General features: G+C 56.0%; 4 protein-coding genes across 10 annotated transcripts; 2 read left to right on the forward strand and 2 right to left on the reverse strand.

The window, feature by feature from the left end:
* Positions 1 to 29,820: 29,820 nt before the first annotated feature.
* AMT (aminomethyltransferase) lies at positions 29,821 to 38,342 on the forward strand. Of its 2 annotated transcripts, XM_084634072.1 has the most exons (9): positions 29,824 to 29,983; positions 32,737 to 32,904; positions 34,296 to 34,376; positions 35,203 to 35,334; positions 35,641 to 35,719; positions 36,403 to 36,548; positions 36,718 to 36,898; positions 37,255 to 37,410; positions 37,715 to 38,342. In XM_084634072.1, the coding sequence occupies exons 1-9, from the start codon at positions 29,888 to 29,890 to the stop codon at positions 37,891 to 37,893; spliced, it is 1,218 nt and encodes a 405-aa protein (XP_084490198.1). In that variant the 5' UTR covers positions 29,824 to 29,887; the 3' UTR covers positions 37,894 to 38,342. The 2 variants fall into 2 exon arrangements, with proteins under 2 accessions (XP_084490199.1, XP_084490198.1); XM_084634073.1 differs by lacking the exon at positions 37,255 to 37,410 and having other exon boundaries at positions 29,821 to 29,983.
* Positions 38,343 to 39,076: 734 nt separating this feature from the next.
* TCTA (T cell leukemia translocation altered) lies at positions 39,077 to 42,747 on the reverse strand. The gene is made up of 2 exons (XM_084634074.1): positions 42,435 to 42,747; positions 39,077 to 40,496 (listed from the first exon to the last, which is right to left on the reverse strand). The coding sequence occupies exons 1-2, from the start codon at positions 42,646 to 42,648 to the stop codon at positions 40,471 to 40,473; spliced, it is 240 nt and encodes a 79-aa protein (XP_084490200.1). The 5' UTR covers positions 42,649 to 42,747; the 3' UTR covers positions 39,077 to 40,470.
* A 6,684-nt stretch (positions 42,748 to 49,431) lies between these two features.
* On the forward strand, positions 49,432 to 94,798 carry UBA7 (ubiquitin like modifier activating enzyme 7). Of its 5 annotated transcripts, none has more exons than XM_084634785.1 (25): positions 49,432 to 49,527; positions 51,138 to 51,246; positions 51,483 to 51,651; positions 52,782 to 52,916; positions 54,314 to 54,420; positions 54,704 to 54,794; positions 55,564 to 55,702; positions 56,256 to 56,353; positions 69,185 to 69,319; positions 69,549 to 69,707; positions 72,551 to 72,658; positions 73,329 to 73,409; positions 73,520 to 73,675; positions 74,797 to 74,962; positions 75,418 to 75,614; positions 76,476 to 76,540; positions 76,988 to 77,162; positions 80,487 to 80,561; positions 85,185 to 85,374; positions 86,186 to 86,295; positions 87,023 to 87,115; positions 87,618 to 87,812; positions 92,872 to 92,973; positions 93,558 to 93,658; positions 94,460 to 94,798. In XM_084634785.1, exons 2-25 carry the CDS (start codon positions 51,167 to 51,169, stop codon positions 94,593 to 94,595), a joined length of 3,063 nt encoding a protein of 1,020 aa, XP_084490911.1. In that variant the 5' UTR covers positions 49,432 to 49,527; positions 51,138 to 51,166; the 3' UTR covers positions 94,596 to 94,798. The 5 variants fall into 5 exon arrangements, with proteins under 5 accessions (XP_084490911.1, XP_084490912.1, XP_084490913.1 ...); XM_084634786.1 differs by having other exon boundaries at positions 73,520 to 73,669; XM_084634787.1 differs by lacking the exon at positions 80,487 to 80,561.
* A 546-nt stretch (positions 94,799 to 95,344) lies between these two features.
* INKA1 (inka box actin regulator 1) lies at positions 95,345 to 102,121 on the reverse strand. 2 transcript variants are annotated; one of them, XM_084635387.1, is made up of 3 exons: positions 101,606 to 102,121; positions 98,359 to 98,549; positions 95,345 to 96,305 (listed from the first exon to the last, which is right to left on the reverse strand). In XM_084635387.1, the coding sequence occupies exon 3, from the start codon at positions 96,264 to 96,266 to the stop codon at positions 95,424 to 95,426; it is 843 nt and encodes a 280-aa protein (XP_084491513.1). In that variant the 5' UTR covers positions 96,267 to 96,305; positions 98,359 to 98,549; positions 101,606 to 102,121; the 3' UTR covers positions 95,345 to 95,423. The 2 variants fall into 2 exon arrangements, with proteins under 2 accessions (XP_084491513.1, XP_084491512.1); XM_084635386.1 differs by lacking the exon at positions 98,359 to 98,549 and having other exon boundaries at positions 101,606 to 102,119.
* Between the last annotated feature and the right edge of the window lie 37,264 nt (positions 102,122 to 139,385).

Raw genomic sequence — 139,385 nt, forward strand, 5'->3', positions numbered from 1 at the left:
GATGGATTGCACCCTCAGCCATAGGTGCTGACTCCATGGGGCACCCACCAGCAGCCAAGTTCCCCTCCCTGCCCCACCTCACCTCCATCTCCTCCCCTGAGCGCGCAGTGTCCCCGCTTCTCTTCCCATCACTTTCTAACACAAAACAGCTATTTCGCAGCGCAAAAAGGTCCGGGAGGGAGGGGGAGGAGCGGGAACACGGTGCACTCAGGAGAGGAGGCGGGGCTGGGGCAGGGATTTGGGGAAGGGGTTGGAATAAGGGCAGGGAGGGGGCAGAGTTGGGGCGGGGACTTTGGGGAAGGGGTTGGAATGGGGGTGGGGCGGGGCACCAGGGGGCGGAGCCGGGAGCAGAGCAGGGTCGAGCACCCACCAGCGCCAGCAGAAGTCGGCACCTGGGCCCTCAGCAAGATCACAGATGACACTAAGCTGGGGAGAGAGGTAAATAGATTGGAGGGTAGGGCTAGGGTCCAGTGTGACTTAGATAAATTGGAGGATTGGGCCAAAAGAAATCTGATGAGGTTCAACAAGGTCAAGTGCACAGTCCTGCACTTAGGACAGAAGAATCCCATGCAGGCTGGGGACCGACTGGCTAAGCAGCAGTTCTGCAGAAAAGGACCTGGGGATTACAGTGGACAAGAAGCTGGATATGAGTCAACAGTGTTCCTTTGTTGCCAAGAAGGCTAATGGCATATTGGGCTGTATTAGTAGGAGCATTGCCGGCAGATCAAGGGAAGTGATTATTTCCCTCTATTCGGCACTGGTGAGGCCACATCTGGAGTATTGTGTCCAGTTTTGGGCTCTCCACTACAGAAAGGATGTGGACAAATTGGAGAGAGTCCAGCGGAGGGCAATGAAAATGATGAGGGGGCTGGGGCACATGACTTACGACGAGAGGCTGAGGGAACTGGGATTGTTTAGTCTGCAGAAGAGAAGAGTGAGGGGGGGACTTGATAGCAGCCTTCAACTACCTGAAGGGGGTTTCCAAAGGGGATGGAGCTAGGCTGTTCTCAGTGGTGGCAGATGACAGAACAAGAAGCAATGGTCTCAAGTTGCAGAGGGGGAGGTCTCGGTTGGATATTAGGAAACACTATTTCACTAGGAGGGTGGTGAAGTACTGGAATGGGTTACCTAGGGAGGTGGTGGAATCTCCATCCTTAGATTTTTAAGGCCCAGCTCGACAAAGCCCTGGCTTGGATGATTTAGTTGGTGTTGGTCCTGCTTTGAGCAGGGGGTTGGACTACATTACCTCCCGAGTTCTCTTTCAACCCTAATCTTCTATGATACTATGATAAGCTGCCTTGCACCACCCTCACTGTGTAGTGTAGACCAGGCCTGGGAAAAGAGGCAGTAGGTGCAGACTGACAGACAGGCAGTGGGCTGCCAAGGAGGGTTTTGAAGGAGAAGAAGGACCTTATTGGATGTTTATGGGGACCTGCTCCCACACAGGATGGGCAGGCTGGAAGAACGGCCAGGGGGCTGGGTTGACAATGTAAGAAGTGAGCCATGGGTCTGAGTTCATGGCCAGTTGGAGGGGCGTACGGCCAGCATGGCAGTGACTGCAATGAGAGGTCAGCAGGGCAGGCACGCAGGGCCCTGCGAGTGGAGACAAACAGTTGACGTTTGCTACAGAGCCTGAGCCCAGAGCTCTGTGCAAGGCTCCAGCAGCCCCAGTCACAGCAGCTGAGTACTCAGCATTGTTCAGGGTGCCAAGCGGTGACAAATGTGGGAATATTATTACAATGCCCTGTGTGCCTCAATTTCCACAGCTGTCACTGTGCATTGAGTGTGAATGAGCAGGAGCCCTGAGGTGTTTGTCACGTAGCTGTCTGGGGTAATGTGGTTGGGTTGTTAGGAAGGTCTGGAACCAACTCATATCAATGGAAGACCCTACGGAGGCAAGGGAAACCTCAGTGACTGAACAATTGACCCCAAGCCCAGCTTGGCTGGGTGGAGAGCCTGTGATCTTGGGAGGCAGACAAGGGTGGGGAGGTGACGGAAGGTGGGGAGAAGAACTGGGCTCACAGAGACACAGAGCAGCTGTCTCTGAAACTAAGGGCTGGTCTACATTGAAAAGTGCCATCACCGTAGCTACATCTCTCAGGCGCAGGAAAGATCTACACCTGTGAGAGACACATCTGTGATGACCTAGCCCCCGCATAGACAGCGCCAGCTGCGAACAGAGGAGAAGCCAACAGAGGAAGTTTGCCTGGGAACTGTCTAAGAGGACCTATGGTGAGTACTGCATTAGGAGGGCTGTGTTGTGAGCTGGTGGGGTGAATATCTGAGTGTCTGTCTGCTGTGACCATTTGTTTGACTGGAGCTAGTTGCAGGGACTGTTTGACCATGTGGTTGGTGGTTTGAAAAGTGTGAATTGGGAATGCTTTGTTCGAGGTGGGCCTTGAGTGGTTGATTGGAGGGAAGGCTTTGAGCCGGGGCAACTGCTTTGAGCCAGCAGCCTTATAAAAAAGCAGCCAGTTACAAACTGAGTGAGCTGCGAACAGAGGAGAAGCCAACAGAGGGAGTTTGCCTGGGAGTTCACCTAGTGGGGAGTTCCCACAGAGTTTTTGCCTTTCAGGCTTCTGTGAGCAGTAAATACAACATCTGAAGAGGCTCTTAGAAGGAAGACAATATGGATTGTGAGCGATCAGCTGTTCTGACCTGCACAGGATGTACCATGTTTGTCTTTCTCCCAGAGAATAGAAGTGACTTCGTCTGTACAAGGTGCAAGCTGGTCTCAATATTGGAGGAGAAGGTTAAAGGACTAGAGACCCAAGTAGCAACCCTGCATTGCATCAGAGAAAAGGAAGACTTTCTGGATAGAAGTCAGCGTTTGGCACTGCAGGCACAGCATGCTGAAGAATCAGAGAGGGCAGTGCAGAACAGGGAAGAAAATTGGCAGCATGTGACCACCAGAAGAAGAAAGAGGAGAACCCATGTACCCCCAATGCAGAGAGAGGTAAGAAACTGTTTTCAGGCTTGCTGCACAGGTACTACGGCGGAGAATGGTTTGGAAGAGTTGTCTGAGGGAAGGGATCAGACGGAGACCCCATCGACCGGAAGGCAAGGGATGCATTGTCCTAGGGATGGAGGTTCCACGACCACCACTCCCAAGAGGAGGAGACTGGTGGTTGGGGACTCCCTCCTAAGGGGGACGGAATCATCCATCAGCCGACTAGACCGGGAAACTCGAGAAGTGTGCTGCTTACCTGGAGCTAGAATTCAGGATGTGACAGAGTGTCTGCCGAGACTGATCAAACCTTTGGACCGCTAGTCCTTCCTACTTCTCCATGTGGGCACCAATGATACTGCCAAGAATGACCTTGAGTGGGTCACTGCAGACTACGTGGCTCTGGGAAGAAGGATAAAGGAGTTTGAGGCGCAAGTCTTGTTCTCGTCCATCCTCCCTGTTGAAGGAAAAGGCCCAGGTAGGGACCATCGAATTGTGGAGGTAAATGCTTGGTTGCACAGGTGGTGTCGGAGAGAGGGCTTTGGATTCTTCGACCATGGGATGTTGTTCCAGGAAGAAGGATTGCTGGGAAGAGATGGCATCCACCTAATGAAGAGAGAGAAGAGCATCTTCGCACGCAGGCTTGCTAACCTGGTGAGGAGGGCTTTAAACTAGGTTAGCCGGGGGATAGAGACCTAAGTCCTGAGGTAAGTGGGGAAGTCAGATACCGGGAGGAAACACAAGGAGGAGGGTGCAACAGGGGGGGCCTCCTGATTCATACTGAGAAAGTAGGGTAATCAGCTAGTTATTAGGTGCCTGTACATGAATGCAAGAAGCCTGGGAAACAAGCAGGAAGAATTGGAAGTCCTGGCACAGTCAAGGAACTATGATGTGATTGGAATAACAGAGACTTGGTGGGGTAACAAACATGAGTGGAGCACTGTCATGGATGGGTATAAGCTGTTCAGGACAGACAGATCGGGGAGAAAAGGTGGAGGAGTTGTAATGTATGTAAGAGAGCAGTATGGTTGCTCAGAGTTCCAATATGAAACTGGAAAAAAGCCTGTTGACAGTCTTTGGGTTAAGTTTAGAGGCGAGAGCAACAAGGGTGATGTGATGGTGGGCATCTGCTATAGACCACCAGACCAGGAGAATGAGGGAGACGAGGCTTTCTTCGGACAACTAACAGAAGTTTCCAGATCACAGGCCCTAGTTCTCATGGGGGACTTCAATCACCCTGACATCTGCTGGGAGAGCATTACAGCAGTGCACAGATAATCCAGGAAGATTTTGGAGAGTGTTGGGGACAACTTCCTATAGCAAGTGCTGGAGGAACCAACTAGGGACCATGCTCCTCTTGACCTGCTGCTCACACACAGGGAAGAATTGGTAGGGGAAGTAGAAGTGGGTGGCAACTTGGGCAGCAGTGACCATGAGATGGTCGAGTTCAGGATCCTGACAAAAGGAAGAAAGGAGAGCAGCAAAATATGGACCCTGGACTTCAGAAAAGCAGACTTTGACTCCCTCAGGGAACTGATGGGCACGATCCCCTGGGAAGCTAATATGAGGGGGAAAGGAGTCAAGGAGAGCTGCCTGTATTTTAAAGAAGACTTGTTGAGGGCGCAGGAACAAATCATCCCAAAGTGCATGCCATATTTGCTATTCTTTCTGCAACCAGCTTGGCTTAACAGAAAAATCTACGGTGAGCTTAAACACAAAGAGGAAGCTTACAAGAAGTGGAAACTAGGGCACATGACTAGGGAGCAGTATAAAAATATTGCTCGAGCATGCCGGGGTGTAATCAGGAAGGCCAAAGCACAACTGGAATTGCAGCTAGCAAGGGATGTGAAGGGTAACAAGAAGGGTTTCTACAGGTATGTTAGCAACAAGAAGAAGGTCAGGGAAAGTGTGGGACCCTTATTGAATGAGAGAGACAACCTAGTGACAGACGATGTGGAAAAAGATGAAGTACTCAATGCTTTTTTGCCTCGGTCTTCACAGACAAGGTCAGCTCCCAGACTGCTGCACTGGACAGCACAGTATGGGGAGGAGGTGAGCAGCCCTCAATGGTGAAATAACAGTTTAAGAACTATTTAGAAAAGCTGGACATGCACAAGTCCCTGGGTCTGGATCTAATGCATATGAGGGTGTGAGGGAGTTGGCTGATGTGATTGAAGAGCCACTGGCCATTATCTCTGAAAACTTGTGGGGATCGGGGGAGGTCCTGGACAATTGGAAAAAGAAAAATATAGTGCCCATCTTTAAAAAAAGGGAAGAAGGAGGATCTGGAGAACTACAGCCTCACCTCAGTCCCTGGAAAAATCATGGAAAAATCATCCTCAAGGAATCCATTTTGAAGCACTTGGAGGAAAGGAAGGTGATCAGGAACAGTCAACATGGATCCATCAAGGGCAAGTCATGCCTGACCAACCTGATTGCTTTTTATGATGAAATAACTGGCTCTGTGGATATGGGGAAAGTGGTGTATGTGATATACCTTGACTTTAGAAAAGCTTTTCATATGGTCTCCCACAGTATTCTTGCCAGCAAGTTAAAGAAGTATGGATTGGATGAATGTATTATAAGGTGGTGTGACGGGGTCAGGCCAGATGGCTACAAGAGAGTGGTCGAAGGTAGATACATTAGTTCCAGGTTAAGCAGGTCCCTTTTCATCTTTCTACCCCTCCTGGGAATAGAAAACAAATCTGGCGATATTTCGGAGAAGACTTGGGGTGACAGTCTATTGTGGATGCATCACTAACTTCAGGGTTCCCCTCTTTTTCCAATCCTCCTACTGGGAGTAAGTCGCCAAACCCTGGGAAGTCCCTCTCTATGAGCACCGGGTATGGGAGTTTAGGGACTACACCTGCTGCTACCTCAGTAATGTTCCTCTGGATTTCAATTTTTACTGGGATGGTGGGGTAGTAACTAACTGTCCCATGGACGCATGTTATCCCCGTACGTTTAGCCTGCAGCAGCTGACTATGCTTCACGAGCTTCCCTGAGATAAGCATGATAGCACTCCCCGAATCAACCAGTGCCGTGGTCTCTACCCCATTTAGTTTCACTGGTCTGGTGTACATATGTGGGGATAGTGAGACCCCCACAAGGTGGATTAGGGAGCATGGATCTGCCCAGTTCCCCAGGTTATACTGCATAGGCTCCTCACCACTGTGCAGCTATGTGTCCCCACTCCCCTCAGGCGTAATGTCTGTATGGGGCCCTAGGCATTCCCCGGTCTCTTGGTTTGGGCAGTCTAACATCACGATCCTCTTCTCCCTCAGTGCTCCGACTCTTTGTGGCTTCTGTTGGGCCTTCAGCCCCTCTCTTTTTCCACCTGGGTTCTCCTGGTGGCCCAGTCACCCAAGCTCTAGGGCTTGGTGCTGCTAGTTTAACCAGGGGTGCTTCTTCCTTAACTGGTCGGGTCAGCTCCCTTGCTGTCCTTCACCTCTCTACCAGTGTGACAACCTCGTCGTAGGTGGAGGGTTTGTTCTGGCTTACCCAGGCACGAAGGTCTGGCGGTAGTTCTCTCATGTACAGGTCAATGACCAGAACCTCTAGTATCTCTTCCGGACTCCAGGACTCATTTTGCAACCACTTGAGTGCGAGATGGATGAGGTCATACAATTGGGACTGCAGGGTTTTGTTTTCCTGGTACCTCCACTCGTGATTCCACTGAGCCCGCACTGCTGTCGTTACCCCAGATCTGGCCAGGATCTCTGCTTTCAGCTGGGGGTAGTCTGACACAGCCTCTTCAGACAGATCATAGTAGGCTTTCTGGGCCTCCCCACACCAGAATGGGGCGAGGATGCCAGAACACTGATCTCGAGGCCAGGCCTCCCGTAGGGCTGTCCTCTCAAAGGCCAGGAGGTATGCTTCTCTGTCATCCTCTCCCATCATTTTCTGCAGGCAGTTCCTGGCCCGTATGATCTGCATCCCATCATGGCCACGGTTCATCTCCGTAAGGGCCTTCATTTGATTTACCAGTTCCTGCAACATAGTACGGTCTTGAGCGGCCTGGATCATCAAGTGATTGGTCTCCTGCTGCAGCCACACTGCCTCCTGTTGGGTGGCTGCCTGGACATGGCAGTGCCCACGGACATGGCAGTGTATCCGTGCCCGCAGTACCTCCTCCACTGTGGTGAAAAAAAATAAACCCGCTCCCTTTTTTTTTTTTAAATAACACCCTCCTTCTTCCGCCGTGCTGTGCACATGAACTCCCACCTCTTACACCAGTTGTGACAAAGTTCCTCCTCTGCCTTGGTGGGTCCTGCGCGTATTGGCGGATTTTGCTTGCCTTAGAGATTCACAGTAGCCCTTAGTTTGGCCAATTTTGTGGCTCAAATCTGCTGTTCACTCAGATAACCTCATCACTGGCCAGCATGGGACAAAAAAGAGTAAGAAAAATCCCCGCATTTTCTGCTGATCCACCATGTGGGTCCGGGAACAGCTCAGAGACCTTCCCCTCTGGTAGAACCTCCTGTGTTGGGTCCAGAGTTGGGAGGTTTGGGGGGAACCCGGGCCCACCCTCTACCCCGGGTTCCAGCCCAGGGCCCTGTGGACTGCAGCTGTCTAGAGTGCCTTCTGGAACAGCTGTGTGACAGCTACAACTCCCTGGGCTACTTCCCCATGGCCTCCTCCCAACACCTTCTTTATTCTCACCACAGGACCTTCCTCCTGATGTCTGTTAACACTTGTACTCCTCAGTCCTCGAGCTCAACGGGTAGTGATCAATGGCTCAATGTCTAGTTGGTAGCCGGTATCAAATGGAGTGCCCCAGGGGTCTGTCCTCGGGCTGGTTTTGTTCAACATCTTCATTAATGATCTGGATGATGGGATGGATTGCACCCTCATCAAGTTTGCAGATGACACTAAACGGGGGGGGGGAAGAGGTAGATATGCTAGAGGGTAGGGATAGGGTCCAGAAGGACCTAGACAAATTGGAGGATTGGGCCAAAAGAAATCTGATTAGGTTCAACAAGGTCAAGTGCACAGTCCTGCACTAAGGATGGAAGAATCCCCTGCACTGCTACAGGCTGGGGACCAACTGGCTAAGCGGCACTTCTGCAGAAAAGGACCTGGAGATTACAGTGGACAAGAAACTGGATATGAGTCAGCAGTGTGCCCTTGTTGCCAAGAAGGCTAACGGCATACTGGGCTGCATTAGTAGGAGCATTGCCAGCAGATTGAGGGAAGTGATTATTCCCCTCTATTTGGCACTGGTGAAGCCAAATCTGGAGTATTATGTCCAGTTTTGGAACCCCCACTACAGAAAGGATGTGGACAAATTGAACAGAGCCCAGCGGAGGGCAATGAAATTTATTAGGGGGCTGGGGCACATGATTTATGCAGAGGGGCTGAGGGAACTGGGCTAATTTAGTCTGCAGAAGAGAAGAGTGAGGGGGGAATTTGACAGCAGCCTTCAACTACCTGAAGGGGGGTTCCAAAGAGGATGGAGCTAGGCTGTTCTCTGTGGTGGCAGATGACAGAACAAGGGGAAATGGTCTCAAGTTGCAGTGGGGGAGGTTTAGGTTGGATATTAGGAAACACTATTTCACTAGGAGGGTGGTGAAGCACTGGAATGGGTTACCTAGGGAGGTGGTGGAAAGTTTTTGAGGCCCAGCTTGACAAAGCCCTGGCTTGGATGATTTAGTTGGTGTTGGGCCTGCTTTAAGCAGGATGTTATGCTTATAAAAACGCACAGAATCTTTTTCAGGGGACCAGGCAATACGCTACATTTATTTAAAATGTCAACAGATATTAAAATCAGCAAGTATATGCATATATTCAAAAAAACACACACACATTCTGCAGATGGTGTTTATAGTCACTGTGATGAAGCAGGGTGTTTTCTTGTTTTCAATGGTTTGCATGCAGAGGGCGTGGGACTCAGTTTCCCTGTGTGTTACTGGTTTAACGAGGTTGTAGGAGAGGGTGATTGTTGTTACAGAGGGCCAGCGAATGGCCTGGAGAATGAGCCAGAGACAGGAGACCTGGTGACCGGCCTGGAGAATGGATACCCCAGGGACCGGGTGGCCCACCTCGGGAGTCACAGCCGGTTCTGACCAGTGGGAGGACAATGGGCTGTGGAGAGAGGACCCCAGTGACCTGACTAGCCGGTTCCAGGCAGTGGGGAAACAAAGGACGGATGAGAGGAGAGGAGGCCAGACAGCCTGTTTACCTGGGACAGAAGACAAAGGAGAGAAGCGAGACTTGGGGGCTGGTGATATCAGATGCCCAGCTGGAAGGAGGGGGTTTCTGGGCTGGGAGGAGGGAACAGCCAGAACCCACCTGGAGGCTTGAGAGACCTAGATGTACTGTGCTGAGGGAGGCCAGGCCTGAGGCCCTGAGAGTTTCCTATGCTGTGTTCAGACCTCAATAAACCTTCCTGTTTTACGCTGGCTGAGAGTCACTCCGATCTAGAGAACAGGGTTGCATTATTCCCTCTGGGAGTGGAGGCCCCAGGGGTCTCAAGCAAGTGGACTTCCTGAGGGGGCCCATGGTGACAGACAGGCATGCTGATGGCTCAGAGAGGTGCGGTTCCAGGAGGTGGAGGGGCCTACGGCTTAACCCCTGAGAGAGAGTGGAACCCCGAGAAGAGCTGTTGCACTGAAGGGGGTTCCTCCCAGGGACTGTACAGAGCTGAGAGAGAACATGAGTGCTGTGTGTCCGTGACAGTTACCAGTCCTTATTGTTGCTCGAGTCAGCCTAGTGGCCAGCTACACTGAACACGAGTAGCGGGAGCTAGGCCTCCATCAGACGTGTCTGATGTTCCATTGTTGCAGAATGACCCAAAGCCTCCTGGCCTCCCACCTTTATAGTAGTCGTCTTTCACGTCAGTCTATGGATTTTGCTGTTTCAGCTGGGATCCATTAATTACAAATCTGCCCTTCTCACAGTCATCTTTCATCAGTGATGTTTGGATCCTCAGTCACAAACTGTGTGCTAGGTGTTTACACAGCTGCTTCTTATCTTATACTTTGTTCTTAGTTTGGGGTGGATGCCTTGCACTTCAGTGTCATTAATTTGCACCTCTTCAGCCATCAGGACAGGATGACACTGGAGTCTTATTTTCACGCTTCCGTCTTCTTGAGATTAGGCCCATCTGCTCAGCTGGTGTGTCTTCTTATCTACTCACATCCTTGCATACCTCACTCATACAAAGAACAACTATACATCCATCTACTAAACAATTACACCTTATAAGTCAGCAAGCCATGTAGGGGCTTGAACTCTATGGACAGAAATCTAAGCCTTCTCCATGTCATGTGCTGGGCAGCTTGTGTTTGAAACAAAGGAAGCACAAGCCGCATGGCAAAAAACTATAAAAGGCAGCTGCATCTTCTCCATTTTGTCTTCAGTCCTGCTTCTTTCCTCTGAAGGAACTTTGCTACAAACGGAAGCTCTGAACGACCCATCCAAGCTGTGCATGTGTTCCAGAGGGACTTTCGAGCCAGCAACTCTCCAATACTGATAAGAACCAGATATATGGACTTTGAAGTATATATTTGACTGTTTCACCATTTAACAATTCTCTTCTTGTTCTTTCTTTTTTCTTTATAATAATCTTTAGTTTTAGACACCAATGGAATGGCTGGCAGCGTGGTATTTTGGGTAAATTCCAAACTAGTATTGACCTGGTAACATGATTGGCCCTTTGGGGTCAGAACATTTTGTATATGAGAGCAGCCCTTTTAAACAACTTCTCACTGTACTGGACCTAGGTGCTGACTGGGGGCCAGAGAACTGGAATGCAATAAAGGGGGCTGTGTGATTTCTTCTTTTTTTTTTTTTTTTGCTCTCAATAACGAGTGTGGGGGACCAGAATCACAGTTTGTGACTGGTTGCAGAGTTTAACTTCAGTGTTAACCATCAGTTTTGGGAGTATCTGCTCCCCAGTTTGCAGTCTGCCCTGCCCTTGACATTTTCAGTGAGGGCTGCCCTGGCACTCTGGGTCACATAAGGATTGGTGCCTTACACCCTGAGCCCTTGGAAGGAAAAGGGTGGGAGTGCGTAAATTGACTGGTTGATGCCTTGAGCCCTCTGTAGAGTATAGGCCGGGTGCTGTAGATTGTGTGGGTAACACTGCCTTCCCCACATTCACCCCCATGAGCCTGGGGCTCGGTGAGCCCTTGTGCACCCTCCCCCGACCCCAGCTCTCCTGAAACCTGGCCTTGTCCCCTCTATGGACACTGGCCCTTCAGCCCCAGCTCCCCTCTTCTAAGAGCTGAGGGAAGGCTGGGTTGGGCCCAGGCAGCCCCCAAGCTGGGCCATAGGGAAGTGATGATGCCCAGGCCTGGCAGAAAGGATGGCATGTGCCAGCCGGGCTCCACCCTGGAGAAACCACTAGCACAGCTCAACTTTGGGGGTTGTTTATTACAGCAGCTGGGTGCAGATCTAGCAAATGCACGATGCATGCCCCTGTGGGGATGGGCAGAACAAAGGTCAGATCCCCAAGGGCACAGTGACTGTTGGAGGGAACAGCATGGCTGGCTGTAGCCCAAGACCTACGTCCTACTCAGCCCAGCCCAGTCACGTGCAGCCAAGCAAACACATAGTCAGGAAGGATTGACCCAGGGGAGGGCACTAGGCTGGCATTCAGGAGAGCAGTGCTCATGTCCCAGCTCTGCTAAGAACTCCTTACGTGACCCAGGGCAAGTCTCTCTGGACCTCGGTTCCCAGCTGGATGCTGGGGCCAGCCGTGCCCAGGGTGGGCGTGAGGTTACATGCAGAGGAGGCTGGAAGGTGCTCAGCTACTCCAGCCCCCTTGGAAAGAACATGGGGAGAGGCCAGGCTGTTCACCTCCTGCCACTGCTCAGGCCTGGCTCGCTGACGAGGGAGAGATGGGCACTGCCCTGAATACCAGGGAAAGTGGCAGTCATGCCATTACCCCATGTCTGGTGCCAGCACTGTCCACTGCACCTCCGGGGAGAGTTAATGGCACAAAGTGGGGCTCGGTTGCTGCAGGGGTTCCTAAGACACACCCCATCCCCTGCTTTTTTGAGCAGCCCGGTGAGCCCTCGAACTAGCCCACACCCCAGCGTTACGAAGGGACTGGGTGCTCGGGAGCAGAGCATGGGGCTTCTTGGAGTTTTGCCCAGAACAGCAGCAGTACAGAAAAGAGAGACAACCCCCAGTACCTGGTGGTGGAGGAAGGTGCTCCAGGCCAGGATCCAGTGGCCCGGGGGATGGCACGCCAGGCTGGGATCCAGGAGACGAAGAGCTCAAATCTCTTCTGTGTGGCTGCTATTTGCTCCATGAGTGGAAGTGAGCATCTCGGAGCGCCCTAGGGTCATCAGAGGGGCTGGGTGACAAGCTGCCCATCTTCACGGAGTGTGCATGTTTATGGATCAGGAACCAATTGGGGGTGGGAGACATCTGGGGATCCCACACTCAGTCCTGGATCAGGAGCAATGTGGGTGTCTGGACTGGGTTCTGGGGAAGCATGCTTTGATTGCCATTGGTGCTGAGGCTTCCAAGAGCTGGCAGACAGCTCTCCCCATCCCAGGCTCTGAGCCCTGCAACCTTGTTAAAATCCACAGTCAGGAAGGCTCCACCCAACAGTCCTTCCTCCCCCCTCACCATGCTCCTGCAACCCCATTTCCATGGAGGGAAAGTGGCAGGGCCCCAGCCCTGTACCCCTTACACCCTCCCAGAACAGGAAGAACAGACAAACACTGCCAAAGTACCCCTGTGGCTTTTGGATAGCACCTCCCACAGCACAGCCAGATGGATGCCACCTGTGCCCACAGGCAATAGCAATCAAACAGGGAATGTCACAGTCCCTCCCCTGTCCCACAACTCCCATGCCTGCAGCACATCAGCCCCACGCTGAGCCCCAGGCAGCCCCAAGCTTGGAGGGCTCTCGTGCAGCATTCAGGGCAGTAACTCTGTTCCCAGAGCCCAGCACATCCCTTGAGCTTCACCCAATGCAGGCCTATTGACACCCCAGATCCCACTGGCAGCCGGATTTGTTTGAAATTCCCGGGGGGACGCTCTGCCAAACACCCACAGAGCAGTTTGATCAGGAGGCTGGGACATGCTGCTGGGCCCAGAACAGGGAGCTTATGCAGTGCTGGGAGAAGAGGAAGTCCGCAGGCCCCAGGGAGATGCAGATGGAGGCGTCTGGCCAGCACCAGGGAGCAGAGAAGCCCAGGAGATGCTGTGGGGGAGGCTTAGGGAGCACAGAACAGGGAGGGAGAGAAAACAACCCTCATGACCAGGGGTGGCCAACCTGAGCTTGAGAAGGAGGCAGAATTTACCAATGTACATTGCCAAAGAGCCACAGTAATACGTCAGCAGCCCCCATCAGCTCCCAGCGCTTCCCACCCACCAGCAGCCCTGCCAATCAGTGTCTCCCCTTCCCTCCCCGCACCTCCCGATCAGCTGTTTTGTGGCTGCAGGAGGCTGGGGGGGGGAGGGGGGAGGAGCGAGGTCAAGGCAGGCTCAGGGGAGGGGGCGGGAAGGGGTGGAGTGGGGGCTGGGCCTGTGGCAGAGTCAGGGGTTGAGGAGTGAGCAGCCCCCAACACATTGGAAAGTTGGCGCCTGTAGCTCCAGCCCTGGAGTCGGCACCTAGACAAGGAGCCGCACATTAACCTCTGAAGAGCCGCATGTGGCTTCAAAGCCACAGGTTGGCCACCCCTGAATTAGAGGAAACAGCACAGGGACTGTTGAACAATTTCACAGCTATACATTCTTTTACTAAGCAACAAAAAGGAATAGCACAGGGGCTGTAAAACAATTTTCTCAGAAGCAGAACATCACAATTTTGAAACAAATCCACCTCATTTTACTATAACTTAATAAATCCAAAACAGCTTAATAGATCAAGGCAATTTTGCCAGGGATTGGTAGTGGGTATGCTTTGTTACTGGGTATGCTTTGGCTAACATTGTCCCCCTTTTGACCCTTCAATAACAACACTGAATGGGTCACATTTTTAACCTTATCTAATTGTTTTAAAGCAATATATTGGGAAACAATTTGTGCTTGCGGTTTCAACTTAAAATACATTCTTCTCATCCAACAGCACAACCAACACATTATGATGAACAATATTCCGATTAACAAAGAAGACAATTATAGGGTGAAACATGATGTTAAGGACTGATGTCCATGGAGGTGACCATCCTTTAAAAATATACCAATGGTACACTATCATTTGTTCAGCTTGTGAGGATATTTTAAAATTTCTGACCCCTGATGTAAAATGGCCAGACTGTGGGTCTCTATCTGCTCTCGTGTGACCGCAGTCAAATGGCTAATTTGTTTGTTCTCTAGCAGCCACTTGTACAAAACCGTCCAATTGACTCCCAAGGAAAAAGTGAAATGTACAGCATTACTTGCGTCCATTGGGCTAAAACTTTTATCCTTATGGATTGGAAAGTAATACATTAAGTAGAGGTTTGTAACATAGTCACATTACACATACATGGCCGCACAGGAGGTTTGACAGTATACCTTTCTTGCCACACAATTTTCTCTAATCCAGTGACACAGACACAACTTTTCCCATCATAATACATGTTGGTGGTGCTGTTATCTAATTCATCCCTGCTTTGTTTTGTAGCGAACAGGGTTCCTCTAATATTTGTAGTGTGGGGTACATCCACTGCTGGGCAGTCCATTCCTCACATCCTCAGTGGTCTATAATTTCCTCTTTCTCGTTTAAATATGACCCAGCCAGTCATGGAACCCAAATATGTCTGCCTTGAGGTGTTGGAAGTGCTAGGAAGGCCCACACAGTGCTTTGGTATCTGTGTAGCTGGGCTCGTATTACCTATATTGTAACACACCCCATTAGGGAGGTTGCCTGTACATATGATTCCATAGGTTTGAACAATCATGGGACATAAGGGAGAAAAAGATTATCCTTATGTTCAGTTAAAAGGGGAGTTAGGACTGCCATATCTTTGGCTTGTATTCAATCCATTTCTTTCTGTTAAAAATGGCCAACAGTTGCTGCTCTGAGCACCGCAAAACCTTAGCTGTTTTATTGGCTATGTCCCGCATGGTAACATATTGTACCCAAAATGTATGATTCACATGGTTCCAGGTATGCCATTGTAAATACAGTGTGTCCACTCCCGTTTGTACCAATTCAGAAATTTGGTGTTCCTGTCCTTGCACAATTGTACGGTGCAGAGCTTCCACCACACTGGCCTTAGCCTTTAATGCTTCCAGATCCACAGAATTTAATATCCCTGTCCCTACTCTGATGCCTCCCAATATGGTGCTGGCTAGATCCCACCGTTTACGAGGATGGGAGTATCTTTGTTGCAGGGATTCATACCAGGTATTGAATAGGGAGTGCTGTATTGTGCACATTCAGGCCATGTGATGGTTAGATTATTTTTAGTCCAATTAAGTGTAATGTGTAAGGCTGTTATAATTGGCGCCACATATCCCTTAATGCAGGGGTCTCAAACTCACTTTACCTTAGGGCCAGTGCCAGTCCTCAAATCCTCCCAGCGGGCCAATAATGTCACTGAAGATGGTGTTCAGAAAAGAAAATGTTTATATTGTATTTTTTATTTCAAATTTCTTAGAAATAATAAAACTGTCATACAACTTTGCCTGCCAGAGAGTTTTTAGTGTTTGCCAGTGTCAAGGTTCCTTCCCCACTCTGAACGCTAGGGTACAGATGTGGGGACCTGCATGAAAACCTCCTAAGCTTATCTTTACCAGCTTAGGTCAAAAACTTCCCCAAGGTACAAAATATTCCACCCTTTGTCCTTGGATTGGCCGCTACCACCACCAAACAAATACTGGTTACTGGGGAAGAGCTGTTTGGAAACGTCTTTCCCCCCAAAATACTTCCCAAAACCTTGCACCCCACTTCCTGGACAAGGTTTGGTAAAAAGCCTCACCAATTTGCCTAGGTGACTACAGACCCAGACCCTTGGATCTTAAGAACAATGAACAATCCTCACAACACTTGCACCCCCCCCCCCTTTCCTGGGAAATGTTGGATAAAAAGCCTCACCAATTTGCATAGGTGCCCACAGACCCAAACCCTTGGATCTGAGAACAATGAAAAAGCATTCAGTTTTCTTACAAGAAGACTTTTAATAGAAATAGGAGTAAATAGAAGTAAAGAAATCCCCTCTGTAAAATCAGGATGGTAGATACCTTACAGGGTAATTAGATTCAAAACATAGACAATCCCTCTAGGCAAAACCTTAAGTTACAAAAAAGATACACAGATAGAAATAGTTATTCTATTCAGCACAATTCTTTTCTCAGCCATTTAAAGAAATCATAATCTAACACATACCTAGCTAGATTACTTACTAAAAGTTCTAAGACTCCATTCCTGGTCTATCCCCGGCAAAAACAGCATATAGACAGACAGAGACCCTTTGTTTCTCTCCCTCCTCCCAGCTTTTGAAAGTATCTTGTCTCCTCATTGGTCATTTTGGTCAGGTGCCAGCGAGGTTACCTTTAGCTTCTTAACCCTTTACAGGTGAGAGGCGTTTTCCTCTGGCCAGGAGGGATTTTAAAGGGGTTTACCCTTCCCTTTATATTTATGACAGCTTACTTTTACCAGCTTAGGTTAAAACTTCCCCAAGGTACAAATTAATTTTACCCTTTGCCCTTGGATTCCACTGCCACCATCAAACTTTATCTGGGTTTCCTGGGAAACATAGTTTGGACACGTCTTTCCCCCCAAAATCCTCCCAACCCTTGCATCCCACTTCCTGGGGAAGGTTTGGTAAAAATCCTCACCAATTTGCATAGGTGACCACAGACCCAAACCCTTGGATCTGAGAACAATGAAAAAGCATTCAGTTTTCTTACAAGAAGACCTTTAATAGAAGTAAAGGAATCACCTCTGTAAAATCAGGATGGTAGATACCTTACAGGGTAATTAGATTCAAAACGTAGAGAATCCCTCTAGGCAAAACCTTAAGTTACAAAAAAGGTACACAGACAGGAATAGTCATTCTATTCAGCACAGCTCTTTTCTCAGCCATTTAAAGAAATCATAACCTAACACATACCTAGCTAGATTACTTACTAAAAGTTCTAAGACTCCATTCCTGTTCTGTCCCCGACAAAAGCAGCATACCGACAGACACAGACCCTTTGTTTTTCTCCCTCCTCCCAGCTTTTGAAAGTATTTTGTCTCCTCATTGGTCATTTTGGTCAGGTGCCAGCGAGGTTACCTTTAGCTTCTTAACCCTTTATAGGTGAGAGGATTTTTTCTCTGGCTAGGAGGGATTTTAAAGGGGTTTACCCTTCCCTTTATATTTATGACAGCCAGACACCTGACAACGCTTCAGTTCTGTCAGTTTGTTGATGTTTGGCCTCAGTGACTGAGCAGTTGAAACCTTCAGGATTGCAGCAAGGTGTGCATCAGATAGTTGCGTTCGGGATTCAGGCTTGTTTATATTCATTGTGGAAAAATGTGATGCTGCCTCCATGGCTGACTCTGCCGGCGACTAGTGATTCCCCAGCCGATGGGATCTGTAGGGGGTGGCACCTGCAACAGACATTGCCTGCAGCGTGGCTGCATGCATCTCTCCTTCGCGGGCTGCAATGGGGAGGTTCTTGGGCCACAGATGGCCTGCAGGCTGCCTTAACGGGTGGTTGTCTTTTAAGCAGATGTGGGTAAGGAATTTCTTTAATTGGAGGGCCATTTAAGAGTAACACTATTGCATTGCCTACAAAAATTGTCCTGTTCATCCATACTGTTATTGTACGAATTTCCAATGGCCCTGGAGTAAAGGGTGGAAAAGTGTGGTAACCAGGTTTACTGGGTTTACAAGAGGGGTTAGAATCTACCATTGTACCAGTAGGGTGGTTACCGTGGATGGTCACACACATATGATAGCCGGTGGTAAGGTTTACCCAAGCTTGTAAAGGAACTGTAGAGAAGGGCCCATACAGAGTATTGTTAAGCACTGGTACCTTTTGGACTTTATTCCAGTTGGAAAAATTGAACCATTGTATTCCCCAAAGTGTGTCTGATATCCTTAGACCACACATTCCCATAAGCAGTCCCAAAAGTATTAACGTTGTGTACTTTCGTCTTTGTTCTCCCACTTGACAGATTTCTAGAGGTGTTCCCCTGTATAAAAAATGCTTGCTCAGTGAGATATCAAACAATTTGGTGTTAATGGGTGCTCTTCAGGGTAAAGATTTGCACAGTGTCCACAGTCCTTGAGTGGTGAGTATAACGTATTCCAGCTGAAATAATTAAGCACAAACAGTTTAGAAAAACAGTTTTATCTGTGAAACATGGACCCATTACATTTCCTGTCCTTTTCAATGTGATACACCAGTGGGCTGAGTCGGTCAACTATGGATAAGGGCCTATCCATTTAGAATCTAGAGCATGATATCTTTTCCCTAATTTTACATACATTCCTTGGTCACCAGTTTCCCATAGCATCGATTCGGTGGCTTTTTGCTGATGCATTTTCACAATTTGTTCAATGGCTTGGTTTACTCCATACTGTAGCGTTGTCTTGTCTTCTTGTAATTGTTTGAGCCACAGAAAATAAGCATGTTGTGTTGCTGTAGGGTGTTCTTCAGAATTCTTAGTTATGGATTCAAGATCAATTATCAATTGCAATGGCTGCCCGAAAAGAATTTGGTATGGCTGGATCTTTGTTTTCAGTCTATCACTGCTGCAGATTGCAAATAAAATTAAGGGTAGCTTTTCAGGCCAGTTCTTGCCAGTATGGTCTACCACTTTTCGCAGCACTTCCTTAATGGTGTGATTCATCCTCTCTACTTCACCTGAGGATTGGGGTCGGTATAAGATGTAAAACTTTTGCTTGATTCCCAGAGCATGGGGACAATTTCCTGGTGCAAGTGCTGGAGGAACCAACTAGGGGCGGAGCTTTTCTCGACTTGCTCACAAACAGGGAAGAATTAGTAGGGGAAGCAAAAGTGCATGGGAACCTGGGAGGCAGTGATCATGAGATGGTCAAGTTCAAGATCTTGACAAAAGGAAGAAAGGAGAGCAGCAGAATACGGCCCCGGACTTCAGAAAAGCAGACTTTGACTCCCTCAGGGAACTGATGGGCAGGATTTTCTGGGAGAATAACATGAGGGGGAAAGGAGTCCAGGAGAGCTGGCTGTATTTTAAGGTATCCTTATTGAGGTTGCAGGAACAAATCATCCCGATGTGTAGAAAGAATAGTAAATATGGCAGGCGACCACCTTGGCTTAACAGTGAAATTCTTGCTGATCTTAAACACAAAAAGGAAGCTTACAAGAAGTGGAAGCTTGGACAAATGACCAGGGAGGCGTATAAAAATACTGCTCAGGCATGCAGGAGTGAAATCAGGAAAGCCAAATCACAATTGGAGTGGCAGCTAGCTAGGGATGTTAAGAGTAACAAGAAAGGTTTCTACAGGTATGTTAGCAACAAGAAGAAGGTCAGGGAAACTGTGCCCCTTACTAAATGGGGAAGGAAACCTATTGACAGAGGATGTGGAAAAAGCTAATGTACTCAATGCTTTTTTTTCTCCTCTGTCTTCACTAATAAGGTCAGTTCCCAGACTGCTGCACTGGGCAGCACAGTATGGGGAGGAGGTGACCAGCCCTCTGTGAAGAAAGAAGTGGTTCAGGACTATTTAGAAAAGCTGGACGAGCACAAGTCCATGGGGCCAGATGCACTGCATCCGAGGGTGCTAAAGGAGTTGGCTGATGTGATTGCAGAGCCATTGGCCATTATCTTTGAAAACTCATGGTGATCGGGGGAGGTCCCAGATAACTAGAAAAAGGCTAATATAGTGCCCATCTTTAAAAAAGGGAAGAAGAAGGATCCAGGGAACTACAGGCCAGTCAGCCTCACCTCAGTCCCTGGAAAAATCATGGAGCAGGTCCTCAAGGAATCAATTCTGAAGCATTTAGAGGAGAGGAAAGTGATCAGAAACAGCCAGTATGGATTCACCAAGGGCAAATCATGCCTGACTAACCTAATTGTCTTCTATGACAAGATAACTGGCTCTGTGGATGAGGGGAAAGCAGTCGATGTGTTATTCCTAGACTTTAGCAAAGCTTTTGATACTCTCCCTCAGTATTCTTGCCAGCAAGTTAAAGAAGTATGGGCTGGATGAATGGACTATAAGGTGGATAGAAAGCTGGCTAGATCATCGGGCTCAACTGGTAGTGATCAATGGCTCCATGTCTAGTTGGCAGCCAGTATCAAGTGGAGTGCCCCAAGGGTCGGTTCTGGGGCCGATTTTGTTCAATATCTTCATTAATGATCTGGAGGATGGCGTGGATTGCGCCCTCAGCAAGTTTGCAGATGACACTAAACTGGGAGGAGAGGTAGATACGCTGGAGGGTAGGGATAGGATACAGAGAGACCTAGACAAATTAGAGGATTGGGCCAAAAGAAATCTGATGAGGTTCAACAAGGACAAGTGCAGAGTCCTGCACTTAGGACGGAAGAATCCCATGCACTGCTACAGACTAGGGACCAAGTGGCTAGGCAGCAGCTCTGCAGAAAAGGACCTACTGGTTACAGTGGACGAGAAGCTGGATATGAGTCAACAGCGTGCCCTTGTTGCCAAGAAGGGTAATGACATTTTGGGCTGTATAAGTAGGAGCCAAGCAGATGAAATGGCCTTGACTCATCGGGAAAGCATAAAGCTGGGACTGCTGCTGCTTTTTGTTTTCAGGTGCTCAGGGCGGAATCCTGTTCCGGTCCTCATGCCCATTGAGTCTTTTTTTTTTTTTAACAACTTCCATAAAGGAAGGGTGATTTCAGCATCCTTATAGATATGTGGCTGCAGGAAACTAAATCCGCCCAACAAAACTCGTAAATAGTGCACATCCGTAGGGGCTGGCTGAATAATTTGCACCAGTTGGGCGTCTGCCTTCTTTGGGTAGAGGTATTGTTTCTGAGGAGATACTAGCTCGCCAACAATTTTAATGCAGGTGCTAATTTTACCGCAGTCTGTTTTCTTATGAGTCCATACAGTGGGGAATTTTAAACGCCACTCCTCAGCCTGCTCGGCTGAGAGTGTGGTGATGGGCCTCCTGCCCCCTTTTGATATAATAATAACCTAATGCCTATCCTTGCAACAAAGCCCGTTGCCAACTGTGTCCACATATCTATTCAGGGGACACCATCATAGGGCCTAATCACATCAGCCACACTATCAGAGCCTCGTTCACCTGCACATCTACCAATGTGATATTTGCCATCATGTGCCAGCAATGCCTCTCTGCCATGTACATTGGCCAAACTGGACAGTCTCTACGTAAAAGAATAAATGGACACAAATCAGACGTCAAGAATTATAACGTTCAAAAACCAGTCGGAGAACACTTCAATCTCTTCGGTCACTCGATTACAGACCTAAAAATGGCAATTCTTCAACAACAAGAACAGACTCCAATGAGAGACTGCTGAATTGGAATTAATTTGTAAACTGGACACAATTAACTTAGGCTTGTATAAAGACTGGAAGTGGTTGTGTTATTACACAAAGTAAAACTATTTCCCCATGTTTATCCCCCCTGCTCCTCACACGTTCTTGTCAATTGCTAGAGATGGCCCACCTTGATTATCACTATAAAAGGTGGGTTTTTTTCTTTTCCCCTCCCTCCCCAGCTGGTAATAGCTCACCTTACCTGATCACTCTCATTACAGTGTGTATGGTAACACCCATTGTTTCATGTTCTCTGTGTATATAAAATCTCCCCACTGTATTTTCTACTGCATGCATCTGATGAAGTGAGCTGTAGCTCCTGAAAGCTTATGCTCAAATAAATTTGTTAGTCTCTAAGGTGCCACAAGTACTCCTTTTCTTTTTTTGACATATTAGCCGCTTGTGCCATTAAGTGTTAGCGGCCCACCATTTCTCCTAGTGTTGTAAACGTAGCCAGGATATTTGTAGGATTGTCCTGCCCCACCCTGTCAATGACTCCCTGGATTTCAGTTAGTAGATGCTGTATCTCAGGGAGTGTTAACCCTTCCCTAGCTATTAATTGAAAAACACGCAGCTTCCATTTAGAGAAATTTTCACGATTAAGGGGTCCAAGTCATTTTGCTATGGCTTGGAGATCAGAGGTGGATATGGGCTCTGTAGTGGTAGTGGTACTATTTCCATTGTCTTCTCTCGTGGTTGTCGCAATTTGGGTTATGACTGCAACTGGATTCTGATCAAGAGGTCCCCAACTCTTGGGATCATTCCAAATATTCGCTTCACTGGGATCCTAGGGTGCATTCCCCCAAGCAGGGATATTATCCCATTCTCCTGCTGTTACCGCTGCTATTTGACATGTTGCGAACCCGAGCTTTTGCCTGAGGTGTTTAATGAGGGATTCGCAATGGCTGTAACTGGCATGGGCTCTGCCTTGCTCTAGAGTTAATTTTTAATCATTCCTTGTAACACCTGATTTTCTTTCTCTATTTTATCCTTTTCCCCAGCTTGTTCCTCTAATATTCTCTCCTTTTGTTTCCCTTCTCTGAGTGCTTCCCGAAGGGGATCTAACTGGCTTTGTATTCCTGTTGCCAATACCTTTCACTTCTCAGCTTCTTTTTCTGCTTGGGAAAGTTTCTTGTGCAGAGAGACACTCTCCTGCCGGCAAGCTGCCAGGCAAGCGAATGACTCATTGCACGCTTCCGATAGTAAACAAATTGCTGCCGAATCTCTTTTTGTTGGGGTGGAAAGTTTGTACAGGAGTATATATTGTGCCAGCCTATCTTCTCAATCCAAAATGGCCTGCACATCTGCCAATAGGTGTTCAGCCCGCTGGTTGTGCCCAAACCTTGATAAAATTTGTTTAAAAGGGGTGACTTCTTGAACAAAAGGTAACTCTCCTGACTTTTCTTAGGGGCATCTTTAGATTGTTGTTTCTTAAACATTTTTCCCAGAGATATAAAATCATGCAATGCTACTCAGATTCTTTTAACCCACAAATACTATTTGCCCAAACTCCTATATCCTTCAGAGTTGGGTCTTACACAGAAAATACCACCTAAAACTCCTCAAGAGTTTGTTCCGATGCCAAAACAGACAGTCTTAAGCAGCAGTCTCCTCCGACTGCTCAGCTCTCTATGACCAAGGGTGCGCAGACAAATTTTAAAATAAGCAATCCATTTTGCATAAACAATCAATCTTTCAACTTTACAATAAGTGTGGTGTACGGCCACGTTCCCCTGTCCGCAATTCTCCACCAAAAATGTTATGCTTATAAAAACTCACAGAATCTTTTTCAGGGGACAAAGCAATAAGCCATGTTTATTTAAAATGTCAACAGATATTAAAATCAGCAAATATATGTATATATTCAAACTAGCACACACACATAGGTTCTGGAGCTGGTGTTTATAGTTACCCCGTCCTTATTGTTGCTCGAGTCAGCCTAGTGGCCAGCTACACTGAACACGAGTAGGGGGAGCTAGGCCTCCATCAGTCTGATGCTCCATTGTTGCAGAATGACCCAAAGCCTCCTGGCCTCCCACCTTTATAGTAGTCGTCTTTCATGTCAGTCTACGAATTTTGCTTTGTCAGCTGGGATCCATTAATTACAAATCTGCCCTTCTCACAGTCATCTTTCATCACTGACGTCTGAATCCTCAATCACAAACTGGGTGCTAGGTGTTTACACAGCTGCTCCTTATCTTATACTTTGTTCTTAGTTTGGGGCAGATGCCTTGCACTTCAGGGTCATTAATTTGCACCTCTTCAGCCATCAGGACAGGATGACACTAGTGTCTTAGGCTTTGTCTACGCTGAAAAAACACACCCCTGAGCGATGCAAGTTTCAGTGCTGTAAAGTGGCAGTGTAGACAGTGTACCAGCACTGGAAGCCCCGCTCCCAGCACTGGTAGCTACTCCCCTCGTGGGGGTGGGTTTTTTACAGTACTGGGAGAGCTCTACAAAGCCACGTTAAACGCTTTAACTTTGGTAGTGAAGACATACCCTTAGGCTTTGGCTACACTTGCACATTATACTGAAATAACGCCTCGCAGACTGCTCTACCTTACTCCCCGTCCACACTGGCAAGGAACGTAGAGCGCTCTGACTCCCTGGCTGGAGCGCTCCTGGTACCCCACCTCCCTGAGAGGATTAACAGCTGTTGTGCATTGGCTGAGACACCCCAGTGTAAACGGGGAGTAATGTTATTATGCACTGATTGAACTCCGGAAACTCCCCATAATCCTTTAAACTGAGGCGTCCTCTCTTATTTTGTTGTAAACTCCGGAGGCGGAAGTGCCGTTTCAAAGCTCCGTTTCGGGGGCTGCTTATCAAAAAAACAAACACAGCTACTGTTTGCTTTGAATGAGTGAAAGGCAGGCGGGGGGCTCCGTTGGGAGTGCCGACAGCTAATGTTTGCTTGAAGAGAGAGGCGGCGCGGGGGGGCTGAGGTCCATTTCCGCGAGCGGCTGCTTATCTCGTCTATGAGAAAAAAAGAAACAGCTGCCGTTTGCTTTCAGTGCGTGAGAGAGAGGCGGGGGAGGGAGGGGATCTGTACTTACAAGACAGCTCGCTGACACACTCTCAGCCCCCCAAAACCCCACGCTCTCCCCCCCACACACTCCCTGTCACACTCCACCCCACCCCCCATTTGAAAAGCAGGTTGCAGCCACTTGAATGCTGAGATAGCTGCCCACAATGCACCGCTCCCAATGCAGCTGCAAATGTGGCCAGGACAGTGCGCTGGCAGCTATCAGTGTGGACAGACTGCAGCGCTTTCCCTACTCAGCTGTACGAAGGCAGGTTTAACACACAGCACTGTACATCTGTAAGTGTAGCCAAGGCCTTATTTCTCACTTCCTTCTTCTTGTGATTAGGCCCATCTGCTCAGCTGGTGTCTCTTCTTATCTCCTCACATCCTTGCATACCTCACTCATATAAAGAACAACTATACATCCATCTACTAAGCAATTAGAGGAAACAGCACAGGGACTGTAAAACAATTTTCTTACAAGCAGACTTGTAGCAGAACATCATGATTTTGAAACAAATCCAATCATTTACTATTTCAATTCATAAGACAAATTACTACTAACTTAATAAATCCAAAACAGCTTAATAGATCAAGGCAACTTTGTCAGGGATTGGTATTGGGTATGCTTTGTTATTGGGTATGCTTTGGCTAACAAGGGAGTTACGGTCTCTTCCAACCCTAATCTTCTTTGATTCTATGATTCTAGGTGGACAGAAGAATTCGGGCAGCCTAGGTACCGCCTCTCGGGGAGGTCAGTTGCGTACACTGGTGGGAGAAGCCCTGTTGGTGTAGGATGTGTCTACACTGAAGTGGGGCAGCTGTGAGGTTATAAGAGTAGACAAGCCTAGAGGAAAGAAGTTGCTACAGAAGCATAGCACCAGGAGGCCTGGTGTTGGCCAGGAGGGACTAGGCGGGCCTGGTCTACACTTAAATTAGGAGGACATAGCTACGGCACTCAGAGATGTGAAAGCCCCCCTCCCCAAGTGCTGTAATTAAGTCAACCTAAGCCCAGTGTAGATGTGGCTGGGTCAATGGATGAATGCTTCTGTCAACCTAGCTACCACTGCTCAGAAGCCAAAAAACCTTTCCAGCAGCACAGCTGCCATGCCGGAGCTGTATCACTGTATCACCCACAGTGTAGACATGGCCTCAGCCTTACCCTTTGCTCCTGGATACTAACCGAAGGACTTCCCAACCCTGTGTCCCAGTTGACTCTGTTTGCAAAAGGCTGCCAGGTGTCACTGCAAACACTGGCTGAGGTTCACTGAGCCCTGAAGAGGAGGAAAGGCTCTGACTAGGAGTCTATCTCAGGCCATGGCAACATGACTAAATTGACAAACGTTATGCCGGGGTGCGCTGATGTAACACGGGGCATCCCCAGGTGGTATTCCAGCATGTCCACCCCACCGTGGGGCACAATACCTTTGGGGACATTGTCACTGCTTGGTGGGCTAACTGGGAGTTTCACAGGGCTTTCTGGAACCAAGCAGGTCAAAATCCCACCATGCCACTGTCCACATCCCAGGATTTTCACATCTTTCTCTTTCCTGCCTGGTGCTATTCGGTGTCTGCCAGCTCTCGTCCAGAAGCCTGCAGAGCTCCATACGGTTCTCGTCTGTTGCTAATACAGGCTGCACAATTCTCTAGCATTTGCACAGTCTGAGGCAGCTCTGCTCCCATCAGGGCTGCAAGGAGGATGATGCAGAGATGTTTGGGCACAATAACTGGATGCTGATGGACTCAGCAAAAGTCAGTACCTGGTTGCTGCTCTTTACAGAGCGGTCCACATGGGGGAGCGCAGAAAGGGAAAGAGACATCTCAAAGCTCCCTGATGTTATTCTCACACATCTCTGTAATAAGAAATGCTTACTGACACTGTGGCTTTGGAGTGCATCGCCTGCACTGCTCTCCAGTGCAAACCCTAGGAAGCACAGCCAGGCTGGGCGGAGGGCATGCTCCATTGCAATGTAGCTTGGTTCCTCCCTCGGTATAGGTGTAGCTTGGTTCCTCCCTCGGTATAGGTATAGAGCAATGGCAGTGAATATACTGGCACTATTTTCATAGGCAGTTATTTTGGCTGGTCTTGCGGGTCATAAAGGCAGCTGTTACTGGCAGCCCAACATGGCCCGGGCCAGTAGGCTTCTAGCCTGTCTACTGCAATGGTGCTAGAGAACTGGCCATAGAGTGGTGCGGAGAGTGTCCTGGGTGGAGGCAGAACCAAGGCTGCCCTCCCTAGAAACCTTGGGGAGAGGATTGCACAGCATCTGCATGGAAGTCTCCCTGAGGTCTCTCATGAGAAGAAAAGCGACATCCCCATTCTGATACTGGAGAACTCTGCATGGCCCCACTGCCCAACAAGCCAAAGACATGAGAAGCCGATGCCGATTCTTCCTGTTTGTTCTACCTCTTTCTACCTCAAACCCTGGACACTGGCCTGCTGTGGCCTGTGGGATCGGATGGCCAGGACACCTGGTTAGATTGTGTTCCCTGACCGTCCCTCTCTCCCATTGGCCCAGTGGAGCCATGCGAAGGTGACACCTGCCTGAACCCACGAATGGGCTGCGTGCCGGTTTTAAATGGGGAACAAAGGCTGGTAGGGGACGGTGGGGGCGGGGAGGTTCAAGGAAAGCAAAAAACAGGAGAAAAAGAAGGAATAATGTCACGGGGTCCCAGACTGGGGGCTCTGGAACTGCTCTGAATGAAGCCAGGTAGGACTCTGGGGCAGCATGTCTCCCCTCAGGCCCACTCTCACTAGAGCAGCCTGCTCGCCTTCAGCGCCTCATGGGTCTGACCTCGGAGCATTCAGCCCCCTGTTCTCACCATGATCTCCCTGCAATGAGTCCCCCTGGATGGGCCACCTGGGGAAGCCTCACCTGTCCCCAGAGGGGCCCTGCACCCCACTCCACAGTCAGTGGTGACTCGCAGCATGTGTAAAACAGAAGGTTTATTAGTTGTGTGGAACACAGTGTAGAACAGAGCTTGTTACCACTGAAAGCAGGAAGTTACGGCAAAGTCCATATTGGGGGATCCCCACCCCAAAGTCCCAAACCAGGAGACTGACTCGCTTCCAGCAGCCTCCACTCAGTCACACCCAGTGCCCCCTTGTCAGCCTTTGTCTCTTTTCCGAGCAAACCGGTCCCCTGGCCTCCACCTCTCGCTTTGTTCTCCAACAGCTCTGGCTGGCTCCCACAGAGGATCAGTTGCCAGAGTGTCGGCCATTGTCTGTGCCAAGGCAGCCAGTCAGCAATCACACCTGCCCGCTAGTCCAGTGGCTCTCAACCTTTCCAGACTGTTGTCCCCCTTTCAGAAGTCTGATTTGTCTTGCGTACCCCAGGTTTCACCTCACTTAGAAACCACTTGCTTATAAAATCAGACATAAAAATACCAAAGTGTCAACAGCCACCTTATTACTAGAACACTGCTGATATTCTCATTTTGTCTGTATGAAATTTTAGTTTATATTGATTTCGCTAGTTTTTTATGTAGCCTGTGGTAAAACTAGGCAAATATCTAGATGAGTTGATGTACCCCCTGGAAGACCTCTGAGTACCCCCAAGGGTACGTGTACCCCTGACTGAGAGCCACTGCTCTAACAGCCTCTGCTTGATCACAGATCACACACCCTTGTCCCACCACCTAGATACTTGTGCAACACATAGAGGAAACTGAGGCACACACATTTTTCATACAAAACATTAAAAAAAATCCCATTTAATCACAAATGTATGAAGATACTTCCCCCCGCTCCCATTCCCGTGATCAGCAGCCTCATCCATGCAAGCCTGGCAAGACTGGCTAAATTTTGCGGAGTTTCAATCAGTGCCTGGCCCACTGCCACATCTCCCTCCTCCTCCTCCTCCTCTCCTGCCTCGCTGTTCACAACTGGGGTCTCCTCCAAGGTGTCCACAGTGGTCTGCGGGGTGTGGGTGGGCATGCACCTCATACAAGCAGCAGGTCTGTGAGGCACTACCAAATATCTAGTTGCCCTCCTTTGCACAGCACTGCATGCCCCTTCTCCTGCAGCCCCTGTGCAATGTGCACCACGATGGTCGATGGTCCGTAGCTGGGCCTGCAAAGCCTCTTCTCCCTGCCGGCCCAGGAACTCCAGTAGCTCCAGGCAGGAGCATGTCTAAGCAGTTCTTGGTGCATGGAACTGGCCTGGGTGGTTGGGCAGGTGCACACAATGAGGGAGAGCTGCCAGCTGTGTTCACCAAGATGGGCAATCAGTAAAAGGCATTTCAGAACCACGCAGGAAGTTAAAAGGTGAGGGAAGGTGTGAACTGCAGGGTACCATTGGGCTGCATGCTGGGAAACTGCATTCCAATTTCTGCGCCCTCTGGGCAGTGCAGGTCAGAACCAGGACTAGTGCTGTCATGGGGACAGGGGCACTGTGGGATGGGTGCAGGAGAACTGGTAGGGTCACAAGTCCTGTAATGGCTCACTTGCAGTGGTGTTAGAGCGTTGCTGTCCTGGGCGGCAGGAGAAAGGTGCGAGCATAGACACATGCACACGCGGACTCGCCCAGACCTTGCTTTGCAATGTAGACCAGGCCTAAGCAGGACTCACTGGGCAGAGAGACTGGATGAAGCAGGCAAGTTTAGCCAGGGGCTCAGCCTCAGAGGTGTCCTGCCCTGGGCTCTGGCACACTGAGGGGACCCTCCAAGGGTGGGGTGTAGTGACACTCCTGGGGCTCCATGACAAGCTAAAGGCTGGCCCCCCAAAGATGAGGTGTGTGCACAGGTGGACATATGGCTCAGGGATGCTGCCACAGGGGATGGGAGCCCCAGGCTGTGAACACCCTACACTTGGAGCCATGCTCCACAGCCCGAAATCCTGGGGAGCTGGGCAGGTGCCGCAGCCACGCTGCCATGGGCATGGCAGGGGCTGTCCCTGCAATGGGCACATCCCAGTATGCAGCCCAATGGCACCCTGCAGTTCACACCTGTGTGAGCAGCACCAGGGGCCTCTACTGGGATTGGGGCACCTAGCAGTCCCGGAGTTCAGACAGACCCACATGTGTCTGGCTGGGGGCCCGGGGTAGAATGGGGGAGGTGGGCCCGGGGCCCACACACCCTCGCCACACCAGGAGCCCCCAGGTCCCATGCAGGCTGGGCTCTCCCTGGTGCCCCAGCTGGGGGTGGGGGGAGCCGGGAGCAAAGCACCCAAAGCGCCCCAGCCCCCCGAGGGGCCCGGGTGGCACAGATATCACATGAGACAGGTGTGTCCCCCCCCGCGCTGCTCCTCCCCACACCGCGTTAAACCCCTCCCCCCGGAGCTCTCCTCTCCCGCATTAATCTCCTCCCCCTACAGCTCCCCCGAGTTAATTCCCTCCCTCCGCAGTTCCCTCGGTGCGTTAAACCCCTCCCCCCGCTGCTAATCCCCTTTCCCGCAGCTCCCCCCCCCCCGCAGCTCCCCCGAGTTATCCCCTCCCCCGGCGTTAAACCCCTCTTCCCCTGGCGGCCCCATTTCCCAACCTGCAGTGCCGGGGGCAGGCCCGGGATCCGAGGCTGCGGGATGCTGCGGGCGGGCGGCCGGACTGCGCTGCGGGTCAGACCCCGGGGCCTGGAGCCCGGGGCGGGCGGGCGGCGGCGCTGCTGCAGCTCCGGGCCGGTGAGCGGGGGCGGGGGGACCCCGGCGTCCGGGTGCAACCCCCATAGTCCGGCCTGTGTCCTGCGCAGGCACTGTCCCGGGCTCCGGTCCCCACTGCCCCAACTCCCGACTGCCCCTTCCACCACCACCAACTTCCGCCTCGACCCTCCCCATGCCCCCGATACCCGACACCCCCTGATTGCTCTTCCATGGCCCCCAACTTCCACCCCGACCCCCGATACTCCCTGACTCCCACCCCCAATTCCTGCCCCCTGAGTCCCAGCCCCCACCCCTGAATCCTCCCCCCCACTCCCAACCCAGACCCCATACTGCTCCCCAATACCTGCTGCCCCTGATACCTGACACCCCCTGACTGCCCCTCCACAGCCCCCAACTTCTGCTCCGACCCTCCCACCACTCCCAACTCCGACCCCCCTGCTGCCCTGGTACTCCCTGACACCCACCCCCAATTCCCCACCCTTTACCCCTGATTCCCAACCCCTACTCCCTGGCTCCGATACCCAACACCCCCAAACTCCAACCCCCTAATTTCCCCTGAGCTCCCCCTGCTCCTCTGCTGCCCCCCAAATCCCACCCCTGACCCCCCACTGCCCACTACCACCCCCCACCACCCCAATACACAACCCCCCCAACTGCCACCCCCCTGACTGCTGGTGAACACCCCCTCCAGGCCCCTGACTTTGCACTTCCTCCCTACATCCTGGCTTTGGGATAAAAACAAATTTAATTTGTAGCTGGGGCTGCTGTAGAGAATCCCCTTGCCCCCTCCCTAACCTACCCCCCATACGGCCCCACCCAACTGCCCCCTCCTACGTGTCCCTCTACTGCCCCCACTAGCCTTCGGGACTATGCCCCCTGTGTCTGTCTCCCATATGTCTCCTGACTGTTCTTTGTACCCCCTGTTCCCCCTGACTGGTGTGCCCCCCCTACTCCCAAATGCCCTGTCCCCTCAGACTACACCTCCCAGCTGCTCTCCTTTTGCTCCTCCAGCTGCCCTCTGCACCTCTGTGCCCCTGCTGTGGTGGTGGCTGCCTGAGTGTGCAGAGAGCCTGCCCCGGGGATTGGGGTGAGCCTGTGTTGGTGCCAACTCTGAACCCTAATGATGAATGTGGACTCTTCCTACTGATCTCTCTGCAGGCAGGGTAGGGGTGGGAGACTGGCAAAGAGCAGGGGCCAGAGAGACCTGGTGGAGGGGGGAGCGAAGCAAGAGATAGGGCAGCAGGACACCTCCCCCGCAGTGACCTTGGATATGCCAATTACCGATAATGAAGGGCACGTGCTGGGCAAAGGGCAGGAGCTCCCCTTGATCAGTGCACACAGCCCTGGGCTCTGCCATCAGTAAATATAGCCCTCGTCGTGTCCCCCCCGAGCAAGGATGCCCCGCTCCCCTCCATCCATCAGGGAGGCACCATGGACCCCAGCCTGGGGTTCTGGCTTTCTCGGCGGGTTGCGGGGGCTGTGTCCGTCACGCCACAGGGAGCCGACGCAGCCAGAAAGGGGAGTCCAGCCTTGTGCTGAGTGTTGGCAGCTCTTGGCATGTAGGGAAGGGGATGCTGCTGCAGCACGGTGCTGCCAGGCTGGCACTGCAGCTCCCCCTCAAAGCCATCTCTCTCCTGCTGGGCATGACCACGGTGGGGGTGGCAGGGGGTGCTGTGTCCCCTGCTGCCTGTTCTGTGCCAGCCTGGGGAGCATGGCCGAATCCTGGGGGTCCTGGCCCCTACAGTGTGGGGTACAGCGCTACAGGGAGGGGTGGGAGGACCCAGAAACCTGGCGGCTGAACGTTCCCATTAGTCCAGTCTTTGGGTCTGGCACTGGGGCAGGTTCCCCTTCTTGGAAAATCCACATGGGCTCAGACCTGCAGCCTGGTTCTGAGCCGGGGCCCTGGCAGCCAGCCTGGGGGCTCCTCTCCATTCTGGGGCCTCTTGGGGAGCCCCTCTTGTGCCTCAAGATGAGTGTCCGAGCCAGCTCTGCAGCCCGAGGCCTCAGCTGGCATAGACACGTGCTGCTAAAACTTCTGGAATGGGAGCCCAGAGCCGGGAGCAGAGTGCCCCCCAGACCTTCCCCATCTGGAGCAGGTCCGGGGGGAGGGGCTCACGCTGACCGGGCTGTAGCCATGCACTGAGACTAAAGGGGGAAGCCTGGGGGTTCCCCAGCAAGACTGAGGTGGTCTCCCCTGGAGCCTGCATCCCTGGTTCCAGACATGCCTGGCACTGGGGTTACAGTGGGGCAGGGCTGCCAGTGCCCCACTGTGGTGCCAGCTGGCGTCCCTTGGTCTGGGGCACAGCCCTGCAAACTGAGGCTGGCATTGGGCAGGGAGGAGCAGCAGGGTGGTGGGGGGACAGAGCCTTCAGCCTGGGTATGCTCCCAGCCTGGGGGCAGCGCAGGGAGACCCTGCGAGCTAGCCCCAAGCTGTTCAGGGAGGGGCTGCCACTGCGCAAGTGTGGCTGAGGTACCAGCTGGTCTGTGCCATCCTCTCTCCATTCTGCCCACAGGGGCATTACTGGGGGTCAGCTGAAGGTTCAGCCATGTCTCACAGGAGGGTGCCCGAGCTCTGACTGCCAGCGCGGTCCTCAGATGGTAACATGCCCCGTGACAGGAACATTGCCCTGGGGCAGTGCCCATCGACCCTTCCTGGCCGGGAGCCATGCTGTGCCCTGGACCTGTGGCTCTGTGCCAGGTGCCAAGCCCAGCCCCTCTTGCTGGGGGGTTCTAGTGCCAGGGCCGACCTGATCCGGCCCCCTCTCGCCCTGCAGGACAGCCTGAAGCAGACGCCCCTCCACGCCTTCCACCAGCAGCAGGGCGGCAGGATGGTGAACTTCGCTGGCTGGAGCATGCCCGTGCAGTACGCACTGAGCCACTTGGAGTCCCACCTGCACACGCGCCGGCACTGCTCCCTCTTTGACGTCTCCCACATGCTGCAGGTAGCATCGCCCGCCCCAGCCGCTCCCCGCCAAGGGTCCCCTGTGCTCACAGCCTGGCTGCATGCAGGCCAGGAAGCTGTACACCCCATTTGCTGTGCATCCGCTCACCTTGTAGACGAGCCTGAAGACACCCCGAGATGAGGAAACTGAGGCCCAAGCAGGGCCAGCCAGCACTGCCCAGAGTCAGATCTTAGGGGTGTGACTACAGCTGTGGCCCTCCTGAAACAGGGCAGGGACTCAGCCAGGCTGCACAGCGTATTAGGGCAGAGCAGAGAATGGAACCCAGGAGTCCTAGCTCACTCGTCCTCCCCCGCTTGCATTGGGCACCTTAAAAATATCTTAATACACAAGTACCCAGCCCTGCCAGCAGGGGCAGGGCAGGACTCTCTGCAATGGCGGGGGCGGGGCTGGACCGGCGAAGGGCTCTCTGCAATGGCTGGACTGGCACAGGGCTCTCTGCAATGGCGGAGGAGACGGGGGCAAGGCTGGCATGGGGCTCTCTGTGATGCTGGAGAGGGGGTAGGCAGGGCCGGCATGGAGCTCTTTCTGATGGGGGAGGGACAGGGTCGACACTGGGCTCTCTGCGATGCGGTGGGGCTGGAGCTGGGGGGGACTTTCTGCAATGCGGGGGGCTGGGCCGCCGCTGGGCTCCCTGCGATGGGGGTGGAGGGGGCAAGGCTGGCTCTCTGAGATGCGGGGGGTTGGGCCGATTTAGGGCTCACTGTGATGAGTGGGAAGGGCCGGCGTGGGGCTCCCTGCAATGGGGGTGGAGGGGACAGGGCCAGCATGGGGCTCCCTGCGATGGGGATGGAGGGGGCAGGGTTGGCACGGGGCTCTCTGAAATGTGGGGGGCTGGGCTGGTGCAGGGGTCTCTGCGATAGGGGTGGAGGATTCCGGGCTGGCGTGGGGCTCCCTGCGATGGGGGTGGAGAGGGCACGGCTGGTGCGGGGCTCTTTGTGATGGGGTGGGGGCCTGGGCCGGTGCACAGCTTTCTGTGATGGAGTTGGGGGGTAAGGCCAGCAGGGGGCTCTCTGCGATGGGGGTGGGGGAGCAGAGCCGTCACGGGGCTCTCTGTGATGGGAGCTGGGCATGTCTTAATGGCTATGGAGCAGGGCTGGCAAGCTGGTCTCAAGCTGTGCCCATGCTGGAGATGCCCACAGCTGGCCCATGCCATCTGATGTGGGTCATGGGACTGGCACGAGGGGCTGTTAAATTGCCGTGTAGAAGTCCAGGTTTAGGCTGGAGCCAGGATCCTGCGAGGTGGGAGGGCCCCAGAGCTGGGATACAGCTGGAGCCAGAACATCTACATGGCAATGAAACCGCCCTGCAGTCCAAGCCAGCTGCCTGGCCAGCCAGCGGAGACAAGACCCTCAGCAATGTCTCCTTTCCAGACCAAGGTGTTTGGCCGGGACCGGGTGAAGTTCATGGAGAGCCTGGTGGTTGGGGACATTGCAGAGCTGAAACCAGACCAGGTACAGTGGGTGTGAGATGCCCTCCCCCATCCCCATGGCCAGGAGTCTTTGTAGTGCCCTGGAGAAAACAGCAGTGGGTTTTAGGGCAGCCTGGGCATGGGCAGAGCTACCGTTGTGGGGAGCCCTAGCCCTAGCCCCCCTCTGCCCCTGCTCTGTGTGCAGCAGCAGCCTGGCAGCTCCTGCCATATGCCCCGTGGGGCACTCAGCTCCCTGCTGAGTGGGGCGAGGAGCTCACCTAGGAGCCAATGTGTTGATCTGGGCCCAGGCAGCCCTGGTGACTCTGTGACTCCAACACCTTCCATGTCCCAGGGAGCAAATCGCTTCTCCCCTCTGGGGTAGTGACGCCACATGGGTAGGTCCCGAGTCAGATGGTTCATAACAAGCGCAGAAAATTGCCCCATTCATCACAGGAGACGTGGCCACCTCAGCTGCCTGCCCATCCTGCTCTGGCCATGGGGTCAGAGAGCTGGGGGGGGTCCCATAGCACAAATCCATCACGAAACCAACCCCATCCTCTGTTCAGTTAGAGAGAGACCCGAGGCTGGGCTACCAGGGGGCTGCGGTCAGGAGTGAGGGGCACCAGCAGAGCTGGGGGAAGCCCAGGGCTGGGCTCGCAGGGGTGTGGTCGGGAGTGAGGGGCACCAGCAGATGGGGGGAGCCCAGGGCTGGGCTTGCAGGGATCTTTCACTGAAGGGCCATTAGGAGACACTGCATGGCATGCTGGTGATCTGTGGCCTTGCCTGGAGTTTCAAAGGTGGGGGGCGGGCAGGGACAGGTCTGCTCTGTGACTTGTGGCTGCTCAGGCTCAGCATGGCCTCGCTCGCAGGGCACCCTGTCTCTCTTCACTAACGAGGAGGGAGGCATCCTCGACGACCTGATCGTGACCAGCACCTCGGAGCAGCACCTCTATGTGGTGTCCAACGCAGGCTGCAGGGACAAGGACTGGGTCCTGATGCAGGTATGTGTGCGGCTGGGCACCCCCTGCCTGGACCCTGCAGTGACCCTGAGAATGGGATCATTGCTGGGCGCCTGCTCTCTCCCTGCTGTGCTGGTGCTACCCTGCTGGTGCCCTTCCCCATGGAGCTGCAGCCCTGGCTGCCAGGGGGCTCCCTGAATAGCAGAGGCGGAAGAATCCATCCCCCGTGCAGGGCTGGAGGCAGGTCTGATGGTGGTCCAGGGTCTGGCTGCTGACCTGGCCCTCAGGAGCTGGGCTCTATCCCTGCTCTGCATGCCCTGTTCTCACCTGTGCTTGTCTCCGTTCCAGGGCCGAGCAGAAGAGCTGCGGGCTGCAGGCAGTGATGTGCACCTGGAGGTCTCTGAGAACGCGCTGCTGGCTCTGCAAGGTAACAGGCTGCCCACCCTGGGCTGCCAGCATGTCCCTACACCAGGGCCCTGCACTGACAGCCCCTTCCCCATTGGGGTCACCCTGGTTCGGAGTTCCTGCCATGGCCGGAGCTGATGGTGCTGGCTCTACTGCCAGGCTGGCCAAGCCAAGGTGGGACTCCCCAAGGGCATGGGAATGGGGCAGGATGTCCTGTAGAGAGAATCTGATGGCACAGACCCCTCGGCCCTGCTGTGCTCCCCCCCATCCCCCACCAGTGCAGGGGGGAGTTGGCAAACACAAGCAGCACTGCCCTGGTATGGGGGGTCGCCAGGTGAGGATCAAGGCCCATCATTCCTGGGCAGAGCTGTCCCAGAGGTGGGGGTGGGTCAGAAATGCTGACTCGCTCAATCTCTTACAGGACTGGTGAAACTTGGAACAAAACCTGCCTGGTGGGGGTCGGGCAGCCCTGGGGCCCAGTACGTGGCAGCCTGCCAGGCAGGCAGGCCCTGGCAGAATGGCTGTGTGGGGCAGCGTTGAGAGAGCAGCGGGGGGCTAGCAGGAAATGCCCATTTGTTGAGAGTCAGACATACTGAAAATTCCCCTGCCGGCTCCACCCCAAGTCCTTTGTGCCCTGCCAGGGTGGGCGCTATCCCCGGGATGCTGAGGCTCACACTGAGCTCCTCCTGTGCTCTCTGTGCCCAGGTCCCTCGGCGGTGCGGGTGCTGCAGACAGGCGTGTCAGATGACCTGGCCAAGCTGTCCTTCATGAGTAGTGTGGTGATGGTCGTGTTTGGCGTGCCAGGCTGTAGGGTGACACGCTGCGGCTACACCGGAGAGGATGGCATCGAGGTACCATGCTGCCAGGCCCAGGGGAGGGGAGGGCGGAGGTACCAAAGCAGAAGCGGCCCTGGTGGGGCAGGGAGGGGGCGAAGTGTCCCATGGGTGGCATGGTGCTGGCTCAGGCACTGCCTGGTGGGAGGAAGCTGGAACTTACCATGCCTGCCATTGCTTGGCTCAGATCTCGGTGCCCGTCGGGCGCGTGGTGGAGCTGGTGGAGCTGCTGCTCAGGGACCCACAAGTGCAGCTGGCAGGGCTGGCGGCCAGGGACAGCCTGCGCCTGGAGGCGGGGCTCTGTCTCTATGGCAACGACATTGACGAGACGACCACGCCTGTGGAGGCGGCTCTGGTGTGGACCCTGGGTAGGAAGGGGCAAGGAGCAGGGCAGGCATGGCAGGGCCTGGGCACCTTAACAGCTGTGAGGAGCACCTTGGGGGGTGGGTGAGACTGGTATGGGGACTGGAGGCTGGTACAAGGGTGCTAGCTGCCTTGGGGAATGGAGACACAGGGACAGTGAGAGCCCTTGTGGTTGGGGGGGAATAGGTTGTGGGGCACTTGGTGCATGGGGGGCTTGGCCGGGCCCCCAGAGTGCCAGGGCATGGGGGGCTGGCCAGACACCTAGAGGGCCAGTGGATGGGGGTGGGACAGGGTTTGGAGTGCTGGTGGTGTGGGGGAGGGGTGGCCAACCCCCTAACTTGGCCTGTCTTGCTGTCTGCAGGGAAGCGGCGCCGGGTGGCCATGGATTTCCCCGGTGCCAGGGTCATTGTTCCCCAGATCAAAGGGAAGGTGAAGCGCAAGCGCGTGGGGCTGATTTCCACGGGCCCCCCCATCCGTCCACACATGCCCATCCTGAGCCTGGAGGGCAGGCCCATCGGTAGGTGGGGCAGGCAGGAATGCGGCCCTTGTGGGGTGCTTGGGCCTGGCTAGCCCTTCATTAGCCCACTTACATGGGCCTCCCTTCCCCTCACTGTGCTGCAGCCCAGGGGGCAGGACCCTGACCCTAGCACGCTTGGCATGTCCGTCTCCCCTGTGTGATAGGCTCCGACCTGCAAAGCTCACTAGCTGGGCCCCACATCAAGGAGGATGGCACAGCTGTATGTTTGGGGTCTGCTGGCAGTGGTGGGGGGCTGGCATGGCTGTTCCCATGCTAACCTACCACTTGTGCTTCCTGTGCCCAGGCAAAGTGACCAGTGGCTGCCCCTCTCCCTGCCTGAAGAAGAACGTGGCCATGGGCTATGTGGAAGGTGAGCAGAGCCGGGTGGGCACGGTGCTGGCTGTGGAGGTGCGGAAGAAGAGCTGCCCTGCCCTGGTCACCAGGATGCCCTTTGTGCCCACCCGCTACCACATGCTCAAGTGAGGCACTGCTGGCAAGCCACGCCTCCCACGCACCCCAACCAATCAGCATGTACCTCTCTGCCCTACATGAAAGGCCACATCCCCAGTCAGGACTCCCCAGAGGACAGCCTGGGCCCACAGTGCCACCTGTCCAAGCAAGGCTGGGCCTCGCCAGGGGCACAGAGCCAATGTCCAGCCATGCACTGCCCAGCCAATGCCAATGCCAAGGGCATGTAGCTTGCAGCCCCATCTGAGGCCGATGTCAAACCAGGCCAGTCTGTTGGTGGTCTGGGGGGGCAGCCTCTCAGCTGTGCCCTTTGTCCAGACATGCTCTGGCCTGCCGCTTGTATGCCAAATGCTGATGGGCAATGGGCTGGCAAGGTGAGAGCCCCTCTGCTGCCCCGGCCTGCCTGGGCGTCCCCCTTCTCTGTAATTGGGCTGTGATTCTCCATTAAAGACCCCCTGACTCCATTCCTGCTCTGCCACTCGTCTTTATCCATGCTAGGCTGGCGGTGTGCAGTACCCAGCGGGCACAGGCTGGACAACAGCCTTCAGCCGCCACTGCTCACATGTGGCTTCTGAGTATTCTGGGTCCCCCACTGGCCTGGAGCCCATAATCCCCAATGGGGCCTGCCAGGGGCAGTGGCAGAGCTGGGGAGAACAGCTCAGCCCACTGGAGAGCTAGCCTTGCACTGGGGTGGTACATGCCACCTGGCCCTGCAGGCAAAGGGGCCAGCACACTTCGCTCCCATGAGAAAGGGGGAAAGAGACTGGGCACACTGGGGCTGTGGGACCTAGGGTGCCTAAGGGTGGGACCTAGGGTGCCTAAGGGTGCCTAAACTAGGGTGCCTAAGGGTGCCTAAACTAGAGTGCCTAAGGCCAGCCCTGTGCCAGCAGGGCCCAACCACAGGCCTTTTCAAAAGCAGCCATGGGGGTTGTGCCCCCCAACCCCTCCCCCCAGCATGGCATGCGTCCGCTTCATGCTCCTGCCCTTGCCCCCAGCAGGGGGTGAGACCAGGGAGCCCCCATCCCTTGCTGGAAGAGGGCAAGTGGTTCAAGGCAGTTGCTCCAAATGCCTGAAGAGCAACAGCATCCGCCAGCTAGGACAGCATCTCCCTGAGGAGCAGGGGTCCCCTCCTCCAGGGACAGGGTCACAGAGAGCCAGGATGGACGCAGTCCCCCCCAGTAATGGAATGGCAGCATGATCACAGCAGAGGGATTTAATCCAGCCAGCAGGTACCAGCAAGGCCACAGGAGCCAGGCCAGCACCCTTAGCCAGGGCCTGGCAGGGTGCAGAGGGACAGCAGGTGGCCCTGGGGCTAAGGGCCTAGCCTGGGATACAGATACCAGGCTCCAACCCCAGTTGTGCCACTATGTGCCTGCCAGGCCATTAGCCAGGTGCTGCCTCTGAGCCCTGCCCCCTCCTGAGCTTGGAGAGACCCTTGCTCACTGCAGGTGGGGCTGAAAGTACCTGGGGCCAGCTATTCCTACTGCCCTGAGAGGCACCCTGGCCCCTAGGCTGGGTTTGCCATGGGCATGCTGTTCCCACTCTGATCCCAAGGGCTGGCACCTTGGCAGAGGGCACTGACCTAGGAAGGCCTCACCTGGCCCAGGCAGATGGCATGGGGGGTGTTGTGTGGAAGCTGGTAGTGTTGCTGCCCAGATGCCAGTGGGCTATCACTCCAACACTGCTATGAGACAATGAACAGGGTAAGAGCAGCCAGGTGCTGTCCCAAGGCCCACCACACCACCAAACCCCAGGGAGGTGGGCAGCTCAGCTCTCTGCTCCCACGCCATGTAACCAGTGGGATGGTGACAGGCGCTGCCATCCTGCCCCGCAGATCCCCTGTGCCCAGGAGCAGAATTCTGCCCCTCTGAGGAGCAGCTGCAGTTCCTCAGGGGCCTGGGTCGCAGGGAGCAAAGGAGTTCTAGCAGCAGGGAGTGGGACCTCCCACCTTGGCTGCTGGGGCAGGAAGTGGTACAGGTGTATGAGGCACACAGTCCCTGGGGGCAAAGGAGGGGGCTTGGCAGCAGGAAAGGGGGGATTGGGGCAATTTTCCCTGGAAGGGGCTGGGGCATGAGAAGGCTTTCGGCTCATCAGTGGTGGGGGCAGCAGTGGACAAGAGCTGGGGGAAGGGGCTGGGAGCATGTGCTCAGGAGCATGTGCTCAGGGAGGATTTAAGCTGGGCACGAGGACCACTGAGGCACAGACTATTGACCGCCCCCCCCCCCCCATGTACACCAGGGACACAGGCCTGTGGCCACTGCAGGGGCCTGTTTTGTTTGGGGCAGGTAGGGGGAAGGGCTGATGTGCTTGGGGCAGTGCAGATGCCCCCAGAAGTGACCACAGGGGTGATATCACAGCTTGCCCTGCCTGAGAGGCTATGCAGAGTTCAGCTGGGATGGGCACAGGCCAGGTGGCTGCACAGCTCCCTGCTAGCCAGCGGCTAGGCCACAGGTGACATAGCTGCGGTCTCCAATGCAGCGAAGGTGCAAAGCCAGTTTCTCTGGGTGGCAGCACTGGGTCCATGGGTGGAGCTGTCCCAGGTACGCCCCTGCCCACCAGCGTATCCGTCCATGCCTCATTCTCGGTGCATCTTCATGGCCTCATTGCTTGAGCTGTCCCTACAGGAGGGTAAGAAGAGAGCAGGCGCCATAGACAGAGCTTTGGGGCAAGCCCCAGACACCTGAGGCTCAGCTCCTGCAGCTCAGAGGACTGGAGAGAGCCTGGGGTCAGAGTGGGAAAGGATGGGTGGAGTCCTCTGGCAGACTCCACACATGCACACAGATCCTGTGGGGATGGGCACTGCCAGTAGGGCATGCCAACCCATACATCCCACTGCAGTGCCTGGGCACGAGAGCCACCACTGAGGTAACCCCCACCCAGGGCAGGCATGGCAAGGCTCCCCCTGCTGGCAGGGAAGCAGCTGGCAGAGCTGGGCTTCTGCCCATCTCAGAGCCCGCATTCTGGCAGTGCATGGGCCAGGACCAGCTGTTTCTGAGGCCTGAGCTGCCCTTGGAGAAGAAGCCTTACGAACTGGTGAGGTGGAGCACAGCCAGGCTCCATGCCTGTAAGCCCCCTGCTGAGCAACACAGGACTGAGCAGCCGGAAGCACTCACCAGGTGGGGAAATATGAGGCACCAGCGGGGGTCCCTCCATTCTGGCTGCCTCTGCCTGGAAACAAGGCGAAGGAGCAGTCAGGGCAGGGCCAGACAGGGCTCAGCAGGGGGCAGGCAACAGGCAACTTGCTGAAGGATACTCAGATGATGCCTAACAGCTGCTCCACATGCCACAGCCAGGCCAGCACCTGGTTTCCCCCCCTTGGTACCAGGGAGCTGCTGGACACAAGCCAGCCCCTTCCATGCTGCCTGGACAATGGTGCAGCGCTCCTGGATTTCCTCTGCGTGGGCGGGGGCCCGGGCCCACAAGCAGCCAGGGACGTGCAGCAGCGTGTGCCCTAGTCCTCACTGCCCCCCTCCAGCCTGTAGGTGAGACAGTGTGAAGAAGAGCACCGTTCCCTGCCCCTGGCAGTCTCACCCTCTCCCCAGGGTCACTCAGCCCTATGGGCACCAGGGCAAGGCACACAGACGTCCCCTGCCCAGATTCCACGAGGAATGGCTCTGAAGCGGTGGTACTATGGGACAAACCTGTGCACAACAGGCCACTGGGAGAGGGCGGGAAGCCAATCAGAACAGGCTACCTGCCCGAACAAGCCCAGGAGAGCCTGAGAGGAGCACCGGTCTCCCAGGGCCAGGGCCAGGCCCAGCAGCAACCCCCTGCCCTATGCCTTACATCGTTTGGAGCCCCAGTTCTCCCTGACAGCTGGAGCCAGGCCCACTCAAACTGTGGGGCGGGCAGCTGCTGGGGCAGGGCCTGGCACAAGGTGCCTAGGCTGCTCTGCCCAGGTATGCTGCTGGGATCTGGGTGCCAGAGACAGGGCTGGCTCCAACCCCAGCCCCCGACAGTACTTGGGACTGCCCAGGTTAGGCAGGAGCGCCAGGGGCATGGCACTTTGGGCAACGGGCCATCCTCCAGGACTCCCGCATTTGGAGCTGGCCCCTTACTGGGGGCCGGGTTCCACCACATTCCCTATAGCACAGCTCAGTCAGTACCTGAGCGTCAGCCCTGCCTGCAGCAGGAGGTTCAGCTCGGTTGATACTTGGCCAGCAGCCCGGCCCAGCGGGGGAGGCAGTTCGGGTCAGCACCTGGACGGCAGCTTGGCCCAGGGTTCGGTGTCCGGCCAAGGGTTTGGTTCAGGTCGGTACCTGGTCGGCGGCGCAGCCCAGGGGTCCGGTTCGGTACCAGGGCAGCAGCAGAGCTCGGCCCAGGGGTTTCGGGTCGGTACCTGTCTGGCAACCCAGCCCAGGTGTTCGGCTTGACCCGGCCAGGGGGGTTGATTCAGCCCGGTTTGGTCGGTACCTGGGCGGCAGCAGAGCCTAGTCCGGGGCGGGTTCGGGGCCCAGGCCGGGAGCTCGGTTCATCCTGGGAGAAGGGGGCCCGTACCTGGGCAGCAATACAGCCCAGCCCGGGGGAGGTTATCGGGGGCTCGGTTCGGCCCGTACCTGGGCGGCAGCAGAGGCGGCTGACGCGGCCCCCGTGGAGCCGCCAGGCAAGGTGGATGCCCAGCAGGCTGAGGCCCAGCCAGAGCAACAGCAGCTGGAAGAGCGCGGCCCGCAGGTCCTGAGCCGCCCAGTCGGCCGCGAACTCCTGCCCCAGCCAGGCTAGGCCCCGCAGCGCCCGGCCCGGCGCCTCCCAGCTCAGCCACGGTGCGGCCATCGCCTTGCGCAGGCCCCGACAGAGCACTGCACTGCGCAGGCGCCGAGAACTGTACTATTGCTTCCGTCCTCTCTTGAAGGGGAGCACCCCGTGAACCTGAGACAGTGAGCGGAGCCGGTGCAGCCCGGCTCCTCCTCCCGCAGCCCGCCCGCCCGATGCCCTCCCCGCCCCTCACAGGCCGCGTTCCCCCGCTCCAGAGTGTGGTCCCGCCCCTCCTCTCATAACCTGGCCCCCATCTGCAGCGACCTTGCACCTCGTCCCACAACTCACCCTCCACCGCACTGGCCCCTCCCCTCACAGTTCGGCCTCCCCACTGGCCCCACCCCTCCTCCCACAGCCCTGCCCCTAGCTCACGGGCTCCGCCTGTCATTCCCCACTCATAGTCTGTGCCCAGCACGGGCCCTGCCACTCCTCCAACAGCCTGGCCCTGATCCCCAGGGCCATCCTTAGGAATACGGGGCTGCGTAAGGCACCTGAAAATTTGGGGCACCACTGGGTCTTACTATCCATCCTCTCACCTCTTCCTATCACTGTTCTGACCCTTCCCGGAGGCTCCCACAGCTGGTTGCTGCAGCCTGGTGACTCTTACTCTGGAAGGGATCTAGTATCTTAAAATGAAAAAGCCTTCCAGCCTGCCAGACCTATTAGCACAACATTGAAACTGTTAAAGAGCCATCCAAGGGGTAAATAAGCCATTTAACAGGCATTTGCCAACTCCCAGGTATATACTGTCAGTTTCTGAATTTACTAACAAAAACAGTTGTTCATTACTGTAATATTTACTCAGAACATGTTAGTCTACAGGACCTTAGTTTAAAATTTGCTTTAAAAATATTTTGTTGGTGAAGATTTTAAAATCACAGATCTTTAGATGCAAAATCATCTTTAGCTTTAAATGCTTGGCTCTTCAGACATATAGTTTTTAAAATAAATCCTTCAAAAGACCACCCTTATCTAATATACACATTTTAATTACTATAGTAAAAAACAACTTGCTTCCAAAGTCTTCCTGTCCTTTTTGTCCATCCCTTTCTCCCTTCCACTCCCCACTCCCCTGCCCCTTGAAAAGAGCCCTTAAAGGGACAAACACCCTTTTCCTTCCAGACAGCTCAGAGGGGGGGAAACTACAGCCCGCGGGCGGCATCCAGCCAGCAGGACCCTTCCCTCTGGCCCCTGAGCTCCTGCCAGGGAGCGGGGTCAGGACAGGCTTGCAGAGGAGCCAGCCCAATTCCTTGGGCAGTGTGGTGAGCAGGACAGAAGCTAACCCCTGGCCCCTCCCCTTTTACTCCCCTCCCTTGCAGTCACAGTTCCCCCAGCGCCTGAGCAGCATGGCTGCAGCTCCGGCTGGGTGGCAGGGCTATATTGCTGCCAGACCTGGGGTTCCAGGACGTTGCGGTCAGGGAGTAGGGGGAGTTGCGGGGGTGGGAGGCGAGAAGCAGTGAGGCGGTCAAGGGGCCTGGACCCTGCTGCCGGGGACAGGGGCAGAGCAAGCCAGGGCCCCCCTCCACCCCAGCATGCTTGGCCCCTGTCCCCAGCAGCCAAGGCCAGACAGTGAGCGAGCTCTGCCTGCCTGCCAGGGAGAGCAGCCAACCGAGCAGGGAAAACACACAGGGAAAGGACTTAGCCCCCCTTTTCCCCCACCTCACAGGTAACATGGGGCAGGGAGAGCAGGGAGGGTTGGATAGAGGGGTGGGGAGCAGCAGAGGTTGGATAGGATGCAGGAGTCCAGGGGCCTAGTTGGGGGGGAGGGGGGGTGTTGGATGGGGGTGGGGATTCCAGGGTGCTGGATAGGGAGTGGGGGCCAGGCCACACCTCACTGTTTGGGGAGGCATAGCCTCCCCCAGCTTTTCCTACCCAGCCCTCCATACAATTTCTGTATCCGATGTGACCCGAGGGCCAAAAAGTTTGCCCACCCCTGAGATAACTGGGCAAAGTTTCCCTTTCTTTACTTCTGACTATCTGATGAACTAGTTTTAAGAGAACCCTCCAGCAAAATCAGTACCAAGATAGATATAAAATCCTTTGTTATGGCTAAAATCTTTGGAAACATATTTTTAAAGTTGGTGAAATTTCATAAACATGTCTATTGTTATGGAGATCACACAACGTAAATTAGTGTTCCCTTTTTCTAAAAGCAGTGAACATTGTTACGAACACACTAAACCTCTGTGATTGATTAATTTAAAATAATGTCTGTTTCAGTGAGTTAAATATGTAGTAATCTGGAATGATTACTTTATGAAGGCTTAAGAGTACATTTAAAATATAAAATTAGCTTAGAAATACTGATTAAGAAAATGTAAAACAGAAGAGCTGCATCATGTATTCCATAATATTTAATGATGTATTTAGCAAGACAGTTGACTCACCCTTGCTACAAAATTTTTGCAAATAAATCTCTGACAAACGTCAGGGTGTTGGGGACACTGGGACATGGCCACTAGGTAACTCGAGGGGATGGAAGACCACGAGTGTCGATGAAGCCCCCTCGTACTAGGCCCAAGTGTCCTTGGCCCCCCCGCCTGGAGGCACTCGCAGCAGTTATGCTGAGGATCTGCAACAATATGTTGCAGAGTCAGACTGCCTGAAACTAAACAAGGCCAAACAGGGCAGATATTGAAGAAAAATGCTGAATAAAGCAGCTTTATGTATAGTTTAACAAATGATACAAAAAACAAGGGAACTAGCTGGTAACTGGATTGGCTGGCTATATGGATACTTAGGGCAGCTTGCTATTGGATAAGTATGCTGAAGAAAGGATGTATAAAAAGCCTGTGTAACTTCCTGCTCTGTGTGCAGGATTTGAGATTCTATTCTCCCTGTACCTTTTTGAAGCTTCAAATAAACTTTTCTGCTTCTCCACCCCGTTGTGATTATTGGGTGAAGCATACCGGGTAGCGAACCAACCCCTGCTGTTGTTTTGCCTCTCGGCATTGGGTGCTGGCAACAAGGGCATATCAAAAAACCTGTGACTGACATTTTTTATTCCCAAATTTAGTGCTTTTAATTAGGTGCCTTCTGCATGTCCAGTCTTCCCCATGGGGCATGCAGTGGAAAATATGCTTCATTTTCTTTAGAAAGACATTGCAGAAAAGTGTTTTTTTCAAATGTCATTTGCTTCATTTGTGCTCAGGGATTTGGCTGGAAGGGGGTGAGCAGGGAGGGGGAGGGAAGAGAGGATGAAGACAGTGGGGAGCGGGCAAGGCCTGGGGTGTAGCAGCAGTGGAGTATGGGTGGGACCACATGCAGAAGAGGTGAGCTGGGGAGTTAGCCTCCACAAGTGGCAGCTTCACACACTGCGCATGACAGTAGGTAAGAGCAGGTTGGCTCCCGCACACCCAGCTTGGGCTGTAGTGTCCTTAGGCAGGGGCAATATTCACAGAGCCAAATGCGCCTGCGCCGCACATTCTGTGTGAGGGAGAAGGTACGGGGGCGGGGGGGTCTCTGCGGGGAACTCTGACTCTCTGCCGCAGTGAGGTGGGCAGGGCTTCTCTGTATCCTTTGCTGCTTCATCCCTCCCCCTGGGGGCTGCGAGCCTGGGCTGCCATAGGGGCACCCGTTTAATAATACTGCATAGGTAGGCTGACCAGACATCCATTTTTAAAGGGACAGTCCCATTTTTGGGGACTTTTTCTTATATAGGGGCCTATTACGCCCCACGCCCGTCCTGTTTTTTCATATTTGGTATCTGGTAACCCTATGCAGAGGGCCCCATAAATCCTAAGGACAGCCCTGTCCCTCCCCCCCCCCCCCGAGCCTGCCCTTCCCTTTACAGCCTACCCTGCCCCTGCCCCTCCTCTCACAGCCCAGCCTGCCCCTGCTCACTGGCCCGCCCCCTCCTCCCACAGCTCAGACCCCACCTGCACTGGCCCCCCCACCTCTTCCTCCAGCCTGCCCCACGCCCACTGACTCCCACCCCTCCTCTCATAGGTTGTGCCCCCCCCCACGCACTGGCCCTGCCCGTGCCCCTCCTCCCACAGCCCAGTTCCACCCCACCCCCATTGACCCTTCCCCTCCCCTCACAGCCCAGCCCAGCCCTACCCCCTGCTTTCTGCCCTGACTCCGCTCCTCCCCCCCCTCTACAGTCTGGCTCCACCTCCACACTGACCGCACCCCTGCACTGTACCATCACCCCCACAGCTCCATGGAGGCCTCCCCCACCCCTCTCCCCATGCCCAGAGCCCACTGGTGCTTGTGGCAAAGGCTCACTGAGCTCTATAGGCCTGCCCTGGTGTTTGCTGCCCTCACCCTGTGTTCCTGGCACGACCTCTGTCAGCCAGATGAAAGCACACCTGGAGGCTGGTGATCTGACACTGACATGTGGGCGGATGGTGGAGGAGTTGTGGGTCACATAGGACCCTCTGCTGAGGGGCTGAGAGGAGTCCGGAGCCCGGTGCTGCTATGGGAGTGGGCGGGAGGGGAAGGGTGTAATGATGCTGGTTCTGGCGGGACCCAACAGAGTGCCAATTCAGGACAAATTGCTTAGAGCAAGGCAGTCACAGCCCAAGGTTGGAGTTCCTTTACTATTAAGGCACACCAAATCAGCCCAACAGAGAAGACTTTGGTTTCACCCCACTGGCTAACCACAAGTCACACAAGCAATTTCCTTAGGCACTCCAGTTTCCCAGTATCACCACCATTGCCACTCATTATGGGGATGAATGGTTATGAAAACCAATACCCCAGTACAAGAAAAAGGGTTCTCTCAATCCCAAAGGACCAAGCCCCAGATCCAGGTCAATATATAAATCAGATCTTACCCACAAATCACACTGTTACCAATCCTTTAGAATCTAAAATCAAAAGGTTTATTCATAAAAGGAAAAAGATATAGATGAGAGCTAGAATTGGTTAAATGGAATCAATTACATACAGTAATGGCAAAGTTCTTGGTTCAGGCTTGTAGCAGTGGTGAAATAAACTGCGGCCTCAAATCAAGTCTCTGGAGTATGTCCACAGCTGGGATGGGTCATTCAGTCCTTTGTTCAAAACTTCAGTTTGTAGCAAAGTCCCTCAAGAAGCAGGACTGAAGACAAGATGGAGGAGTTTTCAGGGCCTTTTATATCCTCTGCCCTGTGGAAGATCACTGCAGCAAGATGGAACATGGAGTCACATGGGTAAGCCACATGTCCATGCATGACTTAGTTCTTTACAGGTGGCAGCCATTGCTTACATGCTATCTTGAATGTCCCCAGGAAGACTTCTTATGTGGATTGGAGTCTTCCAAGATCCATTGTCAGTTAAGTGTTTCTTGATTGGGCACTTAATTTGCACATTCTTCTCTCAAGACAGGCTTCCCAGTAGTGTTAGTCTGTATTCGCAAAAAGAAAAGGAGTACTTGTGGCACCTTAGAGACTAACAAATTTATTTGAGCATAAGCTTTCGTGAGCGACAGCTCACTTCGTCGGATCTCTCAAGAAGCTGATCAAATGCTTTACTAAGGCTACTTCATAATCAAAACACATTTGGGGGAGGGATAGCTCAGTGGTTTGAGCATTGGCCTGCTAAACCCAGGGTTGTGAGTTCTATCCTTGAGGGGGCCATTTAGGGATCTGGGGCAAAAATTGGGGATTGGTCCTGCTTTGAGCAGGGGGTTGGACTAGATGACCTCCTTAGGTCCCTTCTAACCCTGATATTCTATGATATACAAGTACAGAGCCAATATTCATAGCTTCAACTACCAAACTGATACACAAACACCGATATCATAATTAGCAAATCATAACCTTTCCATAGACACCTTACACGACAGCCTTTATACAATATTTGCTGCAAATATATAACAGTGATTGCAAAATATGGTCACAGGTTATATTAATAACGTCACAAGGAGTCTGGGGCCCTGTGCTGCCATGGGACTGGGTGGTAGGGGAGGGATCTGGGGCCCAGTGCTGCCAGGGGCCCCTTGGCACTGGCCCTGACCCTGACCTGAGAGGGAAGCTAATACCGGGCAGCCCTGGGCCACCTTCGGGGCACTGTGGGGTGTGTAACCAGTGGTTTCCATCGGTCGCCCCACTCCACATCTCAGGGAGTCTCTGGCCTTTGTTAACGCAATCTCCTGTCTCACTATAACTGCACTCCGTCCTGGAGGGCACCAGACTGCTGGGCTAAAGACAGCTGGTAAACTGAGGCAGCTGCTCCTCTGGGACCAGAGGGTCTGTGATTTCGGTGGGGATCATGTTCAAGGCACTTGGGGGTCCATTGTTGACCTGCAGGCATAGGCAGCGCTGGCACGGCCTGGAGGAGTGAACGGCTGACAGGCTGGTGGGGATAGGAAACTGCCACCCGACTGGTGCAGGCAAGACTCCCTAGTGCTGGCTATAAGGTGCTGACAGCCGTGGGTGCTCTGAGAAGCATCACACCCACTCACTGGCACCATCAGCACCAGATATTACAGTGGGGGAGGGACAGTGGGAGCTGCATGATGCCAGGTGGTCCCCTCTGCCAGGACACAGTCCATGGGTGCCCCTGTTGCGGGGTACCAGACTTCCCCTTCAGCTGTACACAGCCTCTAGCGCATTGCGCCAGGTCCTGGGCTTGGCATTCGGACAGGGTGGGGAGGGGATGGCATGTGTCTTTGCTGAGGGGAAAGTCCTAGCTGTATCCAGACAATGCCCTACCTACACAATCCAGCATCCCTGCTGTTCCTGCACCAGCCCCTGCCCTGGCGGCGCTCTGGCATCCCCGCTGCCCACCTACGCCCTGGTAGAGCTCAGGTATCCCCAAGCAGAGCTCTGGTGAGGGTGACCCCACTGCCTGTGGCTCAGGCTGTCTGTGCCTTTAAGAGGCTGAGGGGCGGCAGCTGTTTCTCGACTTGCCGTTTCCTGCTCTCCTTCTTGTGCTGCTTCTCTGGCGCTTGTGTGGGCACCGGCTGGCTGGGTAAGTGCTGCCCCCGCACCCCGCTGGGCCAGGCAGGTTTGCCAGCCTCCCCCTCTGGGCATGAACCCCGGCAGCCGTGTTATCTCCACCTCAGGGCTGGTTCTGGGCTGGAAGCGGTGTCCTGTGGCTGGAGCAGAGGGCTGGGAGGCAGGTTCTGCCCCGGGCCTTAGAGGGGCTGAGCATGGCCTGGTTGTGCCTGGCCCTTGCTTGCCCTCTGCCCATGAGGACAAGACCCAGGCACGGGGTGGGGATGTTTCTGCCCCCATATGTGTGGGTTCCTGGCGTCTGCCCCCTCCTCCTACTGGCATCACTCTGTGGGACCCCTGCCCTGGTGCCCCCAGGGCCTTGCTGGTGTGCTGTGCTCTGGCTAGCTCTGTGCCCTGCAGCCCCCAGGAGGTGATGTGCAGTGGGGTGTGTGGCAGACCCCGTCCCATGACAGGCAGGTGTCTAGAGGAGCCCCCTTCCTGCTGCCTGGTGCCCAGCCCCACCTGACCCAGCAGGTATGCCCTCCCTGTGCCTGGGCAGCAGGGTACCAGCTGTTCTGAGGGAGGCCACTGCCTGCTCCAGTGACCTTCATGCCAGCAGCTTCTTGTGCCATGTGCCCAACTTCTGCAGGGGTGGGTTGGTCTTTGCTACCCCACAGCAGGGCAGTGCTGTGCCCATAGCTCCATCAGGCTGCAGCAAGGTTCTGGGATGCGGGTGCTGCCAAGCTAGCCTTGGGGGCTAGGAGGGGATTGGCCTGGCTCCTGGACTCTGGGGTTCCTTAGCTCCGTTCCCTCAGCCACTAAGGCAGTCTTTGCTCCCATCTGTCCCTGTGTGGCAGGTGGGCTTCCTGCATGGCATGGGGCGTGGCATAAGGACCTGTCCAGCAGAGCCATCTGAGGCTGCTGCCCAGGGGTTGGGGAGCTCAGGGAATGCAGCCCACTTCCAGCCCATAGCAGCAGCTCTCCTCCCCGCTCCCATTCCCGGCCTTTCACTTTCATTTTCCTGACAGTCACAGGGCTGGGTCTGCTGGGGATAGAGCTGCCTTTCCCTCCTCATGGCCAAGCCCCTGGCAGCGTTAAACCTCATGGAGCCAGGCCTCTGCCAGGAGATGCTGGAGATGGGGTTGGAGCCCCTGAGCCTGCCAACCTGCAGCAGGGGGCATCCACCGCCTCATGGGTGTTCAAGCATCCTGAGCGCCCGCTGCTCCCATCGCTGCCCTGGTATGTGGCCACTGGGCTGGCCCCTTCTGGCTACAGCCCTGGGTGACATCTGTGATGCTCCTTGGGTGCTCTGCACCATGGCTCTAGCCCAGCTTGGGTGCCAACCTCCTTCCAGGCCCTGCCAATCTTCCCCAATCCCTCCAGCCAGGCTCCTCTGCCCACAGCCCTATGTTAGCTGCCAGCTCTGGGACCCAGAGAGAGGAGCTGCCTACCCACAGCTGGGGGCTAGGCTGGGCCGGAGCTGGACGGCCCTAGGGGGCCCAGGGCAGCCTGGCTGGCTGTGTGGAGCATCCCGCTGCCCTTTGCAGCCAGGAATGGAGCTGGTATGGAGCCACTAGCTCCAGTGGAGGACCAGGAGCACGGCCCATGAGTCCTGGCTCCCAGCCTGGTTCTTTTCTCATGCAGGGCTGGGCACAGCTGCACCCACCTCACCCATGTCTGCACTGGGCAGAAGCAGCATGAGGCGTTCCAACAGCCTGGGCGAGATCGACGAGGGTCTGTACTCGCGGCAGCTGTGAGTGCTGGGCCTGGAGATCAGTCAGCGTGGCAGGGGGCACCTGGGGTCAGCCAAGGAGCACGCCAGGTGCAGTGCCCCAGTGTGGGCGTGACAGGGGGAGGGGTCAGGGCCAGTGCGACAGGGCTGTGGTGGGGGCAGAGCCAGGGGCAGTGGTGTGGTGGGGACATGGTGGAGTAGGGGCTGTGCCAGCTGCATGTTCTCTCCCCCACATGCCTACTGTGCTTGCCCCATAGCTACGTGCTGGGCCATGAAGCCATGCAGAGGCTGGCAAAAACCGCTGTGCTGGTGTCAGGGATGAAGGGCCTGGGTGTGGAGATTGCCAAGAACATCATCCTGGCTGGGGTGAAATCCGTCACTGTGCACGACCTGGGCAACGCCCAATGGAGTGACCTCTCCTCGCAGGTACCTGAGGTGATCGGGGGCAGGGCTTGGGGTCCTTCCTCCCTGGGGGCATGTACCTCCCAGCCTTGACTGGTCTGTTTTCACCCTGCGTTCTGGGGTTGGGATGCTGCCAGGGCCCAAGCATGTCCATCTACTTGCATGGTGCCAACCTATCGGTAGCAGCTGCCTCTCAGGAACTGCTTTGCGACTCAGCTTCTGACGAGAATTGCACCACAGCTAGTGACAGGCATTTCTCCATAGTAGCTCTGCCCTGCCTCTGCAATTGGCAGCAGTAGTTACCGGAGTGATCAGTGATAGCCTCACCTGCTGACTCCCTGCAGCTGTTCCCCAAACCTGACAGAAGCCGCATTAAGCTTGAGTGCTTCCATCAGTCCCGTCCGCAGCGCCTGGTTCTCCCATGTACAGTGGAAAGCCAAGAAGATCCAGCCCTGCACAGGTGTGGGGCCGCAGTTTGGCCCCATTCCCTCCTGGCTCTGTGCTGCCAGCCCACTTTGACCTGGCCACGGACTGGGGTGGGGCAGGCCCAAAGAAGGGGATTTTTAATTACCCATGTGATTATTACTCTCTCTCCTGGTCGGGGTGGGTGCAGGCTGGCTCAGCCCCAGCCCTTGGGTATCATTCAGTTTAACCTCATTATCAGGTTCAACTGCTTAGTTTGGGGATCCTCGCCCCAGCCGGCTGGGTTTTCCCCTCGGTCCCTGCTTGGGGCGCTCGGCCGTAGCACTGTGCAGCTCAGGGTCAGTTTCTGCCTGGGAGTTTCTCTGGCTCTTCAAACAGCCTGGGCTGGGGGAGGGCTGGTGCTGTGCAAAGGAGAGATCTGGTTGTGGGGAGCCCTCTCCCTAAATCTCCTGGCCTCTTCTCTGTAAGGACTCCCCCTGCACCAGCCCCGCTCTCCCGAGTGCTTGCTGAAGGTGTGGGGAGCCGAAGCTGCAGTGCCATGGCCAGCCTGGGCAGCACTGATTCTCAAGGCTGGCTGCTAATGTCCCCTGAAGCAATGGGTGGGTGCCCTGGTGGTACCCAGGCAAGCACTGCGACTGGGGAGGCACGAGGGGGCTGTGTGCCACGTGGCCAAAGCTCAGCCCATTGGTAAGGAGGCCAGGGGCACCCCTCATGTAGGGCTGTCTCTGCAGTTCTTCCTGTCTGAGAGCGATGTGGGCCGGAACCGAGCAGTGGCCTCCCAGCAGCACCTGGCAGAGCTCAACAGCTACGTGCCTGTGACAGCATACACCAGGGAGCTGTCTGAGAGCTTCCTGGCAGCCTTCCAGGTGAGGAGGGGCTGTGGCTCGGGCACCAACACCTAAGGGCTTGCAGGGGCCTCAAGCAGGCAGGAGCCGGGTCCAGGCTGCCGGTGTGGGGCAGCTGAGAGCTGAGGCTTGGCAGGTGTCACTCAGCTTCTGGAAACAGCCAGCATAACCAGCCCAAGTCCGGGGTGGGGGTGGGGATCTGCAGCAGAGTCCGAGGGTGCTGGGAGCCCGGGCAGGGGGGCGGGGTTTGAGGGCAGTCTGGGGTGGGGTCCCAGCTGAGCTAGGGTTGCCAAGCATCTGTTTTTTGACTGGAAGGCCCGGTTGAAAAGAGACCCTGGTGATTCTGGTTGGCACCACTGATCGGGTCATTAAAAGTGCGGTTGGCGCGAGGCTGGCAGGCTCCCTACCTGGCTCTGCATGGCTCCTGAAAGTGGCCGGCATCTTCAGCTCCTAGGCGCACGGGTGGCCATGGGGACTCCGCACTCTGCCCCCACCCCGAGTGCTGGCTCTGTAGCTCCCATTGGCCAGGAACCATGGGGCAGTGCCTGTGAGCGGAGTCAGTACGCTATGGCTTCCCCAGCACCTAGGAGCCGAGGGACATGCCAACCGTTTCCGGGAGCTGCCTGAGGTCCATGCTGCCTGGAGCCTGCACCCTGAACCCTCTCCTGCATCCCAACCCCCTGCCCCAGGTCTCAGTGCCCTCCTACACCCCAAACCCCGCATCACCAGCCCCACCTCCAAGCTGGCACCCCTGAGCCGGAGCCCTCACCCCCTCACACACCCCAACCCCCTACCCCAGCCCAGTAAAAGTAAGTGAGGGGTGGGGAAAGCGAGCAACAGAGGGAGGGGGGATGGAGTGAGCAGGAGGTGGGGCGTCAGAGAAGGGGTGGGGCAGGAGCAGGGCTTCAGGGAAGGGATGGGCAGCGGGTGGGGCAAGGGTGTTTGGTTTTGTGTGATTCAAATGTTGGCAACCCTAAGCTGAGCCTGAGGGGGTGGGGAGTCTGGGGAGTGATCCCATCTGAGGCCGGGGTAGCAGGGAGGTCCCCTTGTGGGGGGTCCCAGCTGAGGGCTGGCTGTAGCTTTCTGAGTTCCTAAACAAGCAATTTTGGAACTGCTTCTCCCGGCAAAGAACAATCCAGGTGTTTACATAGAGCCTACACAAACCACCATGTGATCACCCCCTTGTGGGCCTGCAGCACACTGACCCAGCTGGCTGGCACTGCCCAGCGGCTGGCAGGGGAGTGAAGTTCCCATCTAGCTAATGCCAAAGCCAGTTGAGTGGCTGTGAAGCAGCATAAGGGAGACATGCCGGCCCAGGGGGCGTGGCACTGGATTTGGGGGCCTCATCCCAGGCTTCCCAGGCGCACAGCCACCCCCAAGCCAGATCCCGCTTGCACTAACTCTGGGTCTTGGCTCAGGTTGTGGTTCTGAGCAACTCGCCCCTGGAGGAACAGCTCCGTGTCAGCGACATCTGCCATGCCCGCAGCATCCGCTTCATCCTAGCAGACACCAAGGGGCTGGCCGGGTAAGCGTAAGATGCTACCTGCACTGCTGTGACACGCGCACGCAAGATGCTCTGTAGCAGGGGGTGCTGTGGGGTAGGGCAGGAGCCCTGGCTGTAAGGGGAGCCTCTGGCTACTTCAGCCCCAGCCTCTCCCAGCAGGGGCTGCTGTGCAGGGGGTGGGTAGGGACAGTGGCTATGTGAGGAGCCCTCAGCTACTCCAGTCCCAGCCTCTCCCAGCAGGGGATGCTGTGGGGAGGGAGGTGCACTGGTCAGGGGTGATGACCCAGCCCGTTCCTGCCTCTAGGCAGCTGTTCTGTGACTTCGGGGAGAACTTTGTGGTCGACGAACCCTCGGAGGCTGAGCCCGTCTGTGCCTACGTCCAGCACATCTCGCAGGTACAGCCAGGCCAAGCGCCTTTGCTGGGGCCTCCGCCAGGCACCTGGGGAAGCTTGGTCTCCCCCCTCAGAGCCCGGGCCCCCAGCCAGGAGTCACCCGGGCACCACAGAGGGATCCCCGAGAGGCAGGAGTTCATCCCTTGCCCACCCTGGCCAAGCCAGCGCCATGACAAGCTGACCAAGCTGTGATGGGCCCATGCTCAGCTGCTCTCAGGTGAGAGCCCCGGTTTCTGCCAGGGCAACCCCCCAGGCCTTCGCTCTCGGACGAGCTCTGTGCCCAGCATCCCTTCGGAGCTGTGGGATCACGCTCCCTCTGGGCTGTGGGGCACTGTGGGTCCCTGTCCTGGTGACTGGCTCTGCCACTGTTTCCTCAGTGTCTCAATTGTACAAGTCGGCCTCGGCCAGTCCTCAGTGACTGCCACCCCCGGCTTAGACCACTGGGTGATGCCCATGCATGCCCACCCCAGGTGATGCCCACACACCTATGAGACTCCCTGGTGACGCCCACATGTCCATGTGTCCCCCCTAGGCAACGTCCACACATCCGTGGCCCACCTCCACCCCTGAGAGCATACAGGCCTTTTCCACCATGGGGAACAATGCAACATATGGGGAAACTGAGGCACACATGGGCTTCATAAAAATATTACAAAAATTCCCACCTTCTCATCCCCTCCCACTACGTGGGATGCCCAAGGGTCACCCTTCCTCCTGTAATCCGCTTGCCATGTGGCCCAAGTGGGGTTGCTGACCCCTTCTCTCTCCCCAGGGCACTCCTGGGGTGGTGACCTGCAGGGACGGGCAGGGCCACGGCCATGGCTTTGCAGATGGCGACTTTGTGACATTCTCGGATGTGGAGGGCATGAGCCAGCTGAATGGCTGCAAGCCCCGCGCCATCCATGTTCTGGGTGAGCCCCCACTGGCTGGGGCCAGGAGAGCGCAGGGGTGGGGATCCCAGGGCCGGGGAGCATTGGGGGATCCTGTTCTGAGGGCCTGGGGGCAGGAGAGCATTGGGAGGGACCCCATGCTGGGGGCAAAGGGCAGGGCAGCATTTTGGGGACCCTGCTCTGTGGGGAGGCTGCTGCAATGGGGGCTGGGATGTAGTCTTTCACTGAAAGTCACTGAGCCCCACCTCTCCAATGGGGGCAGAGAGGGATGAGGGCTTCCCCGCTGGCTCCCTGCTTTCAGCCCAGCCCTAGGTGGGGGCTGCTGGGCTCCGTCCAACCCACCGTGGGCCCTTGTGAGTCCCCTGGGGCCAGGGCCTGTGCTAGGGCTAGGCTGGCCTTGAGCTCCTGGCTCTGGGTCGGGCCATGGCGAGGGTCCCTGGGCAGGTCTGGGCCAGGCTGATATGGCAGAGACGCCCTTTACCCACAGGCCGTGCCCAGCTGCCACAGGCTTACACAACTGGGGAGGAGGTGTGGGGACTCAGGGCCTCCCTCACCCAGGCACTGCCTTCCCCAGATGAGTTCATGCTGGAGATTGGGGACACGGCCTTCTTTGCCCCGTACCAGCACGGCGGAGTCATCACCCAGGTGAAGGTGCCACAGCTGCACTCCTACGTGAGTATGTCCCCAGCCGACTGCCCCCCCCATCAGGGCCCCTCTGCAGTTGGCTGAGCCCCACTACTCTGCATCCCTCCCCCTGGGCCCCCACAACTGGCCGGGCTCCCTGCTCACCCCCCCCCAGTTTCCTCCCCTGTGGCTGGCTGGACCCCCCACTCTGCTCCCACGACTGTCTGGGCCCCCACCCACAAACTGGTGCAGTGTTACAAACTGCTGCCTATCAGAATTTGCTGCTTTGCTTGGACCAGACATATCCTTGTGGATGCTCAGTAACGTCTGCTGGAACCACTGGCCTCGTGCTGCTCCCCTAGGGGACCTCCTGTTCCCTAGGGCTGGAGGGGGAAAATTGGGGGGGCGGGGGGGAGAGAGGGCCAGGCTGCGGCCAAACTGACTGCACAGGAGGGGCAAACTGCCAGAAGCAGAGGTGGAACAGGGGCCAAAACACGGCTGGGGGTAGGAGCTGGGGTACTGCTAGCTTGGGGCAGAAGGGGTAACAGTTACCCCAGAGGAGGGGGGCGTTTGCAGTGTGGAGGTGTCAAGGCTGAATCCCCATGCTGTCACTCCGAGTGCAGAAGGTGGAGGCCTGCAAGGATTCTAAAATTTAATACTTGCCACTCCACGCTTGTATTAAACTCCCAAGATTACTGCTTTTCTCTGACCTTGGCTTGGTAAATGCTGCCACCACCCAAATGCAAAAAACCCCCTTGGACCCAGGAAGGAAGCTCTTGGGAATTGCTCTCTGTGGGGTACCCTCAAGCCCTTTCACCCACCCACTGCCTCCAGGGAAGAGCTGAGAAAGAAAACAAAGGAAATTAGCTGTTGCCACCAGCTAGTCAAACAACATATGCACAAATCTCTTAGGACACCAAAAATCCAATCCTGTTCTTAAAAAAGGTACATTTTATTAAAAACAAAAAGAAAGAAAATACATCTGGAACTTAGGCTTTTGCTAGATTTTAAAAGAGCAATTCCAAAAATTAAGCACCCAAAATAGCTTTCTTGGGGCGTTCATCTTAAAGGTTACAAACAAACAAAAGCATCTGGGGTTAGCACAGAGGAGTCCACAAGCCAATAAGAAATAAACGAAATAACCCTAATCGCTTCTTTTTAAACATTCCCTAATTTTACTTACACATCTGAGGCTTCAGATAAGTAGGTTCGAGGTATGAATTGATAATCTATAATCATACCTGGCTTAAGCTTCTTACAGCATTGCTGCTCCATCCCTGCAGCCCAGAGAACAACAGACAAAGGGAAAGGTTTCAGAGTAACAGCCGTGTTAGTCTGTATTCGCAAAAAGAAAAGGAGGACTTGTGGCACCTTAGAGACTAACCAATTTATTAGAGCATAAGCTTTCGTGAGCTACAGCTCACTTCCTCAGATGCATATCGTGGAAACTGCAGCAGGCTTTATATATACACAGAGAATATGAAACAATACCTATTGGGGTGGGAATAGGTATTGTTTCATATTCTCTGTGTATATATAAAGCCTGCTGCAGTTTCCACGATATGCATCTGAGGAAGTGAGCTGTAGCTCACGAAAGCTTATGCTCTAATAAATTGGTTAGTCTCTAAGGTGCCACAAGTCCTCCTAGACAAAGGGAAAGTTTCTTTCCCAATTTTAAAAAGTTCTAGCCTTCCCATTGGCTCTTTTGGTCAGGTGCCCACTTCTTTTCTTTTACCTGTGGGCTTGTTAACCCTTTACAGGTAAAGCAAGCAGAGAACAGACCAAGAGGGATTTTACAGCTAACTGGCTGGCTGGACGTCCATCAAAGGGAGCTACCTATTTTCCACCCCATTCATGTATCACAGGGGGGCAGAGGGGCTTTTTGTTTCCTCTGCCAGGACAGTGCAGCTCAGCGCCTGTCTCCCAGGGCAGTGCTGCCTAGCCAAGGCAGCTCTGCCCCAGCCTCTGGGATGTGCTGGGTGGCTGAGGGAGACTCCATTCAGTGCTGTATTTTGCCCCACAAAAGTGACAGTTGTCAGCCATGGTTTAGTGCATACAGGAATTCCGGCTCAGCTTCCCTTTCTGCAGAACGTCCATCGCAAATTTGCCTTGGCTGCTGTTCTCATTCCTGCTCTGACGCCTGCCACTGCTAGGCCAGTATAACTCCTGACCATTCTTTATTTGAAAATGTTACCCTGATTTCCCTTGGCACTTCATTGTGGGTCGTCCGGGGGGCTGGCGGGTGGCACTGCCACTTGAGAGCAAATCACTGACTATGGGCTTGTCTACACTTACATTTTATAGCACTCCAACTTGCTGGCTTATGCGTATGAAAAATCACCCCCCTGAGCGCTAGTGTAGACAGGCTCTGAGCGCTGGGAGCCGCTCTCCCAGGGCTCAGAGCTAATCCCCTCATGGAGGTGAAGTACTAGACTCGCACTTCAAAGCGCTGCCATGAGAGCGTTCCCGCGATAGCGCTTTGAAGTTTCCAGTGTAGCCATGCACTATATGTCGCTAGTACCTTAGAATCATAGAATATCAGGGTTGGAAGGGACCTCAGGAGGTCATCTAGTCCAACCCCCTGCTCAAAGCAGGACCGATCCCCAATTAAATCATCCCAGCCAGGGCTTTGTCAAGCCTGAGCTTAAAAACTTCTAAGGAAGGAGATTCCACCACCTCCCTAGGTAACACATTCCACTGCTTCAACACCCTCCTAGTGAAAAAGTTTTTCCTAATATCCAACATAAATCTCCCCCCTGCAACTTGAGACCATTACTCCTTGTCCTGTCATCCGCTACCACTGAGAATAGTCTAGATCCATCCTCTTTGGAACCCCCTTTCAGGTAGTTGAAAGCAGCTATCAAATCCCCCCTCATTCTTCTCTTCTGCAGACTAAACAATCCCAGTTCCCTCAGCCTGTCCTCATAAGTCATGTGTTCCAGTCCCCTAATCATTTTTGTTGCCCTCCTCTGGACTCTTTCCAATTTTTCCACATCCTTCTTGTAGTGTGGGGCCCAAAACTGGACACAGTACTCCAGATGAGGCCTCACCAATGTCGAATAGAGGGGAACGATCACGTCCCTCGATCTGCTGGCAATGCCCCTACATATACATCCCAAAATGCCATTGGCCTTCTTGGCAACAAGGGCACACTGTTGACTCATATCCAGCTTCTCGTCCATTGTAACCCCTAGGTCCTTTTCTGCAGAACTGCTGCTGAGCCATTCGCTCCCTAGTCTGTAGCGGTGCATGGGATTCTTCCGTCCTAAGTGCAGGTCTCTGCACTTGTCCTTGTTGAACCTCATCAGATTTCTTTTGGCCCAATCCTCCAATTTGTCTAGGTCCCTCTGTATCCTATCCCTACCCTCCAGCGTATCTACCTCTCCTCCCAGTTTAGTGTCATCTGCAAACTTGCTGAGGGTGCAATCCACACCATCCTCCAGATCATTTATGAAGATATTGAACAAAACCGGCCCCAGGACCAACCCTTGGGGCACTCCACTTCATACCGGCTGCCAACTAGACGTGGAGCCATTGATCACTACCCATTGAGCCCAACAATCTAGCCAGCTTTCTATCCACCTTATAGTCCATTCATGCAGCCCATACTTCTTTAACTTGCTGGCAAGAATACTGTGGGAGACCATGTCAAAAGCTTTGCCAAAGTCAAGGAACAACACTTCCACTGCTTTCCCTTCATCCACAGAACCAGTTATCTCGTCAGAGAAGGCAATTAGATTAGTCAGGCATGACTTGCCCTTGGTGAATCCATGCTGACTGTTCCTGATCACTTCCTCTCCTCTAAGTGCTTCAGAATTGATTCCTTGAGGACCTGCTCCATGGTTTTTCCAGGGACTGAGGTGAGGCTGACTGGCCTGTAGTTCCCAGGATTCTCCTTCTTCCCTTTTTTAAAGATGGGCACTACATTAGCCTTTTTCCAGTCATCTGGGACTTCCCCCAATCGCCATGAGTTTTCAAAGATCATGGCCAATGGCTCTGCAATCACATCCGCCAACTCCTTTAGCACTCTCGGATGCAATGCATCCGGCCCCATGGACTTGTGCATGTCCAGCTTTTCTAAATAGTCCCGAACCACTTCTTTCTCCACAGAGGGCTGGTCACCTCCTCCCCATGCTGTGCTGCCCAGTGCAGTAGTCTGGGAGCTGACCTTGTTCGTGAAGACAGAGGCAAAAAAAGCATTGAGTACATTAGCTTTTTCCACATCCTCTGTCACTAGGTTGCCTCCCTCATTCAGTAAGGGGCCCACACTTTCCTTGACTTTCTTCTTGTTGCTAACAAACCTGAAGAAACCCTTCTTGTTACTCTTAACATCTCTTGCTAGCTGCAACTCCAGGTGTGATTTGGCCTTCCTGATATCACTCCTGCATCCCCGAGCAATATTTTTATACTCATCCCTGGTCATTTGTCCAGTCTTCCACTTCTTGTAAGCTTCTTTTTTGTGTTTAAGATCAGCAAGGATTTCACTGTTAAGCCAAGCTGTTAACCTTCAGCAGTTACAGCTCACGGTGTTTCTGGGACAGCACTTCCTGTCTGTATGGCGACATTAGGTTTTAATTTTAAATTTCATCCTTTTCTCCTTTGTTTTAATCCACACGTTAATTCTTTGGGCTCAGGACATCAATGCTGGGTGATTTCCTGCTTGGGTGTCAAACCTCTTCCCTTTCCTTTGATCCACCAATGGGGATTGCCTTGTCAACTGTTCCTTTGCTTCTCTAGCCAACCCCCTGGGGCTTCTTCACATCTCTGCGGGTGTGTAGCACTTGGCTCCCAAATATTCACCCCAGGCCAGATCTTTAAAGGGTAAGAGCATCTTGGTGCTTTTGAAAATCCCACTGGCTGCCTACCTACCTTTTAAAAATTTGTCCCAAAGGGCATTACACTATCTTGTATGAAGCCCTTCTGAAAAGGCAAATTGCTACTGCCATTGTTACTGGAGAGAGGTATGCGATCGGCAGCCACGAGTGTTCAAAAATCACAAGTTTTACACCTGAAAGTCATGGAATTAAACAAACTAAATACATTGGTTTGGGGGGCTTGTATTTTACCTTTTTGTTCCTGAGCCTTTCGGTTGCACTAACTTTGTACTTTCTCTGTTCCCTCTTGCAAAGACACCATAGACCAAAAATGGGCATAAATTCCTATAACATCCAATTCCATTTTGGACTTCCAGGAACATATGTTCCCTCTCCCGTCCTCACTGAAAACTGATTAAAATCCTTATTTCTATAAGTAGTCCCCCCGTCCTGCAGACACTGGCATGCACACTAGCACTTTACTCTTGTTGTTTCATTTTGCTGCATACCTAAATGTTGATTTTTCTGCTGAATTGTTTATACTTTTCCTTGCATATTGTAATTTAATAGCTATTTATATATGCTACATATTGTGTTATGATACATTTCAGTATCATTCTGACAATTTTACTGCTCTACTGCCGAAAGCAAGGATTTTTAAGGTGAATTATGCTGTTACTCCTTTGTATTGGCTGCCTTTTGGAGAAACTAAAATGCTGTCTCTCCACTATGTTTGCAGTGGCTGTCAGTCCCAGCATATTAGAGACATGAGGTGGGTGAGAGAATAGCTTTGATTGGACCAACTTCTGCTGGGGAGAGAGACAAGCTTTCAAGCCACACAGAGCTCTTCTTCAGCTCTGGAAACCTACTGAGAGTGTCCTGGCTACATATAAGACTGAACAGATAGTTTTAGCATAAGTAGTGACACATATTGTAAGGAACCATTTAATGTAGAGTGGCCCAATAACACCCCTGTAGTCACAGGACACAAAGGGAGAGGGGATTGTTGTAATAAGCTATAAATCCAGTGTCTTTATTAAGACCACAATTTTTAGTGTCTAGCAAAGTTATGAACGTCAGCTCCCAGGCTCATCTTTTGAAGGAGTTGTGCAGGTTTCCTGTGTGGCTGAGGACTGAGAGGTCAGACATGGAGTGATCGCTGTGTGAGAAGTGTTCACCCACAGGTGGCAGACGGCATGTTTTTGTCCTTTGTCTTTTTCCTGTGCGAGTTCATTCCATAGAGATTGTCTGGTTTCACCTGTACAGCTGTTAGTGGGGCATGTAGAGCACTGGGTCTTCACAGGGAGATGCTAATGCGGGGTGGGTAAACTACGGCCCGGGGGCCGCATCCAGCCCTCCAGACTTTTTAATCTAGCCCTCAAGCTCCCACCGGGCAGCAGGGTCTGGGGCTTGCCCCACTCCGGCGCTCCAGCTGGGGAGTGGGGTCGGGGGCTTGCACCACTCCGCGTGGCTCCCAGAAGCAGCAGCATGTCCCCCATCCGGCTCCTACATGTAGGAGAAGCCAGAGGGCTCCGCACGCTGCCCCCACCCCAAGCGCTGCCCCCACAGCTCCCATTGACCGGGAACCGTGGCCAATGGGAGCTGCAGGGGTGGCGCCTGCTGTGGGCATGCCATGGAATCCCAGGGAAAGCCTGTGAAACTAAAGGAACTGACTGAGGCTTGTCTTAGTGAGGGTATGTCTCTAAGGTGTGACACTAAAGGTGTGAAGCCAGGCCATGCCGTGGGGATGCACTGCCCCGAACCCCTGTGTGGATGCTCTTGTTCAGGGGTGAAGTGCCCAGTGTCAGTCAGGCAGCCCTAGGAGGTTGGTGTCCATCTCCACCCACTGTTAATCATCAGGCCTGTGAGTATGTTGAACGTGGTAAAATGTCTCGTTCCCATGATGGGGGCTCCACTGGACTGGCCCCTCCCTGGTCACTGAGGTATAGCTTGCCAGGTGGAGCCTCTTCCCGCAGTCGCAGGCCCTCCCTCCCTCTGTCTCTGTCGCCGGGTCTGCGGCGCCCCAAGCTGCTGCTGCCTCTTGGTGACTCAGCCTCCGGCCAAGCCACTATAGCCCTTTTCCCTTCCAGGCACCAATCTCCCTCCCTGGCAGGCTCCCTTTCACTGCCCCAGTGCCACTCCTCAGTGGTTGGCAGGGCCTCGGGCCTACTCTCTGTTCTGGATTCTGACTCAGTGCCCCTCTGCTCAGCCGCCAAGGCCTGTTCCCTTTGAGCCCTCTCCTGCCACCTGGCCCTGCGCCTCTCTGGGGTTTGCTGACCCCCCCCCGGGGAGGGACTGTGGGCTACCTGGCCCTGTAGCCTTCAAGCCCTCCTCCCACTGCCCAGCGGGGACTGTGGCCTTCCCCAGCAGCCCCTGTCTTCATAGGTCCAGTCCAGCTGGTTCCTTGGGCTCCCTCCTTCAGCCACCTTCAGCTTCCCCTCCACAAGGGCCTCTTGGGGATTAGCTCTGCCAGGCATCGCACCCTCCTCTGGCAGTGTCTTCACCTGTCCTGGCTCACCTTGCAGCCCCTTTCGCCTCCGGCTGGCTCCCTACAGGGTTCCCCTTCTGGGGTTACCCAAAGCCCTTCCACACAAACAGCCTCAGGCAGTCTTCTGATGCCACATCTGCAGGGGCTGGCAGGGGAACCCGGCCCACCTGCTACTCCAGGGTCCAGTTCGGGGCCCCATACCTCGCAACTCTGGCTGCTCCCTGCAGCCCTTGCTCCTTCCCTGGACTTCTTCCTACAGCATCTGGTTTCTCTTCCCTCCCCACCCTTTACCCCTGGCTGTACCATCTCCAAACCCTCCTCCCAGGAATAGGCTGCTTGCTCTAGCCCCAACACCCCTCCCAGGGTGGGACTGCAGCGCCCGCGGGTGCCAACTTCCTGCTTGTATGGGCCAACCTGCTCCTTCCCAGCAGAGCCTCCTCTAATGAAATCCCTGCTCCCTGGCTCCTTCTCCGTGGGCAGCTGATTGGCTCCTTTGCCAGCTTTATTCCTCCAGGCCTTGTGTGGGGTGCACACAAGTACTCAGACTCCTGGAAATGCAGTCTGGAAGGGACCTTTTCAGGTCATCTAGTCCTGCTGCCTGCTACATATTACCTGTACCGTCCCTGACAGGTGTGTGTCCAACCTGCTCTTAAAAGTCTCCAGTGACGGAGACTCCGCAACCTCTCTGGGCAATTTATTCCAGTGCTTAAACACCCTGACAGGAAGTTTTTCCAAATGTCCAACCTAAACATCCCCTGCTGCAATTTAAACCCATTGCTTCTTGTCCTACCCTCGGACTAAGAAGAACAGTTTTTCTCCCTCCTCTTTGTAACAACCTTTTATGTACTTGAAAACTGTTATCATGTCCCCCCTCAGTCTTCTTTTCCAGACTAAAAAAAACTCCATTTTTGTCAATCTTCCCTCATAGGTCATGTTTTCTAGATCTTTAATCATTTTTGTTGCTCTTCTCTGGCCTTCTCCAATTTGTCCTCATCTTTCCTGAAATGTGGCACCCAGAACTGGACACAGTGCTCCAGCTGAGGCCTAGTCAGCGTGGAGTAGATCAGAAGAATTATTTCTTGTGTCTTGCTTACAGCACTCCTAATACATCCCAGAATGATGTTTGCTTTTTTTGCAACAGTGTGACACTGTTGAGTCATATTTAGCTTGTGATCCACTATGACCCCCAGATTCCTTTCTGCAGTTTTTCTTCCTCAGCAGTCGTTTCCCATTTTGTACATGTGCAACTGATTGTTCCTTCCTAAATGGAGTACTTTCCATTTGTCCTTTTTGAATTTAATCCTGTTTACTTCAGACCATTACTCCAGTGTGTTCAGATCATTTTGAATTATAATCCTGTCCTCCAAAGAATTTAGAACCCCTCCCAGCTCAGTGTCATTTGCACTTTTGATAAGCACGCTCTCCACTCCTGTAATGATGTTGCCCTTGATGGGACACTTCTGAAAGTACCAGTTCAGGACAAATTGCTTAGAGCAGGGCAGCTACAGCCCAAGGCTGGGGTTCTTTTGCACACCAAGGCAAACCAAACCAGCCAAACAGAGAAGACTTTGGTTTTACCCCACTGGCTAACCATAAGTCATACAAGCAATTCCCTTAGACACTCCAGTTTTCCAGTATCACCACCAGTGCCACTCATTATGGGGACAAATAGTTATGAAAACCAATACCCCAGTACAAGAAAAAAGGTTCTCTCGATCCTAAAGGACCAAACCCCAGATCCAGGTCAATATATAAATCAGATCTTACCCACAAATCACACTGTTGCCAATCCTTTAGAATCTAAAATCAAAAGGTTTATTCATAAAAGGAAAAAGATATAGATGAGAGCTAGAATTGGTTAAATGGAATCAATTACATACTGTAATGGCAAAGATCTTGGTTCATGCTTGTAGCAGTGATGGAATAAGCTGCAGGTTCAAATCAAGTCTCTGGAGTACGTCCACAGCTGGGATGGGTCATTCAGTCCTTTGTTCAGAGCTTCAGTTTGTAGCAAAGTCCCTCCAAAGGTCAGAAGCAGGATTAAAGACAAGATGGAGGAGGTGCAGCTTCCTTTTATAGTCTCTTCCCATGGAAGGACTCCCCTTTGTTCTGACTGAGGAAAATCACAGTAGGGAGATGGAGTCTGGAGTCACATGGGCAAGTCACATGTCCTTGCATGACTCAGTTTGCAGGCCAACGCCATTGTTTACATGTTAGTTTGAAAGGTCCCAGGAAAGCTCAGAAGTGGATTGGCGTCTCCCAAAGTCCATTGTCAGTTAAGTGTTTCTTGATTGGGCACTTACTGGGAACAGTCCTTTCTCAAGAAGCTGACTAAATGCTTCACTGAGGCTACTTAAAATCAAAACACATTGATATACAAGTACATAGCCAATATTCATAAATTCAACTACAAAAATGATACACACATTCAGATAGCATAACTATCCCCAGCAAATTATGACCTTTCCATAGTCACCTTACATGACAATCTTTGTACAATATTTGCTGCAAATATATAACAGTGGTGGCAACAATGATCTATACGGTCCAAGTTCATATTAATAACGTCACAACTCCATTATCTGTTATTAATGAAAACATTGAATAGTACCAGCTGCAGGACTGACCCTTGCAGGACCCCACTAGATGCACCCTCCCAGTATAACTACTCTTTGAGAATGGCTTTTCAGCCAATTGTGCACCCACATTATAGTAGTTTCATCTAGACCAAGGGTGGGCAAACTACGGCCCGTAGGCCGCATCTGGCCCACCAGGGCTTTGGATCCGGCTCGCAGGCGAGGGCAGCATGCGGAGCCCTCTGCCCTGCCTCCCCCAGGGGCCACAGGGACATGGCGCTGGCCGCTTCCAGGAGCAGTACGGGGCCCGGGGCAGGCAGGGAGCCTGTCTTAGCCCCTCTGCGCGCCGCTGCCACCCCGGAGCTGCTCAAGGTAAGCGGCGCCGGGCCGGAGTCTGCACCCTGAACCCCTCCTGCACCCCGCACTCTAACCCCCCACCTTGAGCCCCCTTCCGCACCCCTCCTGCATCCCAACCCCCTGCCCCAGCCCTACATTCTTGGCCCTGCATGCAATTTCCCCACCAGATGTGGACCTCGGGTCAAAAAGTTTTCCCACCCCTGAACTAGACCACATTCTCCTAGTTTGCTAATGAGAATGTCATGAGGGACTGGGTCAAAAGTCTTACTAAAGTCAAGATACATCAGTTCTACTGCTCCCCTCTTGTCCATTGGGCCAGGAACCCCGACGAAGCAGGAAGGCTGGTTTGCCGTGATTTGTTCTTGACCAATCCTTGCTGGTGATGCCTTAGCCCTGATCATCCTGGGTGTGCTCACAACGGGCTGGTTTGTTCATTTGCTCCAAGGAGCAACGAACGTGAGGCTGACTGGTTTATAATTCTCTCAACCTCTTTGTTCCTCTTTATGGAGACTTAGGGCTGGATTCGCAAAGGGCTTGGTGCTGATGTTCCAATTTTAGGCTCTGCTGCAGTTCCCCAAACTCCCACCAAATGCTGTAGGCACCTGAGCTCAGTCAGCGCCACGTTGTCAGGTCAATGCTCCCGTGGTGCCCCCGCTTCCACTCAGCATGGGCGTACTGCTGCCATGTTCCAGTGTCTGGGTTTCAGCGTCCCACTAACACACCCAAACAATTTGCTAACCAGGCAGATGGGGGCAATGCTCATGGGGCATGTGGGCCCGATCCGGTCAGTGTGCTCAGAGGCTGTGCGCTAGATAGGGCCCCACCGGACACTGGCTGGAGGAGAGGAGATGGGGCACCATCCACCTTGTAACTTCTTGCCCAATAGCTAGAGCACGGGCCCAGGGTGGGGGTGATCCCACCCCACCCCCCTCCAGCAGAAGGGTTTGAATAGGGCACTAACCCCAGGGCTACAAGGTGGATCTCATCCACTGCTGTGTATGGAGCCGCCTGACTCCAGAGGAGTCCCCATTCATGGATCACCAGGCTGAGCCTAATGTCTCCCTGCCCTGGGGAGTTAGCCACTGAACTCTGTGAGGGGTGGTACTTAGCATGCCCCATCCTGGGGGGGGAAGACCCCACCCAGCCTACTGGCATTTGGAAATCCCACTCTGAGCCTTCTCATTCTTGGCACAGAGAGCCTAGGTGCCCAACTCAGGCTCTGTGCACTGTGGGGTGTTCCCAAGGCTGGGTGCTGGGACACTGAGTGGACAGTGCCCCAGGCCCTCTGGGAATCAGCCCTGTTCCCCATGGCTAGAAACTGGGATTGCTGTGGTGTTAACATGGGGAACTGAGGCGCGGGGGCTGTTCTGCAGTAGAACTCTAGGGAGGATGAGGCCTGAGGAGACGCTGGGCAGCGGGCTCAGCAGGTAGTGGGCGTAGCAGGGAGCAGGCACAGCAGTCTCTGTGGGCAGCAGGCTCAGCGGGCGTAGCAGGGAGCGGGCGTAGCAGGGAGCGGGCGTAGCAGGCTCAGCGGGCTCAGTGAGTGCAGAAGGGAGTGGGCATAGCAGGGAGCGGGCGTAGCAGGCTCAGCGGGCTCAGGGAGTGCAGAAGGGAGTGGGCATAGCAGGGAGCGGGCGTAGCAGGCTCAGTGGACGCAGTGGGGAGTGGGCTCAGCAGGCTCAGTGGGCAGCTGGCTCAGCGGACACAGTGGGGAGTGGGCTCAGTGGGCAGCAGGCTCAGTGGGGAGTGGGCACAGAAGGTGCAGTGGGTAGCTGGCTCAGTGGGGAGTGGGCTCTGTGGGCACAGCAGGCTCAATGGGCAGCTGGCGCAGTGGGCAGTGGGCTCAGTGGGTGCAGCGGGGAGTGGGCACAGCAGGCTCAGTGGGCGCAGTGGGGAGCAGGCACAGCAGGCTCAGTGGGCAATGGGCTCGGTGGGCACAGTGGGGAGCAGGCTCAGCAGCAAGCGGGCGCACATGGGCCCCAAGGGTGGAAGAGCAAATTTGAAAACTCGACCAGTTTGTGTAGCAGTGATAGGGCGGGGTGGGGGGGCTATGTAAAGACCAAGGCCAGTTTCCTGCCTAGCATTCCCCAGCCTTTCCTGGCGCACCACATGACTCCGAAGCAGTGAACAGTGGTTATATGGGCCAGGATCAAATCTGCGATGGCAAGAGACAAACAGACAGACTGAGACCTGTCAGTTCTGCCGGATGCTCGCCCTGCGCTCTGACGCCATATTGGCCTTGCCCAGTCACACCCGCACACCTGGCAGAGGGCAGAGGCAGCAGACGGGCCCCCCATCAGTAGCTCGAACGGTAGTCATTTGTAACACAGCCCCTGGCTGGGCCCATCCTGTATGTGCACCCGGGGTCCCTCAGGGAGGTGGGGGGACCATTCTGTGCCAGGTCTCAGCCCAGCAGCTCTTCGGGGCATGGATGTGTGGGCCTGGCACCATGTCCTGCTGCAGTGCATGTGTCCCGGCCCTGGCATGGCTCTCAGAGCCTGGCAGCACCATGCCAAGAGCCTGTCATGGGGCAGAGTAGCCTAGCCCTGCCTGTGCCCAGCTGCCTTGCTCTGTGGGGGGTGCATCCCAGTCTGTACCCAGCTCCCTGGGCAGCGCCACTCCAGACTCCGATCTCTGCCAGCAGGAGCCTCTGAGCGCAGCCTTGGCCAAGCCGAAGATCAAAGCCATGGATGACCGAGGGTGCAGCTTGCACCTGGCCTTCCGGGCACTGCACGCCTTTGCTGCTGAGATGGGACAGCTGCCCCGGCCCAGAGCCCAGGTGAGGAGGGTCCTTGCCTGGAGGTCAGCCACCTCCGAGCCTTGTGCCCCCAGCCTGCATCCTGCCCCCACCTGCACCCCATCCCCGCCTGCGCCCAACTTGCACCTGTGCCCCACCCCCACCTGCATCCTGCCCCAGCCCTGGCCCGACTTGCACCTGTGCCCTGCCTGTGCCCCGCCCCTGCCTGGGTCCTGCCTCGCCCCCGCCTGACCTGTGCCCGTCCCTGCAGGCGGATGCCGAGAGGCTGCTGGAGCTGGCACGAGGCCTGACCGCACACCAGGAACTGCTAGATGAGGGGCTGGTGCGGACGTTTGCCCACGTGAGCGCAGGGGAGCTGAGCCCCATGGCTGCCCTCCTTGGAGGCCTGGCTGCCCAGGAGGTGCTGAAGGTGCGTGGCCAGGTTGGGGGGAGGTGGAGGACAGGGCGAGCCTGAGGCCCGGCTGCTGGCTTGGGAGGGGCAGAGCCACAGCAGGTGTCTGGGAAGTGGGGGAGGGTTGAGAGGGGGGTTTCCAGCCACTCAGACCTTGTGCCTGATGCCCTTGGGTGCTATCATATGCCAGTGTGGACCAGAATCACTGGGTTCCTGACATAGCCACCAGGTGGCGCCCCAATCCAAGCCAAACTGTCAAGCTGCAGCCCACCTTTGTGGGCGAATTCAAGGGGTGCCCTAGAGTGGGTTTCCTGGGGGATGGGGGGCGCAGCTGGGGCAGGAGGAGGCTGGGTTAGGCTGGGACTAATGTCTGGGAGGAGCTGGCTCCCTGGCAGCCACCTTCTACCCCAGTCCTGGTCTCCCTCAGCTGTGTGTAAGCGGGGGATTGATCCTACTTTCCTGGCTTATACACTATCCCGGTGGAATGGGTCCTCCCTCCCACTCCCTTTACCCAGAGGCCTGCCTGACCTTGAGAACACCCCTTCTACTCTCATGTGTGGCAGAGTCCTTATAACCCCAACAAAGCTGGGCCCAGGATTCCTGGGGGACTCGACCCCCAACCTTGTTGTGGTCACTTCAGGTAGGGGCTAGGGTGTCCCCACTCCAAGGTGCTCTCTCTGCACTGGATGGTTCCCTGACCCACTGATCATTATATACAGTTCAAAGCAAATACAATTTAATAAACAGCAATCAGTTAAAAAATAAGGAAAAAACAGGAAAGGTGAAAGGAAAACCTGTCACCCTGCTCTGTGGCATGGGGCCACCACAACCAGCCATCTCTGGAGAGTAAGGGAAGTTCACAATCTGTTCCTCATATGGCCCAGGGCTCCTGCCCAGGCCCTGGCTGTGTTGCAGGGATGCTGTGGGTTGGACACTTGCTCTGGCAGTTGCCACACGCCCTCAGGCTCTAGGTTGCAGGACCCTTCTTCCCAGCCTCAGCCCCCTGTTGGGGTTATGATCCCCCTCCCAGCTCTTCCCTGCACTGGGTCTTCTGCCCAGGGTCCCACGCACCTTCACTCTCTCCAGCTTCTCCCTGCATGCTGCTCCGAACAGCCCCAGCTTCAGCCCCAACACTGCTGCTGCTCTGCCTCCAGCCCCCTGGGCTGCTCCTCTGGCCCCTCTGGCTTTGGCTGGCGCGGCTCTGCTCCCAGCTCAGCCTGGTCCCCAGCTCTCTCCTTAGCTCAGCCCCACTCTGTTTCAGGCATCCCCAGTTCACCTGGAGGATGGGACCCTCTGCACTCCTGACTCCCTCATTAGCCTGCCCGCCCTGTCAATCAGGCTAACCCGGAGCATGGGTTCTCCCCATTGTCCCTGGGGACTGTCAGTCTCAGGGTCCTGATTTCCCATCGACCCTTCCCCTTCCTTTTGGTATTGGGAGCTAGCAACCAAAAAACCTCACTCAGTTTTAGTAAGGGGCTAACAGTTCCCTTACATCTGCAACGCCCCTCACTCCCGCCTGACAGCCCCCTGCTAGCCCAGCACTGGGCTCCCCTCAGCTCTACCAGTGCCTCTCACTCCCGCCCCACAGCCCCTGCTAGCACAGTTGTGGGCTCCCCCCAGCTCTGCCAGTGCCCCTGACTCCTGACCCACAGCCCCCAGCTAGCCCAGCTCTGGGCTCCTCCCAGATCCGCCCATGCCCCTCACTCCCTGACGGAGTCACCGGGCAATGCTCTGGAACTACTCCATACGAAGCCAGTCAGGACTCCAGGGGAGCATGCCTCCTCTCTGAGCGTACTGTCTCCAGGGCAAGAAGCTTACACAACTTCGACCTTCCTGTGTCTGACCTCGGAGCATTCAGCCTCCCCTTCCACACTGTGTGCTTCCTGCAGCGAGTCCCTGCAAAACAGTAAAGCTGACATAGGCTCAACAGTAAGACTCACGTACAACATAACGAGGGAAAATCCCCACTTCGTCACACTCCCGCCCCACAACCCCCTACTAGCCCCGTTCTGGGATCAGCCCACCTCTGCTGGTGCCCGTCACTGCTGACCCGCAGCCCCCTGCTAGCCCAGCCCTGGGCTCCCCCCAGCTCTGCCAATGCCCCTCACTCACGATCTGCAGCCCCTGCTAGCCCAGCCCTGGGCCTCCCGGTCTGCTGGTGCCCCTCAGTCCCGCCCCACAGCCTCCTGCTCGCCCAGCCCTGGGCTCCTCCCCAGCTTTACCGGTGCCCCTCACTCCCAACTCGCAGCCCCTGCTAGTCCAGCCCTTGGTTCCCCCCAGCTCTGCTAGTACCCCTCACTCCTAACCCGTAGCCTCTGGCTGTCCCAGTGCAGGTGCCCTAGTGAAGAGGAGCTAGTTGCTTCAAAGTAGGTTGCTGGGATGTGACAAGCAGGGCTCACGTGTGTGTAGTACTGCGGCTGGGCAGGGTCCCTGACTCCCTTATCTTGGGGACTGGCCTGCGTGCTCACAGGGAGCCAGTGGCAGGCCTGGGTGGGACCCAGGATCCTGATCCTGTTGTCTCTGAGCTACATCTGCACAAATGGCCAGCAGGTGGCATTACCCGCCGCAGTGCCATTGCAGTGGGGTCAGGGGTCTGGGGGTGCAGTCCCTCACAGCAGGATGGGATAGGAAGGTCTGGGGGTGCCCAGGTGCCTGTTCCCATGCCAGGCAGCTCTGCTCTGCTAGACACCTGTTGACACCGCTGGGCCTGGCACAGTGTGCTGGGTCCTCCTGTGGCAGCCAGCCCATGGTGCTGCTAGCTGCTCTGCTACCCAGCGCAGCTAGCCCTGCGCTACAGGCGGGCACTGGCCAGGCACTTGGGGTCCCAGGAGAACTGATGTTGCCTGTCTCGCTGTGCCCAGGCTGCCTCGGGGAAGTTCTTGCCGCTGGAGCAATGGCTTTACTTCGATGCACTGGAGTGCCTGCCCAAGCAGGGCACTACGCTGCTGACGGAGGAGTCCTGTGCCCCGGTGAGTGCCGTGCCCACTGCCGCCCACTGATGGACACAGCCTGAGAGCTACTGGCTCTGGGGCCGGGCCCCTCACCCAGCCCTGTGCAGGGATAGGGTTCCTAGGTGTCCAGTTTTTGACTGGAACGCCCAGTCGAAAAGGGACCCTAGCGGGTCACTAAAAGTCCAGTTGGCACCCCCCTCCCACACCCCAACCCTCTGCACCTGAGCCTCCCCCCACACTCCAAATCCCTCGGCCACAGCCTGGAGCCCCCTCCTGCACCCCAAACCCCTCATCCTTGGCCCCACCTCAGAGCCCACACCCACAGATGGAGCCCTAACCCCCTCCTGCACCACAACCCCCTTCCCCAGCCTGGGGAAAATGAGCAAGTGAGCAAGGGTGGGGGACAGCGAGTGATGGAGTGAGTGGGGGATGGAGTGAGTGAGGGCAGGGCCTCAGAGAAGTTACAGGGCAGAGGTGGGGCCTCAGGGCAGGGCAAGGGTATTTGGTTTTCTGCAATCAGAAAGTTGGCAACCCTATGAGTGGAGCCGGCTGGGGGAGGAGCAGGGTGGGCCCTGGTGAATGGGGTCAGTGTGGGGAGCCCGCTGGGGGAGGGGCACTGTGTGGGAAGCTGGTTGGGAGAGGGGTGCTCTGAGGGAGCTGATGTCAATCTGTCCCTCTGCTCTAACAGCGTGGCAGCCGCTATGATGGGCAGATCGCTGTGTTCGGGGCTGACTTCCAGGAGAGGCTGGGCCGGCAGAAGTACTTTGTGGTGAGCAGGTTGGGAGAGGGGCCAGGAGGTGGGGCAGAGGGCTAGGGGGCAGAGTGGGTGAGGCAGGGCGCTCAGGGCAGGACCATGCTGACCCCACCTCCTCCCCCTAGGTGGGAGCCGGAGCTATTGGCTGTGAGCTGCTGAAGAACTTTGCAATGATTGGGCTGGCGGCTGGCAAGGGCGGGAGCATCACCGTGACGGACATGGACACCATCGAGCGCTCCAACCTCAGCCGGCAGCTGCTCTTCCGCCCGCGGGATGTGGGTGTGAGTGGGGCGAGGGCCGGGCAAGGCCTTGACTATGGTCTAATCACACAAATCCAAAAGCCCTGCCCCGCCCCTTTCCCTGAAGCCCCGCCCCGCCCCTTCTCCGAAGTCCCGGGCCACTCACTACATGTTGCTCGCTGTCCCCCACCCTCACACATGTTCACCAGGCTGGGACAGGGGGGTGGGGTGCAAGGGGGTGTGTGGGCTCTGGGCTGGGGCTGAGGGGTTCGGAGTGTGGGAGGGGGCTCTGGGGTGAGCCTGGGCAGGAAGGGATGCGGGGTGCAAACTCCAGCCAGCGGGAGCTGCAGAGTCAGCTCTTGCGGCAGGGGCAGTGCATGAAGACCCCCTGCCCCCACCCCAGGGACATGCCGACCACTTCCGGGAATGGTGCGGAGCCAGGGCAGGCAGGGAGCCTGCCTTGGCCCTGCTGTGGTGCCAGATTTTTAGCACTTAAAATCTCCCAGTTTGGCTTCAGTAGCCTCCAGGAGACTGAGCCCGATTCCAGGAGACTCCCTTTGAAACCGGGATGGTTGGCAACCCTAGCCCTTGACACCCCTCACTCCTGACCCGGAGCCCCTGCTACCCCAGCCCTGGGCTCCCCCCAGCTCTGCCAGTGCCCCTCACTTCCGACCAGCAGCCCCCTGCTGCCCCAGCCCTGGGCTCCCACCTCTCTGCTGGTGCCCCACACTCCTGATCTTCAGCCCCCTGCTGCCCCAGCCCTGGGCTCCCCACAGCTCTGCCAGCGCTCTGCACTCCTGACCCTAAGCCCCTACTGGGCGGTTCTGCGTGAGGGATGAGGATGGGTGGGTCTGAGGGAAGGGGAGAGGGAGTGCAGCCTCCTGCCTGGCTCTGACTCTTGCCCTTTGCCCCCTGCCTGGGCCCAAGGGGGCCCTGGTGAGGGGTCGAGCACCAGCCAGGGGCACTGACTTTCCACAGCCTGGTCTGTTATCCTCACTGCCACTGGCTCTGGGCCCAGAAGGGGTCTGTGGAGCTGGCAAAGAACAAGGGAGCAGCCCAGCCTGGCCCAGCACCTGGGCTGGGGTCTCCCTGGGAGGTGCAGCACTGTTGGGGGTGAGGCTTCCTGGTCTCCCCTCTGCTCATGGCTCCCATGGCCCTTGCAGAAGCTGAAATCAGAGACGGCGGCGGCAGCTGTACGGCGCATGAACCCCATGACCAGGGTGACAGCCCAGCCGCACCATGTGGGGCCCGACACGGAGACACTCTACGGGGACGACTTCTTCACGGCCCTGGATGGCGTGGCCAATGCTCTGGACAGCATGCAGGCCCGTGAGTGCCCGGACACTGCCACAGGCAGCCTGGCCCTGAGCGCCCGGGGCCAAGCCCCCTGCCACATACTGCCACTGCCCTTGCCCCACACCCCGCCATGCCACATGCCTGTGTCCCCACGCCCACTGCCACATTCCCACACCTCTGCCACACCCACCCACATCGCCACACGCCCCGCGTGGTGCAGAGACTGGCCTGGGACAGGCACTGAGAAGAGGCTGCTGCTTCCTTCTCTAGCCTTGGCTCAGTCTCTGCTCTGCCTCCCTTGGCTGGGGCATCTCCTGGGGATCTCTGCTGGGCGGAGCTTCCTGAGATCTCATCCAGAAGGCAGTGCCTCCCGGGGGGCTAGCAGGATGCACCCCAGGGCCCTGCTCTCTAGCTGCTCCAGAGGCTACCTGGACAGGGGGAGGGGCAGAAGTGGAACATCTCCCTGATCGGCCACTCTTTTCCCATAGGGGCCTATGTGGACGGCCGCTGCATCCGCTACCTCAAGCCCCTGCTGGACTCGGGCACTGAGGGCACCAAGGGCCACGTGCAGGTCATCGTGCCCTATCTGACACAGCCGTTCGGGAGCTCCGTGGACCTCACGGAGTCGGCCGTGCCCCTGTGCACCCTGCGCCACTTCCCCAGCACCATCGAACACACCCTACAGGTGGCCATCCCTCCGCGTCTGGAACCTGGGCTCTCTCCACCCTGAGCCTCTTCCTGGCCCCTCCCCATTCCCAGCCTGGCCCACTCCTGTCCAGAGATTGGGCTCTCCCCAACCCTGGCCTGGGCCTGGCCCCTCCCTGCATCCTGAGGTTAGGCCCAGCCCTTCCTCCCTGCCCCAGACCTGAACCCCCTCAAATCTGTGCCCTGACCCCAGCCAGTGCCTTCCCCGACCCCAGCTGCCCAGCAGATTCCCGCCCTATTGCGAAGTCCAGGAGCCAGTGGCCAGGCTAGGGGCTCCGATGCAGGCCCAGGCCATCCAGGGCCCAGCGAGGGCAGGGGTGACTGTGCCTGGGGCCAGGCTGGGGGACAGGGGAGCACTCTGACCTGCAAGGTGGCTCTCCGGGCACTGTCGTTCCCAGCCCCTTGCTGGGCCTCTGGCCTGCTTATTTGGCAGAGGAAGGGGCTGTCAGGGGTCTGCTGGCCAGACCTTCCTGCTTCCCAGCCCTCACATTGCCCCTCCTACCCACATGCTGCCCCACGCCGACACAGCCCCTTGGACTCGCAGCCCCCGCACACACCGTGCACGACCCAGGCCCTGCCCAGCTCCCTGTCTCGGGGCCTGGCACTAGGCCTGGGGGGCTGCAGGGGCTGTCGCCTGGCCCCCTGCTAGAAACCCCTGCCCTGGCCACCTGCCCCTGCTCCCGTCCCACAGCTGGGGCTCTGAGGGCCCAGCAGCCAGAGCATATGGCCCTCAGCATGGGCCGTGCCAGGAGGCAGCATGGGGGTCCTGCCCACGCCCTGATGGGAGTGGGTGGGAGTGGGGCGACCCCAGCCTGTGTGTAACTCACCCCCTCTCCCACAGTGGGCCCGGGATGAGTTTGATGGGCTCTTCAAGGTGCCTGCGGAGAATGTCAACAAATACCTGGAGTGAGTGTGGGCTGGAGGGGGCTGTAGAGTGGCTCTGGGGGATGGAGGTTTGGTGGCTAAAGGGAGCTGTGGGGGTTGGGGGGCTGAGGAGGGAGCTGTGGGGCAGGGGTTGGGCAGCTGATGGTGCCTCTGGGGGGTGGGGCGGCTGAGGGGAGGTGTGGGGGTTGGGGACTGAGGGGGATTCTGGGGGGCAGGGATTGGGCAGTTGAGGGGTTCACTGAGGATTTGGGGGGCCAGAGGGGGGTTCTGACATTGGGGCCTGTCTGTGGTCTCCGTGGCCCAGTGGCTCACATGTACCAGGGCTCAGGGGCCAACCTGGAAGGGCCCAAGATGTTTGGGTTCTCTCTGGGTGGGTGACCCTCCCCCCACCCGGGCCCTGGCTCTGGCACTGTGCTGTGCAATGTGTGTGTGGGGGGGGCTCGGCCTGACACTGCCCTGTACCCACAGGGACCCAGCCTTCCTGGAGGGACAGTGGACGACGCAGGATCTGGAGGGGTTGCGAAGCAGCCTGCAGGAGAAGCCGCGCAGCTGGCAGGACTGTGTGTGCTGGGCCAGGCAGCACTGGGAGAGCCTCTATCGCCACGCCATCCTAAACCTGCTGCATGCTTTCCCGCCCAGCCACGTGAGCAGCACTGTGGACACCCCGGGCTCTGATCCCCCTGGTTCAGTATCCGTGGTCTCTGATCCCCCTGGCTTGGTGCCCCGGGCTCCCATCCCCCCAGCCTCAGTACTCTGGGTTCCCATCCCCACGGCACAATGCCTTGGGCTCCAATCCTCCCAGCTAAATATTCCTGGCTCCGATCCCCCGAGCTCAGTGCCGCAGGTTCCCATCCTCCCCTGGCTCAGTGCCCATGGGCTCCCATCCCCCTGTAACGATGCTACCTTTGGTGGGACACTTCTGAGAGTATCAATTTAGGACAAAAAGAAAAGGAGTACTTGTGGCACCTTAGAGACTAACAAATTTATTTGGGCATAAACTTTTGTGAGCTACAGATTCACTTCATCAGATGCAGTCTCTAAGGTGCCACAAGTACTCCTTTTCTTTTTGCAAATACAGACTAACACGGCTGCTAATTCAGGACAAATTGCTTATAGCAGGGCAGTTACAGCCCAAAGCTGGTGTTTCTCCACTTCTAAGGCAAACCAAGCCAGACAGACAGAGAAGACTTTGGTTTTACCCCACTGGCTAACCATAAGTCATACAAGCAATTCCCTTAGACACTCCAGTTTTCCAGTATCACCACCAGTGCCACTCATTATGAGGACGAATAGTTATGAAAACCAATACCCCAGTACAAGAAAAAAGGTTCTCTCGATCCTAAAGGACCAAACCCCAGATCCAGGTCAATATATAAATCAGATCTTACCCACAAATCACACTGTTGCCAATCCTTTAGAATCTAAAATCAAAAGGTTTATTCATAAAAAGGAAAAAGATATAGATGAGAGCTAGAATTGGTTAAATGGAATCAATTACATACTGTAATGGCAAAGATCTTGGTTCATGCTTGTAGCAGTGATGGAATAAGCTGCAGGTTCAAAGCAAGTCTCTGGAGTACATCCACAGCTAAAATGGGTCATTCAGTCCTTTGTTCAGAGCTTCAGTTTGTAGCAAAGTCCCTCCAAAGGTCAGAAGCAGGATTAAAGACAAGATGGAGGAGGTGCAGCTTCCTTTTATAGTCTCTTCCCATGGAAGGGCTCCCCTTTGTTCTGACTGTGGAAAATCACAGTAGGGAGATGGAGTCTGGAGTCACATGGGCAAGTCACATGTCCTTGCATGACTCAGTTTGCAGGCCAACACCATTGTTTACATGTTAGTTTGAAAGGTCCCAGGAAAGCTCAGATGTGGATTGGCGTCTCCCAAAGTCCATTGTCAGTTAAGTGTTTCTTGATTGGGCACTTACTGGGAACAGTCCTTTCTCAAGAAGCTGACTAAATGCTTCACTGAGGCTACTTAAAATCAAAACACATTGATATACAAGTACATAGCCAATATTCATAAATTCAGCTACAAAAATGATACACACATTCAGATAGCATAACTATCCCCAGCAAATTATAACCTTTCCATAGTCACCTTACATGACAATCTTTGTACAATATTTGCTGCAAATATATAACAGTGGTGGCAACAATGATCTATACGGTCCAAGTTCATATTAATAACGTCACAATTCCATTATCCGTTATTAATGAAAACATTGAATAGTACCAGCTGCAGGACTGACCCTTGCAGGACCCCACTAGATGCACCCTCCCAGTATAACTACTCTTTGAGAATGGCTTTTCAGCCAATTGTGCACCCACATTATAGTAGTTTCATCTAGACCAAGGGTGGGCAAACTACGGCCCGTAGGCCGCATCTGGCCCACCAGGGCTTTGGATCCGGCTCGCAGGCGAGGGCAGCATGCGGAGCCCTCTGCCTTGCCTCCCCCAGGGGCCACAGGGACATGGCACTGGCCGCTTCCAGGAGCAGCACGGGGCCAGGGCAGGCAGGGAGCCTGTCTTAGCCCCTCTGCGTGCCGCTGCCACCCCGGAGCTGCTCAAGGTAAGCGACGCCGGGCCACAGTCTGCACCCTGAACCCCTCCTGCACCCCGCACTCTAACCCCCCACCTTGAGCCCCCTTCCGCACCCCTCCTGCATCCCAACCCCCTGCCCCAGCCCTACATTCTTGGCCCTGCATGCAATTTCCCCACCAGATGTGGACCTCGGGTCAAAAAGTTTTCCCACCCCTGATCTAGACCACATTCTCCTAGTTTGCTAATGAGACTGTCATGAGGGACTGGGTCAAAAGTCTTACTAAAGTCAAGATACATCAGTTCTACTGCTCCCCTCTTGTCCATTGGGCCAGGAACCCCGACGAAGCAGGAAGGCTGGTTTGCCGTGATTTGTTCTTGACCAATCCTTGCTGGTGATGCCTTAGCCCTGATCATCCTGGGTGTGCTCACAACGGGCTGGTTTGTTCATTTGCTCCAAGAAGCAAAGTGAGGCTGACTGGTCTGTAATTCTCTCATCCTCTTTGTTCCTCTTTATTGGGCACTTACTGAGAATAGTCCTTTCTCAAGAAGCTGACCAAATGCTTCACTGAGGCCACTTAGAATCAAAACACATTGATATACAAGTACATAGCCAATACTCATAACTTCAACTACAAAAATGATACACACATACAGACAGCATCATCATAACCTTTCCATAGACATCTTACTGGACCTCCTTTGTATAAGATTTTGTGCCACTCTAGGACTTTGATTGCAGCAATGATCTGTACAGTCACAGTTCATGTCAATAACATCACACCCCCCGGCTCAGTACCTCATGCTCTGATCCCCCCTGTTCAATGCTCCGGGCCCTGATTCCTCAGGCTCTGATACCACTGGCTCAATGCCCCAGGCTCCCATCCCCCCTTGCTCAGTGCCCTGGACTCCCATCCCCTCAGATCAATGCCCCTGGATCCGATCTCCCCTGGCTCAGTGCCCTGGGTCTCTGATCCCCCTTGTTGTGTACCCCAGGCTCCGATCCCCACCCCTCAGTAGCCCCCGGCTTGGTACCCCGGGCTCCTATCCCCTCTGGCTCTGATCCCTCTGGGCTCCAATCACCCCCGCAGGGCCTCCAGGCTCAGTACACCAGGCTCTGTCCCCTGCACTTCTCATGGATCTGGTCCCCACCTGAACTCCTGGGCTCTCACTGCCCCCGGGCCTCTATCCATCCACCTCTTGACACCCTCCTAACCCTTTGGCCCCTGTCTCCCGGCCCCCCCCACACCGTCAGCCCACCCTTCTGCAGGGCCCCTTGGGCCTGCAAGTCCCTGCTGCACATCCCACAATGGAGCCTCAACCCCCTGGTCCTTGTGACCTGCCCTGGAGTTGCACACAGGGAGGGGAGCCTCCATTGGCTGGGCCCCTCCCTGGCCCTGGCCTGACCCCTGGCTTCCCCTGTCCCCAGGAGACCAGCCCTGGGGTCCCCTTCTGGGCAGCGCCCAAGAGATGCCCCCGGCCCCTGGAGTTTGACTGCGACAATGTAAGTGGGGAGCAGTCAAGGGTGCCTGCGAGTGGGGGGTGGGGCCAGTGGTGGAGCCAGGACCCATGCTGGGGGGAGCTCTGTGCTGGGGCTAGTGGATGAGGCGTGGCCCCTGTCGGGGGGTGCCTGTGTGAGAGTTTGGGTTATGGTGACAGAGGCCCATGGGGAGGGACCTGTGTTAGGGGCGGGGCTCATGTTGGGGGTGAGACTATGAGGGGCAGGATCTATGCTTGGGGCAGGAGCTGGGGGGCCCGGAGGCAGGTGGGTGGGTGTGGTCGGGCGATGGCACCAGGTGTGAGCGGGTGGGTGAGGGCAGCAGGCGTGGGTGGTTGGACGTGGGTAATGATGCAGGGTACAGGCAGGCGGGTGGATGATGGCGCAGGGCGATGGTGGGTGGCCGATGGCGCCGGGGGTGGATGGGTGACAGTGCAGGGTACAGGCAGGTGGGTGGATGATGGCACTGGGTGATGATGGGTGGGCGATGGCCCCGGGCATGGGCAGGTGAGCACGGGTGACAGTGCATGGTACAGGTGGTGGGGTGGATTATGGCGTAGGGCAATAGTGCATGGGCGATGGTGTCGGGCGTGGGTGGGTGAGAGTGCACGGTATGGGTGGGTGGGCGAGGGCGCTGGGCATGGGACAGTACAGAGTACAGGCAGTGGGTGGGCGATAGGTGCAGGGTACAGGTAGGTGGGTGGATGATGGGGCAGGGCAATGGTGCCAGGCACATGTGACGGTGCACAGTGCGGGCGGGTGGACGAGGACGCCAGGCATGGGCGTGAGATGGTGTCACGGAGTGTGGGGGAGTCAGGGCCCTGCACCCCCACTTCTTGCAATCCACCGTGACTCTCAGACAGCCAGTAAAACAGCAGGTTTATTAGATGACAGGAACACAGTCTAAAACAGAGCTTGTAGGTACAGAAAACAGGACCCCTCAGGCAGCTCCATCTTTGGGGGTGGGGAGCCCAGACCAAGGTTCTGGGCCTCCGGCCATCTCCTCAGCCAGCTCCAAAACTGACACCCCTTCCTGATGCCTCACCCAGCCACACCCTCGGTCCCTCCTCCAGCCTTTGTCCAGTTTCCTAGGCAGAAGGAGTCACCTGGCCTCAACCCCCTCCTGGGCTCAGGTTACAAAGGGCAGCCGCCATCTTCTGCATACTGGCGTTCAAGTATCATCCCTCAGTGAAGTCACACCCTTATTTCTAGTATTGGTGCAATACCCCAGGGAAACGGAGGCACACCCTGTGTTAGCAGAAGACAGTAAACTAGTAAAACTCCCATGCAGTATTACCCAGTTAATACTCCCTACGCCATCACAGAGTATGCCGGGTATAGGCGGGTGACAGTGCAGGGTACAGGCAGGCAGATGGATGATGGCACAGGGCGATGGTGCTGGGCATGGGTGACAGTGCAGAGCACAGATGGGCAGGTGGGCAAGGGTGCTGGGCGGGGGCGGGTGATGGTGCAAAGTATGGGTGGGTGGGTGATGGTGCCGGGCATGGGCGGGTGGGCGTGCGTGACAGTGCAGGGTACAGGCAGGTGGGCGGACGACAGCGACGGGTGATGATGGGTGGGCGAGGGCACAGGGCATGGGTGTGTGACGGTGTAGGTTACGGGCAGGTGACAGGCATGGGCAGGTGGGCACGGGTGACGGTAAGGGTGGGTGGGCATGGGTGCCAGATATGTGTGGGTGATGATGCAGGGTACGGGTAGGTGGGTGGATGATGGCACAGGGTGATGATGGGTGACAGAGCAGGGTAAAGGCAGGCGGGTTCATGATGGTGCTGGGCATGGGTGATGGTGCAGGGTACAGGCGAGTGGGTACACGGTACAGATGGGTGTGTGGATGATAGCACAGGGCAATGGTGCTGGGCGTGGGCAGGTGATGGTGCAGGGTACAGGCACATTGGTGGGCAAGGGTGCTGTGCATGAGCGGGTGACGGAGCAGGGTACAGGAGGGCAGGTGAGCAAGGGCACTGGGCGTGGGATGGTGCAGGGTACAGGTAGGTGTGTGGATGATGGCACAGGGCAATGGTGGGTGGGGCGGGTGACAGTGCAGGGCAATGGCACTAGGTGTGGGCAGGTAATGGTGCAGGGTACAGGCGGGCAGGTGGGCGAGGGTGCTGGACGTGGGCGGGTGACTGTGCACAGTACAGGCGGGCGTGTGGATGATGGCGCAGGGTAACGGCGAGGTGGCGGGTGACAGTGCAGGGTACAGATGGGCGAGTGTATGATGGTGCAGGGCCTGGGTGACATTGTAGAGTACACACAGGAAGGTGGGCGAGGACACTGGGCATGGTTGGGTGATGGTGCAGGGTAAGCGCGGGTGGGTGGGTGAGGGCTCCGGGCGTGGGTGGATTACGGTGCAGGGTACAGGTGGGTGGGTGAACGAGGGGGCCAGGCATGGGTGGGTGATGGTGCAGATTACATGCGGGCAGGTGGACAAGGGCGCCTGGCATGGGCTGGTGACAGTGCACGGTACAGACAAGCGGGTGGATGATGGCGCAGGGTGATCATTGGGAGGCGGGGACGGTGCAAGGAACAGGCGGGTGGGAGGGCGCTGGGCATGGGTGGGTTAGGTACAGGTGGGTGGATAAGGACAGACGGGTGTGTGGATGATGGCACAGGGCGCTGATGCTGGGCGTGGGCATGTGATGGTGCAGGGTGCAGGCTGGCAGGTGGATGATGGCGCAGGGCCATGGTGGGTGGGGTGGGTGACAGTGCAGGATGCAGGCAGGCAGATGGGCAAGGACACTGGGTGTGGTTGGGTGACGGTGCAGGGTACAGGTGGGTGGATGGACAAGGGTGCTGGGCATTGGCGGGTGACAGTGCAGGGTACAGGCTGGCAGGTGAATGATGGTGAGTGGAGCGGGTGATGGTACAGAGCACAGGCAGGTGGGTGGGCAAGGATGCCAGGCATGGGTGTGTGATGGTGTAGGGGGTGGGTGGGTGAGGGTGGCAGGCTTGGGTGGGTGGGCACAGCTGACAGTAAAGTGTATGGGTGGGTGGGCAAGGGCACCGGGTGTGGGACGGTATAGGGTACAGGCGGGTGGGCAGGCGAGGGTGCCAGGCATGGGCTGGTGATGGTGGATGATGGCGCAGGGTGATGGTGGGTGGGGCTGGTGACACTGCAGTATACAGGTGGGCGGGAGCATGATGGTGCTGGGCGATGGTGCTGGGCACAGGTAACAGTGCAGAGCACAGGTGAGTGGGTGAATGATGGTGCCGGGCATGGGCAGGTTACAAGCGGGCAGGTGGATTATGGCACAGGCGATGGTGGGCACTGGGCATGAGCAGGTGGGTGTGGGTGACAGTGCAGGGTACAGGCGGGTGGGCGGACAACAGCAATGGGTGATGGGTGGGCATGGGTGCGTGATTGGATTGGGCATGGGTGCGTGACGGTGCAGGGTACGAGTGGGTGGGTGATGATGCTGGGTGTGGGCAGGTGGGCACAGGTGACGGTAAGGGTGGGTGGGTATGGGTTCCAGGTGTGGGTGGACGTGGGTGATGGTAAAGGGTACAGGCGGTGGGTGGGCAAGTGTGCTGGCTGTGTGAGGGTGATGGTGCAAGGTACAGGCAGGCACGTGGCGAGGGCGCTGGCTGTGGGTGGGTGACTGTGCAGGGTGCAGGCGGGCGGGTGGATGATTGCACAGGGTGATGGTGAGTGGGGTGGGTGACGGTGCAGGGTACAGGCAGGCAGGTTCATGATGGCACTGGGCGTGGGTGACAGTGCAGGGTACAAGCGGGTGGGTGCAGGGCACAGACGGATGTGTGGATGATGGCATGGATCAATGGCGCCAGGCGTGGGCAGGTGATGGTGCAGGGTACAGGCGGGCGAGTGATCAAGGGCGCTGGGTGTGGGATGGTGCAGGGTACACGTAGGTGTATGGGTGAGGGCGCTGGGCGTGGGTGGGTGACTGTACACGGTACAGGTGGGTGGGTGGATGATGGTACAGAGCTATGGTGGGTGAGGTGGGTGACGGTGCAGGGTACAGGCGGGCGGGTAGATAGTGGCACAGGGCGATGGTGGGTGGCCGATGGTGCCAGGTGTGGGTGGACCGTGCAGGGTACAGGTGAGTGATGATGCAGATTACATGCAGGCAGGTGGACGAGGGTGCCTGGCATGGGCTGGTGACGGTGCAGGGTACAGGCAGGTGGGTACATGACGGTGTAGGGCAATGGTGCTGGGTATGGGTGGGTGACTGTGCAGGGTAGAGGCAGGCGGATGGATGATGGCGCAGGGCTTGGTCACAGGCGTGGGCATGGTACCGGCGGGCAGGTGGGCATGGCTGCCGGGCACGGGTGGGTGACAGTGCAGGGTACAGGCAAGTGGGTGGATGATGGCACAGGGCAATTGTGCCGGGCACAGGTGACCGTTCAGAGGACAGGCAGGCAGGTGGATGATGGTGCCGGGCATGGGTGGGTGATGGTGCAGGGTACAGGCGGGCAGGAGAGGTAGGAGATGGAGGTGTGGGACAGAGAGAGCAGGGGGAGTGGTGGGGCAGAGAGAACAGGGGGAGGGGTCAGAAAGGGAAGTGTGGGGCGGGGGAGCAGGGGGAGTGGTGGGGGTGGGCAGGGACTGCCCCCGCCCTCCCCACCCGCTGAGCCAGGCTGTATTCGCAGAGCACCCACATGGAGTACATCATGACGGCTGCCAGCCTCTTTGCCCAGATGCACAGGCTGCAGGTGCCCCGGGACTGGGCGGCTGCCAGGGAGACGCTACGGGCCATGGCTGTGCCGCCCTTCCAGCCAGAGGTGGGGGTGCGGATCCCCGTCACGGAGGAGGAGATGGAGGAGGCGCCTGCCGGGGTCGGTAAGGGCCATGCTTGGGTCACGGTGCAAGGGGCTATGCAGGGGGAAGGGAAGTGGGCACTGGCCAGGGCGGGGAGCTCTGCCTGGCGCCAGCTGTGGGGTAGGGGAGGGGAGCTCTGCTTGACACTGGCCGGGGTAGGGGAGGGGAGCTCTGCTCTGTCCTGTGAGAGTCGGTGGCCAGGCACCCCAGGACCCAGTGCAGAGCAGCCTGTCACCCTCTGCAGACACCTGCAGGCTCGCTGGCCTGGCTCGGACCCCTCTGGAGTAGACATTTCCCTCGCAGGCGCTGCCTTGGGCAGCCCCTGCCCACCAGCCTGCATTTCCGCTGGTACCTGCTGACCAGGGCGGGTGGGTGCCCCCCGACCTGGGCCAGGAGAATCCTGTCCCAGCCTGGCCCACCCGGGGAAGGGGTGCCCTGACTCCAACACCGCCTCGCTGGGGCTCAGAGGGCCTTGGCACAGTCAGGGCTTGAGCCTGGCCCGCTCCTTGCCTGAAGCTCGGCTGCAGGTCCCATGCTGCCCCTGGGCCCCTCTGAGATGTGTACTGGCCCCACTCCCCAATGGGCACCTCGCAGGCCCTGCTCCTGCTCTGCTGGCCTGGAAGGGCTCCTGGCACCGTCCTAGAGCAGCCTGGGGCAGTGCATGCTGGGGACATTGCTGTCCGTGGCTTCACCCCGGGATGGCACTCAGCCCCAGTCTTCCTGCCAGAGCTGCCCCACCCTGCTGCTGGCTTGGGGGTTCCCTGAATGCCACAGATGGACTCAGGAGACCTGCCCCCAGCTGCAGCCCCACTGTTCTCTGTGCCCCCTGCAGACGAAGAGCAGCTGGCAGCACTGAGGCAGGAGCTGGCAGAGCGCAGATGGGCACTGCTGGAGGGGGGGTGCGGTAGCACCCACCGCATGGAGCCTATCCACTTTGAGAAGGTAGTGGGGGCTGCGCTGGCTGGGGTCACTCTCCCCCAGGCGTTGGGGGGAGGGGGTGTGGTGCTGTGAGCCGTGGCTGGGGTGGTTGGCTGGCCTAGTTGGCATCGCCCAGGGGCTGGGGCTGTGGGAGATTCCAACGCGCCTTGGGGGAGCATGAGGGGCCAGGGTGGAGCACACGGCCCCACCAGTGGGCTGGCCTTTGCCCTGTGGGCGCTGTCTGGGCAGGGACTATCTATTACTGCCACGTGGGGTTGGGCAGGAGCCAGTGAAGTTATGCAGGCTCAGGCAGGGGCTGCTGTGGCCATGTGGGGTCAGGCAGCAGTTGGGCAGGGGCTATTGAAACCAGGTGGATTGAGCATGGGCCTGGGCAGGGGTCAGGCAGGGGTCACAGGTCAGGCAGGGGCCAGGGTGGCCATACGGGGTCGAGCAGGGTCTGGGGTGGCCAGGCAGTGTCGGGCAGGGGTCACGGGTCGGGAAGTGGCCGCGGTGGCCAGACAGCTGGCTGTCCATGTCACTCAGAACAGGGCTTCATGTGAGAGACGTGCTGGGGCACTGCCCCCTTTGCAAGGCAGGCATTGCCCTATGTCCTGTGGGGTGAGGCCCAGGCTGCCCTCACCAGATTAGGCCTTGCCCATCGGTGGCGGCTACAGGGGGCTTCCCCTGCAGGCACTCGGGTGGGGCGTCCGGCCCCGGTTCTCATCATGCCCCTCTTGCGCTGGCCCTGCAGGACGATGACAGCAACAGCCACGTAGATTTCATCATGGCTGCGTCCAACCTGCGGGCTGCGAACTACGGCATTGCCCCCGCCGACTGGCACAAGGTGTGGGGGACCAGGGAGAGAGGTGGGGTGGGGGCGGGACCATGCACCACTGGGGACAGATGTGGGGCAGGGGTGGGGCGATGGCCTCCCCAGGGACAGACACGGGGGGGGGGGGGAGGCGATGGCCTCCCTGGGGACAGATGCAGGCCGGGGCCGGGGCCAGGCGCCTCCCAGGGACAGACGTGGGGAGGGGTGATGGCCCGCCTGGGCACAGGCACGGGGCAGGAGTGGGGCGACAGTCTCCCCGGCCACAGACGTGGGATGGGGGTGGGTCAACAGTCCCCCTGGGCACAGACACGGGACGGGTGTGGGGGAACGGGCCCCCTGGGGACAGACACAGGGTGGAGTCGGAGCTGGGGTTATGGGCCTCCTCGTGGACAGACGAAGGGTGGGGGCAGGGGTGGAGGTGAGGCAAAGGCCTTCCCCAGGATAGCTGCGAGGTTTGGGGCCCTGCGCCCACCCCTGGCAGCAGCTGCTGACACAGTTCCCTGTTGCCTGGCAGAGCAAGCGGGTGGCGGGCAGGATCGTGCCCGCCATTGCCACCACAACAGCGGCAGTGGCCGGACTGGCATGCCTGGAGCTCTACAAGCTGGTGTGGGGGCACCAGGACCTCGGCTCCTACCGCAACAGTTTCCTGCAGCTTGCGGAGCCGCTGCTCACCCGCTTCCAGCCCCTGACGCCCCCAGCCACTTACAAGGTGAGACCCCATGCCTGGCCTTGCCAATGACCTCCCCCGCACCCAGGGGGGGCTGCTTGGGGCTGAATGGCTGGGAGGGGGGATGGGCCTTCTTCAAGGGCAGCAGAGTCAGTGGCTGGGGGGCTGCCAGATGCTGGTGCCCGCGCTCTGGCAGTCAGGGCTGAACGATGCCTCAGTGCAGCGCTAGGAGGTGCTGTGCTGCAGGGAGTGGGCTGGGGGTCTCCCCTGGTGGTCCCCGGCACCTATGCCCCAGTGCAGCACAGGGTCACAAGGGGCGCTGTGCTGCAGGGAACCACACAGGGTCTCCCCTGGCAGTCAGGGCTGGCCCGATACCCAGCGCGGCCCTACAGGGCCTGTGCCCTGGAGGTACAGTGTGGGGATGATCCCTGCCTGTGGCTGTGGGGAGGTTGGCACAGGGAGGGTGCGTCCAGGGTCCTGGCTCACTGTTACACTCCCATCTCCTGTGTGCTGTTTTCGGTTCTGGGGTGGCTGCCTGGCTGCACCGTGTTGCTCCCCAGCATGGGCTGCATCTCGGTGGTGGAGGGGAGCACGGCTCTGGGTGAGGGGCTGCAGCTGTAGCTAGGGATCCCCCACTCTGGGTGACACTGAAGCAAGGGGAGCCACAGCCGGGGCGGTGCAGGGGCGCCATGAACATGGTTGAGCCTGGCCTATGCTGTGCCCTCTGCCTGGGTGCAGGGCCCAGCACGAGTGCGGGGCCTAGATCCTGTGCACACGGTGTGGGGAGCTGTCCAGCCCCTGACGCCTGGACCATGCTGGGAGCCAGCATCCCAGGGACCGGGGCTCTGCCAACAGCTGCCTGGGCATGGCTGAGCAGCTTTCAGCCCCAGCCCCTGTGGCTGCCTTTCTCTCTGCCACGCTAAGCTACCCCTGACTTGCCCCTGGCCAGGCCTTGCTGCACGAGAGCGCTGTGGGGCAGCGGGGGAAGCAGGCAGAGCTGTGGGGCACTGGGAGGCTGTGGGGCACTGGAGGGCGCAGGCAGAGCTGTGGGGATTAGTGGGGGGCCGTACGGCAGTAGGGGGAAGGCAGAGCTCTGTGGCAGTGGGGGGCTGTAGGGCAGAGGGGGGAGCAGGCAAGCAGTGTGGGGAGGCTTGGGGGGCTGTAGGGCAGTGGTGGGAGCAGGCTGAGCTGTGGGGGAGGTGGGGGTTGTAGGTCAGTGGGGGAAGCAGGCAGAGCTATGGGGAGCAGGGAGGGCTGTAGGGCAGCAGGGGGAGCAGGCAGAGCTGTGGGGCAGCAAGGGCTGTAGGGAAGCTTGGGGAGCAGGCAGAGATATGGGCAAGAAGGGCGCTGTCAGGCAGTGGGGGGAGCAGCAGAACTGTGGGGCAGTGGGGGGAGCAGGCTGAGCTGTGGGGATCAATGAGGGGGCGGTAGGTCAGCAAGGTGGAGCTGTGGGGCAGTGTGGGGCTCTGGGGCAGTGGGCGGAGCTGTGGGGATCTGCGGGGGGCTGTGGGGCATTTCTGGGAGCAGGCAGAGCTGTGGGGATGAGCTGGGGGCTGTAGGATAGCGAGGGAAACAGGCTGAACTCTGGGGATCAGCGGGGGTCTGTAGGGCAGTGGGAGTAGCTGCTGTGTGTCAATGCCTGGCTCCCCCCAGCCTGGGACAGGCACTCCCTCCCCCGCTCTGCTCCCCCTGGCCTGGGATGGGCACCCACCCATGCTCTGCTCCCCTCTGCAGGTCTGACACTTGGCTTGGGCAGCAGAGGGCGCCGGGGGCAGGGCCCTAAATTGGGACCATGTGTCGTGGGAGGAGGCAAGTTTCCTGCTGCACAGGAAGCACTGGCAGGAGCCAGGCTGCCTGTGGGGGCGGGGGAAGGGGAGCCAGGCTGGCTGGGGCGGCCAGGAAAGAGGAGGCGCCAGGCATGGGTCTCAGTGTATTTCCACTAACACAGCCAGCTTAGCTCCCGGCCTGCACTTGCCTTCCCACAGCCCACTCTCCTCCCCCCATCCCCTCCAGGCAGTGCACCCCACAGCCCCCTGAGCAGGGCACCCCACAGTCTGGCCAGGACCGCAGCTCCTGGGCCTGGGGTGCAATGGGGTTGAGGGCTGGTCCCAGCATGGGTAATGAGAGCACCCCCTACAGGGGCAAGGAGGCCGGCCTGTCGGCCAGGGAGAACCCCCTGCCCCACACCCTGCTGCACAGCTCCCCGCCCATGCTGGCACAACCCCTGACAGCCAGGGAAGAGCGCCCCCTGCTGAGCTCTCAAAGCTGCAGCCCAAAGGGGTCCGGAGCCCCTCTTAAGGCCTGGGTGCCTTGGGGGAGCCGTTCCCTGGCTGGGAGACCAGTGGGGCCACAGCTCCAGCACACAGGGGCTGGCAGGAGAGCAGGCAGAGGTCGGCTGCCGTGGGCTCTGCACAGCCTGGCTCCCCTGAGCATGCCGAGCTCTGGCTCAATGTGGGGAGGAGCGGAGTCGTCTGGGTCAGTGCCCTGCTGCCCTTGGGGACAGGAAGGGGGTGCAGGCTGGCAAGAGTGGAACAAGAAAAGGAGTACTTGTGGCACCTTAGAGACTAACCAATTTATTTGAGCATGAGCTTTCGTGAGCTACAGCTCACTTCATCGGATGCATGCCGTGGAAACTGTAGCAGACTTTATATATACACAGAGAATATAAAAAATACCTCCTCCCACCCCACTGTCCAGCTGGTAATAGCTTATCTAAAGTGATCATCAGGTGGGCCATTTCCAGCACAAATCCAGGTTTTCTCACCCTCCACCCCCCCACACAAATTCACTCTCCTGCTGGTGATAGCCCATCCAAAGTGACAACTCTTTACACAATGTGCATGATAATAAAGTTGGGCCATTTCCTGCACAAATACAGGTTCTCTCACCCCCTTCCCAAAAACCACACACACAAACTCACTATCCTGCTGGTAATAGCTCATCCAAAGTGACCATTCTCCCTACAATGTGCATAATTAAGGTGGGCCATTTCCAGCACAAATCCAGGTTTTCTCACATGGGAGTGTCAGCCCCTTGCCCAGAGGGGACCTGAGGTGCTGGGAGCAGATGGGCTGCACCAGGGTCACCCAGCGGGGCAGCATCAGGCAGGATTTGACCCCAGGAGTCCTGGGCCCAGGCCTGTGCTCTGAGCTCCTGGGGCACAGCAGGCGTCTCCCAGGCTGGGCTGAGGGGATGTGGGGCAGTGCCCACATGGGCAGGGACCAGCAGGGCCCCCAGCTCTGGGTGGGGCCAGCAGAGGAGCTGTGCCATGGCAAGCACAGAGTTAACTCTGCCAGGCTCTCAGGCTGCAGGTGGCGAAGGGAGTGGGGGGGAGCGGCCAGGTGCTAATGCCTTGTCCCACCCGGGTGAGAAGGGGTGGGTCCCGCTGCCCCATGGAGCCACCGCAGCACTTGGCAAGAGCAAATGGCCAGGGCCAGCTGCAGCAAATGGCCAGGCTGTTTTGCTCCCAGTACACACACCGCGGCCCCAGCTGCCTAGCCAGAGGCCATGCTCAGCTATGCCAGGCTTGCTGCAGGGGCTTTCCCAGGCCCTGCAGCCTCTGTGCCTCAATTTCCCTACCATGAGCTCACTGCCTTAGAGGTGGCAGAGTGGCCAGGGGCAGGGAGCTGGGGCTTGGCACAGTGGGGGCCCTGCTGGAAGGCAGAGCAGAGAGCCCAGCAGGGGAGGGGCAGGGGCCTGGCTTGCCCTGGGGCTGGTGCTGAGCAACGTGAGCACTAGGCCTGGGCGCAAAGCTGTGAGGCTGGGGAAAGTGCTGTGGGCTGACTAGTTGTGGTGCAGGAGGTGTCTGGGGCAACCGTCCTGCCTCCTAGATCTCTGCAGCCCGAGGTGGGCCCAGCTGGGGCAATGTTGGCCCTGGGTTGGGGGGATGAGCCATGTCAGGGCCAAGCCCATGAGAACTCCTGCCTCCACCCCCCCAGGCACTCCAGTCATCTCCCCTTTGGCAGCCTCGTGTGCCCCGCATGCTCTCCCCACATCTGGGCCGCCCAGAAAGGCCTGGCTTGTTGGCAGTCAGAGCCGCCCCTGGCCCCAGCTGGCTGGGTCCTGGGCAGGGCAGAGACGCGCAGGCAGAAGTGGCTGATTGTGTGTGTGCGGGGGGACACTGCCTCAATGGGGCTTTGTGCAGGGCTGCCTGGCCCAGCCTCTCCAGAGCTCAGCAGCTCAGACCCCCACCTCAGCAATGCTCATAGGGGAGCTATATGCTTGGGCACAGCCCATGGCGGAGGGGGGTTGTCCTCTGTCCCAGCCTGGCCAGCCAGGGGCCCCAGCTCCCTGTGGCATGAGCAGAGCTCGCGCCCAAGTCTGCTTGGAGCTGGGCTGTGCCCTATCCCCTCCCTCCAGTGCCCCCCCCAGGCGTATGTCCTACCCTGACCTCTGCATCCTGCCCGTCCTCATGTGAGGGGCCAGGGGGGCTGGGCATGGCCCCCATGTCCTAACACTGCCGTACCCGGATGCAGGGTCCTGTTTGCACTCGCCCTCACTAGCCAGAGGCCAGGACTGGGACAGGCATCAGGGAAGGGAGCTGAGTGTTGGATTGGCCAGGGAGGCTCTGGACCCCACTGCCAGGATGTGGATTTTCTAATTCACATTCTGGGGTGATTTTGATTATTCTGAAAAGGAGGGAATTGCAAAAGGGACCATCCAGGCAAACCGCCCCCCTGGCTCGGCTGGTTTCCCTTAGCTCCGACCCGCAGCCCCTTCTAGCCCAGCCCTGCAACTTGCCAGCTCTGGTGGTGTCCCTCAGCCCCAACCCGCAGCTCCTGCTAGCCCAGCCTTAGGCTCCCTCTACAGCTCTGGCAATGCCTCTCACTCCCGACCCACAGCCCCTACTATCCCAGCCCCGAGCTCCTGCCAGCTCTGGCGATGCCCCTCACGACCTGAAGCCGTGTATTAATGGGCAGAGCAGGGAGAGATCCGTGTGTCATTGTTGAGGGGAAGTGCCATTGTACATGGCCATGCACAGAGCTGGTGCTCAGGGGGAGGGGGAGGAAACAGATGGGGAGACCTGGCTCCCTGGCCCCATGGTGGCTCTAGCGGGGTGTGGAGACATGCTGACATCAGCCTGCCCTTGTGTCCCCACCAGTATGGCCAGGAGACGTGGAGCTGCTGGCATCGGGTCGAGGTGCCTGGGATCGGCGCTCACGGGGAGGAGCTGAGCCTGCAGGAGCTCCTGGACCAGCTGCAGGTGACCATCCCCCTCTCTTCCCCCCCACCAGAACCTGGGCTGGGTGCGGGCTGTGGGAACAGGCCTGTGCCCCCCCCCACATCCTGCTGAACCCCCACTTTCCCTCTGTAACCTGAGCCCTGTCCCCACTGCCTAGGGGCTGTGGCTGGGCCTTGGGGAGTCTGCCCCCACCCAGGGCAGGCACTCACCTCCCCCCAGCTCTCACCTGCCCCCTACCCAGGTCTCTCTGGGGTGCCCACTGCTGGACATGGCTGCTTGGAAAGGTCTTGGCTTGCCCAATTTCTCCAGACAGCCCCCTGCATGCTGGCCTAGTCCGGGCACATCCAGTCTGGGACTTATGCTGGGGGGAAACGCGCAACGCACTTCCGGGAGACATGCCCACCCCCAGCTGGGACCGGCTGGACCCTGGTGCTCCCAACGACTGGGGGAACAGCCCCGTCTGTGGCTTGGGAGAGATCCGGGATTGGGGGAGACCCTCTACTTACACCTTTTTTCCTATTCCACAAAAGCTTATGGGAAGTGAGCGCCCAGTGCTGGGCCTGGCACTGACCTGCCCCATCCCTGACGCCCCTCCTGCCTTACAGGGGGTGCACGGCCTGCCTGTGCGCACAGTACTGTGCGGGGTGACCATTCTCTATGCCAGCTTCTGGGCCAAGCAGAAACGTGAGGCACAGCTCGCCCGCAGGTAGGTGCTGTCCTGGGCCTCTGGGCTGGCAGCCGGCCCCCCTCCGGCCCTGGGCTGGCTGCCCTCCCTCTGCAGGGGGCTGATGGGCCTGCAGCAGGGGGCATCACCCCATGAGCCCCCATCCCCAGTGAGGTCCTGGGGGCCAGCACCAGCCCCTGCGTAACCCACTGCCCCTCCTCTGCCAGTCGCCAGGACTCCAGCTCCCCGCTGCCCCACCCCGCTCCAGCTCTCCCTCCCTACTGCCCCTCCCCCCTCACCCCCACTCACCAGGAGTCCAGCTCCCCCACTCCTCCGACAGCTGGATCGCTGGCCGGTCTGACCACCCGGTAAACATCCTGCTTCCTGCACCGGGACCCCCTGCCCGGCCCCTTGCTGGCTGTGCTCTGCAGAGAGGCCCCGAGGGCCAGGTGGCATTGCCCTCTGGCCTGGCCATGGCAGCTCCTCTAGCCAGAGAGCCCTGCCAGTGCCCCTGGGCTCTGCGAGGAGAAGGACTGGGGCCAGTGTCAGCACGGGGGGAGGAGAGAAGGGCTAAGGGAGCCTGGTGAGGGGCAGGCTAGCATGGGGAGCCACTCTGAGCTTGGGCTGCTGCCCCGGGCAGGCTAGCTGGACGCCCAAAAAGAGGGGCTCTTCAAACCTGGCTCTGGGTGCTTGGACTGCAGCTAGGGCTGTGCCCACTGGCACTGCCAGGTTTCCACTGATGCAGGCTCGCCAGGGGTTTGACTGGCATAGCCTCTGGGCACATACACTGGGCCTGGCCCCTGCTGGATGCCCTGTGGCTTATTCACCCTTCCCCTTCCCTAGACTGATGCAGCTGGTGGGCGGCCCCCCTGGAGGAGCCTGGCAGCCCCCCCGCATCCTAGTGCTGGACCTGGTCTGCGAGGACCAACAGGACGACGACGTCTTACCGCCTGTGCATGTTCGGCTACCCTGTGGCTGAGTGAAGCCTGCTGCCAGGCACCTCCCTGGGCACAGATGGGCAGTGGGGGCTTGGCTATACGCTACAGGCCCCCTGAGATGCTCAGCAGGACGCTGGCCCGCTTCTCACCAGCCTGGCAGCAGAGAGCCCAGGATGTAGATGGGTGCACTGGGAGCGAGGTCTGTCCCCGGCCCCCTACAGCTAATAAACCCTTGTCCCTGTCAGTAGGAGCCAGAGGACCGCTCATTCCAGGGGGTGAGGGCAGTGCCCCCATCCGTTAACTCACTTGTAATTCTCCTGCTGAAATGGGGAGGGGCATAACAGGTTTAATAGCCCCACTCCTTGGGATAGACGTGGGATAGTCTGGCACCAGCGCCAACTCTGTGCCACAGATCGAGGCCCAGCCTGGTGCTGCCTCAACCATGGAAGCTGGGCATGGCAGCCTCAGGTGGGCAGGGCCAGCACAGCCTGGCACCCCCCACCGGCAGCTCCAGCATTTTAATAGGTGCGTCCTGTGCGTGCAACATGATTGTGTAGCACACAGTGCATGTGTGCATGCATTGATTATTCTGTGTGTGTGGGTATGTGCACTGCGTGTGCACCATCTAGGTGAGCCAGGCTCCCTCCCCTGCCCCAGTGCAGGCTGCAGCCACCCAGGTGAGGCTGGCACAAAGCCCCTGGTGAGGACAAGAGCACACTGGGCCAGTGACGGGCTCCGGCCGTGCCCAGCGCTGCCTCCCCTCCCCCAAGCGACAGGCTCTGGCTGCGCGTTCCATACAAAAGCCGTTTATTTATTTACAGAGCTGGGTACTAATGCAGAGCTGGGACAGGAATGCGCTGGGGGTGGGGCTAAATGTAGCCAATGATGTCATTGCAGATGATTGGCTGCCGGCTGCGGCTGTTCAAGAGGGCAGCGAAGCGGGTGCAGTCCGTGGTGAGCTTGGCAATGTCGCCATGTGACTGGTGGAAGAGGGGCCCCTGCGCCCGCCCACCTAGGCCCCCTGGGCCGGGGAGGTGCTTGGGGCCGGGCTGGGGAGCGGCGGGGCCCTTGGGGCGTGCCAGGCTGGCCAGCTTGCGCCGCACATTGCCCGAGAGACTGAGCAGAAAGCCGTGGGGCTTGGCCAGCCGGTGGGGCAGGGCGCTCTCCTCAGGAAGGTCCATCCAGTTCTCCACCAGGTCAGCGAAACAATTATCACCCAGCACGAGCGGCTGCCGGTTGCGGCTCTGTGAGAGCAGTGCCACAGTCCAGTCCTGCGCTTCTGCCGACTCCAGCACCCGCCACTGCTCCAGGCAGGCATCTGAGGTGGACTTAGGCCGGACCTGCCGGCCGGGGGCCTGGCTAGCGCTGCTGCGGAGGAAGCCCCCCGTGGAGAGCCTTTGTGCCCTTTGGCAGGGGGGCGGGGGGTTCCTGCGCAGCACCAGCCCCTCCTCCTCCCGCCACGTCCCCCCTGACACCTCCGAGTAGCCCGAGTCGAACTCCAGGCTCCTCTCACTAGCGGGCAGTGCGCACTCCTCCTCCATCAGCTCCAGGCAGCAGGCTGAGTCTGCCTCTGAGACGCCCGATGCCCGGTTCTCAGCAGGCCGCTCCCAGCAGGGCTGTGGGGGAGCTGGCACGGGCTTGGGGGGCCCCAGCCGTGGAGCTGGGCCTGGCACCCGCTTCAGCTCGTGGAGAGTCCGCATCATGCCCTGCATCTGATCCCGCAGCGTGTCCCCCGCCGCCTGCAGGCACAACTGTGGGGAGAGGAACATGGTGATGTGATCGCTGCCCTGATGGACTGGCCACCCCGGTAGCATGGCTGGCCCATACCCCATCTCCCTAACAGCTCCATTCCCCACCTCCAACAGTCCCATCCCCACAACAGCCCTTTCACTCATCATCTATCCTGACATCTCCAACAACCCCATCTCCCCAGCAGCCTTGTCTCCCGTCACGCGTCCCAACACCTCCAACAGCCCAGTCCCCCACCTCCATCAGCCCCAGCCCCCACCTTCATCAGTCCTGTCACCATCCCAACAGCCCCATCTCCCTAACAGCCTCATCACCCGTCCCAACACCTCCAAAGCCCCATCCCCCGCCTCAGTCAGCCCCATCAATGTCCCAACAGCCCCATCCCCCGCAACAGCCATCCCGACACCTCCATTAGCCCCATCCCCCTAACAGTCCCATCCCCCACCTCCATCAGCCCCATCCCCCCCAACAACCCTGCCACCCACACCTCCAACAGCCCCATCCACCACCTCCTTCAGCCCCGTCCCCCTCCCAACAGCCCTGTTCCCCACTTCCATCAGCTCCATCAATGTCCCAACAGCCATCCCGACACCTCCATCAGCCCCATCCCTGTAAAAGCCCTGCCACCCATCACCTGTCCCGACACCTCCAACAGCCCCATCCCCCGCCTCCATCAGCCCTGTCCCCCATCACCTGTCCCAACACCTCCAACAGCCCCATCCCCCGCCTCCATCAGCCCTGTCCCCCATCACCTGTCCCAACACCTCCAACAGCCCCATCCCCCGCCTCCATCAGCCCTGTCCCCCATCACCTGTCCCAACACCTCCAACAGCCCCATCACCTGTCCTGACACCTCCCACAGCCCTGTCCCCCCAGCAGCCCTGTCTCCCATCACCCGGCCTGACACCTTTAACAGCCCCATCCTCCACCTCCAGCAGCCCCGTCCCCCACCTCCAGCAGCCCCGTCCCCCACCTCCAGCAGCCCCGTCCCCCATCACCTGTCCCAACACCTCCAACAGCCCCGTCCCCCCAGCAGCCTTGTCTCCCATTACCCATCCCAACACCTCCGTCCACCGCCTCCATCAGCCATGTCCTTCACCCCCAACAGCCCTGTCCCCTCAAAAAGCTCTGTCACCATCCCCTGCCTCCAGCAGCCCCATCACTGTCTCCCCCATCCCAACAGCTGTCACCCTGTCTGCAGTCCCAGTACTCTCCAATGCTCTCCCTGCACCGGCCCAATGGCAACAAGGGCCCCAGGACCTAGGATGGGAAGGACACTCAGGGGTTATCGGCCAGGCACGAGGGCAGGACCCAGCCCCATGAGCCAGGTCATTCCATGGCAGTGACCCGGGTGACTGGCTATGGGACACCAGTGACCAGCTATGGGACACCAGAGTGCCCACCCCATCCACCCCACATATCTCCTGCCCCATCCCCATGCGCCCCATCCACCTCCCTGCCCCCTCCTCATGCCCCCCAAACACCCTCTGCCACCCCACACCCACCCCCCGCCCTGTCTCCTCCCCCCATTCACTCCCCGCCCCATCCCCTCCTCCCCCCTGCCCCCATCCACCCCGCTCCTCCCATCCACCCCATGTCCCGTCTCCACACTCCCCATCCACCCCATGCCACCTCATGCCCCATCCATCCCTCACCCTGTCCCCATGCCCCCATCCACTCTCTGCCCTGCATCCAGTCGCACTCCATCCTCACCCCCCATTGACTCCCTGCTACCCTACACCCCCGCATCCACCCATCTCACTGTCCCCACACCCGCTGTCCCATCCCCATATGCAACCACAAGCTCATATACACCGTGCCCCACTATATACCCTCCTCTGTATACCCTCTCCATGTCCTTCCCCATACACCCCCTGCCCTTTCTCCACACCCCCCATAAACACCCCACCACCACCTATACACTCTGCCCCAAAAACACCCCATGCTGTGTCGTCGCCCTCCCCTCCCCCCTGTGCTCACCAAGCACCGGTTGCAAGGAGCCTCCCTCTGATCCCCATGTCACTCAGCCCCCAGGAGAGCCCCCAGAGGACTCACCAGGCTCTGGGCTCCCGGACAGCGAGGCCAGCTGGGCCCAGGGCCCCCAGAGCTGGGGCTGAGTCCCTGTCCCCTCTCTGGGTGGCCACAGGGGCTGCCCTAGGAGATGCCGGGGTCCAGCTGGGTTGGGCTGGGCACTCGAGCAATGGTCTCTGCAGTTGCAGCAGCGTCTGCCTGGGCTGGGTGTGGAGCTGCAAGGGGGAGATGCACATGCAGGGCTCCGCTGCCTGGACGTGCACCCAGCCCCAGGGCACCACTTTCCTGCTGCTCCTGCACCGAGCTAGCCCATCCCTGCCGCGTGCTGCAGCATGTCGGGGTGAGCAAGCAGCCGCCCCGCCGCGTCGGCAGCTACATATCCAGCCCCAGCCCAGCCGCTGGGACATGACAAATAGAGATGGCAGCTGGAGTTACACAAGCTGGGCCTGGCCAGAGACGCTGGGTGCCCAGAAGAGTCCAGCACTGGGGGACAGAGGGAAGGGGCACCACGTAGGCCTGGCCCGGAGCGGTATGGAGGGACCCTGGCTCCCACCAACCCCTGGGAATTCCTCAGGGCAGGCATGTACCACTAGCGAAGGGCCATGAGCCAGGGCCTGGGGCAGCCAGGGGCCATGCTCCAGTGGGCCGCGTCAGCAGCCCAGGGCAACATGAGCTTTGGGGGCCATTGGTGCTGTCCCACACAGCCAGCGCAGGCATTGGGCCCGGGGAGGAGGGAGCTGAACTGCTCACCAGGGCCAGGCACACACGGGGCACCAGCCACACCAACTGGCACCCTCGGATGGGACCTGCTCAGGTCCCCTTGTCTGTACCAACCCCTGCAGTCACACCCAGGTGGTTGGACAGACATCAGGGCTGGGGTTGCCCCACGGATACACACGAGTGTGCCAGAGCTGGGAACTGAACCCAGGAGTCCGGACTCCCTGGCCTGGCTCTAACCACTAGCCCCCACTCCTGCCCACAGCAGGGAAGCAAACCCTGGAGTCCTGGCTCCCAGTCCCACCAGGTACAAAGAGCAGCGCGCTGTGTGGTAGGTGGCCAGCAGGGACATGCCGGGGCTGGAGTGCCAGGAGCCTCGCCAAGGGCAGGCCGTGAGGCCATGAGAACAGAAGGACTTGGGGCCTTAACAAGGCGAGCCCAGCCTGAGAGGCTCCCTAGTGCTGCCAGCTCTGTGCTTTGGGGTGGGGCTCCTCCTGCTTCCAGCCACCCCCACATCCCACCCTGCCTGCCAGCCACCATACCTCTCCCCCGCACGTCCCGGCTGAGGGCGTCGCTGCACTTCCCGCAGGGAAACACTAGCAATTCAGCCCCAATGCCTGCTGCAGCCCCGAGCCCGGGAAACCTCCTGCACTACTGCACCACAAGAGCCTGCTCACCCAGTCGCCCCGCGGCTCCAGCCTCGTGTCCCCAGCTGTGAGTGATGGCACCACAGCTCGGGCTTAGTCCCTTTGTCCTAGAAATGAGTTGGTGACTCCCACTTGCTGGCTGAGGGCAGCTGGGCTGCAAGGCATGGGGTCTGCATACTGGCCTAGGTCTTGGGGGGCTGGATGGACCCAGGGCATGTGCAGCTCCAGGGTCCCTGTGGGCAGTGCTGGACCCTTTCTCGTTTGCTCCCCAGCTCTTCTAGGCCACACCAGCCGAGCGGAGCCCTGCAGGGGGTGGCTCAGGGAGTTGGTCCCAGCAGCCTGGCATCCAACATGCCATGAAAACCATCTATCATCCAGCTCCACCAAAGCTTCAACCTGAACAGGGGCCAGGTTTGCCCAGAGCTGCTGGAGGATTGAGGGCATCGGGGCCACATGCTCCCAGGGGCCAGGGAAATCACCCTGCCCAGTAAGCAGACCCAGGCGGGCCCAGAAACAGCAGGGCTAGTGCCAGGGGCCCACTCCCATAGCAGAGGCCATGCCCAGGGCTCCGGAACTGCCCCAGGATCTGCCCGTTCAGCCCTAGCACCAGCCCCAGCCCGGGGACATGGCAGACCCTACAGGAGGGAGACATGGGACCAAGTGACAGGGCCAAACAGCACCTCTGCCACGACCAGTCTGGGCTGAACCGGGGCCAGCTTGGGCAGATTGGCTCCCCCAGCTCTGATGTCACTATCCCCTCGGACAGATTGGTTCCCCCAGCTCTGATGTCACTAACCTGTCACCCAGCAACCAGTTGTTCGGCAATCGGCACTTTCTTGACATCAGATATAAAACAACCAAAATGGCTTCCTGTGTCAGCCGCCTGTGAAGGAGGGAATCCTGCTGCTCCTCCCCTGCCCACAGGGACCACCCAACCCCGGACACCGAGCACACGCGCCTGCTGCCCTGTGCGGGTAAAGGTGCCTGTGGGTGCCCGGAGATGTGGGTGGGTATGTGTGCACAGCCCTGCCTGGGGACCCTGCCCTGCTCCAGCACTGCCCACCCATCCTGGGCCAAAAACCAGATTTTCAGATGTGCCCAGGGATTTGGGGAGCCCTAAGATTAGCAGCGGGCAGTGCTCAGGTCACACAGGGGATCAGGCCCCTGAGGCCACCAGGGGTGGGTGGGTGGCTGGGGGAACTGTGCCCAGGTCACACAGGGGATCAGGCCCCTGCACCCGGCCGGTGGGGTGATCAGGCCCCCTGCAGCTTCTCATGTCAGTCCCCAAGTCCCTGGTCACATTTTGAAATTATGGCCAAAGAGTCCTCCAGCCGCCAGTTACTGCAAGTGGGTCACACTCTGCCCCCACCAACGCCCCCAGTCCCCCACCCCATGGCAGGGCAGCCCAGCGCCCACCTCCCTGGGGGCAGCCAGCCCCTCCGTCGCCTCATGTATAGAGGGCAGGGTTCGAGCCGGGCTGAGTCCCTGAGCATGGAGCCAGCGGAGCAGCAGGGGGCTGGGGGCAGTCTGGGCCCTGCTTGGATCTCGGGGATCCCAGAGCCGGGCAGGCCCAATCGCAGGGGCTGAGGGTAGCTCTGGGCCAGCACAGCCCGTGGCCCGATACTGTGGCCTGACTCTGGTGACGCCCAACCTGAGGCTGCCCGGCCCCGCGTGCAGCCCTGGGCACAGGAGCGGGCAGGGCTGGCATGTGCCCAACGCGGGCAGCCAACCGAGCCCAGCGGTGCTAGGCGTGGTCCGGGCAAAGCCGAGCCCCGATACTCCGGGGACGCCCCTGGCCTCTGCCCTGCATCCCCAGCGCCCTTCCCCGGGCTAGCCCCGCCGCTGCCAGGGGGAGCCGGGCTGCCCGGCCGCACCCGCTGTCCTCCGAGCCCGGCCAGGCCACTCACCACTTCTGCCCGGAGGCGGCCGAGGGAGGCGTCCAGCCGGGCGCGCCGCATGTCGGGGGGGCTAGGCGGGCAGCCCCGGTGCGCGCAGGGAGCCCAGGGCGCCCCGCCAGCCCGGCGCTCGGCGCTGGCCCGGAGCTGCGAGCTGGATCCCAGGCGCTCACTGTCCCAGGCCCGGCCCCCGCCCCGGAGCAGCCAATGAGCCCCGGTCTCCCCTCGACCTGGGGGCCGGGCCGGGCCAATGGGAGGCCTCAGTAATGTGATTCCCGGGGCGGCGGGGGCCGGAGTCCGCTAGGGTATCCCCTGGGCCAGACGGCGTGAGGGGCCCCGGCCCCTCCAGCCCTGGGCAACCCAGACACCACGGGCATCGACCTCCCCCTCCCAAGCCAGAGCACCATGTGCACACCAGCCCCCCAGCCTCGGGCACTGCGGGCACCAGCCCTCCAGCCCTGAGCACCAGCCCCACCCAGCCCAAGTTGCAGAAGGCACCAGCCCCCCAGCCCAGTTGCAGAGCTCTGGGTGGGTGCTGGGTGGTGGGCGCAGGGGACAGGCAGTTGCAGAATTCTGGGGCGTCGGCGCGGGGGGATGAGGGGGGGACAGGAAATTGCAGAGCTCTCTGTATGGGGGGGCTGGGGGGTGGGCACGGTGGGGGGACAGGAAGTTGCAGAGCTCTGGATGGATGGGTGGGCACAGAGGAGACAGGAAGTTTCAGATCTCTGGGTGGGTAGGTGGGTGGACAAGGGGGGGTGCGGTGGGCACAGGCAGTTGCAGAGTTCTGGGTGGGTGTGGGGAGGTGCAGGGGGGGACAGGCAGTTGCAGAGGTGTGGGTGGGGGCTGGGGGGTGGGTATGAGGGGAGGACAGGTAGTTGCAGAGCTCTGGGGGGGACAGGGGTTGGGTGCGGGGGGACTGGGGACTGAGCACAGGGTGAACAGGCAATTGCAGAGCTCTGGGTGGGCAGGGGCTGGGGAGTCTGGGGATGGGCGTGGTGGGGGGTGCGGGAGGGCCATGGGGGGCATGCAGTTGCAGAGCTTTGGGTTGGTGGAGGCTGGGGGTGGGAGCAGGGGTGTGTGGAGGGGAACAGGTAGTTGTAGAGCTCTGGGTGAGTGGGGGAAGGGGGGTGGGCACGTGGGGGACAGGCAGTTGCAGAGCTCTGGGTGGGTGGGGGCTGTGGAGGCTGGGGGTGGATGCGGAGGGCACAGGCAGTGCCCGACTGGAATCTCTGGGCAATCCCCACAGAGGGTGCCCACACTGCACGTGCTGAGATTGCAGGGCCAGCTGCTGGAAGAGGACCAGGCTGTCCCCTTTGGGGGAAAAGGGTGGTACTCTGTATGCAAATCGCTCAATAAACTAGTTTGCATTTTGGCAAATAATTTGCATATTTGTATATGACCCTAAACTCCGTTTACAATCTGTTGGTTTAGTGCTGGCAAAAAGCATCCACTGGCAAGCCCCTCCCGCCACCCAGCTGCCAGTGGATTTTAAAGAATCCTTATTGAGGTTACAGGGACAAACCATCCCGATGTATAGAAAGAATAGTAAATATGGCAGGCGACCAGCTTGGCTTAACAGTGAAATCCTTGTTGGTCTTAAACACAAAAAAGAAGCTTACAAGAAGTGGAAGATTGGACAAATGACCAGGGAAGAGTATAAAAATATTGCTTGGGCATGCAGGAGTGAAATCAGGAAGGCCAAATCACACCTGGAGTTGCAGCTAGCAAGAGATGTTAAGAGTAACAAGAAGGGTTTCTTCAGGTATGTTAGCAACAAGAAGAAAGTCAAGGAAAGTGTGGGCCCCTTACTGAATGAGGGAGGCAACCTAGTGACGGAGGATGTGGAAAAAGCTAACGTACTCAATTCTTTTTTTCCCTCTGTCTTCACGAACAAGGTCAGCTCCCAGACTACTGCACTGGGCAGCACAGCATGGGGAGGAGGAGACCAGCCCTCTGTGGAGAAAGAAGTGGTTCGGGACTATTTAGAAAATCTGGATGAGCACAAGTCCATGGGGCCGGATGTGCTGCATCCAAGAGTGCTAAAGCAGTTGGCGGATGTGATTGCGGAGCCATTGGCCATGATCTTTGAAAACTCATGGTGATCGGGGGACGTCCCGGACGACTGGAAAAAGGCTAATGTAGTGCCCATCTTTAAAAAAGGGAAGAAGGAGGATCCGGGGAACTACAGGCCAGTCAACCTCACCTCAGTCCCTGGAAAAATCATGGAGCAGGTCCTTGAGGAATCAATTCTGAAGCACTTAGAGGAGAGGAAAGTGATCAGGAACAGTCAGCATGGATTCACCAAGGGCAAGTCATGCCTGACTAATCTAATTGCCTTCTATGACAAGATAACTGGCTGTGTGGATGAGGGGAAAGCAGTGGATGTGTTGTTCCTTGACTTTAGCAAAGCTTTTGACACGGTGTCCCACAGTATTCTTGCCAGCAAGTTAAAGAAGTATGGGCTGGATGAATGGACTATAAGGTGGACAGAAAGCTGGCTAGATTGTCGGGCTCAATGGGTGGTGATCAATGGTTCCATTTATGTTGGCAGCCGGTATCAAGTGGAGTGCCCCAAGGGTCGGTCCTGGGGCCGGTTTTGTTCAATATCTTCATAAATGATCTGGAGGATGGTGTGGATTGCACCCTCAGCAAGTTTGCAAATGACACTAAACTGGGAGGAGAGGTAGATACGCTGGAGGGTAGGGATCGGATACAGAGCGCCCTAGACAAATTAGAGGATTGGGCCAAAAGAAATCTGATGAGGTTCAACAAGGACAAGTGCAGAGTCCTGCACTTAGGACGGAAGAATCCCATGCACCGCTACAGACTAGGGCCCAAATGGCTAGGCAGCAGTTCTGCAGAAAAGGACCTAGGGGTTACAGTGGACAAGAAGCTGGATATGAGTCAATAGTGTGCCCTTGTTGCCAAGAAGGCCAATGGCATTTTGGGATGTATATGTAGGGGCATTGCCAGCAGATCGAGGGACGTGATCATTCCCCTCTATTCCCCTCTATGAGGTGAGGCCTCATCTGGAGTACTGTGTCCAGTTTTGGGCCCCACACTACAAGAAGGATGTGGAAAAATTGGAAAGAGTCCAGCGAAGGGCAACAAAAATGATTAGGGGACTAGAACACATGACTTATGAGGACAGGCTGAGGGAAGTGGGATTGTTTAGTCTGCAGAAGAGAAGAATGAGGGGGGATTTTATAGCTGCTTTCAACTACCTGAAAGGGGGTTCCAAAGTGGATGGATCTAGACTGTTCTCAGGGTTAGCTGATGACAGAACAAGGAGTAATGGTCTCAAGTTGCAGTGGGGGAGGTTTAGGTTGGATATTAGGAAAAAAATTTTCACTAGGAGGGTGGTGAAATACTGGAATGCGTTACCTAGGGAGGTGGTAGAATCTCCTTCCTTCGAGGTTTTTAAGGTCAGGCTTGACAAAGCCCTGGCTGGGATGATTTAATTGTGGATTGGTCCTGCTTTGAGCAGGGAGTTGGACTAGATGACCTCCTGAGGTCCCTTCCAACCCTGATATTCTATGATTCTATGATTCAGAGCTCCCCACACCTGCGGCAGCAGTAGACTGTTGTCCTGTTTGCTGAGCAGGAGAGTGCACAACCTGCCTTCTGCAAACACAAATGTTTGCTAGAATGTTGGATCCAGGACTCCTGGGTTCTGTCCCTGCCCTGGGAGGGGAGTGGAGGAGAAGGGGGGTTCTAGTCGGTTGTGGGGGGTAGTTGGGAGCCAGGACTCCTGGGTTCCATCCCTGGCTTTGGGCAGGGAGCGGGGGTCTTGTGACCAGAACAGTGGTTCCAGCAGCATAGCCTAGCCTGTAGACGTAGCACCTTCATCTGCAAGGTGGCGAGGCCACAGGGCACAGCTGTGGGGCTGGTTGGGGCTGACCCTGCCCTTGAGGGTTGTTTGCAGGCTCACACTGGGCTGTCCTGCCCCATGCCACTCCCTGAGCTCGCCGTGAATTTGTCCTGGGGTGCCCTCGCATGGCAGCACCACGTGTTAAAACCCATCAGCCAGAGGCCCCTGCTCAGAGCCCAGGCCCCATGCTGATCTGGGGGCAGCCCCATTGAGCTTCTGGCACCCCCCACTGGACAGAAGTTTGCACATCAGGATTTAAAACAGTGGTCCCCAAACTTTATTTGTTGCATGCCCTGTCCCCGCTTTAGTTGTACTGTAATCTGTCTCTGCCCCCCAGGGGCTGGGAGCCAGGAGCCCAGCCATGGTTGGGGCTGAGGTCAGGGATAGGAGCCAAAGCGGGGGCCTTAGTTGTGGATGGGGCAGTTTCCTGATGCGTTTGCTGCGTCCAGTCTTTCTGACCTAAGGTGCCTTCTGCCTGCAACAACTCCCTGCAGTGTGCGAACGCCAACCTCTGCTCCCTCCGAGTCCCTGATCTCTCCCAGCCCCTGGCACCCAAACCCTGCTCCCTCCTAGCCCCCAACCGCTGCTCCTTCCCAGCCCCTGAACCCTGCTTCCTCGGAGCCCCTGGTCCCCAAACCCTGCTCCCCGTCAGACCTTATCCCTCCCAGTCCACGGCACCCAACCCCTGCTCCTCCCAGACCCTACTCTCTCCCAGCCACCAGCCCCCGACCCCAGCTCATTCCCAGCCTGTGGCCCCTGACCCACGCCCACTCCCAGCCCCCGGCACCCAACCCCTGCTTCCTCTCACCCCTGGCCCACAACTCCTGCTCCCTCCCAGCCCCTGGTCCCCAACCCCTGCTTCCTCCCAACCCCTGTTCCCTTTCAGGCCCTGGTCCCCCTGTGATGCTCTGTACCTCGGGGGAACACCCAGCACCCTCATGTTCATCCTTGTAAAATGATGGTGTGGTATCCAATGCAAAGTTTGTCATGTTGGATGTCTTTGGAAGACTCATGATGCACTGAGCATTGTTATTATAGTGATGTTATAGGTTATAATTTCATGTATATAGTTATGAAGCTGAAAATGTATCCTCATGGCTTAAAATAAGCCCAGGCAAAAACTGTCTAAGAGCAGAGGGGCAGTTCATACCTCATCAAGGCATGTATGGGACAAACCTAGCCCAGCCTCACAGGAACAAAGGATGATGGCCTAGGCAGCAACAAAAGGATCTGTTGGACTCTCGAGTGAGTCACCCCCCCTTCCTTTGATCAGTTTGGGACTCCGATGAGGTAATGCTCACCTGACTCTGAAGGGGGGGAGCAAAAAAGGAAGAAAGAACATTATAAAAGGGAGAGACATTTGCCATGCTCTTCCTCTCTCTTCCACCTCCATCTACAGATACCACACCAAGCGACTGAAGCACTGATCAAAGGGGAGAGCCTGTCTGAAGAGCAACCAGCCACCCTATGGTGAGAATCATCTAAGTTTATAAGGGCATTGAAAGTGTTAAGATCACGTTAGAATGTGTTTTGCTTTTATTTCTTTTGACCAAATCTGACTTGTTATGTTTTGACTTATAATCACTTAAAATTTATCTTTGCAGTTAATAAATCTGTTTATCTACCTGAAGCAGTGTGTTTGGTTTGAATCGTGTCAGAGATTCCCCTTGGGATAACAAGTCTGATACATATCAATTTCTTTGTTAAATTGACGCACTCATATAAGCTTGCAGCATCCAGCAGACATAACTGGACACAGCATAAGGAGGTTCCTAGGGTTGTGTCTGGGACCGGAGATATTGTCTAGTGTCATTTGGTTGCACAATCCAAGGCGCAGCTCACATGCCAGAGGCTGTGTGTGAACAGCCCAGGAGTGGGGGTTCTCACAGCAGAGCAGGGTAAGGCTGGCTCCCAGAGTCAAGGATTGGAGTGGCCTAGCAGATCACCGGTCCAGATAACACCAGAGGGGAACATCACAGTGGCGCAGCGAGCAGGGTTACTCCAAGTGAAGTTTACATTTTAAGCACTGATATTTGTGATTTTAAATGAGTCTTAAGTACAGTGGTTAAGAACAGTCAGGAGGAGGTCACAGTTTTGTTATTTTCTGTTTGCTTATTTCAAGAAAGTGAAGTATGAACAGAAAAACAGGAAAATGAGTTAAATCACTGAAGCAATTACGAAGTTGGAGCTTTTTAGGCTACAGTCTGCAGAGAAGAAGAGGGAACACCAGAGATTATTGCAACTGAGAGAACTGGGAATAAAAGAAAAAGAAAAAGAGGCAGACAGAGAGGAGGCTGCACACAGAAGGGCCATGGAAGAAAGAGAGAGAGAGAAGAAAAAGAGAGAGAGCGAAAACACCAACTGGACCTGCTAGAGAAGCAGAACCAGAACCCCTGACCCCAATGACTCCCATCACTCCAAAAATCCACAAATGGGAACGCTTATGTCCTGCATACAGTGAAGAGGAAGAAATTGCTGAATATCTGACTACCTTCGAAAGGCTGTGTGTAATACATGCAATCCCTGATGATAAGAGAGTTCCTACCCTGATTGCGAAATTAACTGGTAAAGCTCAAAATGTATCCAATGGAATACCGATTGGAGATGCTTTAGATTATTGTAAATTTAAAGATACTATTTTGCAAAGTTTTCAGATTACTCCTGAAACATACAGAGATAAATTTAGAAATCTTAAGAGGGATATTGGGATGAGTAATGGGGGATATGTAAACAAAATGAAAGATTTTTTAGGAAAATGGGTGAGCGGTAAAGAGATGGCAAGTTTTGAGGCAATGTTGGATCTTGTTGCCTAAGAGCATTTCCTAAGCATGTGTAAGGCTGATGTAAAGCAGTGTCTATGGGACAAAGATGTAAAGTCTGTGGATGAGATGGCTGTTTTAGCTGATGCCTTTGAACAGACTCAGGCGTCTACTGAGAGCAGGCCACAGAAGAGGGGTTTAAAACTGGTGAGAAGGGAGGATCCCATTTTGCCCCTGAGAAGAGAGAAGGGGGTTGGGAGCCTAGACATTCTCTTACCCAAAAAACATCGCTCTACTGGTAACTCCTATCCCAAATCTCCTGTAAAAGCAGAAGAGCCCAAAAGGTGCTATCAATATAATTCCACTGATCACTTGAGGAATAAATGTCCTGTGCTAGGAGGAAGCAGGCAACCAATAGCTCATGTTAGTTCTGCTGTCCTCAACACAGAAACCCCCCAAGCAATTGAAACCTATCGTATTGGTTTTGTGCGATTAGCCTTTGCAGAACCAGATATGGAGCATGTTAAGGCTGTCCAGATTGATGGCAGGGAGTACTTAGGGCAGAGGGATACAGGGGCCCAGATCTCTCTGGGTAAGCAGAGTGGGGTCCCAAAGGCCAGTATGCTACCTGGCCAAATGCCAGAGATTGTGGGGGTTGGCAAAAGCAGATTCCTCCTACCACTAGCTAAAATCCATGTGGTTTGGGGAGGTTTGGAAAGTGTTTTGACTGTGGGGTAAGAACACCTCCTAGTCAACCTGCTCCTTGGTAATGATTTTTTCCATGTAGCTCAGGTTAAAGTATTTGCCTGCAGCAGGAGGGAGCTTTATGCTAGGACCCCAAAGGTAACGTCTCAGGAACTGCTGAGAAAATGGGAAAGAGTCTCCTTGATTCTTCTGCAGCAGGGGAAAGCCACATGCTTCCAGGTGGGAGAGTGGTTAAGACCAACACCTGCATTGCAGCTGGGGTCAACACCACATCAGGAAGGGAGGGGGGTGTAATGTCTGCCAGGGAGAGAACTGTCCAGGGTCTTAGCTGCCAGCAGTTCACAGCTGAACCAGACGCAAAACTGGCTCTAGGTAGCATAGAGAAATGTATCCCAGAGGGGAGCCCAGAGAAGGGGCAGAGGAAACAGGGTGCTTCCAGAAACCATTGACGTGGGTGAAAATTCCTGTGACACTGTAACACAGGGAAGCAGTGTGCTTCCAAGTATGGGAGGGGCTGAGACTAGCTCCTTTTCAGCAGAAGGCAACATGCCCTCAGCCATAGGGGCAGGAGAGGTGTTGTGAGTGATTAAGGAAACTGTCCCGGTTGTTAGCTGGCAGAGTTTTGCAGATGAACAAGAGACAAAACGCTTCCCAGGGAGCACAGAGAAATGTGTCTTAGGAGGGGCCTGTGATGAAGTAGGGATTTTCTCTTGTTATGTTGTATGTGACCCTATGTGAGTCTTACTGTTTTGCATGAATGCTGTGTGTGCCTCAGTTTTCCTGTATATAGCACCAATGTCTAGGTGGTGAGAATAAGGGGGTGTGACTTTTGAAGAGGCTGCTCCAGCTGCCTGCACTGATGCTATAGCCAGCCCTTCGTAACCTGAGACCCAGGAGGGGGAGGTGACCAGATGACCCTTGACCCAGGTAGCGAGACAAAGGCCAGAGGAGGAGCAACAGGGAGGACAGGTGCCAGGCAGCTGGAAGCGAGTCAGTTTTGGCTGGCTTGGGGCACAGGTGGAGGAACAGAGCCCTGGCTCTGGGCTCCCCTCCGCCCACTATGGACTTAGCTGAAAGTCACTGATTTCTGTGCTAACAAGCTCTGTTCTACTCTGTGTTCTGTGACGGGGCAAGTCTGGATGGCTATAGAAAAGTAGTGGGAGATAGATATATTAGCTCCAGGCTTAACAAATCCCTGGTACCAGGATAAGTGAAATGGCAGCTGCTCCAGGTCAATTAAGACACCTGGGGCCAATTAAAAACTTTCCAGAAGGCAGGGAGAATGCTAGGTTGATTGGGAGACCTGAAGCCAATCAGGAGCTGGCTGAAACTAGTTAAAAGCCTCCCAGTCAGTCAGACGGGTGTGCATGTCAGGAGCTGTGGAAGGAAGTTGTGCTGTTGGAGAGGCTGAGTAGTAAACACCATATCAGGTACAAGGAAGGAGACCCTGAGGTAAGGGTGAAGTGGATCTTGAGGAAGTGAGGGCTGCTGTGGGGGAAGTAGCCCAGGGAATTGTACATGTCATGTTTCTAAAAGGTCAGCTACCATAGCTGATACTATTAGGGTCCCTGGGCTGGAGCCTGGAGTAGAGGGTGGGCCTGGGCTCCCCCTCCCTTTGCTCCCTGATTAATCACTGAGACTGGGAGACAACAGAGACTGCAAGGAAGGATAACTTCTCCTCACCTCCCTTGCTGGCTTATGATGAAAATGGCTCAGTAGACTGTGACCCTTGTCTCTAGAGAAAGAAGGGTTACGTGGAGGGTCACAGTGAGCCTCTGAGGCTAGCGAAATCCTCCAGGAAATGCAGGACCCACAAAGGCAAGGACAGAGCTTTGTCACAACTGGTGTTAGCAGTGGGATTTCATTCAAAGCATGGCGGAAGAAAGAGGTTTTAAAAAAAAAGTGCACTGGGGTTTTGGATTTTTGTTTTTGTTTTGGTTTGCTTGCTTTGTACCACAATGGAGGAGGTGGTAAGACCTCTGGTACAAGCCACGGCAGCCCAGCAGGAGGCTACCCAGGTTCAGGTAATGGAACAACAGGAGCCTATGCGGCTACAGCAGGAAACCAACCAACTCTTGATGAGCCAGGCGACCCAAGATCGTGCCCTCTTGAGAGAGGTGGTGGACCAGCTGAAGATCCTCACCATCCAGGCCTGGGGGTCCGACGGGACGCAAACCCTGAGGGCCACTGGTTGTCTGCCACAGATGACATCAGGAGATGACGTAGAGGCATATCTCCTCTCATTCAAAAGGACTGTTCAGCGTGAGGCACGGCCCCAGGAGCAGTGGGCCAGCATTCTCGTCCCTTTTTTGTGTGGAGAGGCCCAGAAAGCCTACTTTGACTTGCCTGCCACGGATGCCACTGACTATACCCGTCTGAAGGCAGAGATCCTAGCATCATCAGGGGTAACGGCAGTGGTAAGGGCCCAGAGGTTCCATGAGTGGAAATACCAGGAGAACAAACCCCCGAGGTCCCAGCTATGCGACCTCATACACCTCGCGTGGAAGTGGTTACAGCCCGAGGTGTGCAGGCCGGAGGAGATTTTTGGAAGCCCTGGTCATAGACCATTACATGCAGGGACTGCCGCCAGATCTCCGCAAATGGGTAGGCCAGAACGATCCATCCACGTACGACAAGATGATCACACTGGTAGAAAGATGGATGATAGCCATGGATCTGGTAGGGCCCCTAGAGAAGACAGCTCGGGGACACCAACATGTGCTTGTTGTATTGGAGTATGCAACCCGGTACCCAGAAGCTGTTCCTCTACACAACACAGCTTCCAAGACAATAGCTAAGTAGCTAATACAGATCTTTGCCCAGGTTGGGCTACCCAAGAAGATATTGACTGATCAAGGGACACCTTTTGTGTCCAAGCTGATGAAAGATCTCTGTTCATTGCTCCATGTACAATGAACAGAGATCTCCATTGCTCTCATTCCTCCATATACAGAGGCCCTATGGGCCTCTGTATATCACCTGCAAACAGATGGCCTTGTGGAAAGGTTCAATAGGACCCTCAAGGCCATGATCAGAAAAGTGGTGAGCCGGGATGAGAAAGATTGGGATACCCTATTGCCTTACCTCATGTTCGCTATCCGGGAGGTTCCGCAAGCCTCCACGGGTTTCTCTCCATTCGAACTAATATATGGGCGCCACCCTCAGGGCATATTGGATATAGCCAGAGAAGCCTGGGAAGAGGAGCCAAATCCCGGAAGGAACATAGTTGAGCATGTACTGCAGATGAGAGATCGGATAGCCTGAGTTACGCCCATTGTACAGGAACACTTGGAGAGAGCACAGGAGACCCAACGAACCCATTATAACCATCAAGCGAAGCTTCGACGGTTCCAACCAGGGGGTCGGGTGATGGTACTGGTGCCCACAGCAGAAAGTAAACTGTTGGCCCAGTGGCAGGGACCCTACTAGGTAATCGAAGCCGTGGGAGAGGTGAATTATAAGGTGCGACAGCCAGGCCACTGGAAATCGGAGCAAATTTACCACATCAATCTTCTAAAACCTTCACACGATTGAGAGGCATGCTTAGTAATGCAGGAGACCCTTCCCCAGGAGGATAACTTACACGAGCAAGTGAGGATATCATCCGACTTGACACCGATCCAAAAGATGAAGGCAGCCGACATGATTAATCGCAACCAAGAAGTGTTCTCTACAAAACCAGGTGGACGACTGAGACCTATCACCATATCCGCATGATCCCCGGAGCCAAGGTAACATTGACACCCTACTGAAACCCAGCAGCCAAAAGAGAAGAAATCAAGGCCGAAGTAAAGAAAATTTTAGAATTAGGGGTTATTGAAGAATCTTACAGTCAGTGGTCCAGTCCAATTGTTCCAGTGCCTAAACCTGATGGTACCATGAGATTCTGTAATGACTTTCGCCGACTGAATGAAATATCCCAGTTTGATGCATACCCCATACCATGCATTGACGAACTGGTTGACCAACTGGGTAGTGCCTGATTCTACTACAGATCTACTACACTGGATCTGACAAAAGGGTACTGGCAGATTCCTCTGACCAAAGAAGCTAAAGAAAAGACAGCATTCTCCACCCCGGATGGGCTATTCCAGTACACCGTCCTCCCTTTTGAGCTACATGGGGCCCCAGCCACATTCCAGCGCCTCATGGATAAGATGCTGCGCCCCCATACTAGTTATGCAGCTGCATACCTAGATGATGTCATCATCCATACGCAAGACTGGGGAACCCACTTGGAGAAAGTTGAGGCAGTAGTGCGCACCTTAAGGCGGGCTGGCCTCACTGCTAATCCCACTAAATGAGCCATAGGGCTAGCAGAGGCTAGGTACCTGGGATATATTGTGGAATGGGGCATAGTGAAGCCCCAAACGAATAAGCTAGAGGCAATTCAAAACTGTCCCCAGCCAACCTGAAAGAAGCAGGTCCATGCGTTCCTAGGCGTGGTAGGCTACTACAGACGTTTTATTCCCCACTTTGCCACTAGGGCAAGTCCCCTAATGGACCTGGTGAAGGCCCAAGGTCCAGACATGGTAAAGTGGACCGATGCAGGAGAGGGGGCATTTACAGACCTTCAGACGGCCCTCTGTAATGACCCTGTACTCATAGCCCCGGACTTTAACAGGGAATTTATTTTACAAACAGGCGCTTCCGAGGTGGGGTTGGGGACAGTTCTGTCGCAAATGGTGGGAGAAGAGAAACACCTGATCCTCTACCTAAGCAGAGAGCTTCTCCCAAGAGAACAGAAATATGCAGTAGTTGAGAGAGAATGCCTTGCTGTCAAATGGGCTATGGAGATACTGTGTTATTACCTCTTAGGCCAGCGATTTACTCTTGTGACGGACCATGCATACGGATACGGCACAGGGCTGGATGCCACCATGGCAACGCTGACTGTCTGTCACGAGCCTGGCATCCCAAGTTGCCGAACTCTATGGTGTTGAGCAGAGGGGGGGGATATGTGAAATCCTCCAGGAAACGCAGGACCCACGGAGGCAGGGACAGAGCTTTGTCACAGTTCCTGTCGACTAATAAACCTTCTGTTTTACCGGCTGGCTGAGAGTCATGTTTGACTGCGGAGTTGGGGTGCAGGGCCCTCTGGCTTCCCCAGGAGCCCCGCCCAGGTGGACTCGCTGCTGGAAGCGCACAGTGTGGAAGGGGATGCTGAATGCTCCGAGGTCAGAACTAGGAAGGTTGAAGCTATGCAAGCTTCTTGCCCTGGAGACAGTATGCTCAGAGAGAGGAGGCATGCTCCCCCAGAGTCCTGACTGGCTTTGTATGGAGTAGTTCCAGAGCCTTATCCTGGTGTCTCTGTGACAGGGGCCCAGAGGAGGAAACCATGGAAGGAATAGTTGGGGTACAGGAATGTCTCCTCACTAGTCACTTGGGGCAGGATGCCCAGGACACTTGGAGGATGGCTGGGTCAGCATCTGTACACCCAGCCACTCAGGCTGTGACCCAGGTTTTGAGAAGGAACTGTGTAACTGACCTCCTGGAGGGGAGCAGTCACACAGCTGACTTCTCAGGGACAGAGAAAGGGGCGGCAGAGGATACCCCAATCCAGGTCCCAATTTTTCAGGATGCTATTTCTGATACGTTTTTGGAACGTAACTGTGTCTCTTTAAATCAAGATGCAGTTCCAATGCCTGTGATAACAGAGGAGGTGGGAGCAGGAAATTGCCAGGTGGTACTTTGTCAGAATACAAATGACCCAACTACCAGAGAAAGGGGTGTTTTCCCCCAGGCTGTTGAAACAGAGAGAAGGGTTATGGGAAAGCTGCTGGGAAAAGGTGAATCTGATCAAAGGGTAAACACACCTAGCCCAGATCACAGCCCTCTAGGGGGCAGGGAAGGACTCAGTGCTGGGAGGGGAAAACACAGGGTAACCCCAAAAGGGGAGCTGGATTTTCTGCATATGTACAGTCCCGAGGTTGGGAGACCACTCCCCAAAGGGCAAGCCAATGTGAAGTATCCCCCTGAACACCTATCTTGCCAGACCCTGAGGCACCAACATTCCAGAAACATGATTAAATTAAGAGCCCACACAGACAGGAACACTGGAGGGAAGGAAAAGCCAGTGACTGATTACATGAGAGAGAGTCAAAGGACTCCATGGGTAATGAACAAACTAACCTCAAACTAGAATATCTGAACAGAGGGTGTGGTATCATAAAGATACTTGTAAATGCACATCTGAGACAAAAAATTTGGTTCTCATGTTAAGTTTTGGGATAAGAATTTTGACACGGATGTTAAACCTTGTGATAATGCTACTTTTCAATTAATTCCTGTAAACAGGTTTAAAGCTTATAACAGCAGAGAAACCCTAAAAAACCTAGTTTTCTGTGTGTGAATGGGGAAACTGAGGCACACTGCTTCATGGGCTTAATGGCTGGATGCCAAGAGAACTATAACACAAACTGCCTTTGAGCTAGTCCGGGGTGGGCAAACTTTTTGGCTTGAGGGCCACATTGGGGAGTAGAAATTGTATGACGGGCCATGAATGCTCACAAAATTGAGGTTGGGGTGTGGGAGGGGGTGAGAGCTCTGGTTGGGGGTGCGGGCTCTGTGGTGGGGCTGGGGATGAGACGTTTGGGGTGCAGGAGGCTGCTTCAGACTGGGATCAAGGGGTTTGGAAAGCTGGAGGGGGGAGGGATCAGGGCTGGGGCACCGGCTTGGGGCATGGGGAGCGGCTCAAGGGTGCAGGCTCCGAGCAGAGCTTACCTCAAAGTGGAACACCCATGGGGAAAAATTGCACCCACCAGCAGCTCCCCGTCCCTCCCACCCCACCCCAGCTTACCTGCGCCCCCGCTCCGCCTCCACCTCCTCCCCTGATTGTGCCGCCGCGTCCTGCTTCTCCCCACTCACTTCCAGTGCTTGTGTTGCAAAACAGCTGTTTCGCATGGCAAGCCTGGGAGAGAGGGGGAGGAGGGGGAACACGGCGTGCGTGGGGGAGGAGGCGGGCCGGGGCGGGGATTTGGGGAGGGGTCCAAGAGGGGCAGGGTGGGGCGGAGTTAGGGCGGGGACTTTGAGGCGGGGGGGGCGAGCACCCACCGGCTCAGAAAAAAGTTGGCGCCAGTGCCCGGAAGCAGCGGCATGTCCCTTCTCCAGTTCCTGCATGTGGGGCAGCCCCTGACCTTTGGAACAGGGCCATGTGGCTGCTTCTGAGAGCCGCGTGGTGCAGCTCCAAACCTGGTGCTCCAGCTGGAGCTTGCGGGCTGGCTTAAAATGGCTCGTTGGCTGGATCCAGCCTGCAGGCCGTAGTTTGCCCACCCCTGAGCTACTCAGTGACTAATCCTCTTGCAGTAAACTAAGGGGGGAGGTGTGATGCTCTGTACTTCAGGGGAACTCCCAGCACCCCCATGTTCATCCTTGTAAAATGATGGTGTGGTATCCACTGCAAAGGTTGTCATGTGGGTGTCTTTGAAATGCACATGATGCACTGAACATTGTTGTTATAGTGATGTTATAGTAATTGTTGTTGCAGTAATGTTATAGGTTATAATTTCATGTATATAGTTATGAGGCTGAAAATGTATCCTCATGGCTTAAAATAAGCCCAGGCAAAAACTGTCTAAGAGCAGAGGGGCAGTTCACACCTCATCAAGGCATGTATGGGACAAACCCAGCCCAGCCTCACAGAAACAAAGGACGCTGGCCTAGGCAGCAACAAAGGATCTGTTAGACTCTCGATTGAGTCACCCCCCTTCCTTTGGTCAGTTTGGGACTGCGATGAGGTAATGCTCACCTGACTCTGAAGGGGGGGGGGGAAGGGGGCAAAGCCAAGAGAGAAGAAAGAACATGATAAAAGGGAGAGATGTTTGCTATGCTCTTCTTCTCTCTTCCACCTACTCCTACAGATACCACACCAAGCAACTGAAGTACTGATTGTCACGGAGTGTGGGGGAGTCCAGGGCCTGCACCCCTCTTCCTGGGATTCACCGTGACTCTCAGCCAGCCAGTAAAACAGAAGATTTATTGGACAATAGGAACACAGTCTAAAACAGAGCTTGTGGGTACAACCAGGACCCCTCAGTCAAGTCCTTCTGGGAGGCAGGGAGTTTAGACCCCAGCCTTGGGGTTCCCTGCATTCCACCACCCAGCCCAAAACTGAAACCAACCCCCACCCCAGCAGGCTCTCTCCTGCAGCCTTTGTCCAGTTTCCTGGGCAGAGGTGTTACCTCCCTTCTCCCCCTTCTGGCTCAGGTTACAGGCTCTCAGGTATCCCATCCCTAGTGAAACTCCCCTGCCACATTCCCAGGTCAACACTCCCCACTCCCTGCTGCATCACATCTCTCCCCTCTTCGAGACTGAACTGAATGGGATCACTCTGACCAGTGACCTGGGGAAGTTCAGGGCCCCCTCTCCGGGACAATGCTTCCGCTATCATGTTGGCACTTCCCTTCACATGGACCACATCCATGTCATAGTCCTGCAGGAGCAGGCTCCACCTCAGGAGTTTGGCTTTGGCTCCTTTCATCTGGTGTAGCCAGGTCAGGGGAGAGTGGTTGGTGTACAAAGTGAAGTGTCGCCCAAAGAGATACGGCTCTAGTTTCTTAAGGGCCCACACCATGGCCAGGCATTCCTTCTTGATGGCTACGTAGTTCTGGTCCCGGGGTAGCAACTTCTTGCTCAGGTACACGATGGGGGTGTCTCTCCCCCTTTGAATCATCCTGCATTATCACTGCCCACAGTCCCGTGTCTGAGGCATCGGTGAATACCATGAATGGCTTTTCAAAGTCTGGGTTTGCCAGAACTGGGCCACTGACCAGAGCCTCCTTCAGCACCCGGAAAGCCTCCTGACACTCCTCGGTCCAGACCACATTGTCCGGCTTCCCCTTCTTGCATAGCCCAGTGATGGGGGTGACTATGGCGCTAAAGCGCGGCACAAACCTTCAATAGTATCCTGCCAACCCAATAAAGGCTTGGACTTGCTTTTTGGTGTGGGGAGCAGGCCAGTCTCTGATCACCTCCACCTTAGCTGGTTCCGGCTTTAGGCAGGCGCTCCCCACCCGATGGCCCAGGTAAGATACTTCAGCCATCCCCACCTTGCACTTCTCAGCTTTTATGGACAGCCCAGCCTCCTGGAGTCGGTCCAGCACTTGTCTAACCTGGGACACGTGGTCCTCCCAGCTCTGGCTAAAGACACAGATGTCATCAATATACGCCATGGCAAAACTCTCCATCCCCCTCAGTAGCTGATCCACCAGGCGCTGGAAGGTGGCCGGCGCTCCCTTGAGGACGAAAGGCAGGGTCAGGAACTCATAGAGCCCCAGAGGGGTGATAAAGGCCGATTTCAGTCTGGCATCTGCATCCAGTGGCACTTGCCAGTAGTCCTTTGTAAGATCCATGGTGATAAAGTATCGAGTTCCTCCCAATTTGTCTAGGAGCTCATCAGGCCTGGGCATGGGGTAGGCATCAGATACAGTGATGGCACTGAGCTTCCGATAATCCACACAGAACCGGATCGACCCATCCTTTTTGGGGACCAGCACCACCGGCGAGGCCCAAGAGCTGGCAGATGGCTGGATCACCCCCAAAGCCAGCATGTCCCTGACCTCTTTTTCCAGGTCCTGAGCAGTTTTCCCTGTGACTTGGAAGGGGGAGCATCTTATCGGTGGGTGCGATCCTGTCTGCACCCGGTGGATAGTCAGATTAGTGAGTCCAGGCTGGTTGGAAGACAGCTGTCGGTACAGATGCAGCACCCCTCTGATCTCAGTTTGCTGGGCAGTGGTTAGCTGATCCGAGAGGGGAATTATTTCCAGGGGGGAACCAGCTCTGGTCCCAGGGAATAGATCTACTAAAGGGTCATCTCCCTGCTCCTCCCAGTGTCCACACAGAGCCAACACCACATTCTCCCTGGCATAATATGGCTTCATCATATTCACATGGTACTCCAGACAGTGGTGTGCCCGGTTCGGCAGCTCCACCACATAGTTTACCTCATTTAGCTGCTTGACAACCTTGAAAGGGCCTTCCCAGGTGGCTTGTAGTTTGTTTTTTCTCACGGGGATGAGAACCATCACCTGATCCCCAGTGGTGTAGGCGCGGGCCCGCACTGTGAGGTCATTCCAGACCTTCTGCTTCTTCTGGGCTCTGGCCAGATTCTCCCTGGCCAGGCCCATGAGTTCAGCAAGTCTCTCTCAGAAGATTAGGACATACTCCACCACTGACTCTCCATCGGGAGTGGCCTTCCCCTCCCATTCGTCTCTCATCAGGTCCAGGGGGCCCCTTACCCTCCTGTCATATAACAGTTGACAAGGCGAAAAGCCGGTAGACTCCTGGGGTACCTCCCTGTACGCGAACAGCAGATGAGGTAAGTACTTGTCCCAATCCTGTGGGTGCTGGTTCATAAAGGTTTTCAGCATCATCTTTAGCGTCCCATTGAACCTCTCCACCAGTCCATTGGACTGGGGGTGATAAGCTGAGGCCCAGTTGTGCTGGACCCGAAATTTCTCCCACAAGTACCAGAGCAGGGCCGACATGAAGTTGGACCCCTGGCATGTCAAGACTTCCTTGGGGAACCGCACTCAGCTGAAAATGGTCAGCAGCGCATCTGCCATGGTGTCTGCTTCAATGGAAGCACTGCCTCGGGGTAGTGGGTGACGAAATCTACCACCACCAAAATGTATTTCTTCCCCGACCGGGTCGTCTTGCTGAGAGGCCCCACTATGTCCATGGCCACCTTCTGGAAAGGTTTCTCTATGATGGGCAAAGGTTTCAAAGCCGCTTTCCCCTTGTCCCGGCCTTCCCCACCCTCTGACAGGGGTTGCAGGATCGGCAATACTACCGGACCATGGTAAAGACCCCAGGCCAATAAAAGTTCTGCAGCAGCCTCTCTCTGGTGCACCGGATTCCCAGCTGCCCTGAGAGGGGGATGTCATGGGCCAGGTACAGCAGCTTGTGGCGATACTTGTCGGGGATCACCAGCTGCCTCCTGATCCCACAGGACTCCACTTCCCCTGGGGGAGCCCAATCTTGGTACAGGAACCCCTTCTCCCACAGGAACCTCTCCTGGCAACTTCTCCTCATGGTCCGTACCACACTGAGGTTGGCCAGGTCCCTGAGCTTCCATAAGAAGGGATCTTTCTGCAACTTGGCCTGGAACTCAGCGGCTGGGGAAGGGATGGGGACCGGTTCCCTCTCGCTGGCTGGGTCTGAGGCCACAGCCTCTCTGAGCCATGCCCCTCGGCGCTCCCTCCCTACCAGGGTAGGGTCCTGCGCCTCCAGTGTGGCACCCTCCCTGTGGTCGGGGCGCAATGCCCCTCGCCAGCTCTGGCTACGGGTAACAACCAGGGTGTTCTGGGGGTTGCTTGGCCAGTCCTCTAGGTCCCCCCCATCAAAACCTCAGTGGGCAAATGGTGGTGCACCCCCACATCCTTGGGGCCCTCCTTGGCCCCCCATTTCAGGTGTACCCTTGCCACGGGCACCTTGAATGGGGTCCTGCCCACCCCTGTCAGGGTTAGGTAGGTTTTGGGCACCACCCAATCTGGGGCCACCACCTCAGGCCGGGCCAACGTCACCTCCGTGCCCATATCCCAGTATCTATTGACCTTCCTCCCATCCACCTCCAGGGGAACAAGGCACTCTCTCCGGAGGGACAGCCCTATGCCCACCCTGTAAACTGAGAACCCTGAGTCCAGAGCATCCAGTCCTCCGGAGGAGCTGGCCTGGGGTACTCTTCCCTTCTGAGCATGTGGTAAGCTGGCAGCCCCCCTTGCCTGGGCCATCTGCATCTCATCTAACTGGGTCCTTACCCAATTAATCCTGGGTAGGTAGAATCATAGAATCATAGAATATCAGGAGGTCATCTAGTCCAACCCCTTGCTCAAAAGCAGGACCCTCAGGGTCTGCTCAGTCTGTCCCTGAGCCTGGGGCACTAGGTCCGTACGTGGCCTCTCTGGCCACAGTGATAGCAGCTCATGTCACATTGGTCCCCTCGAGCGGGTCAGATGGTCCTGACGCCAGGTGTTCCCCTTGGGAGGGGGTTCTCCATATTTCCCCACTGGGAGGTCCCATGGTGACTCTCTGTCTGCATCATGGGGGGTCTGTTCTTTTGGGACTCCTCTCTGCCGCCCCCTGACCAACTGTTCACAAACTCGTCGGCCAGCTGCCCTGCATGCTGTGGGTTCTCTAGCTTTTTGTCCACCAACCATAGCCTCAGGTCAGAAGGGCACTGTTCATACAGTTGCTCCAGTACGATTAGGTCAAGCAGGTCCTCTTTAGCTTGGGCCCCAGCTGTCCACTTGCGGGCACATCCCTGCATTTGGTTGACCAGTTGTAGGTATGTGACCTCAGGCTTTTTACGCTGACTCCGGAACCTTTTCCGGTACATCTCGGGGGTCAGCCCAAACTCACGGAGCAGGGCCTTTCTGAACAGTTCGTAGTCCCCTGCCTCCGCCCCTTTCAGTTGGCTGTACACCTCCACGGCTTTGGGGTCCAGTAAGGGGGTGACAAACTGGAGCCTGTCTGCAGGGTCATAGAATCATAGAATCATAGAATATCAGGGTTGGAAGGGACCCCAGAAGGTCATCTAGTCCAACCCCCTGCTCAAAGCAGGACCAATTCCCAGTTAAATCACCCCAGCCAGGGCTTTGTCAAGCCTGACCTTAAAAACCTCTAAGGAAGGAGATTCTACCACCTCCCTAGGTAACGCATTCCAGTGTTTCACCACCCTCTTAGTGAAAAAGTTTTTCCTAATATCCAATCTAAACCTCCCCCACTGCAACTTGAGACCATTACTCCTCGTTCTGTCATCTGCTACCATTGAGAACAGTCTAGAGCCATCCTCTTTGGAACCCCCTTTCAGGTAGTTGAAAGCAGTTATCAAATCCCCCCTCATTCTTCTCTTCTGCAGGCTAAACAATCCCAGCTCCCTCAGCCTCTCCTCATAACTCATGTGTTCCAGTCCCCTAATCATTTTTGTTGCCCTTCGCTGGACTCTCTCCAATTTATCCACATCCTTCTTGAAGTGTGGGGCCCAAAACTGGACACAGTACTCCAGATGAGGCCTCACCAATGTCGAATAGAGGGGAACGATCACGTCCCTCGATCTGCTCGCTATGCCCCTACTTATACATCCCAAAATGCCATTGGCCTTCTTGGCAACAAGGGCACACTGCTGACTCATATCCAGCTTCTCGTCCACTGTCACCCCTAGGTCCTTTTCCGCAGAACTGCTGCCTAGCCATTCGGTCCCTAGTCTGTAGCTGTGCATTGGGTTCTTCCGTCCTAAGTGCAGGACCCTGCACTTATCCTTATTGAACCTCATCAGATTCCTTTTGGCCCAATCTTCCAATTGGTCTAGGTCCTTCTGTATCCTATCCCTCCCCTCCAGCGTATCTACCACTCCTCCCAGTTTAGTATCATCCGCAAATTTGCTGAGAGTGCAATCCACACCATCCTCCAGATCATTTATGAAGATATTGAATAAAACCAATATCAATGCTGTGCATCTCACAGGCATTCTCAAAGGCTGTCAGGAATCTATCTATGTCCTCCCCCTCCTTACGCTGGGCCAGAAAGCACTTATCAAAGCTCCTCACAGTCTTGGGTCCCCCTTCACTCACCGCAGCTGGGGCCCCACTGCTCCTCAGCCTGGCCAGCTCCAGCTCATGCTGATGTTGCCTCTCCTTCTCGTCCCGCTCATGCTGCCATTGCTTTTCATGATCCTCCAGCTCCCTCATTTTCATCTCCCTCTCCCATTCCAGCCACCTCCACTCCAGGGATGGGGAGCTTCGCCGGGAGAATCCCCTGCTGGCTGCCGGGGTCAGAGTGCCCTCGGTATTCGCTGGGCTTCCCCTAACCCCTCCCATAGGCATAGGTAGGAAGAGTCTCGGGATGTCCTCAGCAGCAGTCTGACCCCTCCCAGCCCGGTCAGGCCCCAGGGCCCACTCTGCGTCCACCGGGCAGCTTCCCTCAGGGACAGGGATCGGGTCATCCAAGCAATCCTTCTCCTCCAACTGGGCAATCAGCTGTTCCTTGGTGGACCTCCCAATGTGCACCCCCTCTGCCTGCACAGCTCCACCAGGTCACTCTTAAGGCATTTAGCATACATCTCCCTGCTGGCCACTCACAGGACTGTGCAGCTTTCCACGGTTTCCAGGAAGAACCCCTAGGGTGCCAGTCCTTCTTGAGGTCACCACCTCTTTGCCACCGTCGAGCTGCAGACTCCTCCGCCCCTGGGACCACTCGCTGCAATCCCCCAGGGGACCCTGTTACTGCAAAAGTCCTTCTTTCTGGTCACACACTCCCAGGGGTTAACTGCCCCCTGAAACCATCTCTCTCTGAATCTTCAGCACACCTGGTCCCCGTCAATCCCCCTTCATTTTACTGCTCCCCAGTCACTTACTTCAGGAAGCGCCGTCCACGGGGTGCAGTACATCCCACTGCTACCACCAGTTGTCACAGAGTGTGGGGGAGTCCAGGGCCTGCACCCCTCTTCCTGGGATTCACCGTGACTCTCAGCCAGCCAGTAAAACAGAAGGTTTATTGGACAATAGGAACACAGTCTAAAACAGAGCTTGTGGGTACAACCAGGACCCCTCAGTCAAGTCCTACTGGGGGGCAGGGAGCTTAGACCCCAGCCTTGGGGTTCCCTGCATTCCACCACCCAGCCAAAACTGAAACCAACCCCCCCCCCAGCAGGCTCTCTCCTGCAGCCTTTGTCCAGTTTCCCGGAGAGAGGTGTTACCTCCCTCCTCCCCCTTCTGGCTCAGGTTACAGGCTCTCAGGTATCCCATCCCCAGTGAAACTCCCCTGCCACACTCCCCCCTCCCTGCTGCATCACACTGATCAAAGGGGAGAGCCTGTCTGAAGAGCAACAGCCACCCTGTGGTGAGAAGCATCTAAGTTTATAAGGGAATTGAAAGTGTTAAGATCAGCTTAGAATGCATTTTGGTTTTATTTCATTTGACCAAATCTGACTTGTTATGCTTTGACTTATAATCACTTAAAACTTATCTTTGCAGTTAACAAATCTGTTTGTTTATTCTACCTAGGAGGGTGGTGAAGCACTGGAATGGGTTACCTAGGGATGTGGTGCAATCTCCATCCTTAGAGGTTTTTAAGGCCTGGCTTTACAAAGCCCTGGCTGGGATGATTTAGTTGGGGAGTGGTCCTGCTTTGAGCAGGGAGTTGGACTAGATGACCTCCTAAGGTCTCTCCCACAGAATTGCAGAATCACAGAAGATTAGGGGTGGAAAAGACCTCAGGAGGTCATCTAGTCCAACCCCCTGCCCAAAGCAGGATCAACACCAACTAAATCATCCCGGCCATTCCAGGAAGGATTCAGAAGGCATGTCCCATGTGGGGGGGAGGCAAAGGGAGGGGGGCAGAGGCCAGCTCCCATGCGGAGTCAGAGGGCAGGTCTCATTGGGGGGTCAGAGGGAAGGGGTTAGAAGGCTTGTCCCATGGGGGGGTCAGAGGGCAGGTCCCATGAGGGGTCAGAGGTAAGGGGTCAAAAGGCAGGTCCCATGGGGGTTCAGAGAGAAGGGGTCAGAGGCCAGGTCCTATGGGGGGGTCAGAGGGAAGGGGTCAGAGGCAAGGTCCCATTGGGAGGGTGTCACAGAGTGTGGTGGAGTCAGGGCCCTACACCCCCTACTTCCTCCAGTTCACCGTGACTCTCAGCCAGCCTGTAAAACAGAAGGTTTAGTAGACAACAGGAACACAGGAATATCTCCCCAGCCAGCTCCAAAACTGACACCCCTTCCTGCTGCCTCATCCAGCCACACCCCCGGCCCCTCCTGCAGCCTTTGTCCAGTTTCCTCAGCAGAAGGTGTCAACTGGCCCCAACTCCTCCTGGGCTCAGGTTACGAAGGGCAGCCACCATTGTTTACTTGCTGACCGTCAAGCATCATCCCTCAGTGAAGTCACACCCTTATTTCCCATCACCATCTAGTATTGGTGTTAGCAGAAGACAGTAAACTAGTAAAACTCCCATGCAACATACCAGGTTAATACTCCCTACTCCGTCACAACTCTCCCCGCTTCGTGACTGAACTGAGCGGGGTCACTCTAACCAGTGACCTGGGGAAGTTCAGGCCCCCCTCTCCAGGACAACGCATCAGCTATCACATTGGCACTCCCCTTCACACGGGCCACCTCCATATCGTAATCCTGGAGGAGCAGGCTCCTCCTCAGGAGCGTGGCATTGGCTCCTTTCATCTGATGTAGCCAGGTCAGGGGAGAGGGTCAGTGTACACAGTGAAATGTTGTCCAAATAGATATGGCTCTCGTTTCTTAAGGGCCAATACCATAGCCACGCATTCCTTCTCTCTGGCCACGTAGTTTTGCTCCCGAGGTAACAACTTCTTGCTCAAGTACACAATGGGATGTCTCTCCCCCTTTTCATCAACCTGCATTAACACCGCACCCAGCCCCATGTGTAGGCGTCAGTGAACACCATAAAGAGCTTGTCAAAGTCTGGTTTTACCAGAACTGGGCCACTGACCAGAGCCTTCTTCAGCATACAGAGAGCCTTCTGGCACTGCTTGGTCCAGACCACCTTGTCTGGCTTTCCCTTCTTGAATAGCTCAGTGATGGGGCGGCTATGGAACTAATGTGAGGCACAAATCTTCGCTAATACCCCGCCATCCCAATAAAGGCCTGGACCTGCTTTTTGGTTTGTGGAGCGGGCCAGTCTCTGATCGCCTCCACCTTGGCTGGTTCTGGCTTCAGGCAGCCACTCTCCACCCAGTGGCCCAGGTAAGATACTTCGGCCATCCTCACCTTGAACTTCTCAGCTTTTATGGTCAGCACAGCCTTCTGGAGTTGGTCCAGCACTTGTTTAACCTGGCACACATGATCCTTCCAGGTCTGGCTAACGACACAGATGTCATCAATGTATGCCACGGCAAAACTCTCCAACCCCCTCAGTAGCTGATCCACCAGGTTGTGGAAGGTAGGAGACACGCCCTTGAGACCGAAAGGCAGAGCCAGGAACTCATAGAGCCCCAGCAGGGTGATAAAGGCAGATTTCAGCCTGTCAGCTGCATCCAGTGGCACTTGCCCTTTGTAAGATCCATAGTGGTAAGGTAGCGAGCTCCTCCTACCTTGTCTAGGAGGTCGTCAGGCCTGGGCATGGGGTAGCCCTCAGACACGGTGATGGCATTAAGCTTCCAGTAATCCACACAGAACCGGATCGACCCGTCCTTTTGTGGACCAACACCACAGGAGAGGCTCAAGGGCTGGAAGATAGCTGGATCACGCCCAAAGCCAGCATGTAACTGATCTCTCTTTCCAGGTCCTGAGCAGTTTTCCCTGTGACTCGAAATGGGGAGCATCTTATAGGAGGATGCAATCCTGTCTGCACCCAGTGGACAATCAGATTAGTGAGTCCAGGCTAGTTGGAACACAGCTGTTGGTTCAAATGCAGCACCCCTCTGATCTCAGCTTGCTGGGCAGGTGTTGATCAGAGAGGGGAATTATTTCCAGGGAGGAATCAGCTCCTGTCTCAGGGAATAGATCTACTTAAGGGTCATCTCCCTGCTCCTCCCAATGCCTACACATGGCCAACACCACATTCTCCCTCTCATAATATGGCTTCATCATATTAACATGGTACATCAGACGGTGGTGTGCCCGGTTAGACAGTTCCACCACATAGTTTACCTCATTTAGTTGCTTGACAACCTTGAAAGGGCCTTCAAGTTAAAGAAGTATGGGCTAGATGAATGGACTATAAGGTGGATAGAAAGCTGGCTAGATCATCGGGCTCAACGGGTAGTAATCAATGGCTCCATGTCTAGGGTGTCAAGCAAAGTGCCCCAAGGGTCAGTCCTGGGGCCGATTTTGTTCAATATCTTCATTAGTGATCTGGAGGATGGTGTGGATTGCACCCTCAGCAAGTTTGCAGATGACACTAAATTTGGAGGAGTGGTTGATGCGTTGGAGGGTAGGGATAGGATACTGAGGGACCTAGACAAATTGGACGATTGGTCCAAAAGAAATCTGATGAGGTTCAACAAGGACAAGTGCAGAGTCGTGCACTTAGGATGGAAGAATCCCATGCACTGCTACAGATTAGGGCCCAAATGGCTAAGCAGCAGTTCTGCAGAAAAGGACCTAGGGGTTACAGTGGATGAGAAGCTGGATGTGCGTCAACAGTGTGCTCTTGTTTCCAAGAAGGCTAATGGCATTTTGGGCTGTATAAGTAGGAGCATTGCCAGCAGATCGAGGGAAGTGATGATTCCCCTCTATTTGGCACTGGTGAGGCCATACCTGGAGTACTGTGTCCAGTTTTGGGCCCCACACTACAAGAAGGATGTGGGAAAATTGGAAGGAGTCCAGAGGAGGGCAACAAAAATGATTAGGGGGCTGGAGCACATGATTTATGAGGAGAGGCTGAAGGAACTGGCATTATTTAGTCTGCAGAAGAGAAGAATGAGGGGGGATTTGATAGCTGCTTTCAACTATCTGAAAGGGGGTTCCAAAGAGGACGGATCTAGAACAGGGATCTCAAACTCAAATCATCACGAGGGCCACATGAGGCCTAGTACATTGGCCTGAGGGCAACATCACTGACACCTTTTCATACAAAGATACAAAAGCCACCCTCTGTGTCCCCGGCCCCACCCCCACTCCACCCCTTCCATGAGGCCCTGCCCCTGCCCCACCTCTTCCCACTCCTTCCCCACCCCCATTCCCACCCCTTCCCCAAAGTCCCCGTACCAACTCTACCCCCTTCTTATCCCTATTCCAATTCCATCCCCAAGTCCCCGCCCCAGCCCTGCCTCTTCTCTGCCTCCTCCCCTGAGTGCACTGTGTCCCTGCTCCTCCCCGCTCCCTCCTGGAAAGTCCTAAGCACCCCAAACAACTGTTTGGTGGCGGGAAGCACTGGGAGGTAGGTGGAAGAGTGGGGATGTGGCATGCTCAGGGCGATGGAGGCGGGAGGATGGAGGGTGAGGGGAGCTATGGTGGGCCACAGGAAATAACTCCACGGCCGCATGCGGCCACATGGGCCACATGTTTGAGACCCCTGATCTAGACTGTTCTTGGTGGTACCAGATGACAGAACAAGGAGTAATGGTCTCAAGTTGCAGTGGGGGAGGTTTAGGTTGGATATTAGGAAAAAACTTTTCACTAGGAGGGTGGTGAAGCCCTGGAATGGGTACCTAGGGAGGTGGTGGAATCTCCTTCCTTCGAGGTTTTTAAGGTCAGGCTTGACAAAGCCCTGGCTGGGATGATTTAGCTGGGGTTGGTCCTGCTTTAAGCTGGGGTTTGGACTAGATGACCTCCTGAGGTCCCTTCCAACCCTGAGATTCCATGATTCTATGATTCCCAGGCAGCTTGTAGTTCATTTTTTCTCATGGGGATAAGAACCACCACCGGGTTCCCAGTGGCGTAGGCAGGGGCCTGAGCCATGCAGACATACCAGACCTTCCGCTTCCTCTGGGCTCTGGCCAGATTCTATTTGGCCAAGACTATGAACTCAGCAAGTCTTTCTTGGAAGGTCAAGACATACTCCACCACTTGGACTGTCCAATGAGACTAGCCTTCCCCTTCCATTCATCTCTCATCAGGTCCAGGGGCCCCCTTATCCTTCTTCTGTATAACAGTTCAAAGGCAAAAACCTAGTAGACTCCTGGGGCACTTCCCTGTACGCGAACAGCAGGTGGAGTAAATACTTGTCCCAGTCCTGCGGGTGCTGGTTCATAAAGGTTTTCAGCATCATCTTTAGAGTTCCACTGAACCTCTCCCCCAGCCCACTGGACTGGGGGTGGTATGCAGAGGCCCAGATGTGCCATAACCCATATTTCTCCCACAAGCACCAGAGCAGGGCTGACATGAAGTTGGATCCCTGGTCTGTCAAGACTTCCTTGGAGAACCCCACTCAGCTGAAAATGATCAGCAACGCATCTGCCACTGTGCCTGCTTCTATAGAAGACAAGGCCACTGCCTTGAGTTAACAGGTAGTGAAATCTACCACCACCACAATGTATTTCTTTCCCGATTGGGACGTCTTGCTGAGAGGCCTCACTATGTCCACAGCCACCTTCTGAAAAGGCTATGATGGGCAAAGCTCTCAAAGCCACTTTCCCCTTGTCCTGGGCCTTCCCCGCCCTTTGACAGGGGTCACAGGATTTGCAATACTGTTGGACAGTATTAAAGTCTCCAGGCCAGTAAGAGTTCTGTAGAAGCCTCTGCCTTGTACACCAGATTCCCTGGTGTCCTGAGGGAGGGTTGTCATGGGCCAGGTACAGTAGCTTGCGGCAATACTTCTGGGGGATCACCAGCTGCCTCTGGATTCCCCAGGACTCCATTTCTCCTGCGGGAGCCCATTGTTGGTACAGGAATCCCTTCTCCCACAGGAACCTCTCCTGGCAGCCTTTCCCCATGGTCTGTGCCGCACTGAGGACAGGCAGATCCCTCAGCTCCTGCAAGTAGGGATCTTTCTGCAACTTGGCCTGGAATTCAGTGTCTGGGAAAGGGATGGGGGCCTACCCCTCTCGCTGGCTGGGTCTGAAGCCGCAGCCCCTCTGAGCCTTGTCCTTGAGCACTCCCTCCCCACCAGGGTAGGGTCTTGCGCCTCCAGAATGGTACCCTCCCTGATGTCAGGGCGTAGTGCCCCTTGCTGACTCTGGCTACGGGTCATGACTAGGGCATTCTGGGGATTGCCTGGCCAATCCTCGAGGTCACCGCCCCTCAACACCTCAGTGGACAAATGATGGTGCACCCCCACGTCCTTGGGGCCCTCCTTGGCCCCCCATTTCAGATGTACCCTTCCCATGGGCACCTTGAATGGGGTCCCACTCATGCCCATCAGGGTCAGGTAGGTATTGGGCACCACCTGATCTGGAGCCACCACCTCGGGCCAGGCCAGCATCACCTTAGCGCCCATGTCCCAGTATCCATTGACCTTCCTCCTATCCACCTCTAGGGAAACAAGGCATTCGCTCCACAGGGACAGCCTTGTGCCCACCCTGTAAACTGAGAACCTTGAGTCCAGAACATCAAGCCCCACAGAGGAGCTGGTCTGGGAAACTCCTCCCTTCTGAGCTGTTGGTAAGCTGCCAGCCCCTCCTGCCTGGGAGGCCTGCCCCTCCTCCAGCTGGGATCCTACCCAGTTAATACTGTGAGGGTTTGATTTGCTCAGTCTGTACTTGAGCTTGGGGCACTGGGTCCGTATGTGGCATCTCTGCCCACAGTAACAACAATTCACATTCCGTTTGTCTCCTCGAGATGGTCAGTTGGTCCTGGTGCTGGTTGTTCCCCTTGAAAGGGGGTTCTCCACATTCCCCCTTTGGGGGGTCCCAGGGTGACTCCCTCTCTGCACCATGGTGGGTTTATTCTTTTGGGACTCCTCTGTTCCACCCTCTGGCTGTCCACAAACTCGTCATCCAGTTGTCCTGCGCTCTGCAGGTCCTCTGGCTTTTTGTCCACCAACCATATCCTCAAGTCAGATGGGCAATGTTCATACAGGTTCTCCAGTACAACCAGTTTAACTAAGTCCTCCTTAGTGTGGGCCCCATATGCCCATTTGTGGACATATCCCTCCATTCAGAGGATCAGTTCCAGATATGTGTCCTCAGGGGTTTTACGCTGACTCCAGAACATTTTCTGGTACGCCTCAGGAGTCATCCCAAACTTGCATAACGGGGTCTTTTTGAACAGTTCTTAGTTCCCTGCCTCCACCCCTTCCATTCGGCTGTACATCCCTGTGGCTTTGGGGTCCAGTAAGAGGGTGAGAAACTGGAGCCTGTCTGCAGGGCCAACTCTTCTGCAGCCCGCAGGCCTTCTCAAAGGGCATCAGGAATTCATCCATGTCCTCCCCTTCCTTAAATTGGGACAGGATGCACTTATCAAAGTTCCATGTAGTCCTGGGTTTCCCCTCACTCACTGCAGCAGGGGGCTCTCTGCTCCTCAACTTTGCCAACTCTATGTTATGCTGCTACTGTTTCTCCTGATCCTCCAACTCTTTCAGTTTTATCTCCCTCTCCCATTCCAGCCGCCTCAGCTCCAGCAATGGGGAGCTTGGCCGTGAGGATCCCCTGCTGCCCGTGGTGGTTACGGTGTCCCTGGGGTTTGCCTGGCTGGTTCTAGCCCCTCCCTAAGCCACAGGTAGAAGGAGCCTCGGCAGCAGTCTGACCATTCCCAGCCAGGACAGATACTGGTGCTGGTGCTGCATCTGCTGGGCTGCTTCCCTCAGGGACAGGGATCAGCTCCTCCGAGTGATCCTCCTCCTCCAGCTGGGCAATCTCAACAGGCTAGAGCTGTGTTTTGGTGGCCTTCCCTCTGTGAAGCCCCCTTTCCTTGCACAGCTCTACAAGGTCCCTCTTAAGGAGATGGTTACACATCTCCCCGCTGTTCCCAAGTTGTGGACTCACAGGCCTGTGTGCTATTAGCTCCCCACGGTTTCCAGAAAGAACCCATACAGTGCCAGCCCTTCTCCATGTCACCACCTCTCTCCTAGGGTCAAGCCGCAGACTCCTCCACCCCTGGAACAACTCACCACAATCCCCGGGGGACCCCGTTACTGCAACAGTCCTTTTCACTGGTTCCACATTCCCAGAGGTTAAGTGTAGCTCCTCCACCTCCTGAAACCTCTCCTCTCTGAGCTTTCAGCACTCCTGGTTCTCATTAATCCCCTTTAGTTTTACTACTCCCCAGTCACTTACTGCAGAAAGCACCATCCACAGGGTGCAGTACGTCCCACTCTGCCACCAGTTGTCATGGAGTGTGGGGGAGTTGGGGCCCTGCACCCCCCCCACTTCCTGCAATTCACCATGACTCGCAGGCAGCCAGTAAAACAGAAGGTTTATTAGACAACAGGAACACAGTCCTGTACAGAGCTTGTAGGTACAGAAAACAGGACCCCTCAGTCAGGTCCCTCTTGCAGGGTGGTGTGGAAGGGGATGCTGAATGCTCCGAGGTCAGACCCAGGAACGTTGAAGCTATGTAAGCTTCTTGCCCTGGAGACAGTGTGATCAGAGAGGAGGCATGCTCCCCCAGAGTCCTGACTGGCTTTGTAGGGAGTAGTTCCAGAGCATCATCCAAGTGACTCCGTGACACTCTCTCCCAGTCTCTGGCCCCCTGACCCCTGCTCCCTCTCAGCCTCTGGCCCCCTGGGCCTTACTCCTTCCCAGCCCCCAGCTTCCTCCCGGCCCCGGTCCCACTCCATTCTGACCCCGCCCCCTCAGAGTCCCTGACCCCTACTCCCTCCTGACCCTCGACCCCTCCCACTCCCCAACCCCCACTCCCTGCCAGCACATGCCATATGAACCCCAACCTCCATTCTCTCCCAGGCCCCAGCCCCCACTCCCTCCCAGCCCCTGGTGCCCAGACAGACACAGACGGATTGTCAACCAGATACAGATGGATTGTCAGCCAGACACGGATGGACAGACAGACACAAATGGATGGACAGCCAACCACAGACAGACAGACAGAAGGACAGCCACACCCAGACAGACACAGAGGTATGGACAGCCACGCCCAGCCAGGACACAGACAGACAGACAGCCGTGCCCAGCCAGGACATAGATGGATGGACATCCATGCCCAGACAGACACAAATGGACAGACAGCCACCCTGAGACAGACACAGACGGACGGAGAGCCATGCCCATCCAGGATGCAGACAGACGGACAGATACCCCCAGCCAGACATAGATGGATGATACAACCATGCCAAGACAGCACAAATGGATGGACAGCCACGCCCAGCCACACCCAGCCAGACACAGACGGATGGACAGCGACCCCCAGCCAGGACACAGACGGACGGACAGCCACACCCAGGCTGGATGCAGATGGATGGATAGATACCCCCAGCGAGGCACAGATGGACAGACAGTCATGACCACACAGACACAGATGGACAGACAACCACCCCCGGCCAGGACATAGATCTACAGTCATGCCCTGCCAGTCACAGATGGATGGACAGCCATGCCCAGCCAGTACATAGATGGACAGACAGCCACCCCCAGCCAGGACACAGATGGATGGACAGCCATGCCCAGACAGACACAAATGGACAGACAGGCACAGATGGACGGACAGCCACTCCCAACCTGGAGACAGACGGACGGACAGCCATGCCCAGCCAGGATGCAGATGGATGTACAGCCACCCCTAGCCAATCAGATGAGCCCCAGGATCAAGCCCCGGCCCAGCTCTGCTGGTGGTACCTGAGGGACCCTGGTGCCTGCCCCTTTGCAGGTCTCCGAGATCCCCACAGGCCCTGGAGCAGAACCCATGGCCACACCCCGATCTCTGGGACCTGCCTGATCACCAGGAGCCACCCAGCTGCTCCCCTGAGGGGCTCAGCCCAGCGTAGTGGCAATGCGACAGATTAGGAGTGCGCGTGACTTGGGCCATGGACTGTTCCTCCAGGTACACCCAAATAATGCACCCGACATCCCCAGCGTGATGCTGCAGAGAAACCTTTGCTCGTTTTGGTATTCCAAAACAGCTGCTGTATTCGCACCTTGCACCAGCCTGGGCAGAGAGCTGGGGAGGGGCAGCTGGGAAAGGTGTTGAAGAAGGAGAAGAATCGAGAGGCTGAGCTAGCAGGTGAATCCGAGCCCAGGCAGGAGGGAAGTGACACAATAACAGAAGAAAAGGAGAGTCAAAGTAGGGCCCTGGGACGTGAGAAGGAGGAAAGAAGGAAAGGTAAAACAGGCCTGGATATATGAGCAGATGCCACCAGAGAAGGGAAGGAGAGAGTGAGGATCTAGGGACACTGAAAGGAAATTGAATTGGTGAAAAAGGGAACTGATGCTAAAGCTGCATGAGAAGCAGACAGCTCCTGGCAGGGGAAACATCCCTGACCAGAGCAAGTGACTGTGAGGACATCCATGGAAGGAACACAGGTCAAAGTGCAGGGGAGAATTTCTGTATTTCTGTTCTGGTTGTTCACGCCATCTTGAATACCTGACAACAACAACGAGGAATCCATCTCAGCTGCCTTTCTTCGCCCTCCTTAGGTGTAGTTTCCCGCCCTTTTTGCCAAAAGGCGGGAAACTGGGTAACCATGTGACATGCGATCTGCCCAGTAACAACAGGGAATATAAGGGCTAGCACGTCCGAGGGAGGGTGCTGCCCATCTGAGTGGCAGAGTGCTGTATTCAAGTGCGTAAGCCAGAGCACCGTGCCTTAGGGTTGTGGGAGGGTTTAACACAAAGATGACCTGCTAGCTGCCACCCTCTCATGCTGATCTTACTTGCACCCATGATGCCGCGGGGAAGAAGGAATAAGAATCACCAGCATTAAGCAGAGTTACCACCTACCTGTTGCCTAAGGTCCACTTCTCACCCTGCTGAGTATCCTGGTCGATTCTGGACCCGATCTGCATCATGAGGTCAGGAGGCCCCAGACAAGCTGCAGGAAATGGTAGAGACCTTTTAAGTCCTCCATACCCCTTACCTTGGACCCGTCTTAGGGAGAGAGTAAACCCTTTTGGTCATAGTCAGTATAGTTATAGTATCACCTTTACCTATTTATTTGGCTTACCTGTGTTGGGAGTCCTTTATAGTACATCCTATTTACTGACCTTGTTGAACTGTTGTTAGTCTAATAAACATACCGGAGTTTTACTCCTGAACTCCTGTTGCAGACTCCCAGGTCGTGCCCACTCTTGGCCCCGTACGGTCCCTGGGGGGATCCCTTCAGTGTGACAGCCCTTCTCGGGGGTCCACTCTCTCTCGGGGGTAAAGCCCCTCCGCCTCCTGGAACCGCACCTCTCTGAGCCCTCGCACGCTTGTCTGTCACCGTGGGCCCCCTCAGAGAGTCCACTCACTCTGGACCCCCGGGGCCTCCACTCCCAGAGGGAATAGTGCAATCCTGTTCTCTAGACCAGAGCGACTCTCAGCCAGCGTAAAACAGGAGGGTTTATTGAGTGTCTGAAGACAGCATAGGAAACTCTCAAGGCCCTCAGGCCTGGCCTCCCTCAGCACAGTACATCTAAGTCTCCCCTGCCTCCAGGTAGGCTCTGGCTGCTCTCTCCCCGCAGTCCAGAGACACTACATTTCCAGCTGGGCTTCCGATATCACCAGCCCCAACAGCTCCTCCCCTGTCCTTTGTCTTCCGTCCAAGGTAAACAGATCATCCCAGGTAAACAGATCGCTGGGGCACTCTCTCTTCTGTCCTTTGGTCTTCTCTGGCTGGAATCAGCTGGTCAGGTCACTGGGATCCTCTCGCCTCAGCCCTTTGTCCTCCCATTGACCAGAACCGGCTGACTGCCAAGCTGGGGTGGGCCTTTTAGTCTCCAGATCACCAGTTGTTAGGGTTCCCCATCTCCAGGCCATTGTCCGACTGTCCTGGCTGCTAGGTGAGGTCACACCTGGTCCTCTGCAACAACAACCCTCTCCCACCACCTTATTAAACATGCAGCACACAGGGAAACTGAGGCACGCACACGCTATTCATGTAAAACGCTACAAAAATCCCCAATTTCGTCACAACTCCCTTGTTGGTTTTTATTTTGGGCAATCTTAAACCCCAATGATAGATGTGAGTAGGGAGATGAATCTCTCAACGGGTCTCCAGCCATCCTAAAACTGGTCAATAAAAGGTGCCCAATCGAAAAGGGAGGTGTCACGAGGTCACTGGGGTGATGCTCTGGAACTACTCCATATGAAGCCAGCCAGGACTCTTGGGGGAGCATGCCTCCTCTCTCTGAGCATACTGTCTCCAGGGCAAGAAGTTTACACAGCTTCGACTTTCCTGGGTCTGACCTCGGAGCATTCAGCATCCCCTTCCACACCGTGTGCTTCCTGCAGTGAGTCCACCCGGCTGGGGTTCCTGGGGAAGCACGCCAACTCCACAGTCAGATGTGACTTTCAGCCAGCCAGTAAAACAAAAAGTTTGTTAGTTGACAGGAACACAACATAGGACAGAACTTGTTAGCACAGAAAGCAGTGACTTTCAGCCAAGTTCATCTTGTGAGGAAGGGAGCCCAGAGCCAGGGCTCTGGTCCTCCCCCTGAGCCCCAAGCCAACTGAGACTGACTCTTGTCCAGCTGCCTGGACCCTGCCCTGCCCATCACCTGGTTGTATCCCCCTCCTAGGTCTCAGGTTACAAAAGGGGCGGCCATAGCATCTATGCAGGCAGCTGGAGCATCCCCTGCAAAAGTTGCACACACTTATTCCCACCACCTAGACATTGGTGCAATACACAGGGAAAGTGAGGCACACACAGCATTCATGCAAAACAGTAACACTCACATAGGCTTACATACAACATAACCCGGGAGAATCCCCACTACGTCACAGGAAGGCCACAAGGTGAAGAAACCAGCTTGTGGCTAAGCTCGGTGCAAAGAGGAACAGCGAATCTATGGAGCATGGCAAGCCAAAGGGAGGCAAAGAACAGGACAGCGAGAGCGGAGCCAGACTGCCAGCCAAGATGGAGAAGTTGATTCTTCTTGCAGTGACCCAACCTATTGTAGATACTCTCTTCTGTGGCCGTTCATAACAATGCACTTGGTGCTAGCCGCACAGTGTCGCCAAGCTACCCAAGCCTTATGAGCTGGTCTCCCCAAGGTTATTATTACCACGAGTAGGTCTTTGGCAATGGTCTGTATTATTTATCCTCTGCCCCTCCTCCCAGTTAGCACAGCCTGGCCTAGCTGGGTCCCTACACCTGGGCTGGACAATGGAGCCTAGCAGAGGCGTCAACTTCTGGTGTTAGAATATAGATATTCAGGCCTGTCTGCAAAGGCCTGTACTTTAAGAATTTAGGGGTATTCTTATCACTTGGCTAGTTCTAGAGGTATAAAAGAAAAAATCAAAATCACTGTCTGCTGGTGTAAGGGCCTTCTCTTACTGTGACAGTTTGAGGCCCTGTGCTTAGGCTAAGGCCTTTGGCTAAGCAGCAGAGGCAGCCATAAGCTAGGAAGCAAACAGTCACATCCTCACATTCCAAACTAGTCACATTGAAATAAGGTGCTATTGGGCTGTCAGGCACTATCAGGACAGGATTGTATTCCTATCACTTCCAGAGAAAGGGAAGTGCCTAGAAAATGTAAAAGGAAACTTAGTTTGATAGCATCCTGTTTGGCAAGAACTCACTTATCAATAGCTGGGATGTGAAATCCTCACTTCTGTATTGTTTTGTCATTATACTTCCCACTTTGCTATTGTTTATTTGCATGGTCTCTGTCTGGTTCTGTGATTGTTTCTGTCTGCTGTATAATTAATTTTGCTGGGTGTAATCTAATTATTGTGGTGGGATATAATTGGTTAGCTAATCATGTTACAATATGTTAGGATTGGTTAGTTAAATTTCAGCAGAATGATTGGTTAAGGTATAGCTAAGAATATTACTATATAAATTAGGGGCAAACAGGAAGTAAGTTGGGATTCGAAAATAAGGAAAAAGGAACTTGGATTTAAGCTTGCTGGAAGTTCACCCCAATAAACATCGAATTGTTTGCACCTTCGGACTTCGGGTATTGTTGCTCTCTGTTCATGCGAGAAGGACCAGGGAAGTGGGAGAGTGAAGGAATAAGCTCTCTAACATCTGGCGCTAGTGGGAGCTTGACCCCCACTGCCCCGGCCCCGCCCCAACTCCACTCCTGCCCCGCCCCGACTCCACCCCCGCCCCGCCCCCTCCTGTCCCTGCCCACCCCCATTCCAACCCCTTCCCCAAAGTGCCCGCCCCAGGTCCGCCCCCTCCCTGCCCGTATTGGACTCGTTCCCCAAATCCCTGCCCTGGCACTGCCTCTTCCCTGCCTCCTCCCCTGAGCGCTCCACATTCCGCTCCTCCCCCGTCCCTCCCAGAGCTTGTTACTCCATGAAATAGCTGTTTCACGGCACCAAGCGCTGGGAGGAGAAGCGGGGATGCAGCGTGCTCAGGGGAGGAGGCGGAGGCGGAGGTGAGGTGAGCTGGGGCGGGGAGCTTGGCTGCTGGTGGGTGCAGAGCACCCACCAATTTTTCCCCGTGGGTGCTCCAGCCCCAGAGCACCCACGGAGTTGGCGCCTATGGAGCCCAGCTCATTCGAAATGACAAATGGCTTTGATCCTTTTCCTGGCAGCCCACATTACCCATAAGCGAATGGGGAGGCGGTGAGAGCTGTACAGACAGCCAAGAAAATCCTGCAGCAGGAAGATCCATTCCTTGCTCTTTTGGGCTACAGATCAGCATTGATAACAGCTCCTGGCTGTTGTCCAGCACAAGGCAGCTCAGAGCTATTGTTTGGACTTTGCAAAGCCTAGCTCCCAAGTGGCAAGGCACGAAGAGGGGCCAAATCAGATAAAGGCACAAAGAGCTTACGGAGGCTTTTACAACCGACCTCGTTCAGCTCAAGAAGTGCCAGGGTTAGCGCCCAGGGGCTGCTTTTGGGTGAAACAGGATGGAGAGAAACATGGGAGAACTCCAGAATTCATCGCCAAGCCCACCAGTGGAGAGTGCCTCAGGAATCATAACACACCTGACCCGGCGGGGGGGGAGGGGGCATCTCCATGACCCCACCAAGGAGACGCAGGGGCTATCTAGAGGCCAAACTATGTTTTCTCTCAATCAGTCGGGGCAAAGGAGAACTCAGGGAAGTGGGGAGGAATCACAAGTAAATCAGAATTAGTTGTTCTCCACTGACAGAGCCTGGGATCCTAATAATACTCCCGTTGCAGGTAACGATGGACATTTCTGAAAGTGCAGAATCTGGAATAGAAAACACAAGGCCATAGAACCCAGCCCCTCCATCCATTCCCTGTCCTGTGGCTCTATTCGCAGCCTCTGCCAGCCAAAGTGTGGAGGAAAAGTTCTTCAGCTGTTTAGCCACATCTGTCACATGGGCAGTGAGCCCCGGTAACTGGAGCCAGAGTGGGAGTTGGCTGGGTCAGGATACAGGGAGGTCAGAACTAGGAGTCAGATGCTGGGGTCATGCCAGGTCAGGTGGCAGGAAATCATGCCATGGGAGCAGGAAGCAGGAGGCCCGCAGTCCAGAGTGGGGCGGAGCCCAGTTGTTCAGAGAGCTCCTTGAGCCTGCTGCTGGCTTAAGCAGGGTCAGTGGGTCTGGACACTGCTCTGGATGCTAGGGCTGGGCTTCCTGGGTCCCAGGAGAGCAGGTGTCAGCAAGCTGCCAGGGAGAGGGCTGCTCCATAGGCTCAGCTTTGAGACTGGGGGTCGTGACAAGCTCAGGTGGGCGCCTTGTGCGATCTCTGCTCACTGGCTTGAGTTCCAGCTTGCTGCCTTGTGTTGGCTTCTCCCCCGCTCCTTGCTGCCTTGCGTTGGCTTCTCCCCCAGCTCCTTTCTGGCTGCCGGTCTTTGCTCTTGGCAGCAGCTCCGTTCTTGTCACTTCACCTTGTTGACCGGAACCGGCTGCCTGGTGTTTTACATGACAGCTCCCTTCCTCCTTCCAGCCTGCATCTGTTCCTCCATCTGGCAGCCTGTTTCCTGCCACTGCACTCACGCCTTACCCCCGCACGGGTCACTCATGAGGGGCTGTGAATGGCTTCTTGGATCCCGCAGAGACTCGCTAGTTACTGTCCTCATGGAACTTCCTTCAGCCTCC

Source organism: Lepidochelys olivacea, assembly GCF_965140295.1.
Source record: "Lepidochelys olivacea isolate rLepOli2 genome assembly, chromosome: 7".
Lineage (NCBI taxonomy): Eukaryota > Metazoa > Chordata > Testudines > Cheloniidae > Lepidochelys > Lepidochelys olivacea.

Coding starts and splice junctions, on each gene's coding strand:
- AMT (XM_084634072.1), top strand. CDS start 29,888: ATGCTGCGGGCGGGCGGCCGGACTGCGCTGCGGGTCAGACCCCGGGGC. Junction 32,905..34,295: donor ACGTCTCCCACATGCTGCAG/GTAGCATCGCCC, acceptor TCTCCTTTCCAG/ACCAAGGTGTTTGGCCGGGA. Junction 35,335..35,640: donor AGGACTGGGTCCTGATGCAG/GTATGTGTGCGG, acceptor TCTCCGTTCCAG/GGCCGAGCAGAAGAGCTGCG.
- INKA1 (XM_084635386.1), bottom strand. CDS start 101,656: ATGCGGCGCGCCCGGCTGGACGCCTCCCTCGGCCGCCTCCGGGCAGAA. Junction 96,306..101,605: donor GCCGCCTCCGGGCAGAAGTG/GTGAGTGGCCTG, acceptor CTCTCCCCACAG/TTGTGCCTGCAGGCGGCGGG.
- UBA7 (XM_084634785.1), top strand. CDS start 51,167: ATGTCTGCACTGGGCAGAAGCAGCATGAGGCGTTCCAACAGCCTGGGC. Junction 54,421..54,703: donor GACACCAAGGGGCTGGCCGG/GTAAGCGTAAGA, acceptor TCCTGCCTCTAG/GCAGCTGTTCTGTGACTTCG. Junction 69,708..72,550: donor CTGCCCAGGAGGTGCTGAAG/GTGCGTGGCCAG, acceptor CGCTGTGCCCAG/GCTGCCTCGGGGAAGTTCTT.
- TCTA (XM_084634074.1), bottom strand. CDS start 42,648: ATGGCCGCACCGTGGCTGAGCTGGGAGGCGCCGGGCCGGGCGCTGCGG. Junction 40,497..42,434: donor CCGCCTCTGCTGCCGCCCAG/GTACGGGCCGAA, acceptor ACCCTCCTGTAG/GGACAGCTCAAGCAATGAGG.